Source organism: Lonchura striata, chromosome 8 (assembly GCF_046129695.1).
Source record: "Lonchura striata isolate bLonStr1 chromosome 8, bLonStr1.mat, whole genome shotgun sequence".
Classification (NCBI taxonomy): domain Eukaryota; kingdom Metazoa; phylum Chordata; class Aves; order Passeriformes; family Estrildidae; genus Lonchura; species Lonchura striata.
This window is the reverse complement of record NC_134610.1, coordinates 26,364,026-26,482,437: the sequence shown is the minus strand read 5'-3', so window position 1 is coordinate 26,482,437 and position 118,412 is coordinate 26,364,026. Positions and strand designations below refer to the sequence as shown.

At 43.3% G+C, this 118,412-nt stretch overlaps 2 protein-coding genes across 3 annotated transcripts; both read left to right on the top strand.

Annotated features, from left to right (window-relative positions):
• Nucleotides 1–17,332: 17,332 nt before the first annotated feature.
• Nucleotides 17,333–97,451, top strand: PLEKHM3 (pleckstrin homology domain containing M3). 2 transcript variants are annotated; one of them, XM_021555341.2, is made up of 8 exons: nt 17,333–17,410; nt 26,042–26,898; nt 33,812–34,747; nt 46,351–46,496; nt 51,147–51,340; nt 62,858–62,921; nt 80,169–80,326; nt 97,386–97,451. In XM_021555341.2, the coding sequence occupies exons 2-8, from the start codon at nt 26,238–26,240 to the stop codon at nt 97,408–97,410; spliced, it is 2,184 nt and encodes a 727-aa protein (XP_021411016.2). In that variant the 5' UTR covers nt 17,333–17,410; nt 26,042–26,237; the 3' UTR covers nt 97,411–97,451. The 2 variants fall into 2 exon arrangements, with proteins under 2 accessions (XP_021411016.2, XP_021411015.2); XM_021555340.2 differs by lacking the exon at nt 97,386–97,451 and adding an exon at nt 90,122–97,362.
• A 14,610-nt stretch (nt 97,452–112,061) lies between these two features.
• On the top strand, nt 112,062–113,786 carry FZD5 (frizzled class receptor 5). Its single transcript, XM_021555360.2, has one exon. It carries the CDS (start codon nt 112,062–112,064, stop codon nt 113,784–113,786), a length of 1,725 nt encoding a protein of 574 aa, XP_021411035.1.
• The last annotated feature ends 4,626 nt before the right edge of the window (nt 113,787–118,412 follow it).

Here is a 118,412-nt window from a genome sequence, read left to right as displayed (position 1 = left end):
TGCCACAGGTTCTGCTCCCGCACTTACATCTCCACACAGGCCAGCACAAATGCAAAGCTGTGCCGATGACACCAGTGTCTTGCACTTTGTGTTCCAGCACATTATCAGTACCAAGTTATTGCTGTGAATCCAGATCAGTCTGTGGGTTTGCTCCACTGTGTCCCCACAAATGACTCTTTGGGCACAACTTGAAAGAGAGCACAGGATATGACCAGGAAGTTTTCAATGTTCAACTTTGAGTGTGTGCTTCTGTACTGAGTTCAGGTGCCCTGGTGTGGGTGGCCCTGTGCAGGACACAGCTGGATCCAGGCAGCTCTGCAATGGACCTGCCACAGGACACAGCTGAGCATATTGGTGAAGCTAGGGCACCTCTGTTAAGGTGTCTGTAAGAAAGGGCAAAATGCTGCATGGTGGAAAGTGGTGAAAAAGAAGGTGAAAACAGTCCTCTCAGCACCACAGCCAGAGAAGGAGAGCGAGGAATTGTTTCAGGTGCTGGAGCAGGTGTTTTCCCTGCAGACCACAGAGGATCACATGCCAGAGCAGGTGCAGATTATTTCTGAAGGAACTCCATGGAGAGGAGCCATGCCAGAACAGGTTTCGGCTGAAGGACTGCAGCCTGTGGAGAGGACCCATGATGGAGCGACAGAAAGAAGCTGTTACAGACTGACTGCAATGCCCATATTCCTCTTTGCCTTGCGCTGCCTTGGACAAGGGGAGACAGAGAAGTTGGGGGTTCAAAGTGTGAAATTGAGCCCTGAGGAAAGAGGGCAACAGGAAGGGAATGTGCTGCTTTAATTTGCTTTTGTTTCTCAGTGATATAATCCATTTTAATTGACAATAAATTAAATTAGCTTTCCTCATATTGATTCAAATATTGAAATTTACATCTGGATGCAAGTTATGATAGAAAATCCTGATGTCTCTTTGAACACTGCAAGTCACTATTGCCTTTAATTTTTAAGCAATCAGATTTTAATTTTTAAGAATTAATTTTGTGTGAAGGAAGTAGTATACCTTGTCTGAATCAGGAATTGCATTTCTGGATGTATTCCGATTAGGTCTTTCAAGTTCAGCATACTCACCTCTTCACTGGAGTAGATTTCAGGTGGAGAATTAACTCAGGAACATGTCTAATCCATTACATTTCAGCTGGAAAACAGTACCAGCCATATTTTTACAGGTTTGAGCATGGGAGAGTCACTCTGAGGAAAGGATGCTGCTGCAGTAGACTCTATATACTTTGGTAAAGTAGTTCTTACCAGGTGCTGAGTGTCTGGCATCTTCCCAGTGTTATATCTAGCAGTGCTTCAGAATGGGGCAAAGTTTGTGGTGAGTGGCTGTCTTTGGCGAAAGTGCTGCTAAGTTTAGGAAAAGAAATAAGCAGAGTTTGAGAATGAGATTTATATTCTTGTGCTTTTCAGAGATTATTTTTCTGAATAAGAAGGGAACTTCCTTTAGAGGGTAAGTTTTATATGTGTGTTTTTACACCACCTTTGGAAAATATCTGGCACTGGACACCAAGGGTATCTAGATAGGGTACTAGGTGGCATGACACACTTACTGGTTTATAATGGGGGCACTGGAATATAACATTTATGGATAGCTTCCTAACATTAGCTAAATTAATATCTTTTTTTTTTTTTTTTAATCCTCTCTCTTTATGTTTCACTATAAAGGGAAGAGTCTCTATTAAAGGGAACATGGTGAATTATTGTCCATAATGTTTATGAACAGTGGGATGAAAAGGACTTCTTTAATAATGAATAAGATGAGTTTCAGAAAGAATTGTACTGTCATTGTAACGTCGAGTATTTTTTTCCAGTTGTATCACTCACTATTGATTATTGTCTGTTTATTTGCTGTATAATTTATTTGTTAAGCTTTTCTGGCCATGTCAGGGACATAGAAGTAATACATATGGTAATTCTCTTTTCTTTTGGAGTTTTATAAAAGGGAAAGGAATGCTTAATTTTGCATTTAGCCACAAGTGGCTCTGGAAGAGTCCATGATTATCTCTGTTCCTTAGCTACCAAAAAATCTTTTGTGCTAAAGTATTCCATAAACTTGTAATTTTTTTCTTGGATTAGGCAAAGTGAATTTGACACCTTTAAAAAAAAAAAAAAAAAAAGGGCAGACTACACTGGAACCAAATTTAGCATCTTCAGGAGCTGTGACCTAGGGTTCATCAGTTGCAGTTGTAAAAATATTGTTATTTTCATAGTTAAATATTTTTATTAATCTAGTTTGATCTATGTACAAATGTGTCTCCATTCCTCTTATTTCAGACTTCTGAACTCCTTTGCAAAATGAGAGATCGCTAGTGAGATTAGCTAATAACTGCAAAAATGGAAAAGTTTCACTGGGGACAGGTGCTAGCAAAATGTACCATAAAGTCAGCCAGGATAATTAACACTGGTAAGGTAAGATCTTTCAGAGATTAACTACAGGTTAATACTTTTGGTGGTACACTGATGTTTATTCTGATCTTGCAAACAAAAGTGTGTATGAGCCATTGCAGAAAGAACTGGGAAATAAAGCACTTTATAAAATGCCAGTCGGTGGTGGTTTTGGTTTCTGTTGGCTTTGTCAAGCTTTTACTTGGTGTTCATTCCTTTGTGTATCCATATTAGGGTCTATTTTATCTGATCTCTTATGTAGAGTTAAGTTAAAATAAGTTAATACTTAGAGCATAATACACAAGTACTTATGGTAAGATATATTTAATATATTATCTCACAAATAGACTATTATTGATAATTATCAGAAGACATTTGAGAGAGACTTCACATGCTGTATTCACTCTTTTTGTCCATGTTTTAGAATTGATGAGTTCCCATTTCTTTGAGATTTGTCAGGAGATTTTAGCAATGAAATTACTATTTTGAAATGAACTGTAGGTTCCTGACTGCAGTTAAAATGGTTTCAAGTAGGGAAACCAGGTTTGTATTTAATTTTGAATGGCCAAACTTACAAAAAGAAGAGACCCTGGAGCCACCAAGAAATACTGGAGCTACTCAGAGAAACACTGCTTTTTGGGCATACTGTTACAAAGATCAACAGAGTTTCCAGAGAAGTTTGACTGGCATCATAGCCAAGGAGAGCATCATGTGAGGCAGTGATGCTGCCTGCTCTGAGATGCCTGTAATACTTTGTGTTCATTATTCAGTGTCTTGCTGCTGACATACCAGTGAGATGATAAAAAGATAAGAGTCCATGATAAATGTTTCATTTAAACCCAGAAACAGGCAACAGCTGGCATATTTAAAGTTTTTACACAGGTAGGTGTCTTGAGATATTAGAGGAGTGAAAAATTGTTGGGTTTTTTGGGTTTTTTTCCTCTCTCTCTGTAGCATTGTCTGGTAACAAAATGTTAAGCTTATTTGGAGGGTTTCCTAGGATCCAGTATCAGATAGTGCTAATACTATTACAGATTGGTAATAGTGCTATTCGGGTGCTTTTTTTTTCAGATTTCCAGTTGCTGTCCCTTTATTTCTCCAGGGAATTTTTGTCAGTACATTCCAGTGGCATGCTCTCTCCACTGTGTTGTAGTGTTGTTTACTAACTTAGAAAAATTTTTCTTTCCCATTACTGAGGTGATTAACAGGAAGGTTAGTACAGTTGGCTGTCTTGATAAAACATAGTCTTCTGGAGATGGAATTATTTAAGGCTGCTGAGAAGGCAAAACTAGCAGAATATGGTGAGTACTGAGATTTTGAGGAATCAGGAATACAAGTTTTTGATGTTACCATTGTTGAAGCATAGCATTCACCAAGGCTGATACCTGAAGCAGAACTTCTTTTGCACAGGTCAGCCAGAGTTTATCCTTGCCCACAGAGTAAGAACCAAACTAGTACTACTTGACCAGCACTTACTCTGATTCCTTCTTGCTGTTTTAGAATGTATGGTTAACTTTTGGCTGCCTGAGAAGTGCCATTTCGCAACCAAGTACTTTAGCTCTCTTCTAGATGACAATGAGCTGTGTCAGAAATTTCTGAAAGAGAAGCAGTGAATACTGAAGAAAGATGTAGGAAAGTCTGTACCACAAAGAAAATGTGCACCGAAACTAGCTCTTGGTTTTGAGAAGCCCACAGAACATGTTCTGAAATCCTGGAGCATGAGCCAAGCTGGCATTGTGGGCCTGAGCACAAGCTATCACAAACCTACAAACCTCTCAGCAGCACACACACACAAATTTGTTCCACCCCAAGCCAGAAAAGAAGTCTCTAGTTAGGCCACATACTAAATTAAAGTTAATTTTTAGTGTCATTTTACTACGTCCCAGTTTAAATGGGTTGCTTATGAAAGCAGTCTAAAAACAATGATGCAGTCAAAAATTGAAGCTTCATTTTTTATAAGTAGAAGCTGAAAAAAATGAATCTGTGTTCAAATCTGTAATTCCTGTTTTCCATTAGAAGGGAGACAGAGGAGAAATAATACTTACCTGACTATTGCTACATATTGTAATAGGTAATAGTCTGATTAATTTGTGCCAGAAAGGAATGCTCATAATGTCTTAAAGCACTGGGACAAAAAATACCATTCTTTGGGAATTTTTAGTTAGTTTTATTTTTTCATTTTCTATCTATATTTACATGAAATTATGTTTTCATATATTCTATTAATAAAGCAGGCAATTTTTTGATTTTGTGATGGTTGGTTCTCATTGCTAATGCACATGTTGATGTTCTAATCCACATTGTAACATTATCACTTATACAGGGACAAGCAATGTCAAACAGTAGAGAATGAGCACAGAATGGGCCATCCAAAACTGCTGCTAACTTTTATCAGATTTTTGTTTATTTTGAGTGGCAATAGATAGCTAACAATAATAATTTAGAGCCCACTCCTTCTTTGGAAAATCTGTGTCCTGCTGTAAATTTTTTGGCATCTACAGGATCAAGCAGAAGAAATAGGCTGAGGGTTCTGCTGTTTGGAAGACAAGGGCTGCAGAGTTATTAAGTGTGGGCAGGGGACACAGCCACCATCTATATCCAGCAGATGAGAGAACAAGCAATGAAATAGAAGAGATGGATATGAGCCCTGGTTTTCTTCTGATGTTACCATGTTAGATTGAATGATTGCTAGGGGAATTAATGAGTAGCACTGCAACAGAAGGCAGGGGTAGGACTTGGTGACGGCATCTGGTTGAACTCTGCTAAGCCATGCAGCTACTTCTGTATCATTGGAAGTGAGAGGCTACTTTTGCAGTCCTTCTTCAGACTGCTTGGAAGGAGCATGTTCTATCCCAGGCTATCCTCTCCCTAGTTCTTGACTTTGGGAGGGATGATGCCAGTTAGGCCAACAGGTTGTAAGAGATGGATGTTGACTCTGCTCAGACAACAACCATTAGTAGCAGTTCTTGTAAATGTTGCCAGTTCTTTCTGCAGCAGATGGCTCTGTACACATCAAGAGATGGCAAATTTAGGAAGTAACTATACTTCCAGAGGCTGCAAAACACCTGAGTGTTGTGTGTGTACGTGCATGTGCGCCTCATGCAGTGCACATACACATGTAACTATGCAATAATTTAACAGTAACTGCTAAAAACAACTTGGCAGAAAGCCCCTTTCAGTCATCCTATGAAAAGCAAAGTGCTTGTTTCCATGTGACAGCTCAGTAAGGCAAGAATGTCAGAAACTGTTTACAGAATATATAGCAGTTTGACATCACAGTGATTAAAAAATCCTTATTTTCTGAAGTGTTAGGTGGTCTGCTCGTGTGTTAAAAAAACTTTAAACATTTAGCATGGCTGTTACCATGTATTGCTGTTTCTGTACTGAGCAGTCACTGAAGTCTTCATTATAATTACATACTCAGAAATTTGATTTTTTTTACCTTTGATTAGAGAATACAGTCTCCAAGCTGTTTTCAAGCTGGCATTATAGAAAAATTAGAGGGTTTATTCTAATTAGATATTGAAATTTAAGACATGTAATAAAATCACTAGCAGCAGCTGTAATCAATGACAGCCTTCAGTGAATTGTTAAGTCAAACTCTTGGGAAGGGTCTGGATGGTTTGTGAATCATTAGTGACTCTGCTTTTTTCAGCTAACATAAAAAAATTCATTTTCAGCTTCTGTCAGCCAGTGTCCAGGGATTGCTTTGTTCTTCAGACAGGTGGAGAGAGAGGGGTTGCAGTGGGGTGGCCCATGCAATCATAGACAGGAGGTCTGTGAGGTGATGCATGTAAGACATCAAAAAAAGTAGCACTGAAGGGAGAGGCATGCCAAAGTTGTAAATGTAGATGAGCACTAAGGAATTGCCAATATCATTAGGCACCACTTCTGGAGTATCAGCACTGACAGATATGTGGTTATCTCAGCCTGGCCTGACCTGGTTTTCCACATCAGCTGATTGCCCTGCACTTCATCCTTTTAGTCTTTCCCCCCTGCCCTGGCAGTAGGGAGGCATGGCAGAGGCTGCAGTGTCCCTGCTTAGCACAATGCTGTTCTTTTCCTAAGGAAAACCACAACATGTGTTTTGTGTGTGGTTCACAGGGACTCTCTGGCCACAACATGAGTGCATGAAGTTAATGCATCTCAGTCTGTAGAAAGGGAGAAGGAGAGGTTCTTGGACTTTCAGTGCTACTTATTCTGCAGCTTGCAACCTTGAATGAAGTCTGTGATCATCACAGCAAGACTGGACCAGTTTGGATATAACACAGAGAAAGATCCTTCTTGCATTAACAGCCTCTTCAAAACTGAAGTCTCATAGGGCGTTTAATTACATGCTTGATCCTTCTGGAATATTGGAAGCACTGATGGACATGTGATGTATATGAAGGACAAGACTTGGATGTCAAAGACAGGACCGCAGACTGTAGTGCAGAGTCATTGGGACTGCTACAAACAACTGAAATCTGCTCTGTCTGCCTGGACTACAGAGTTGTGGTTTTCTTCTCAGCATGGGAGAAGGAGCTCTCTAAACTACTGAGCACTGGTGTAAAGGTTGGTGTTACTTCTATGTACTAGTTCGGCTTGCAGTTTTCACCAGCAACTGTGTGTAGCAGCAAATCCATTTGATCTTTCCAATCTTGTTTTGCATCACTCTGACATTCTTTGCTCTCTCTGTGTTTTGGGAGAATTGCTGTGCCATGGAGAGAGGCTTCCTGGGCCCCAGGCACAAGAGAAATACTGTAGTCAGTGAAGCAGAGACATACAGGCTTGTCAACTCTACAACCACTCCCAAATGTGACCAAAAAAGATGTTGACTACACATCTTCTTCTTTCCTTGGGTCTGGGAAAGGTAACTTGCCAACACACTCTGGAAGATTTAAACCGTAGCCCAAAGATGCCTTTCTCACTCACCTGATTTACTCAAATAACACCATTTAGGTACTCCTGGGGAATAGGACCTCTAAAACCACTGAAACAATCCTGTTTTGCTCCCAAATGCTTTAAATGGAAGGAAAGACTAGAGAATCTCTAAATGCCCAACTGGAATATTGTGGTCTGAGGTACTGTAAAAGTTCATTTCACCTGCTTATTATCCAAGTTCATTCTGTTTTCTCTTTTTATTTCTTTCCTGCTGACAATGCTCGTCTAAACAATGAGCACATCTTCAAGGCCAGAATCATCATCTTGCCAGTTTATATTGGTCTCCTGTGAAAACTGATAACCAGAGTGGACTTGTACAATCTGTACCTGTATCTCGTGGATTAGGATGTAAACTAAGATCCTGCCTTTTCCTGTCCTGTGAGTGTGTTTGCCTCATCATTTTTAGGGTGACAGTGTTTAGTTAGGTGCACATAACTAGCTTAAAGGATTTTGGTTTGTTGTGGGTTTTTTTGTTTTGTTGTTTTTGCTTTTGTGTTGTTGGTTGGTTTTGGTGGTTTTTTGTCAAAAGAAGAAGAAAAGGGTCAGACTTCCTTCATCTTACTGATATTTCATTATATTTGCTCTCTGTTCCTTCAGGATGACAAAGGTACCAACTGCATTATAAATTTTTGATGCTAGAGGGAGCTCATGGCTTGAGCAGTCAGAATGAACCATGGTACCTTGCACAATTCTTGAGGAAACACAGATGGAAAGTAAAGTGCTGTTGATGACTATAATGCACCTTTTTCCATCACTGGCAAAATTAGAAGGGCTGAATGTATCTGCTTAGGAAATTACACATGGCTTTCAGAGACACTCAGATGTTGAAATGCTGTAGCTGCAATTTCTTCTATATCATGAGCAGCTTCCTGTTGTGACTGAATTAATTTTCCCAGCTTCCTCTGAGGAAATAAGTTGTCTCTCATATCCCTATGAATACACAGGACCTGTAACACCGAGAGCACTTGTGTTACTATGTGTGCACATATATACACAGAGTAGTAGTCCAAGCAAAATTCTCCGAAGCATCCAAGGAGGAGACTTGAAAAAAACAGAAGGTAACATCATGACACATATTGACTGACTCTTTTGCCATCTCCTCGTTGTTCTTCACTAGGGATCTGTCACTCTAACAGTGCAGTTGGCAGCATATTAGCAACCAGAATTTAGGGTCTTTGGAGGCTGAAATGCAACCACACTTGATCTGGCCTAGCTTAAATTTATTAGCTAACTTTCCATAATCAGAAGAAATTTTAATTTACATTACATACATTTCATCATTCAGAATTCTTGACATGTGGACCTCCAATCCTAGTGAGCACCACCTCTAATCTGTTTAGTTATATTTCAACTAATCCTCACTCCTTCAGAAGAAGCTCAGCTGTCACTGTAATGCTTGGTGAGGTTACTTGAAGTGTCAGGGCAACAGCAGATGGACAAACATACTGCTCCAGTGCCTGAGGCAAAGCAAGCTTGCTTGCAGTGGAGAGCTTTGCAAGCCGGGCTTGGAGTTCCTGCCGGGGCAGCTCTGCACGGGAGAGGGCAGCGATGCCTGGCCATGTGCTCGGGCAGAGGAGCCGTGCTGGGCAAAATGTAATATATTGGATAGAAAGGTCCATATAGACAGGTGGATGTTAGATATGACACAAAAGAATCACTCAAATGCAAGTCACAGTATTTCAGTGGCTATAGATCCTGTTAAGGAAGCCAGACAAAGGGGGTCTTGCAAAGGGCTGAAGATGGGAAGGCATTACAATGGCATTGACTTCATAGATACCTATGCATAAGTACTACAGTTTTAATTTGCAACTCAGTCTGATTTGTGGAATAGACGATATTTCAGCCCTCTTCAGGGTATACCCAGAGTGCCTAAGCTTTTCTCCTTGGTATCTTGTGACACAGTTGTCTAAAGCTTTATTGCTTGGGCTTTACTCTTACAGGATGCAGTAAGTACTTAAAGCTGTTACTGTCTTATAGGTGACACTTATGTAGAGACTCCTCTGCCCAAGGCAAACTTATGTTCTTTTATCACCTAAGAGGTTCATCTGCATGAACATCAATATATAATTTTTATTTACTTGCATTCCCTGTTAATTCTATCAGCCTTTTCCCCTTCTTTTTATTTGTCCCCTAGCTTTAAAAGTTAAAATTATAAAGGCTGAGAGTATTATAACACACACTATTGAGGCTGGCCACATTATTGGATATACTTTGAACATGAGTACAATGATGGATAGATGGAGTAAAGAGGATGTTGGGTCTCAGTACAGTATTTGTATAGTAGTTGTAGCTATGGGAAAATTATACCTGTGGGCCACATTTATGGTCTTGAGAACTCTGGTCCTTATACCAGAAAGAAAAAGAGCCCTGAGGCTGCTCTAACTTCCATGGAACTGCAGCTGCACCTGAAAGGCTAAAACATCAACCAGAGTTCCCTGCTCTGCCACTTGATAATTAAATTAGCATTAAGATGAAGAGTCACTGTAGGGAAGTACAGAGGCAGACACTGAAGGTCTGGCTGTAACTTCATAGGAGAAAATAAAAGCAACTTGCTAGCAGCAGCAATTACAAGTGGTCAGTTGTTATAGACTTTCTTTTAAGGTAGAGTCAATAGATTATGTTTGTGAAAGCTTTGGCATTTCAGACTTCTTCTAGATGGGATCTGGGTCAGGGCTCTCTAGCCAAATCTTTCCAGGGGGATTGGGGTGGAAATTTTTGCTGTAAAACATCTCTTCAGTCATCTCACTCCAGCTTCAACATTTCCTTCCCACAGCATTTGCATCCCAGCAAGGAGCTCACATAGGCTGTGTCCACACTGAATGCAAGAAGTGTCTTGTGAGACATCCCTGAATTGGCTGAAGGTTCCCCAGGGTTGAGCTGCTATGCAGAGGAGCTGGCCTAGGCTCTGGGTGCAGGATGGCTACTCACAGGGCCCCATGGGTAGGTGAGCAAAGTGTTGCATAGCACTGAGGTGTCAGTGTTCCTCCCAGTCCCAAAGCTGGCAGGATTGATGCTGGATAGGGGAATCTCTGCCCTGAGCTGCCTCCCATGGTACAGATATTCCTCTCTTCTGCCGTGTTAGGGACCTCACAGGACAAGTGAGCAATGTCCTGACACCAGAATAAGATCAGTGCCTATAATGGGGAAGGTGGAGAAACCATGGACTGCACCAAGACAGGCCACAAAGGACCAAGACACTGGGTGGGGCCAGGACAAGGAGAGAGATGGGCTTGGAGCAAAGGTAAGCAGGGAGAGTTCATAGGCAGGTATAGCAGAGCAGAAGACCTGTCAGGAACCAAGAGTATTGAACATTCAGCTGCTTAGGCCTCCATAAGATGGGGAGGCTAAACACGGTGCAGGAATACAGAAGCCAGTCCTGGTCAGAACAGGAGTTCATGAAAACTTCATTTCTCAGTCCCTATCAGGGTAGAGTTTAAGTGTTCTTAAATGTGCCCTTGCAGCAGCATTCCCCTTTCTTGATAGGGAAATGGAGATGTGGAGACTAAAGCAGCTTGCTTAACTCACACAGGAAGCCCATGAGATACCAGAAGAGTAATGGAAGAAAATCACCACCCTAATCTGGCATTCCTGCCTGTAAACCTTTCTAAAATGAGGGTGCATGGACAGGGAAAAATGTCACACAGTTGCTACTGTCCCCCCTATTCTAGTGGACCCTTGATCTACCAGGCTGCTGCGTGAGTGAGTGCCTCTCTGTGCCGCTCCTGTTATCCAGGAGGATGGCCTGCAGGAATGAAAAGAAGGTGCAGGAAGCACCAGTTGAGGGCATTAGAGGGACAGGTTCTTGCTGAACTGGCAGAACAAGACCTATTTAGTAGAGAAAGAAGAGCTCTAAGGATGCAAAGACAAAGCAGGGAAGTTGCATTGAGCTAAACCAGGATGCCACTTGCAGAGATTAATAGCTGCTTCCTGTCCCATATAATATGTCTTCCCCTTGCGAACACAGACAAAAGATTTTCTGGAAATGCAAAATTTACTCCTCCTTACTCCAGTCTAGTTTTCCCTGGGTTTCAAGACAAAGGTGTAATTGAATAAATGGCTCAAGTTACATTAAATAAGACCAAATGCAGTTTGAGGCACAATCCAAAACTGCACAGCCAGTGAAGGCCTATTCATTGTTTTAGTAGGATTCAGATCAGATCCCAGTTAGATAGTTGTAACAGGATAGCAGCAGTAGAGTGAAGTAGAACAACCTGGAGGAATCCACTTACACTCATCGTCTATTAGCTTCAAGTGCTAGCAGAATTAATAATAATAATAAAAATAAATAAATAGAGAGGGAGGGTGGTGAGAGAATGTCTCTGTACCAAACTATAGGTGTTAATGAGTGAGTCTAAATAGAACTGGGTTGATAATATCTCATGTAGTCATTCCCTGCTCACTGCAGGATCTGGACCTGGAGGAGAATAAATTGGACAAAGACTTGCAGACAAGATGGTGGCTCTTAGACTGAAGCTTTGCTTGCAAGATCTTACTTGCTGAGTTTCTATCTCTTTTGTACCTGGTGCCTCACCTTCAGCTGTCCTAGTGTGGCTGAAGTTCCAAGAAACAGATTCACCAGTCTCTCATTGCCCATCCTATCTCTGTCATTGGGAGATAGGACACTGTGAGCTCTCCTCCTTTCTAAAGGACCATCTCATTTCAGCCTGCCATGCACAAGCTGCTCAGTGAGCTTTCCATCATGTGGAGTCTCAATACTCCCCCTTTTCATGACAAATCTCTGCCTTGACCATCCCTCCTTTTCCTGCTGCAATTCCTTGCTTTGTGGTATCCATATCTTCTAAGCCATAAACCAACTTTATTTTTCACCTTTCTGTTAATTTCCCCTTGCTTTGGATATCAATGAGATTTCAATTCTTCCTTTTGAGTCACTGCTTTGTTTTTGTTCAAATATTGTCTTCATTTGCAAGAAAGCCGGCTGTGTTATCTGCTAGTGGCAAAGAAGGAGGACTATTAAAGACACTTATAAAGCAAAACCCATGCCAGAGACCAGGTTCTGTGCTACTAGTAATCATTACTTTATGCATGTTTAATGATTATTCCTTTAAGAAGAAAAAGAATATAAACAGAAACTGATTAACATAAAAAAAGAAATGCTGAAAACAGGATGGATTTTCTGTATCAGGAGTATGATCCTGAAGTGCAATTCAAGTAGGTGAAGGATCTTGATATGCTGCAATAAGACTCTGGAGAAAGAACTGTATTGACTTCCTAGTTCTGCCACGGCAAGAATTACCTCAGGTATCATTTAATTTCACTGAGGCTTAGTTCTCTGTGTGTAATGCATGATTGTTTTACTTGCAAGCTTGTTCTGAGATGTTTTTATCCTATAGAGATGGTGTTCAGAGGAGCACTTCGGAGAATTTTCTTTTGTTAGAGGAGATGCAGTTACTGGCAAAATGTTGAAAAGGCAAAAATTATGAACATTTCATATCTACCAAGCCCTGAGGGAACAAGGGTAAACTCCTTTGTGGAGGCTGTTTCTTCAAACCATTCAGGTGGTTTAAGTGAGGAGTCTGTCTCCACACATCTTTCTTCCTCTGTTTGTGATAAACCTTTAGCACCAGGATATTACCTAAGTGGAGAGGACTGGGTGGGTGCCTGTGCAGATAATTTTGTTATTCCATACCTCAGCTGAATGAAATAATTTATCATAACAAAAGAGGCTCAGCAGTGAGGTTCCCAAGACTGCTGCCCTGCACATGTACAGACACAAAGGCACTGCTTTGTCTCTGCAGTCCATGGTCTGGTTGTACAGTACAACCACCTACTTGAAGGTGAGATAGAGTAGCACAGTGTCCATAGCTTGGCTTCAGTAAAAGACCTTCCCAACTGCTGAGATTCTTGAGATTCTTCATTGGCTATAAATGAGTCTAAAAGTTCTCAGCCTTGTATCTACACCAGCTTGGAACAGGCTGTATTGTTTAATACTCATATCTGTATGTACCATTGCAGTTCTCTCTTTCAGTGCTGTCTTTTACAGACACCTTCTAAGACCTCTTGGCCCCATTTCACTGTTTTAGTGACCAGCATCCATCTGACCCTGTAATATTGCCAATTGCTTCAAAAACTGGCTGGTCCCTTACAGCTGGTTGTTGAAGATGGGAGCAGTTTAGGAGCCCTCAGGAGAATTTTAGCTGTACAGTCCTGAAAGTGGCTCTGAAGAATGTCAGGATAAAGCTTCATGCTTGCTTTTGCCTCAGTCCATCTCTTCATCACCAGAGAACTGCCCACAGCCAGAAGGTAGGAGACATTGGCCCATGCTAAATACCAGCCTGCCTTCTCCAGCAGTGTGGGAAGGGGAGGCTGCTCCAGTCGTGCCTTCCCAGCAGCATCTCCCAGTCACAGCTGCTGGATAAGGGACAGCAGCCCCAGGTTTTGCTACGAGAACTTAATCTGCACTGTCGTCCCTCATTACTGCCACTCAGTGCCGTCGTGTCCAGCCATAAAGGGTCACAAGATGACATGAGAGAGGTCGGGCAGGGGGTGTACAAAAGAGTCTGGCAAGCATCGGGAAATATGGAAAGGCTAAAAAGAGAACAGCTACCCAAACGATGCTCCAAGCAGCTCGGTGGGGATGGGGCTGAATGCGGCTGGGTTCACACTAAGTTTTCCCGAAGGTCACTCTGCAATATGGTAACTCCCAGCCCGGCTGTCAGTGCCCATAAAGGCAGCTCTCCTCACAGTGCGGGGGTGGGGAAGAGAAGGAGGTTTGTTTAGAAGCATTAGTGCACCCCTCCCCCGGCCCCATTAGTGGCCCTTATTAAACCAACACAGACAAAGAGCAAAGATGCCCTCGTTAATGGAGAGTCTTCGATAATTACTCTGCTCTGCCGCTTCTTTTGGGGCTTGAATAGCCTTTGAATAATGTTTCTCTTGCTGTGGTTGCAGACAATACCCTCGCAGACTGCTTTAAGCGGTGCCAATCCCATTAGCAGAAGAATAGCAGAGCTTTCTGGTTGTGTGGGTGTGTGCGCTCACGGGAGGACAGCGGGCTCGCAGTGGGAACAGACTACGCTGCCCACTGCTTCGCTCTTCTCTCCGGCCCTCCAGGGCCCAAGGAAGTGAAGCAGGCAAGTGCTGGGCGAAACTCCATATCAGAAACCATCTCCCTATTTAAGAAGCCCCCATGCCAGGGGGCTTGTGAGAGCCGTGCTGCTACTCACAGCAGGAGGGCAGAGACGAGCGTGGCTGTTCACCGGCAGGGACGGGAAAGGCTGGGAGGCAGAAACCCCGCGGGACTGGGGTGCCTCCCGCCTTTCCTCATGTTCCCTAGGCACAGCTCTCCTCGCGCCCATACAAAATTCCTAAGGGAACGGAGACCCAAGAGCCCCCAGAGTCAGAATCGGACAGAAATGCTGCTTTACTATACAGAGGAGATGAGACACATCCTTCTGCATGCAGTTGATTACAGAGCATGAAAATGGCTATCCCACACAATTTTGGGGGGTTAATTTTGTGCTGCACACCCCAAGCAGGAAGCTAATTAGTGTGTTCAATGGGTAGCTATCAGCCAAACTTGGAAGAATTAGGATAATTCTACCTGAGACTTTCTCTTTGATCTCCTGTTCTGCATGATAAGTGAAAATAGTGTATAGCCGAGCTGGCTGTGGTGTTTAATTTAATCATCTGATGATATTTATTTTCACAAACACAAACTCAAGCAACAATTATCAGAAAGGCTTCATCTTGTGCTGAACGCTCCAGTTAATGGCTTTTCTGTGAGGAAATAGCTTCTATGTAGGGAGTCAGTAATTAAAACGTGTGAAAAAAAGGCCACTTTTTCAGAGGCAGTGGAAGACTGGTGGGTCTAATGCTCAGCTGGTATGAGCTGTCAAGTCGGTCAATGGCCACAATGAATGGGCATTGCTCCTTCCACATTATGCCAGCAAGGGATGTGCTGGGTTCTTGAGAGTTTCCCAATTTGAGAAGGAGGTTTGGATTCTTGTCAACAGGAGCCAAACTTAGGAATATGTGGTGCAATGGTCTTTGAAAGATGATTCTGGAGTTCTCATGGAAGATGTTCAGATTGAAGGAGCACTTGGTCCTGCAAACTATCCTACAAGGAAAGCAGCTAAGTTGCTTCCAGTATTGCTAAAGAGACATTTTTTTCCTCTGTCAACCAAGTGTTGAAACTAAGGAAAAAAAATTACATTTGACACATTCCAAATAGCAGGAAGATGAGTTCCTTTATGTCTTTGTCATATGGAAAAATAATGTACAATTTTTTTACTCGTACAGGTAACTACCATGTGGCTCCATGCACCGTTCAGTGTTGGGCCATTTGCTGATGGTTGGTAAGCAACGAGGACAAAGCTGTAAGTCAAGTTGTGTGGAAGATTCTGATAGATAGCCACTGCTATCTATGTCCTTAACCAGTATACCTTACTGGAAACAGCTTGAGATTTTATGTTGGGGGACAATGATATGCTTAAAAATGAAAACTGCAAAATCTGAAGCTTGCATTCTAAAATATATACAGTAATAACAAGAAAAAAAAAAATCAAAGGTTCCTATTTTTTCAGAACTGAGAGTGATTTTTCTGCAGCTTTGAAAGAGTGTTGATATTTGGGGTTTTTTTCCTCTCGCCACTGGCACAGACTGCAGGAAGAAAAATCTCAACTAGAGGAATCAGAAGCAAGGAAGAGATAGATTTTTTTTTTTTTTTTTTTACAGTGCACACTGCCTTGTTTTCTCCCCTGACAGCTGTGTATCCCCAGGTAATGGACCAGCATGCCCTGTGCATGATGTGGTTTGGTTTGAAAGGAAACTTTTAGTTTGTAACTGGAAGAGAGGCAAAGTTCTGAAACATTGTCATACACAGGAGTTCTAGAGGGTCTCTTTCCTTCTGAAGAGCCCAAGAGATAAATGTTTAAGTACCACTTGACAAAAAGCTGGATGGTGATAAATAACGTCGTAGGTAATGATACTGCCTTGTACTTTGTGGGATTTAGGTGGATACAACTGAACTGGAATAAAAAAGATCAATCCTTGACTGTTACCCAGTGAAGAAGCCATTCATCTTTGGGAGCAGGACTTGGAATGTATGGTGGTCTCGTAATACGTTATTTTTGGAGGCCAAGATTACTTAATTTTCAGCCAGGTTAACTGGTATTTTATGTGCCAAAGGCGCTCATCTCTGCTGTCACTGAAGTGAGATAACCCATTAAAATACTACTTTGTTAACTGTGCCAGTTGCATTTTGCAGTATACACTAAATGTGGATGATGTGTGAGGAGATGAAGAACTACTGGTGGAAGCTGACCTAACACCTGCCTTTTCCTGTGGATTGTGAATCCGCTTTATGGATTCAATTCAGCACTAAGCCTGTCTCTGCTGCTCGGCACAGCACCACCGAGTCCCCTGTGGCACAGCCAGTGAGACACCGCCGCGCCCGTGAGCTCAGACCCGTGCACGGCGCTGGTGAGAGGTGGGCTGCGTACCCGGGACGTCAAAATTCAGGGGCATCCCTAACCCAGACGTGGCTATTTCTTGCCGAGAGGTTATTTTTACAAGAGCAGTATTGCCGGGTGGGTTGCCGTGGTACCTGAAACAAGCTATTTGTAATTGTCGTGTACGTCTTTGTTTTCCTTGGGTAGCAGGTTCTGCTAGAGATCCTTTTGCTGCCCTGTGGCGATATGGATTCACGCAGCACGCTGCTCCCTGCAGCCTTCGCGCCTAGGTAAGCGAGCTCGCACTTGGGACTGTTAAAGTCCGGTTAGAATTTTGCGTTTCCCGGCTCTCCTGAAGCCAAGTGCCAGCTCCCCGAGACTCTCGGCTGCTTTAAACTTGGAAAAGCGCAACTTTACCCTTGGTGCTTATACAGGAAAATCTGTGTTTTTTCTAGTGCTGTGTTTTAAGGGAAGTGAGACTGGCGGGTGGCTGGCACGGGCTGGCGCTCCGCGGGCGCGGCGCTCCGCGGGCGCGGCGGCGGCAGGAACCTTGGTGCGGCGGAGCCGTTTCCGCGGCGGCCGGGACGGCTTTGCGGCAGGACGCGGCGCAGGAGGGGCCGCCGGCGCCGGGCAGGGCCAGCGCGGGCCCCTCCCGGGCAGGGCACGGCGCGGCGGGCGCAGGTAAAGGATCCTCCGCGGGGCCGCGGGCGGGGCGGGGCCGCGGGGCTCCCGGGCCCGCGGGGCTCCCGGGCCCGCCGGGCGGCGGCCGGGCCGGCTTCCCGCAGCCTGGCCGCGCTGCCCGCCCGCCCCAGCGTACGGGGCTGTGTGCGAGGGCCCGGGCGCGGCCGCCTTTGCATTTATAGCACAAACACGCCTGTAGTCATGTGCTCCCCTCTGCATAAAAAGGCCCCGTGCTTTCGTTTTCCTCACCCTGCTCGCGGGCTCATCAGGAATTTGGGTGCTCCCCGAGTCAGACTCCAGTTTGTGTGGGCACAGGGTGCTGACATCCCTCTCTATTTTAATAGCCCAGAGTGTGACATAATGCCTGGCTCTTCTTACTACCTTGCAGTAAAATTGCTTCTTTTAAGGAGCAGGCACCCAGACACAGCCAGTGGAGTTATACCTTCTGGAATCAAACAGGCCTGACAAGAGAGTCTGTGTTATATGGGGTTGAATGTGTACTAGCTGGAGTATCAGAAGTGCTGGGGTCACTGGCAGGATGAGGTGAGGTAAAGGGAGAACCTCAGGTGTACGTTTGTGTAGGGCATCGTGAATTGCTCCTGATCTGTTCTGCAAATATGCACAAATGACCCTCCTCCTGCAAAGCTTCACAGACAAATCTCTTTCAGCACTGCATACCCTACTAACTGACTACAGAACGTCACAGTAAGAGTAAGAAAGCATCTGAATCTTAGTTGGTCCAATGTCCGTACACTTTAAGCAACAGTAATTTTAATCTTGCTACTTTTATGTCTTATTTATTCAAAATTAATGAATTAATTTTGGGACTTAAATCAGAAATCTGACGTGAAACAGAGCACTGTACGGTGGAGTGAAAATTCTTATCAATCTGTTGTAGCTAGATACATTGTTCTTGCCAGGACCTGATCAGCCTAAAGCAAGTTATTGTTAGCATTTCAGATGCATTGAGGTTTCTACAGGGCTTCTGCTAAAATTTTCCGTAATTAAGATGTAGTTCAGTTTGGGAAAGAGCAAGCATTTGTGCTGGGTAGTCACACAACTTGGTAGTGGTGCTGGTGGTTACAAGCATCCCACAGGGTCGGCTGTTGTGGCAGGGCTGCCAGGACCTGAGCATTTGGGTTACTGTGGTAGGTTGCCGAACTTCAGCATTGCTTGGATCAGTGCTTCTTCTCCTTCTCTTGCCAATATATGTGACAAAGCACTGTTGTCCTGGCTGTTTGAAAAACAAGAGAAGTGCTTAGTTTGAGGTCTGAAAAGAGGCTGTGATTAAGCACTGTATTCTGCTCAGTGTCAGCATGCAACTGCTAATAGTTACAGGAAATCCAGGTCTCAGTGTAGAATGGCTTGTACTGTCCCAGCTGATTCTTTGGGTACCACAGTTGGAGAGAGGAGTTAGCTCCAGCTGCAGATGAGGCCTACTCAGAGAGCTGTACAGTACAGATTTTGATGTCAAATGTGTTTTCTTACAGCTGTGCCTGGATCTCAGGGAAGAAATGGTCTTCTGTGTCCTTGTGGGTGATGGTGTGTTTCTTATCTTCTTTTGGGCCTCTGGGGCAATGCAAGCTGTTATTCCCAGCTATGTTTTTTACTTCTGTTCGTAACTCAAAAGGGCAAATTGAAAATGTCATAATTTCTGAACTTAAAAAAAAAAAAAGTCAGGCATTTAAGGACTGTCTATCTTTCCTCTTCAGCCTAGTCCTAGAAAATGTGGAGTGAGTCGGTAGCTACAAAATTTCAGTTTGCATTAAGTAGAAATGTTTGGGGTTTTTTTAATAGAGAAGTTTTATTTCACCTGACATACACAAAGTTGCTCCACATCCTAGCAGGAGCCAAGCTAGAAGCAGATACAATTAGAAGTATTAGACTGAGTCATGTTGTTTCCTGCTTGTTTGTTGTTTCCTGCTTGTCTAGTTCAATCACGTTTCCTCTTGTACTGGAAGAGCTTCTATCACCCCTCTTGGATATCCTGTTCCCTGACAATTTCTGTGCTCTGTGCTGAATTCAGGAGGTGACAGGCTCTTTGGTGGTGTCTGTGTGCCTTCTTGTAAATAAGGACAGCATGTAAAATCCAAGTTACACCACTTTAGACAAAACTGGAATATAGAAATCATTCACTCCCTTGGGTTATTATTTGAGGCTACAGGTGTGTTTAGGACCACAGAGCTATGTCTTGACACAACAGAACACTGCTGTGTTCTTTTTGTCCCTGTGGATTTTGTGAGGTCAGGCAGCCACCAAGCAGCATGCAGAGGAGGTGGTGGTCTGGCTTTCAGTCTGATGTGAACTGAGAAAGTGCCCACGTGCTGATGGGTTTGGCTGGCTGCAACGTGGGCTGTGTGTCACCCCCAGCTGCTCCCCTGTGGTCAGTCTGCTTCGCTTTTTGTTCTTTTCCTTGTTAAAGTCCTTTTTCCTTCATCCCAATCCAGCTGCTGAGATTTTAAATGGTTATTCATCCCCAGGAAGTGACACAGCCCTTCATTACTTGGTGGTGCTCCTCAGCCAGGAGGGATGTGTGTCAGGTGGCTGCAAGGCAAACAAGTGAGTGATAAAGATCTTGGAAAAGCTGTCCAGCAGTTTCTGGAAAAGAAATCTTTCTGGTGGTCTGTCTTCCTCTACTTCTGTCTGCTCCTCAGCCTCTGGCCCCACTTTGTTCTAGTGCAGGCTGTAGTGCTCTTTGCAGCTTAGTACTTCTTGTGTTTTAATCAATGTTTCCAAATGACAGTTAAAATTAAAGATAATATATACTGTAAGCACTGTTTATTGTGCATTGCTCTGTGCTCATCATTGGGTGAGCTGCTCTGGAGCTGTGATGTGTCAGTTCTCCACACAGGGAGGATGCCTGGGGAGCTTCCTTGTGAAAGGCACTGGGTGAGGTCAGCAGCTGGGGAAAATCTGGGCTTCACAGAGCCAGACTCATGTCCTTGCTAAGGATCTGCTTCCCTTCACGGAACGTGGCATTCTTCCTCCTACCTGATTTCACTTCTTTCTCCAGGTCATCTTTTTGCAGGTTTTTTGTTTGTTTGTTTGTTTGTTTGTTTGTTTGTTTTCTGTAGAGTAGAAGAGATCACTGCTGTCTTTGAGCTTGACTGTAATTAGGCCCCAAGTTAATTGCAGCTGTTCCTGCTGTTTGCTTCTCCCTGGGTCTAGCAGACAGGATGTGGGAGCTCTTCTTCATTGATAAATGTTGGCAGTTAATTTCATCCTTAAGGATAATGAGACTGGCAAACAGGTAGGTTTGCAACTTGGAAATGGTTGTGTTTGCATTCCTGACCAGGGAATGCAAATACCTTTCTCCAGTTTTTGTGAGTTTTTCCTGTGTATTGCCAGTTGCTTTGTGCAGGAATATCAGTCAAAAGATATTTTTATGAGACATTTTAAAGTTGCGATAGTAGAAAAAATTAAGCAATGCATTTCTCAGTTTGTCTGTTGGGGAAAGAGGCCTTTGGAGAGGGGCTTTAAAAATGTGATCTAAAGACAATTGCCCAGGTGATCTTGAACCAACCATTTACTGTCATATGGCAACCTTTTGAAATTGGGGTTCCCTGTATATGAAAAGTTTCTTGTAGTTTTCTCTTCTTTGTGAAACACCGTAAATTTCCTCCAGCCATTGAAATGTGAATCTAACAAGCTTGTGTGCTCTGTCTCACTTGATATACATGGCAGTAGGTCATCTGGGGTTTTGGAATCACTTGGGAAAAGGCTTGCCGTGGGAACAAAATACAGCCAGGATAGTTTGTGATAGTTTGCACAGGGACAGTGTCCCAGCTGATGCTCGCTCTTTACTGTTGTCCCTTGTGAAATTCCTCCTTATCAGTTGCCTCTACAAAATGGGTGTGACAGACAAGCAGGAGTGCAGCCCTCAATGGCTGCTCAGAGAGCTGGCCACTGCCTTGCCTGGGGTTCACAGCCACTCGGAGTGGAAGTGTCTTGAACCAGGACTCTTGCAGGACTCTTCAGCTCCTTGTGCAAGCTCTTTGTGGAAGTGATGCGTGGAACTGCATAGGCAATGGTAAAAGCTGTGTGTTTGACAGCCATCTGTGCATCCTTGTTCTCTCTTCTGCCCACTTGGTGTGCCCACCTGACAAATACAGCTCAACTTTTTAACTATTCGATAGCACCTAAGTCATCAGCTTCATAGCTTTTTTCAGGGATTCTGCACAGAAGAGCCTGGTTTTCAAGGACTATCATTGACCTAAGTGTGTCCTGTTTAGATTCAAGGCAGTCACTTGTCTGATGTGAGCTGCAGAGCAGATCAGAAATCCTTGAAGCAGCAAAACCTGTAGGTTATGATTGTTTGAAGTACCACTGGAAGACATTCAGGTCACAGTCTGAGGTTGTTCAGACTGATTAAGTAGAAAAGCTCAGTAGGTACTTAGCTGTGCCAGCCCCAGTGGATTGCATTCAGAGAGACAGTGCATCAGCCTCTTCTTCAGATTTGTTCAGACCAGGTTTGTCTGAACAACACATAGCCTACAGCATAACAGAAATAAAAGTCCCTAGGCTGCTTGAATTTACTCTGCTACCCAATTGTTACCCAGCTGAAAGAATCTCTCTGTTTTGCTTCTTGGCCTTGGAGTTTCAGCCCACAGTTTTAATGCAGTGTGAGATAAGCAGAGCTGGTTCCCACAGAAGGTTCCAGTGTGTTGGGAAGGGGGATAGGGCAAGCTCCCCAGTGCCTGAGGCACCCCTGGTCTCTATTTGCATACAGGTAGCTTGTAAAACTCCTCTTGTGCTTTTGAGATAAAATTCTCAGAAACCCTAATCTTCACCAGGAATTTGAGGTCAAGAGTCTTTGAGACTTGAGGGACTTAATATTACCTGTCTTTGGCTACCTTTTACTGACTGAAAGGTCCTGTAATTTATGCATTTCCTCATGAACATCATTGATAGTTCCTTTCTGATTCTCTCTCCAAATACCAGAGGAAAGGGGAAGTCTCTGTTTATCTGTTGTGTTTCACTTGTTGTGTTAAGCATTTCTATTATCTAGAAGAGAGGTAGGAAGTCATCTGAGAACCAAAACCAACAAGACTGCTTACCAAGTTGTATGAAGTCTCCTGTTCTTCCTTTCTGCTTTTCCCCTATGCCTCACAGCATTTTCTGTGCTTCTTAAATTTTGCCATGCAATGCTTGGATGTTTTCCATAGGATCCAGAAAATGTATCAGGAAGTGAAGTAATCTCTTCCAGTGTACGTTCCTTGGTGTTTGTCATTCATGACTTTTCTCTGCTGTCAGACTGTGCTGTCACCCAAGTTAAACCCATGTGGCTTCTCCAAGGGAGGTAATCTTTACTAAAGTGAACTTTAGTGTCTAATGTGACCGGTAATCCTTACTGTTTACCTCAGCCATGTATGTGATGAGGCCACTATAAACTTGTGATAGTAAAGACTACTCATGTTGTAAGTGCACTTTAATTATCTGACTTCTGCATGTTCATGCTGGGCAGGTATACAGAAAAGTGTTTTTCAGCTGCTGCAATCCCTGTGTCCAGCAGTTTTTGCTGAGTATGATGCAGCATGTTCCTTCATTCTTTTTTCACTAAAAAGAATGGGGCCTGGATGAGGACAAATCCAAGCTTATAGTTGACCATACCTTCATCAATCTATAATAGTTTGGTCTGATGCTTCTTCATTCCTCTCATATTCACTGACTCAGACTGAATGCCTTTGAAAAATTTAAGGTGTTTCAAGAAACAATACATAAAGCAATACATTTTATAGTAACTTAACAGGAGTTCAACTTATCCTATTTGCCTTTTTTTACCCTTCCCATGAAGGAAGGGATTCTCACTGCTTTCCCTCCTGGAGGAGATTGTGATAATACTTTTTACTGCCATGTCAGAGTTTGCTTTCTTTTGGCACCAAATCCATGCAGACATCTGAATTAAATTTTTGTTGAGTGCCGCTGCCAGAAAGTGCCTAATTGCATTTATGGAAGATATGTAATTGCAGAATCCCAGTGCTAGTGAGAATTACTGGCACACCTTTTTTGGTGGTGTAGGGAAGGATGAGCCTGCCACCACTGCTGTCACCTTTCACATCTTTATTGAGCAGGGCAAACAGACTGTTGGGAAGGTATGAATGCTGCAGTTTATGAACTGTTGTGTGATACAGGGGCCTGTCATCTTCTGATGACCATGTGATTCAGCATCCTACTGGCTATGAGGTCACTTTGTAGTTTGGCATCACCACATTTGGCTGGCTGGTAGCTCCAGTCTCACAGGATCCAGAGAAACGTTCAGCTGCTTGAAGCCTCCGGCGTTTTAAAAAATGAGCTTATTAAAAGTAAGTGTCAATTTTTATCCCTTGCTTTCCACCTTTCTTAGTGACTTAAAGAGCAGACCAACATTGTATCTGCTGTCACTAGAATGCTGCAGTGGCATGTCACATGTCCTTCTGGAGCAATTGCTCCTCCAGTTGAGTGAGGGAGTGCAAGGCTGCATCCTCTGCCAATCCTCATGAGGCAGCACTTTGAATGGACCACGCTTTAGCTTTCACTGCAGGCCTATGGTTATGTTGGTGCTAGTTTTGTTCAAGGGAATGCTTCTTGCAGTTTTCAACTTCAAAATACTATTCTTGCTGTAAAAATATGCTACAGAAGGATATAGAATAAGTGGACAGGTTGTACCACATTATGTCCCTTAGGCTGTTCCTTGAGCTCCCAGGCTCTGTGGTACCAGGGAGCAGAACGCTGTTCTGGGGCTGCTGGCAGGACTGAGCTTCAGGAGTAAATTCCATGCTGCATTAAGCTGACAATGCAGTTATGCCCAGACTGACTTAATTTCCCACTGCTATCAACTGGCACAATTACACAGCTTTGCAGAATCTGCTCCCATACTGTTCTGATTTGAAATAACTCCAGTTCTGTTTTGTTCAGCCCTCTGGTTTTGGTTTTGTCTCTATCTTCAGTATCTTACTCTGTGTTAACGTAATTGAAGCTGATCCTACCCTGGTTCACTATGAGACTAGCAAAGTGAATCCTTTCAAAGAGTTAAGAGGAGAAAGATCTCAGTTTAAGGTCTTGATGTTCCAGAGTTGTGTATGTGATTAGTTATTGCTTTTGAAAGTTATTTAGTTGGAGTATCTTTGGACATCATAGTCTGAACTGCAGATCTACTAGGAGGGAGGGTGAGCTGCTGCTTTTGAGCACAAGTGTGTCATGGCTTGCTGCAACTGAAGCAGGGGTGGGAGGAAGCCATTGGGGGATTGTGGAGATTGGTTTGTGCTACAGAACTCTTCTTTTGTGCCTGCTGGCCACCTTCTTCTCTTCCTCTGGCTTGGGTGCCTATTTAAGCAGCTTTCCTAACAGAAGTTAAGCTAAAAGACTGTTATGGATTAAAAAAAAAAAAAACAACAAAAACAAACACATTAAATAGAAGTATTATCTGTTTTTGATGCTGTTTAATAGATGTTTTTTTCCTGCTAAGTATAAATCTTCATGGGTCCTGGTAGCACTTCAGCAGCATTTACAAGCTAATGAGCTGCTAATTATCAGCCCAGCTAATTAGTTTTGTTAAGAGTGTATTAATCTAGGTAGAGCTCTGAGCTAAGGCAGCTTTCTGCTTCTAGGACTTGAGCTGATATGTTCAAAACTCTGACTTTAATCTGTTCTGCATGTGCAGGCTCTGGGTGCTGTGATTTGTCTTAGGAGACTTTAGGGCTGTTCTTCTGCCAGTACAAATGCCCAGTGTCCAAGTCCCAAGAACTCAGAGACATTTGACAGGTCACCCCAATTAAAACATACCTACTGTGCATTTCCCTTCAGCATGGCAACACTGTGGATGGAGCTTCAGGACTGAGGAGTTAGACAGCAGCAGACTTGGTGTGGCAGGAGCACCATAGGGAATAGAAACTCCCTTCCTCCTCATAGGTGTAAGCTCACGTGGTCAATACAGCTCTCAATAGTTCTAGCCTAAAGCTCCTTGCTGGTCTTACATTTTGCCCAGTTAGTCAATGGTTTGGAAGTAAAGATGTGCAAATTTGTTTTGCTTGTAGGTTGCATTGTCTCTGGAACTTAGGTTGCTACATGGTTTCACTTGAGTTCATAGTGATATTCTAGAAATAAACTATGTGCAGTGCTCTGCAGTAGCCTCCTAGCATTGATTTATTTGGCAAATGTCACAGTTCTGTTCATGCAGATGGGTAGGTAAGGTAGCCACTGTAAAACCATGTTGGTCTCCATAAAATTGTGAGTTCAAGCAATCTTGGACAAAAAGGCAAACTATTTGAGTCTGGTTGGCCTATGTTATGACCCTGTCGTTTATCAACTTTTTCTTAGAGCCCTAAGGAAAACTCTATGAAGCATTCCTTAGGTGGCTACCTCTAAATGCAGCTTTGTAAAGCTTGGTTAACAAGTGGTATCACTTTAGTTTCCTGTCATGTGGTGTCCCATCAAGCTCTCTGCAGCTTTCAGTTCAAAAAGTGATTATACACAGAGTTCATACAGAGTGAACAACAGAAACCACCAAGGGTTTCTTCATCCACAATAATTTTGGTGCCAATTGAAGGAGAAAGTTAAATGAAGGGGATGATGACTGTGAAAAGAGTGATGTAATTAAACATATTTACCTGGGAATAGACTCTTACTGATGTGATGTTTTGCTTTTCTTTACAGCTACTCTTCATCTCTATGAGCTTGTTACATACAGGGCCCATAGCCTGCTTGGTCAGTGGGTGTTAGATCTTTCCTCTGAAGACAAATTGAGTTGGTTACTTCCTGCCACTATGGGTTGGAGTTGGTTACTGTGTTTGCCCACCACGTCCAAGCTAATGGTGTGCCAAGGATCGATGTGAAGCAGGTCTTCAGGTCCATGTTGATGTGGTATCTTAACGCATTGCAACACCTTGAGCCCACAGCAGCACAGGATATGGAGGCTTTTGAAGTGGATGACATTAGCCCTGCCTTGGAAGTGACTGAAGACTTTTTCAATAGTTTTGATACTAAGCTTGAAAAGATTGTGCAGCCCTCTGAGGTGTATGGTGTGCAGGAGGTCCCAGAACTGGTTGGGCATGAGGTATTTGATCAGATAACAGAGAGCAGGAACCTGAGGAACGTCGCCTCCTTAGCTAAAAGTAGTCTCATCTGGGATCACTGCAAAAATGGTCTCTTGGAAACCAAAGCTCAGACAGTGTTCCCTGCCAAAGACCAATGCATGGTGCAGAGGAGAACAGCTGCTGACAACCTTGCTTGGGCAGGGGAAGGGGAGACCACAGCTTTTAATATCTTCAAGATCTGCCAGCGGCGGAGAGATAGGCCTCGCTCAGTGAATGACATCCTGGTGCAGAATGAGGAAGCCTCCATGTTCAAACCAGGTCACAACAGGTCACGCTCTGATATCAGCCACGTAAACTGGAGAGTGGTCTTCACAGGCACCTCCCTGCAGCAGCCACCTGCACCTGGTCAGGACAATAACTGTGCTCTGCTTTCCTACCTGGCATTAACCAAGGGAGAGACTATCCAAGGAAACACAGGTTTGTGCTGATGTTTTGTTTATATTTATAGGAGGAGTTTCCTATCTGTTTTTAATACTTGTCTTGAAACAGGAGCTGGATGTTAAAAAACACAAAAAACCTATTCAAAAATCCAACTGTGAGGTAACTCTTAAAAGAAGAGAAATTAGTATGGCTCTTTTGTCTTTGATATGACTCTATGCGTTTGGCTGCCTAAAGATAATTTTTTAAACTTACCTTGATTTCTGTTCTTTTTATAGTTCAAATATCTAAGCTTGTTTTACTTTTTTCTTCTGTCTTATTCAGTCTGACTCAGGAAAAATGATTTATTTACTGTGTATTTCTGATAATTTCCTTTTGAATGATTTTACCAAACTTAAAAAAGGCTTTGAATACTAAAGCTACTGGGAGAATGGCAAATCCAAACAAAAGCAGTTTTCATAAAGTGAAAGAGCGACCATTAAAAAGAGAGCGTACAGAGCTTTACTGTAAGGCCCAAGATCTCTGCTCTCTTTCTTTAAATAATGCTGAATTTTCAGTTCATAAGCAAGTAACAGAAACTGAAGCACTCAATTTGTCAATATTAATGCATTGCTGCCAGCATTGTGTGGGGCACAGGAAGTGTTGTTATCAGATTGAGGCAGGCTTCTCCAGTTAGCTGTATGAAGCTGTGTTTCAGCAAGTGATACTTCTTCCTTTTCCTTTCCCAAGCACTGCACCGAAGAGGTTCTGCTCAGGACTTTGGAAACACTGACCCAGTGTCTCCATCTCCATGATTTATTTTGTAGATGCCAGAAATGAATCAAGCAGTTACGGAGAGGAACAGCAGCTAGTGCCACAAAGATTTTTGTAATCTAAATAAAGGCAGGGCTTGATTTTAATTAAGGGATTGTGAACGGGTGCATGTATGCACCCTTATATGGTGGCTTGACTCCAGTTATGAATAGGTGGTCTGTTTAGGGTTAAAACAAGCTTTTTGTGTTGGGTTTCCCAGGTAAATCAGGTATATTGGAACATGGAAAGCAAGTGCCTAAGTGTTTGTTTTTGGGGAGATGTGTGTGTATAAATATATATAACATGTAAGTATGTATAAGTGTATATATAGGTACAGACATGTAGGTTATTGTGACATAGTTGCTGTAGCCCAAAGGAGGTATTCTTGGTTGACAAAGGCAAGTACACCTACTGTTACTTTTGTCTAGGAAGATATATTGCTTCATGTAGAGTGGAGTCTCTGTTCTATATCTTTCTGAGAAAAGGATGCAGAACAGAAATGCACTCAGAAGTCTGGAGACAGAGCTCTTCATTTTTGTCAGCTGTGCTGTGGGCATCTCCTGGATTTGATTTGTAACAACTTCATATGTCCACAGAAACTTCATTAAAATGTAGCCATTGAAGGTCTGTACATGTCCCTGATAGTGTTTCAAGCTTAATCTGTGATTCTGTGATATGAAATTGCCATGGACCCCCTTCTCAAGGTATTCAGTGCTTGCTGTGTGCCTTCCAAGGGCTTTCTGTAAAGAATGTTGGAAGGCAGAGGTACCTTCTTTGAGGAAGGAGAGCTTCTGTGGTCTGAAAATATACATTTTTCACCTGTTTCCTTTACCTGTTCTGTTCAGCAGCTGTGCAGGTTTTACAAGGTAGCTGCGCTATTTCTTCCCTTTGTGTTTACAAGAGACCTTCACAAAGACACTGCTGCTACTGTGAGCTGATCTGAAAAGAGAAGTGCAAAAGCAAGAAAGTAGATTTTGCAGACATGTATCTGTAGCTACTAATTATTCTCCAGAAAAGACTGAAGAATGTATTTGGAGGTTGGATAAAAGGAGTTGTTGAAGGAGTCATAGCGGGTTGCATGCTTAGAAGACATCCCTTTTCAGGGCTTTAATCCAAATTAAATGAATGCTGTGAGATACCGAGGGGACCTTCAGCAACTCCTGTCAGTTCTCACTGCTGTGAAGGACTTCCCTCTGGAGCCTGCAGAGGTCTCCCAGTCCTCCAGAGCTGTCCCACTTACTGCATTCATGAACTCTTAGCTGTTTTTTTTTTTTTCCCTTACCATCATAGTATACCCATTACTGTGGGCTTCTCTGTTCCTGCTGCTTGCTCTTTTGTAGAATCATAGAATATGGAAAAAACTTTTAAGATTATCTACTCCAGCTGTTAACCCAGCACTGCCTATTCTATCACTAAACTGTAATACAAATAAAATGGCACTGAATCCTTTCCATGTAGTAAGAAAGAAAATGACCTGAAAAGAAGCTGTGCCTTTTGGGCACATAGTATCTTTGGCCTGCTCATCAAAGAACTCATGTGCTAGAAATAAACCCTGTTTGTGCTATGGGGCACAAGCAGGAAGCAGAGCTAGCAAAGACAGAAGATGTAAGCAAATTCAAGGCAGGCTCTTGTATTTCTGGGCATGTGGCCTGGCAAACAAAGAGAGAATACTGCTTCTGTAATATACAGTGAAACTTGGCTTGGATTTTTAAAACACAGCGTTTTAAACACAACATGGCTTGATGGTCATTCAAACACCACCATTCCTGACAGTGTGGGTGCTACAGTACTTTTTCCAGGTAGCTGTTTTGTTTGCCTGCTGTGTCTATGAGCTTGGGGAACTCTAGAGCTGTCCCAGTGTTGAGCACCTGCACAGTCACAAACTGAAGGATACATACCTGCAGACTCAGGTGGGAAAACGGGTTGGAAGAAAAGACTGTATTTTTAACTAGGAAGATAGTGGACATTGTGGATCTGAGTTTGTCCCTGATCTAGCAAATCCCACCAAGAAGGTGACTAGTCCAACCCAATTTGAGAGCATTTTAGATCCCAAACATGTTTTGTAAAAATGTTCTGTTTTGTAAAAATCCAAGAGGAAAACTACTGCCAGAAACTCTGAACTTACACTCATCACTTACTAAGTATTAGAGAATTCAGAGAGGAGTGTCCCCTCAAGATGCAAACTCCTCACAAACTAGGCATCTCTGCTTCTGCTCTTTTCCAAGTTACTTGGAATGACTGTTATCAGAAATACTTGCGGTGGAAAACAGAGTAAGCTTTCCTGCCATGCTATATGAGATGCAAGTACAGTCAGTTGTTCTGGTGTGTGCATCTTCTGGTCATGCTGATACAACATTTGGTCTCTCTCTCCAGGGGTGCTGGTTGCACCAGCTGCCCCAAGTGTGGTGAGTGGTAGGTGGGTGTTAGGCTGGCCTGGTTTCAGTGCTATGTGCAGGGTTCCTAGCTGGGATGAGGGGGCAGTTCCCAATGGAGAGGAGAGATGCTGAGGAAGATATTATTCTGTCTTCAGCTGCTGAGTCTCTGTTTGTTTTCCTCTGCCTTCTTCCACCACTTTCCTTGAAATTATTACTCCAAATGGCACAGATGTGAGCCATTTACTGCGATTATTTCAGGTATTTTTACTCTTCCTCAATTTACCTGTCTCCATAAAGAGGAAAAGAGATGCAGTTTGTGTTTGGAAGGTGGATAGAGAGATGGTACCATTTACTCTCTGAATAAAAAGGTATTATCTGGCACAGTGCATGTGGAAGAGATAAAGGAGCAGAGCTGTAACATGTGTGTGTACGTGCAGCATATGAATTCAACCTGACCTAAACAAATATGAGGCATTTGAATGTTAATCAAAGTGGCTGCTGGTTCTGTCCCAGTTTGAGCAAGAGCCATTGGAGCCAATTTCACAGAGCTTGAAGGGAAGGAGTGGGGTGAAGGATGGAGAGGGGGATGCCTCTGTGAAAGACAGGGAGAGATAGCCTTTCTATAACTCAACAAAAGACAAGCAAACCTGTGTGTGGATGAAGGAGGGGTGACTGGGGGAAGGTTATGAGTTGTCTTATTATGGAGAAGCTTGAACAGTCATCTGTACTTGATGGAAGCGAGAGAGATTGCCGCTGGAGCTGCAGAAGCGCTGCTTCCCTGATTGGATTAATAGAAAGGGAAGATGACTCTAGAATGGCTGTCCATTATCTGCACTACAAAGGGATTAGTGTGGGTTTCAGAGAAATTAATGGCTTTTGAGTTAGTGCAGAAATACTAATGAATGTCAGGGCCAGAGATGTACGGTGAACAAAATTGGTTCTCTTTCACTGTGTCCATGTGTTTGCACATCTATCCATCGGGGTTATCAAAGTATGCTTTTTCTCTACCATTTTGGGTTATAGATTAGGCTTTCAGTTTTCATATTTAGCTGAAATACCCTTGAGTAGTTTATTGATATGCAAGGTATAGTTATACTGACCTTTTTAGACCTAGTGCCAAAATAGCAATTTTTAAAATTGTTGTTACGGTTTTTGCCATATCTGCAGGTAATCTCTGTAGATGGAGTCCTTTGAGCATGGTTTTAAAAGCAGGCTCTGTTCTGAGTATGTGGGTAAATGGGGAAGCTGAGGCTGAGCTGTCAAGGCAAAACCTAAGTGCCTCTTTTTGTTAGGGTGGCTGAAAGGTAGTGTCCTTCCCCCATTTTTAACCCCCATTAGATTTCCATGCCAACATTAAGTATATCAAACAATTAATTTTCATGTATGTTCATTAAGTTTAACTGGAGCTTATCTGCTTAATCCTTAAAAGTTGGTCTTTGCTGAAGAGCTGGCAAAAGCTTTTACACTGCTGCTATTCTGATTCTTTCTCCTGCCCATAGAAGAAACTGAGAATTAGCTACAGGAGTATTTGCAGCCAAAGGCAGGAGCATCTTCTTAGAACAAAGGTTACAGCCCAAGGTTGTCCCACTTGGTATCAGAAGCCCCTGGACAGCAACTAAGTTCCTCAAATGCTCATGAGTCCCTGACTCTCCTTGTGCTTAGGGAAGACAGACAGACTCACCCCTTAGCCAGCAGTGGTGAGAGCAGTTTGGCCAGCAACCTTGGCCATATTAGCTGGGAAGCCCAGTACAGATGGGGATGTAGTTTCTATACAGGCCTGGTTTTGTTTCCAAGCTTCATCCAGTCTAGATGTTTCTGTTCCTTTAACTCTGTGTTGCAGGCATCCTCAGTATCCTCAGAGATGATGTCTAAAGGTTGTTAGAGTGTGGCCTGTTAACATGAGTGTAACTGGTTAAGCTGAGATGTTGAAAATGTTTTATGCCTCCAGCTATCCCTGTTTCAAAGGCTGTCAGCCTCAGGGTGGAAATCTTGAGTAGACCAGCTCTTGTATTGCTGTGGTCTGTAATGCTGTGTGTTAAAGTCAATTGATGGTGATTTTGTTGTGACCTAATTTGCTGGGCAGTGGATGAGGAGCTGTTTCCAGGTGACTATCTTGCTCTTGTGCCAGGAATAGCAGACTCTAAGGAAGATATACAATTAGAGGCAGAAACCTTTATTTGTGTCTGCTAATTATATCACTGTTTGTAAGTCAAGACCCAGCACAGGTACCCTTACTGGAAAGGTGAAGTAGAACTCAAATGGGAGTAAGAGTTTGTTCCTCAGGCCTTCGTTGTTTTGGGGTAACAAGTATTACAGTTGGTATTACAGTGTAACTATAAACGCCTCTGAATTTATACAGGGACCAACAAGAATTGCCTAGAGCCACATGCCTAGCCCAAGGTGAAAATATGAATCTTGCCTGTGGTGGCTGAAGTGGTGCAAATTAGATTGGAACAAATTTTGTATGGAAACCTTTTTTTTTTTTTTTTTTTTTAACTCAGAAATGCTTTAGATAATTCCTTTTAAATTTTTATCACTTTAGTCCTTGGAGTGACTTGTGTATGGGTGATTTTCTGTGGATGAAGAAGATTCCCCTTGACTTTGCCTTGGGCTTGGGTTTGTGGAATGGTCAGCTCCAGAGCACCTGAAGTGCTGAGATGCTCAGGTGTATGTGTTTGAATCCTTCTGGGCAGCCTCTTACTTTCCATTTTTGGTCATGTCTGCTAATCCCAAGCCTGATTCTCACAAATCAGCAAAACTCTGGAGTAAACAGAGCTGTACAAAATGTTCTGGTCCCAGGTCATGCTGAAATGTGGTAGGAAACTGCTGTGTTGGGCACAGTTCTGCATTTGCTGGGTCAGTGCAGGTGCCCGGTGCCGTATGCAGTGCTGGCAGCAGGGCTGTTCCAGCAGCCCCTCCGCAGGACACAGCTGTGCCCATCAGCCACAGGTGAGGCCTCTTTGGCAGAACACACCTCAGGAAAGGCACAGCATTGGCAGCTGTGTCAAGAGCAGCTGAGGGTCAGAGGATGAGAATGTGCTCCAGCCCCTGGGAGGAACATGGTGGAGCAGGATCTCCCTGCAGGCCCATGTTGGGACCCTGTGCTGAAGAATATGGAGATTTTCTGAAGGAACTGTGGCCACAGAGAGCTGATGTAGGGATGTGTTTAACCTGAAGGGCTGCAGCCCCTGGAGAGGACCATGCTGGAGCAGGGGAAAGGTGTGAGAAGGAAGGAGAGCAGAGAGGAGCTGACCAGATACCACTATGCCCTTTCCATCTGAGCTGCTTAAGATGGGGGAGGCAGAGGTGTTGTGTGTGAAAACATGAAGTTGAGCCTGGGAAGGAGCAGGAAAGAGAGGGTAAGGTGTTTTAATTTTTATGTGTTTTTCACTGTCAAAATCTTATTTTAGCTGGCAATAGATTACTTGATAGTATTGTCTGTTTCTGGACTAGGTTCTGGGAGACCTGCAATGTTTTGTTGCTCTGCCATTGTTGTCCTGGATATCTTAGGAAAATTGCTTTGTTTCTCTGTCCCTCTGTTTCTTTGTTCCCTTTTTTTAAGGTGTTTTAATACCTCTGGGTAAAAAGTGCTGTATTCTGGGTGGCTCAAAAGTAGAGTTAATCCTTGTGTTTAATAATCAGAACCTATTACATGAGGATTCTCTCTGTGATCCTATCTTCAGATATGCCATGTATGGGTAGGAGAAATGTAGAAGCCAGAATGATTTAGTAATTTGAGACAACTAAAAAAAAATTATAGTAATATTCTATTTTTTTTCCTCCAGAATACAAGACAGTGTTCTCAAATCTTCTGAAGAAGGGATACTTGGAAGTTAGAAGAGACAATGACAGCTACTGGCAAACCTGCTATGCTGAACTCTCTCAGTACAAGCTGTACCTGTATTGCTTGGACAGCAGTGGCAACCAGACTCTTCCCACCGTGTATCCACTCATGCGTTTTCAAAGGGTGGCTGTTACTGGTGGCAGTGAAACCAAGGTGGTGGACACTGTCCTGTCAGACGGCTCACAGCTACAGCTGAAGGCAGAGTCCTCGTGGGAGACTTTGGACTGGGGGCAGAAACTTTGGGAAGCAGTGCATGCTTCTGGGCCTGCTCTTACAAGACAGCAGGAGAAACTGGAGAATGTGCCAAAGCTTGAAAATAACAGTGGGCTTTCTCAAACTAATGGATTATTAGAGAAACCTATGGAGCTCTTCCTATCCATGAATTTGACTGAAAAGACTAAAGAGTACCAAAATATTCTGAAATCAGGGACTCTTTACAGGTTAACTGTCCAGAATAACTGGAAGGCATTTACTTTTGTCTTGAACAGGTCTTATCTCATGGCATTCCAGCCTGGTAGGCTTGATGAAGATCCCCTGCTGAGCTACAATGTGGATGTGTGCCTGTCGGTCCAGACAGATACTCAGGATGGCTGTGACTCTTGCTTTCAGGTCATTTTCCCCCAAGATGTGTTGCGCCTGCGCGCAGAGACCCGTCAGAGGGCCCAGGAGTGGATGGAGGCGCTGAAGGCAGCAGCCAATGCTACTCGAAGTTTAACCCAAAACCCACAGGTGACGCTTAGGAACAAACCTGGAGATCGGCCCTTTGGGAATGATCTTAGCAAGACCAAGCGGCAGTCTGTGACCACCAGCTTCCTGAGCATCCTGACCACACTGTCTCTAGAGAGAGGGCTCACAGTACAGAGCTTCAAGTGTGCAGGTGAGCAGCCAGGTTGCAGCATCTGCACCTACACCCCCTCTGCAGGAAAAGAAAATCACTTGAAAGGGCATGTGCGTGTTTTAGCAGCACAGCTGTTCCCTGCCTCTCACTGTGGCTGTAGTTAGCCTTTCTCTCTGTCAAATGTGGAAAAAAAAAACTAAGGGATATTCAGAGGCTCATCTGCTTTTGATGAGCAGGGCTGAAACATTAGATCCTGCACATACAGCACTACATGGGCCAGGGCTGCCCTGAAGGGTGGCTGAACTGTTTTCTTGATTCAGGACACTGTAAAGGTGGTGCAGAATCAAAGGGATTTGAATTTGTTGTCTGACTCTAGTCTTGTAGGCAAGATCACGTTTTTATCCAGTTTGGGAAGGAAGTGAAAATAGAGAGAACACGTCTGAATGCAGTTCATTGTCATTTTACTTTAGAAAGGGCACCTGTGTGGAGCAAATTTGGGCACCTTAATGCCTAAACTATAGTTTCTGACTTGCTTTAGTTACACTCACTTAGAAATTGTCAGCTCAAGCTCTGTTGGAGACTTTTTCTCTTGTATTACGGGAGCTGTGATGGTCCTGCCTCCTCTCCATGCTGCTTTGGGGTGTGGGTCTTATGTTGCTTTGAAGCCACACATGACCCTGGGGAGTATCTGTTTGGGCCCAGGACCTGCTGGCTGGCCTGAATCCCTTCCAGGGGGTACCTGTGCCCTAGAAGTACTGGGCTGCCCTCAAAATTGTCTGTGGGTGCAGTTGGGTTTGTCCTTCTCTGGAGGTCATGTTCCTGCTCATCTTTCCACAGTGCATGGCACCCACGTGGCAGCTGGAGCATCATGAAGGTTGGCATCATTGCAGTTAATGATTTGGTCACAGTATTTGGGCTTCTGCCTGAATCCAGCTCTGTTCTTGGCCACATTTGTATGACTTGATGTAATTTGTTTTATATTTTGCTTAATCTTCTGACTGAGGTTTAGGAGAGTTTCAAGTGAATATTTTCAATTACCTCCTCGAAAATAGGAGGCCCCTGGGATGGCAACAAAATATATGTCTCCAGTGTGAAACAGACTTTACTCTTGCTTTACGTAGTATGGGAGCAGACTTTTCTCTGGGAAAGGATGGATTCCCTCTCCTGAGCATGGGATGGTTAGTTTCCACTCACTCATGTATTCCCCACAAAAATAAGGTGCTCTGACTAGGGTTGCATGATGTCTTTTCCTGATACACCTGAGGCATTTCCAACACTCCTGTGGTCTCCTTTTAGTCTGCCAAACTGAACAAATGTTCTTGTGCAGAGAAAATCATCTTGAGTTTGGAGGGTCTGTGGGGAGCTGGTCACTGGGATTCTCTGTTCCCGAGGGTTTCACAGCACTTTCTGTAGGAGTGAGTCCTTTGCCATTCCTGAGACCCTTAGGGCTCTCTGAAACTTGGAGTTTTTACCATGGAGCAGAGAAATAAATAATTTTAGTTATAACTGGGAGAAACTGGGGAAACTTTGTTTGGCTCGGGAAAGTTTGTGCTGAGGAGGGATACAGGCAAGCTGAGCCTCTCTCCTTTTCCTTGCTCCCTGCAGGCAGTTGTGCCGTTGCGGGCTCGGGCTGCTGTTTAACCTGAGGGGCCTGCTGTTGGTAATTACAGCTTGCAGGCATTGAGAGCGGTTTTCCCCAGGGCTGCTGGGAGGGGTAAGCTTGGGGAAAGATGAGGAGGGGGGAGGAAGAAAAGTTTTGCTGTGAATTCTTCAGCCATTTAGTGCAAATTCCTGTAATTACCGTCTTTGTGTCCTGTCCCAATGGCACATAATACAGCAGAAGCCTTTCCTAATTGAGACCTTACAGGAGGTACAAATCCCTCCTTTGTTCAGCCTGACAAATTAGTGCCAGAAAGTGGCAAGGTCCGAGTGGGAATCAAAGGCAAGCAACACAAAGATGGAACTTACGGCTACAGTAATAACCCTCTCTAGTCCTGCAGGGGTGGGAGGGAAGGAAAAGTAATGACCAATGAAAAATGAAGGGTTTTTTTGTTATAAATTCCCTTGACATGACAGCACCTCAGGGCTGCTTTATTTATTTAGGAAAAGCGATTAAATAGTAATACAACAGGGCAGACCATTGTCTCTCGAGCTACTCCCCTTCCTCCAGACCCCTGCTGCCTTGGCTAATTGATTGACAATGAACCTCTGATAAAGAAGGTTGCTGGGAGGACCTGATGGGGACAGGCTTTTTAAAATTTATTTTCTCTTTGCAGTCTTTGTGGGGTTCCCCTCCCCATTTTTCCTGTTTGAAATGCTCTTGGCATCCCCCTTTCCTTTTCTTCCTCAGTAAAAGCTTTTTAAGGAATTGGTCCCCGACAAACAGCTGATATTCACAAGCAGGTAGGGAAGAATGTGCATGTCTGTGCCTCGCTATTGACAGGTTTATCTTGGAGTCTGGCTAGCGCTTTTCAACCCGTGATAGAAGCCAGGGCGGTGGTGTCAGATGTAGTCGTGGGGCAGGGAGGACAAAGTGTTGATACCCTGGAGTCAGAAGGGCAGTTGGAAAAAAGTTGTCTTTTGCTTGATCAGCAGATACAAAAGCTTTTCTCCACATTTGTAACTCCGTTTTACTGCAGAGGGCAGGGCATTACTTGTAATTTGAAAAAAATGATTGAACAGGCCACTGATTCGCAGTGGAGAGGCAGGGAGTTTATAAACCCTTTTAATTTTGTGGCCATTATTTATATTTTTGGCTTAGAGAAAAGCTTCTAGGGAAAGGTAGGCATTTCTCCTGGAGGAGTTCTCCTGGAGGTCTGTAAGGAGCAAATATCTCCAGGTGTCCTTCATTATCGTTATTTTTTGTCACAGGGCATCACTTTTCTATAGATGGGGAAGACAAATGGCCTTTGCCATTGCCTCCTGTTTTTGCATAGCTCCTGTTCTTTCGATGTCTCTCTTCTGTTTCACCTTTTGTTTTCTTTCCCCCTGACCTTTATTAAAACAGACATTTTTTCTAGAGAAGTCAGTTGTGTCTGCCAGGAACTCTGTTACTTAGACAGTAAGCCCTAATGGATGTGGGAATTTCTGCCTTCTGGAAAATGCACCCTTTCATTTGTCTGTCTGGCTTTCCTTGCTTCTCTTCTAGGGTGCCTTCTGTCTTTTCCTCCCTGCTTTCTCCATGTCTCCTCACTTGCCAAAACGATAAATACTGCTATTAGGCTTGAATGACTTGGCTGGCTGAGCTGAACACTAGGTGCAGAGAAGCCAGGGTTAGTGAATGTGCTATTTCCTGAGCTTGCAGCCCTGTCGAATGAAGCCGCAGGTGGAGAGCTGTTGTCTTTCAAGGAATCATTCTGCACCTAGTGCTGTGATCCTGTGTGTAGCTGGGGGACAGCCCAGTGCAACATGCACGGGTCATGCAACCTCTGCTCTATCTCAGTCCCTTGGTCTGGAATCAGTCACTACTACAATAAAAATAAATTCCTTTTTTTTCTTCCCTTAATGAAAAGAAAGTATTTCCTAATAGATTGCAAGGCAGCAAGTGTAATTTAAAAACAAAACTAAATAGTCATGTGTGATGTCAACTTTGTTCAACTTCTCTAAAAGCCTTACAGTTGAAACTTCTCAAATACAGATAGTTGAGAAGCATCCTTGAATTTAGCAAATCCTTAGTGAACAGTTGTTATACCCAGTGCTTATTTTGTAGCATGTCACTGAAATAAAAATGCTAGAGGATAAACCTAGAAAATGCAGGACAATAATAAAATACCATAAGGTCCTTTTGAAGGTTTTTAGCACTCTTGTCACATTTTAGTTCTGAATAACCATTGTCCTCACCTGTCCAGGGCTTTTAGGATTGTGCTTTTTCTAAGTGCTGTATTTGTTTTGTGCTTGGTTTCATTTCAATTGATCTCTTTCTTCCAAGGCTTCAGCAGCTTTTTACCTTCCCTGTATTTGAGACTCTGTAAAATCCCCTAGGAATGTTTTGCACTGTAGAGGTTTTATTGTTTAGGTATCTTCACTTTAGGCTTTAGTCTTTTAGTCTTGTATGTGACTTTCAGGCCCTATTTCTATTCATTTAAAAGTAAAACTTCCACTGCTAGCAGTGGGATTTCTAAACCAGCTGAGCAGAAAAATGCATGGCCTAAGTTAGTATTTGGAAAATACACCATGTTTAAACAAGGTCACTGACTTGTTGGGAGGAGTGGGGGGAGTGTTTCCAAACAAGGGTAACTGGAATTCCTATAGCAGGGAGCACTTTATTTGCCCTGGACCTACGTGTTTCAAAACAAGTGTGCTGGGCCACAGTACTTTGCCATATGACAGCACATTTTGGGTAAAGGTTGGAAGATACCACATACTTGGGTTGATTAAACCTGCTTATCAGTGATCAGTTATGATCACAGAGGCCATTTAATCTTCATTGATGAGTTCTTCAGTGCAGTCTAGGATGGCATGACTAGAGGAAGTGACAGTGAAAACTATCAGCTTTGTCTGGTAAAGGTTGTGTCCTTCACCCTTCTGGGTTTTGGCTGGCACCTTCACAGAGTGAGATTGTCACCTTCATGGGATTTGGTTTGGGGTTGGCCTGCTGCTGCCTGGAAGTGCAGTTTAGATAAGTATTTGATCAGTTCAGTGCCTGCTCTGTGCCCTGATGTGCACTTTGCAATCAACTGGTGTTTAAGTGACTTTTTTGTCTCAGCCCTGCAAGAGGAACTGCTGATATAACTGTCTTGGCTGATGAATGTACATACTCCCCCTGGCAGCCTTGAAGGGTGCCTTTTCTGCCTATGTGGGTTTAGGTGACCCCATTGCTCTAATCTTCCCCTGTCAACAACTCTGCAGGTTTTTGGTACATGCTAATTTATTGTACTATTGTGAGCTCAGTTCTGCTGGGTCTGAATGTGTCTCTACTGTAAGCATAGGCTGTTCTCAGCTATGCCTTGTTTCTTCCTGGCTTGTGGGTGCTAGGTGTGAGTTCCACTACCCTCAAAGAACTCTTGGTTGTCTGGGGACCTTTTTTGTCCGTTTGTTGTATGAAACTAATCTTGAGAGATTTTTTGGTATAGAGTTAAAAGAAAAGAATGCCCAAATCAGGCAGTCTAAATGTCCAAGTCTCACTTTTGTTGAGATGGGAAAAAGCTACGTCTGGACGAAAGGAAGTATTCTTCAGACATGAAAACTCCAACACTTATACACCAGCCCCACAGTTCTTCTCTGGAGAACCCAGAGGTTCTTAAGGAATTATGTGCAAGAGAGAGCTTTATTGGTTGGGCTAGCATCTTTTAAATCAGTCAAGCCAGCTTTTGTGACTAAAGACCTTACCTTCCCAGAAAGGCACTGGCATCTGCACAATACTTTCTCTGCAGTTGCAGTTCATAGCAGGGTCCTCAGTTGTTTTGGGCCATGGCTGTTAATTTAGTTTTCTAAGAAAGCAAAGCTTATGTCCCAATGCTGTTTGCTCAGTTTTACTCTTGTCCCATAAAATTTGGATCTACCTGACTATTCTAACAAAATTTGACAGAGGAGAAGAGGTAGCAAAGATGGGTGCATCTCGAAGGTGTCATCACATCACAGGGAGCCCCTTCTAATGCTGCTCTGGAAAAATAGTCCTGTGAAGTGCACTGTGCATTTGTTTAGCATCAGAATGTCCTTGCAGATGTGCAGCCTTGAGGGACAAACACTGAAGGAAAATTGCTGCTTTAGGGTCCACTGCTGCAAAATGAAGACATTTTGTGTGTTGGCAAGGCTCTCCCTCTTCTGTCACATGCCAAAGCTGTGTATTATTAACAAAACTATTGCGTGTGGATCAAATCAGGGGCAATATAAAAGAAATTACAGAACAAACCAGAGGCCAACTGCTAGGAAGGGTTTAGGTTCTCGGTCTGGCCTTCTGCAACATCTATAGTCTCTGACATGTACCTGTGCTGTGTAAATCTGAATAGTTCATGTGCCCGAGGCAGTGCTGAGATAGTGATGTGTGACCAAGAAGAAATTCAGCCAAATAGCATTGGTAAAAATATGTAACCACACTTAGTGCACAGTTGTTTCTTCTTTTAAAAGGAGATACAAAACCAGTTGTGTATTCAAATAGAAACAGAGCTGGTTATTTCTAGGTATCCTAATGCTGTATTAAATAAATGAAACTTGGCAAACCAGGTAGCCTTCAGTGTAAGTCAAGGAGTGAGCAGTGCAGGAGTAAGTGGTGTTCAAACTGACTATGGAGCAGAAATGAAAACTGGGTTACGTAGAGACTCATTTTGCTAAATGACCTGGCTGAGGGTGCTGGCACCAGTTCTGATCACACAGATGGCTGGCCTGCTCTTTGCCCTGTTCTCCAGTCTGCCTTCTCAGTGTGTAGAACCAAATATGAATGTAATTGACTGTGTAAGTGGGAATGCCGTTATTAATTATGCTTACATTATCTCCTTACTTCTAGCTGGCAGGCAGGCTTCAAGAGCTGACCCAGAGAGTGTGTTCAGTTCCCATTCCTGACCCAAGAGCTGGTGAATTACTGAATCCTATCAATAAGTCCATGGTAGATCCCATTTCCTTCTGTCAGGGAACACTTCAGAGTCTAAACAAAGCACCCTTAATCCTATAAGTGCATGGGGAAAGGTATACCAGATTAGTTTGAGGTTTATGGTGTTATTCCTCAGCACTGTTGTCCTGCAAACACAGGGAAAGGATTTGAAAATGTACAGTAGGAGAATGCAAGCTGGCCATGTGTTAAAAGGGTCACAAACAACAGCCTATGTGCAAACTGTATCTTCAAATCTTTTGTAATTTCCTCAGAGCATATTCTCTGGGAAGAATGTAACTTTGCCGCCTCTTAGAATTTGACATAAAAGGTAAAAGAGCCTATCTTCTGATGAAACTCAAGAGGGGAAATCTACCTACCCCCAGCCATGTAAATATTGGATGTCTACACTAATCCAATCTTTGCTGCTTGAAGAAAGACTGGGTTCCTAGGGGATAATTCCTCTCATGTTCCTTGGAATGCTGATCTGAAGCTGGGTGCCTGTGAGACATCTCCCATGGGTGGGATGGGTCACTCTCTGGAGTGTCCAGTCTCCTCAGCCTGCAGCCACCAAGCCTGCACTGGTAGGCTAAGTCAGCTAAACTGGAATGTGTAAGACAAGAAAGACAGGCATTGTACCTTCAAATGGTGCTAAGGAAGATGGAAAGTCTGTTATTTTAGCACTTAGTCCTGAGCTATAGCTGATAGTCAAGGTTTCCATTGACTTGGAACAGTTGGGCCATCCTTTGGATGTACGAACCCTTCCTTATTTCTGGAGAAGCTAATCTAGTTTATAATTAAAATAAATGTGTACATTGATGACATGATAGGAGTTTTATATGTTGCTGAGGTAATTATAACTTGGTAAGGTCAAAACCAGATGGTTTCAACACAGAATTTTTTTTTTTTTTACTTTAATCTCTTAAGGTTTTGTTGTCTTTTTTTTTTTTTTAAGTTTATAAAAAGCTCACAGAAAATGTAGGCAAGGTGAGTAGTGTCAGACTTTGCTTGGAGGTTTATAAGTTTTTAATTATTTAGTTAAAATAAAATTGCTCTGGAAAGTAATGGCGGGAAAAGGACAAAGCAAAATGCAAACTTGGGTAGACATAAGAGAGAACCGAGTTGGACTGTTAGTGTGTCTTCCCTGTGAATTCGAGTTTTCCCGTGGTGGACTGAATTGGAATAGATGCACAGGAACAAAGATAAGCAACTGAAGTAATTCTCACCTTATTTGTGTTGGTGCTGAGCTGATAGAGCAATGTTGTATGTCTGATCTAACACTGAAAATTTGTTGCTGTGTTCATTCTGCTTAGTCTGCTTTATGCCTTTATAAAGCTGCAAGCCTTTTGAAGTCTGTGGATCATTTTCTTTTCTTTGTATTGTATGTTGTTTCTAAATGAATTAGCTTCTAAGCTAATCTGTCACAGATTTAATTATGGCACACAATCACAAGGGACTTGCTTTTTCCTGTTACCGAGCAAGGAACTTTATTGAATAAGGAAAACAGTTGTGTACTTGATTCTAATTTGGTCTTTCACTTTCTCTGTTTCACTGTGGAGCTGCTCCAGTCTTTTCTTGCTAAAAGATTAAAGGTATCTGGATAAAAAGGATAGTTGTGTGTGTCTTCCTTGACCACAAGAGTATATAGCAACCTGAAAGTGGTGTTTTCCCTGCTTCAGAGAAGAGGAATTGTGTTCAGATGTCTTGGATTCCTCCTCCATACTTGTCTACCACCTTAAGTCAAGGAGAGAGTTTTGTTACAACTTTTTAACCTCACCTTCTGTACTATTTTCTTCCTGAAGGCTTCACACTTGGACATGAGCCTCTTGATGTTGATACTCCTGCTCTGCTCACAGAAATGTTGTTGAGGGAGATTCATCTGTGCCCAGTAGCACTTTCTTGCTGCTATTTTTTCTCACCTCTATTTTCTTTCCTTGATTCCAAGGCTGTTTTGTTGTATTTTCCATGATGAAAGGTTTGGGATGATTCCTTCCCTCTCTTTGCTAAGTATACCTTACAGCTACACTTCTTCCCTCTGTAGCTTGCTCTGTAACATTCTTTAGGGTGGGATGATCTCTTTACATTAGGATCTGGGTTTGCTGGACCTTTGTACAGATGTTATACAGATAATATTCTGTGTGAGCATTAGGAATAGGTGAGAGAGGTTTGGTGAAAGTTCTGCTGCTTTTTTCTCCCATCCTGTGCAAGGTGCTTTTTCTAGTTATGTAGGCAATTAAGTGTTTTCTCTGCAAATACGGTCCCTTCCCAAACCCTAAACTGTCTGTTGAATTGTGTTATCCATCTCGGAGGTGGTCAGCTACATCTGATTGTCCTGCTGGGAGAGGTGCTCAAGAGTTTTAAGCCAGGAATCAGTACTAGCTTTGTTTCTGGTAAACATCATGGCAAGTTGATGCTCCTGAATGCCCAGGTGCAGGATTTCCAAGGTCATTAAGCCAATGGTTATTCCTTCTTCCTCTTCTTTCTCTCTCATCTATTTTTTTTCATCTTAAAAAAACATAGTAGCATAAGTGGTCTATGCCACAGAAATATGTTTGTCACGCTACACCACTTTGAACTGCATAACATCAAAGAAAATCAGTGCTTTGATAACTTGATTTGAAAGGGTTGTAGAAATAGCCATCATTATGAATCACAACAGAGAGGTATAGAAAAGATGGTGATTTTCAAACAGCAAAGCTTGGAAAGTAGAGGAAGATGTAAAGTGGATGCCAGCACCATATTATCATCTAACAAACCCCAGCTACACAACTGTAATGTAGCTTTACAGAACATATCTTCTTGAGGATATGATGAAGAATGAAAAATACTAGGTGTAAAGAGGAACAAGGGAACACATGTGGGCTTAGGAGAGGGCTGTAACAAGCGAGGAAGCAATGCATGTTGCTTGGGTACGAATTTCTTCCACTTCCTCCTCTTCATAAAACCACCCTTTCTGAAGATGAAGGGCATCCAAGATTGCTGAGACTCTCCTCACCCTGAGAGGAGACCTCAGTTCTTGTGGGCTGGATATAGGGAGGAGGAGAGAAGCCCCTCAGCATTTCTGTGCTTTATCACTCCTTTCCTGAGAAAACTGTCTCCAGGGACTGGAATGAGTTTCTGGTTCTTGGAGGCTGCAAGAAATTAGGCCTTAAGGTGGTTAATTCTCAACTGCAAATGTTTTAGTCTAGAATTTTGGCAGTTAAAATTGAACTTTTTCTTATTATTACCTTCAGTCTAACAGGATTTAGGGCATTAAGACAAGGTAGCAGCTAGTGGAATGCATGGTGCTAGTTAGGTGAAATCAGTATGTCCTGTCCCATCCTCATCCCCAGACAAGTAAGTGTTGGGTAGTGGGGAATGTTTATAAGGTTTCAGTGACATTGAATTGGGAGACTATTTGCCTTCAGACACTGCTTTACCACTAGAACTTCATTAATACTTATGTTCTGGTCTTATGAAGGGTAAAGGAGAAGATAGGAACATAATTATCTCTTTTATCAACTGACCAGTTTATATGTTTACTTTTTCCAAGAAACTGCATGTCCTTTCTTAAAAAAAAAAAAAGGGCAGGGGAAGAAGGAGATGGAAACAGGACATGTCCCATACTGATTCACTTGGTAGTGTGTATTGCAGAGAATCCTTGGCCAAATGGCTCTGGCGTGTGAAAGAGGTGGAAATGAGCTAATTGTGTTGGTAGGTTATTCCAATTATTTTTATTGGAGGGGGGGAAATAGTGACATCATTTGATGTGGGAAAATGGGAGCTCAGTTTGTGCCTAGAACAGCTGACTGCAGTCTTTCCTCAAATCAGGGTAACTTCTGCTAGAGAAGAGATGCTTTCAGCTGGAGAAGTCACATAATTACACTAAATGAAATTAATTATATTGACGAAAGCAATCGGTCAGTTGACTTCTATCTGAACTCTGTCTGACAAACTCTGTTTAACCAATGCTTTTGCAGTAAAAGTGATGTACAAGGATTCTGCTACTCAGTATTTATAATCAGCTGCAGGAGAGACTGAGCATACAGCACATGTCAGAGTTGAGCTCTGGTGCTCTGGCTGAAGCTATAAATGTCATATGGGGACACTGGCATTTGAAGGAGAAGCAGAAATTCTGTAATGTATGCTGTGTCTAGAGGTGTTATTAACAACCACATGATGTATCTTACCCAAACATTATTAACCTTACTTCCTGAGTAGGTTGTTTAATATGACTGTGCTGTCTGTCTTCAGCCATCTACCCAAATATAATATGAACCTTCTGGCTCATTTTAGTCACTATTGAAAGACAGAAGTGTCAAGTATGTTGAGTTTTTATGTGTTTTGTGGAAACAGGTGGTCAGGTGAAGGAGATCTCTGCATTAGTTCTTTCCAGCTACAGCAGCAGCTTTTGAATACATTGTTTTTCCCCAGGGACTCCACACTAGGGAGAGGAAGAGGGAAGGGATCTAACTGTGAAAAAAGTGTCAGGCAGACCTCAGACCTTGTAAGATACAGAATAATGCAATTGTAAGGAAAAAAAAAACCCTGCTGGAAACTGAGCTGTGTCACTACTGCTAGTAAAGAACTACTCATTCTCAGTGTGACTGCTGTTCAGTTATTATTCATGATCTGACTGTGTTTTGCCTTGGCTGTGCTAATTCTGTGGCTGAGTCTTACCTGCCAAGTCAGCATCCCTCCTGGCTGCCAGCAGGAGCTGGCTTGCACTCCTGCAGGCAGGCAATGTGGGGAAAATGGGAGCTCTCTGGAGCAAGCATACCTTAGAATGTGGCCTGTCTAAGCTTCAGGCCATGGTTTTCACATGGCCATGGCTTTTAAATGCCCAGTGTCTCACAAGCAAGTTCTGCCTTTGTTTCTTGAGAAGTGCTAAGTATCTTTTGACTGCTGTTTGAACTCTTTGTCACAGATGCCCAAGTTAGTGTGTGCTTTTTAGTGCTAGTCCAAGAATACTGATAATTATTTATAAATTTTTTCTTATGGAATGAGAAATGTCTCTTGGGTAAAATAAATAAAATATTAAAAGGATCTCAAATAGAGAAATACTTTTCTGACTCCATGCTGAATGTGTACCTCTGGCTTGGTGTATAAACCCAGACTTTTGCTCCTCTCTTTTCTCTAGGCTGTCAACGCTCCATAGGTCTGTCCAATGGGAAAGCCAAGGTGTGCAGCTACAGTGGATGGTATTACTGCAGCACCTGCCATGTGGATGACAGCTTCCTTATCCCTGCACGGCTGGTTCACAACTGGGACACTTCTAAGCACAAGGTAATCTCCCTGCAGGTTGGAGTGCTAGCAGGTGAGCTGAATTGCTGATAGAAGCACAACAGTCTGAAGGTTGCAGGCATTGACTGCTCATACCGTTTCCTTTGTCCCTCCTGACAAAATGAGCCATGGTCTCTCAACAAGACATGCTTTCATCACAGTTTCCTTGGCCAGATCTAAGGTGTTCCTCCACAGGGGTAGCCATGCTCCTCCTTCTTGGTGGTATCTTTTTCATCATAGCTTACCTGGCTGTTCAAGGGACAGGGAGAGGTAGCACACAACAACAGCTCTAATTCTTGTAGTTATTGGAGCTTTGAGGAGTACCTGTTTCATGACCACCAGGGACTAAGGATTGGCACAGTTTACTGATGGATGCTAAATTGTGGAAATACCTATAGGAAACTGCTTACCAAATGCAGTATTTGTAAGGCCCAGTATGTCCTGTCTCTTGGCATGAGCATTTTGAGGACACTAGAAGGACATTGCTTTAGCACTTAATTGAACCAAATAGATGAAAGTAACATAACAAGAAAATTCTACAGTTGTTCACTTGCCACACAAGAGCTTTTCTAAAATTTTTATAATCTGCTATTTGCTGCTGCCTCAGTGGCTGGTTGCTAGATAGAGGCACTGATTACAAGCCTCAAAGCATTATACCAGCAAACACAGTAACAGTGTTGTTTTGCCATCTCAGGCAGTATATGTTGAAAGAATAACAAACTCATAAGGAATCCAGACCATGCTAGAGCTTCAGACCTAGCAGCCACTGTTAGGAGAGGCTGTTTGATGTTTTGTGTCTGCAAATATTATTATTATGTGCTATTTGAAAAGGAAAAAAATAACCAGTAAATGCTCTATTAGAGGAAAAGCAGGTCTCTTGAAGAAAATTTGTCAGATGGGGAGATTATTAAAAGATAGCCAGAGCCTGCTATCAGGAAAATTATAGTCTTGCTCTGTGAAATGCAAGATTCTTCAAAGTTGCAAAGCTCCAGGGTGTGGAGACAAAAAGCCCTCCCATGCCTAGAAGTTAGGAATATTTAAAATTTCTTTTTTTGGATGCTTTTACCAAGGACTAAACTTGCTACCACATGGTAGTACAAGCAGACCTGATATGGGGCTGGTGGATGGTGAGGCAAAGACCTCATATCAAGCTGTCTGTCAATAATACTGCCAAGAAAATTAGCTGGGGTTTTTTTCTAAACCTGCAGCATAAAAACTATGCTCTAGTCTATTTCCTGTGGTATAGGCAGCTGAGGCACAAAAAGAAGCAGGACATGAAAGCTTAAGCATTAATTGAAAGCCTAATCTATTGTCACCTCACTGTAATAGTGAGAAATTTAGCTTTGCACTTTTTGTAGACAGAACAAGTTTGAGGTGCTTTGGAAATGGAAGCAAATTCTGTGCAGCTGCTTTACCTGCCTTTGTGTGAAAGTGCTCAGGAGGTGAATTTAAGAAAGGAACACAACCCCTCAGGTAGGAAAAAACAGCATCATCCCCAACCATTAGAGCAGGAACTAAGGCAGGGAGGAAAGGCGAAGATAAGCACACTGCCCTGCCACTTGTAGGTGGCACAGCACTGCCTGAAAGTGGAGCTTCTGCAGAGGGGATGTGTTCCTGGCTGTACTTCTGGCCACACGCCCCAAAGAGGTCCTGCAGGAAATAAGCACATACCACATTTGATGGTCAGGACTGAGAGAGGGCTCCAGGATTCAAAAGCATCTTTGTTTTTCACAGTCTGAAATGTGTTTGTCAGTCCACCAAATTGGAAGCAAAATTGAATGAAGAGTTTGCAAACCTGCATTGTTTTCCACTGCCACCTATTCTCCACCTCCTCAGGGGTTTCTGGGGTCTGTCCTGTTTCTGGTAAAGCAAGCACCAAAAAGTACTGTAGGACATAAGCTTTTAGAGTGTAACTGGGCATGTTTCTCTTTTTATATTACATGAGCTCAGCGTCTGAGGAGAAGCTGTAAAATAAGCTGTGGCATCAGTTAAGTTTGGAAATTGAGAGGTTCTTGTCTGCTTTTGGCAAGACAGGTCATGAAAATCAGAAACAATAAACCTCTCTAGAGCTGTCTCTTCCCATACCCAGGATCCTGAAAAACAATGCACTTAATAACTGATAGCATATGGGTAGGAAAAGAGAAATCTTCTTGGCTGCAATAGAAGCTCTTTGAAAGGATTTGGCAGTTAGACATGTTTCTTCTGTCAAACCAAAGCTGCAGCTCAGTCCCCAGGTTCACTTTTTGCCCCATGTCTCCTACTGTTTTCATATTTGTATTTTCATGTGTTTGTGTGAAGGCAAAAGAAAAAAGGCAGTTTTGTGAACACTCTTTCTTACTTTTGTTTAGGCCAAGTATTTTCTCTATTTGCATACAAAGTCCTCTAAATATTGCTGGTTGTTTCAGGTGGCTTTCAGACTACACAAAATGCCAGACAAACACAGTAGGGAATGAACTCCCTGTGCCAGAAAGTTTCAGGAGAAGCTGACATATGGTAAATTGAATTTTGAACTGTAAATTTGCAGGCTTTAGAAAGGAAAAGTCTGGAAATGTTAGCATCCATCCTTTTATGACATTTAAAGCTGAAACCCTGTTGTGCTTTGCATCTTCTCACTCCTCTGGCTGATTTAACAGGATTGTTTTACTGCCCAGTAAAGCTGGGGACTGTGAGTATGCTAGGATGTGTACTAAAATAATGAATTTGTGTGACTGTCCAACCCTTCCTGTTTCAAGACTGTTTCAGCCTCTTGTAACACTGCTGTGTTTGGCAGCGTGAGTTAATATTTTACAAGATGTGTGTCCCTGTGTCAGCCATGCAGAATGGACTGACACCTATTTCAGCCAGTGATGCTGGGCAAAGCCACTTTTCCTGCAATCAGCACTTCATGGGTGCATTATATTGGCAAGGAGAGGGAAAGGTTTGCTTTGCTCTTCTCTCCTTAAAGGCTGCACAGTAGTACTTGGTCCCCATAGTGCATGCATATGGCAGAGCTACACAGGGGACCTCAGTTTGGCACCTCTTTGTTTCTGTGCTCCTAATTCCTAAGGAGAGATGCACAGTGTGGGGTACAGGTGTGGGTGCAATATTTGGACAGGAACCACCCTCCAGTTCCCAAGACAGCAGGGGAGGTGGGTAAGGAGCCCATCACCTCAACAGAGGCTTAAAGCAAGGAGATAGACAAAGACCTGAGCACCTGGTCCTCCTGCTGGGAGGAGCTAGTCACTCATGTGCCAAGCATTCACACACCTCCTCAGGAATCATGGAATACATGCTTTGATTTGCTCATTGGTGGAAGAGGGCTAATAATTATTATAGATATGGAAGTTGTCAAGGGATTGCTGAGATATTGCAGTCAGATGTTTAATGATTGTAAAAGCAGGTCGTTTAACTGCAGCTTTTTAATGCACTGCAATAAGCATAATAAAATATCAATGTTGCTATTGTTAAAAAATTTAATAAATTTGGATAAAATTTGATAAATTTTGTTCTACAAAATCTGAGGTGCTTGTCTTGCAACATTAGCTCTGATTCCACTCAGATGGCATAGTTCTTTGTACATGCAGGATATTAAAAAAAAAGAAAATAGTGGGATGTTTAATGTAAATAGGTGGGATATTTAATACAGCTTCAGGGCCTGGGAAACCTGTGTAGTTATATTCTGCTATATTTAAAATTGCACATCTTGTTATCTGTGTAGTTATTTATGGGAAGGCTGGCCTTGGCATATTTCTTAGGGTTGTATTAAATGTTGTGAAAAGCTTACATTTGGGGTTAGCTTTCCCTGTCAGTAGCTAGTGACTCGTGCTGGTTTTGGAACTGGTGCAATTTTTAAGGATGTGTATTGTTCTACCTACAGCACCAGAAGGGAAATAACTTTCTAAATCTCAAGAGGCTGTAGCATGTGTGCCCTTTCTATTTTTGTTAGCCTAACTCATCTCTCTCTTGTCTCAGTGTAAACATTGACTTAGAAGTCCAGGAGGACTAATTGAATCGTGGAACCAGTAATATTTCTGTAGCAGAGTTTCAGGTGATTTGCAGCTCATTTAATGTAATCCCATCTTCTCTTTTCCAGCTGTGATAAAATGCAGAAATCAGAAATGAGAGGGAATTTGGCCTTTTCGCTTAAGGAACAAGAGTCTCATTAATTTATTGAGACTACAGTAGCTTTTTGCAGGTGGAGATAAAACAGGGCACTATAATGAAAAAACTTCTTGCAGATGGAACTTTGGGAGTAATAGCAATAAGATTCCATTTTATTTATCTGTATTTTAAAAAGCACAACAACTTGCCTTTTGCCAAAAAGAAAGTAGTGAACAAACAGAAAAATACTAGCAGGGAAGAAACTGGTTATTCAGATTTTAGACTTTAAAAAAATACAGTAAGCTATTTTACTGTGCAGCAAAAGTATATGTGACTGCAGATATCACTGTACATTGGGTAAGTAGCTATCTCATACATGCAATTTGAAAGGGCCTTATGAAGTCTGACTTGACTATTAGCAGAGAGAGTTGGATCTCTCTCAACTTTGTCTCCATTTATAATTGGTAACAGACTAAGTTTTCAGATGCATAGAATAGCTGACAGATGACAGAGGGGGAGATCTGCTTAAAAAGAGTTTGGAGAAAAGCCTGACTAAACTGCTTTATTTTTTAGGTATCAAAGCAAGCCAAAGAGTTCCTGGAATATGTTTATGAGGAACCATTAATTGATATCCAGCAGGAAAATCCCATGTTGTACAATCATGTTGAACCTCTGGCAACTGTTGTCCGCCTGAGACAGCAGCTAAAATCCCTGCGAGCCTACTTGTTCAGCTGCAGGGCAGCAGTGGCTGAAGATCTGCGTAGAAGGTAAGAGCCACAGCCAGCCTACAGCACAAGGATGGAGCTTTGGCATGTTGCCTCTCCTGCTGCCTCTTTTGTTTCCTCTCACACTCTGGTTCTGTAGGCATTACCCATTGAGAAAGATGTGTGTGTATCTGACTTCCCTGGGAAGCTGGGTTATCCTCTTTTTTAGGGTCTGAATATCTGAGCTTGTTCTTTACAACTATTAGCCCTGGGGCATCACACATTGTGGTCAGCATCTTTCACTCCACCTCAGTCTTTCTGGCTGTGTGTGAGTATTTTCAGTCAGATCTGCTACCTCATGCCCCCTGCCATGGCATTAGTGAGGTAGCCACTGCTGAGACCTTTGAAACACCTCAGTGTGGCAAAGCATGAGGGGGCCCAGAGTCAACCACCTTTCCAGACTTCTGCTCTCCTCTGTGGTATAACCTCAGCCAAAGGCAGAGGTCAGATGTAGTCTCCTGGCACGTGACCCAGCATATGATTTATGCTGGTCTCTTGCTCAGCCAGTATCCATGAGATGGCTGCACTGAATGTTTTGTTTATTGGCAAATACATGGTCACAGCACAGCAAAAGGTGTTTCGTATTGAGTTTGCTGTGGTGAAAACAGGAGTTTTATAAAAGGTGAACTTCATTTTAGAAGTGCTATGTCTTAGTCCATTCAGCTGCTGCTGCATTTTTCTAACAAGTGAACAATTTTCTTAAAACTGTCAGGCCACTGTTGTGATCTTAAAAAGGCCAAGTAGTTTTTGGTGTGGATCTCCAAAAGGGATGGGAAGATGTTTTTGCCCATGCCATACTGGGAAGTGAGGGGCCCTGGGGTCATGGAGCTGACCTGATGGATCTGTAAGCATTGTATACCCCAGTTTTTAAGACAAGATTTCAATTAGGAAAGCCATTGCTTTGAAATTGTGAGCTGCCAAAGGGCAAGGAAGCAGGTGACATCAATGACTGTATTTTGAACACAGTGTTCTAGGGACCTGAATTCTTTGGAAGGGGGAGGAGGCTGCACCAGCGTCTTTATCCCAGGTAAGGAGAGCTGATCTGCTGTTGGGTACATAACCTATGTCATTGCTTTGACGTAACCTAGAACAAGTAGGAGAAGGATACAGCTACAGGTTTATGAAGAGCATTGCTGAGTTCTTGTGTCAGATGCACTGTGGGTTAATATATGTTTGTGTGTTATTACTCAATTCCTATTATTTGCTAGGGCAACTTACAGCATTTTAAAAAATAGGATGGTTTTCTTTTATTCCAGAGAAATGGTGTTTTCTTGCAGAGCTGGTTTTCTATGCCATCCTCTTCAATAAAACTAAAGAGAAAGTAAGATTTTTGAAGGTTATTCAGAGAAAGTAGAGGAAAGAAAATTATGCTTTCTGATTGGTATTGAAAAAAGTAATTCTCTTATTAAAATAGACAGAGGCAAGGAACTCAGTGGACTTGGGTAAGACAGTAAAAGGGAGTTCAAAGGAGGCATAGCATAGCATTCAATTGACTAGAGGTAAAAAAAGGGATGAGGGAAAGCCAGGAGAAGGAGTTTCAAATAAGAAAGAAATCTCAGGAAATTGAGTTAATGAAGAAACTAGGACAAAAGAGGAACAACCCAAAATCTGCCTCCAAAATGGAGAGATAATAATTGCTGAGGAAATAGAAGAGAGAATGGACAAAATGTATCACAGAAATGTGAGCCTGCTATTTCCTTGGAGCAGAGAGGAGAGAGAAGACATCCCTGTGTCAAAATGAAATGGATAGGAGAAACTGGGAAACAATGCCCCTAATGCTCCTTTTTCTTATTTTCACACCATTTCCAATTAAAGCTGTGTGATGGAGAGACGGACCCCAGCCCAAGAAGGATTTGGTTTTGTACTGGGGAAGCATCTCCAGTTCTATAAGACTTGCTACAAGTATAAAAATCCCTGAAGGGATGTACAATGCACACCTTGGAATCCAGCTCTTCCTGGTTTGTGAAGTTTCCATTGAGGTGACACTGGTGTTGTTCCCTCAGATCTTCCCTAAGAGGTTTGCAGAGATGAGAAGAAGGAAGTTCTTCTCCCTTAAGGATTTATTCCTTGCACAAAATGCTCCCGATGGCTTTGCTGCCTTTATCTAGTATCCCAGTGTGGATATTCACTGCCAATGTGATGACTTTATGAAGCCCAGCTGAAAAGTAAACAAAGAAAAGATGTGATTTTAAATTTTCCTTTGGCTCATCCCAGAGGCAAGTTGCAAGAAAAGGAGGAGTTTAAACAATATGGTGAGACAGCATTCCTAAATTTAGTACTGTTTCCTAATTAAAAGTGAAAGATGGAGAGAGAGAATCCAGTTATCTCCTCCTCCTCTAAAAACATTCTTTTTCTGCTTGGTCTTCACCTTAGTATGTGAATAACTATTAATCACAAGAGAGTGAACACAGCATCTTGAAGACCTGTCAGACCTATATAAACAGACTGAAACAAACTGTTAATATTGCTGTCTCCAGAGAACTAAAAACAGACTGATTAATTGTATTGGCACCTTGCTGCCTCTGGGACACTGATAGAGCCTGCCTTATTAGGGAAAAGCAGATCACTCTGAGGTTTCTTTTATTAATACTATTTGCATTATCATCTACTTTAAATCTATACCTTGCTCTTCAACCCAGATCACAAAATGAAGATGGCAATGAAGTTGGAAACTCTTGGTGTCCTCTGTGAAGACAAAACTGTTTACAATGCTTACAGTCACTTTTTCTGAAGCATTCCAGATGGCTATAAACCAGGTTAGCTCAGGATCCAGTTAGCTTGAATGTGGAAATGTTATTTATAATGTTTGGTGTGCCTAGATAGATACTTTGAGAACTTTGAAACTTGGCATCTAGCGGGGAGCTCAAGACTGAAACTACGTTGTGAACCTTGAAGATTCAAGTGAAAAAGTAGAAAGAAGGGAAGAAAAAAAGGGAGGAAGGAAAAGACAAGAGAAATCCTTAAAGTAGTTAGAAGGCTCACAGTAAAAATGGTCTTTGTCAGTTATAGTGATTTATTCTCACCTATTGCTCCACTGGATTCTACGCTTTTATATGTGCAGGGGAAAAAAAAAGAAAGGAACATGGACTTGGCAGGGAGGTGAAATAAGGCCCTCCACCAGCATATATCAGCAGTGTTCCTCTGATGGTAGCCAGATGAGATTCCCAACCCGTTGCTGAGCTCCCTGTTTTACAAGGGATGTTGTTATGCCTAGTTAACTGTAACTGCCACCTCAGTATTGCAACACATAATTTGCCTCAACTGTCTTTACTGAGCAAGTTCTCACTTGTTTTTATTGCCTTGCTTGTGTTGATGCTGTTCATACAGAGGCATACAAGACTGAAACCTAGAGCCAGCACAGAATTAGTGTAAGTGGAGCTGTACATATCCCACCACCACCTGCAGATGGTGAATGAATGGCCCAGACAAACCAAGATGGAGTCAATAAAATGGATGGCTGGGAAGGAAACAGAATCTCTGAGTCCATTAAATAATTAGGGTGTTCTATGAAACTGTGCTGAATGATGCAAGTTCTGTTCTGGGTTTGCTTTGTTCTTGTCATGATTGAACATTCTTCAAGTGAAGGAACTGTCAGAATGATTTCTGGGGTAGTGTTCAGGTTCAGGTGCCTGCATATCTACTGTTGGGAAGGGTAAGCTAGGCCAGCCTTCGAGCTCCATCGGGGGAGCCTTCTGGGCCCTCTGCTCTCTCTGCTGTACATCTAAACTCGCAGTTCAGGTGCTGCTAGCCCAGATACTTTAGACAGATGGCAGTGACACAAGGTAAGTGTTTTGCAGCACATTCCCTTATGCATTAGTGCTTGTTGTAGTGCCCTTGTTGTATAAGTAAATCTGAATTGTGGTGAGGAACTATATGGGAAAACTTCCCTCTTGTTACTCATCTTGATCTGATACATTTGTCTGACAGCTCCAGAGCAGCAATACATCAGTTTTACCCCACTAGATGCACTAGGTGCATCACTTAGCAGGCTCTGGTTTGGTCTTCTATAGCAGCAAGAGGTTAAAGGTGCACCTTCAGTGCTGCAGACGTGTGGTCATGGCTGAGCCTGCTGGTCTGTCAGCACGAGGTGAAACAAGCCCAAATTCAGTTATGCTGAACAATAGAGGCCTGTCACTTCCTACAGTGAGGCCTTAGACATACCACTTCTGACACAGGAATAGATTACTTTCAAAATATTTGTGTGGCAATTGGGGAACCTGTCTAAACAAATCACAGGAATACTGATTGATTTAATGCAATCACTATACCTCCAAATACCTCATGTATGTGAAGCTGGAGCTATGTCATCTTTCAGACCAAGGACAACAGAAGGTCATTAAGTCATCTCCAGACTGTTGAAGGAGACTCTCCATTTTCGTTGCAATGTTTAGGCCATTTGGGGAGTGGAAAATTCCAAAGCAGGTTCTGAAAGCAGTAAATTGCAAAAAAAAAAGTTTGAGCAGGGAAGAAACAGAAGAAACAGGTTTCAGGGCTCTGAGATAATGGCAAGACCAACAGAAGAAGAAATTTTGTTGCATGGGTGGTTGGAAAGAGGCTGAGAGAGAAACTCATTCACAGAGGATATTTACTGAGAGGAGCCAGTGTTAAAACAAAACAACAACCCAATGTGAGGAAATGTGAGAAAATAAATGCAGAGAAGTATGCACAAGCCATTTGTTGTTTTATTTAGATCCTGCATGCGTGTAGTCATTGCAGTAGCTGAAATAAAATTGCCTGTTGGTGGAGCTCATATAAACAGACTACTTTCACCTCTCCGCTTCAAGTCTGCTCTCTTTTGGAAGAGGTAAATGTGCATGCAGGATCTTGCAATTTAGCATCTTAAAAAGTGCATGGTAAAAACTGAGGGGATGGTGTTAAGGTGGAATTTGAGCTTTCATTTCAACTAGATGCAGCAAACAGCTGAAGCATTGAGATGTGTGCCAGTGCAGCCAGGGTGGAGGCAGTGCTGCTGTCTGTTCATGTCAAGGGAAGGTCAAAAGCACAAGCTAATGCTCTACCATGGTAAGCATCCAGCTGAGGAACCTGTCAGAGCTTTACATGGGAAGTCTTCCAGAAGACAGGTGGGTCTTTCAGTTCACATTAGCGTTTTACGGTCTAGGGGGCACACCTGAATCTCCTTGTCAAAGAGATGAATGATATTACATCTCTTTCACAATGGTAATTTCTATTCACCTTTTGAGACCAAGTTGCTTTCAAAAAAACAATTATTTAAAAACAAGTTCCTGTTAGATGTGGACACCATGTTAAATATGACTTGTGCCCTTTTTATCGCTGTGTTTTTATATCAGAATTTACAGCAGCAAAGTGCAAAGGTTCAAGAATGCCTGACAAAAGCAAAGACCATTTTCTTAATTTTAAGTTAATTGGTGGATCTAAACTAATTTGATTTCAAAATGAAACTGTGTCTCTAATTCTCTGTTCTGCTTTTAGTAACAGTGGTACTTGATTGACAAGTTAGATTTGTAGTAATTCTTGTCTTTCACAATGTTACTGTAACCTTGCTCAAGGAACCACAAAGGAGAGGGAGTTCATGTACTGCATTTCAGTAGGAAGTTTATAAACTGGTTCAGGATTGCTGATGGATGATAAGAGTAACTGTTTTAACATAGGGGTGCTCTTAGGGAATTTCTTAACAACATAAAATAATACCTTACCTGGATATGCTTGCTAATAAATCTAACACTTAGTGTGGGCTGAAGATATGTGGGAGTGACTGTTCCCAGAACATAACCAGAAGTGTTCATACCTCATGAATGTGAAATGATTCACACATGCTTTTCTCCATAAGCTCATAGAATTATTATGCCACAAGAACTAAATGAGTAAGTAGTGTTTTGGTTTGGTTTAAATTCATTAATTTACTTTTACCTTTTGACTTTAAAGTCACTAAGTTCCCAAAGCTCTGCTTTTCTGAGTAACTTTTGTTGGCTGGAAAGCTTGGGTTCTTCTTTCCCAGCAAACTTCCAGGAGCTAAGATTTCCAAAGAAATACAAAATCAAAAGCCTGAAGAAAACTATAAGAATTAGCAACACCAGAAAAAATCCTGCCTTTTCCCCTCACCTCTGGTGCTGTTCCCTACCTTAAATTGACAATGTCCATATCAGATGAATTGCAAGAAAAAACCCAGCAAATGTTATTTACCTTGCTACCTATATTTGGGATAACTAGCAACTCACTGATGCCCCTCTGTACTTTTAGAACCAAATAGTAACTGAAAAATTGGAGCTACTCTCCGTGAGATCGGACTGCACACAGGTCCTGCCTGTCTGCTCTACACGTGGCTGCAGCTGGTGCTGGTGCATGGCTGCAGGGACAGGACCAAAGAGGGCTCTTGCTGCTTGTTCAGGGCTGAAAAGCCACGGGAATGGCGATAATCAGCATGTGCTGGCCTTCAGCTGCTTTACTTTGCAGTGTAGTGCAGTAGCTCCAGAGGTGTCAGCTGCAGTGCCAGGGTATGAGCTGTGCTGGATGGGGAAGCAGACTTGTACCCTGGTGCTGTGCCAGCTGTGGGTGTAGCAGCTTCCTGCAGAGGGGTGGAGAGGAGGCTGAATGCAGGGCTGTGCTGGACCGGGTCATCTGCGTCCCCTGTGAGTCACAGCTCAGTCTTACACTTCTCAACCCGGTCTAACCAGATACTCCTGGCTGGCACATGAAAACCTGGTGCTGTCTTCCCCTCCCTTCCCCCTCACATGCTGGGTTTTAAGAGGCTTTTTGCTATAAAGGAGACTTGGTTGTGCCCACCTGCCACCTAACTTGATTTCTTTTGATTGCACTATAAAAAGAAGAGTTCCCCCTGCTTATCACGTTTGTGCTTTGGTTAAAGTGTCAGGCATAGGCAGATTAATTGGTTGTAGCTTTAGCAGAGCTGTCAGGGTATTTAACCCATTGAAGAAAAATTACCTAGGCTGGTGATAAACAGGCTTTAAATGCAAAGCAATTACTTAGTGCTAACAAAGCACCATGACTACACACTGTATCCAAATGCAAAAAGCAAACTCTTATCAGTGGTTCTGTTTGCAGGAGGACACTAAAAGATAACCTTTGTTTGTGCAAATACTTACCTGATAAGATCATCCAAGAAAGAACAGATGAAATTTCTGTCTTGCCTGAAGGTTATACTTCAGATTACAAAGTATCAAGCAAAAAAGAAGAATAATTAGAAACTGAGAATGCTCACTTCTTTCTTTTAGTTGGACCAAAAGTCTTGGATAGTGTGTTTCTTTTCTGCTTGCATTGATTTTGTTTATATCTAGGACATAACAATAAAGCAATTTAGAGACCTTTAACCAATAGGACTTTGGATTTCATTGTTCATAGTAACTGGCAAAGCTAGAGGCTGGTTAGCATTGAACTTGGTTTGTTCATTGCAGGTAGCCAGGGTTTACAGCACAGCCATCCTGTGACTCATCAATGGTGAAACTGGCCCGGGAGTTTCCAAACTGGGCAAGTTTAGGAGATGCTTTTAGTGGGACATGCTCTTGATACCATTTGCTTCTCAAGGGTCACAGGTCACATTCTGAAGCTGCAGAGGTTTGAGTTTTTATTGTGATGAGTCTTAACATCTTGCAGTTGACCTCTGTCTAGTTCACTCCAGTTTCTTTTCTGTGTTAAGATTTGACTGAAAGGCCACTGTTTATTGAATGCCCTTAATTGACCAATTAAAAAAAATCTAGTTAGTTGTAGCACATCAGTCAAAAGATTTACAAAACTGACATATTTTATTTTGCTTTCCAGTGACTAATCATAAATTTCCCATTTGGTGTTTATAAAGGACCTTTATATTAAGGGAAAAGTAAAATTCAGACATGTTTGGTGTTTTTGTATCAAGGCTTTGTATTAACCTAAGCATGCTCAAAGCTCCTGATGCAACCTTGTGCAGAAACAAAATACATATTTTCTAGTGAAATGTTCCTAAATGTCATTATCTTAGCCTGGTCTGTGTCTTTGTGAGATTTTTGGACAAGAGTGTGATTTTAGGTTGATTTGAATGCCTTGTAGTACTTTGTCTGGATGCAAATGCTGTGGTGGGGTATTTGTGTGAGCCCCATTTTGCCTGCTGTTCTCTACTGACTTTGGTTTCCTTTGAACAGTTTCAGTTGTAGATGACAGTGACAGAGATAGCATAGACACTACTTTCCTATTGGCTACATGGGAGGAGGCCTCCGTGTTGGGAAGGCAGAAGCTCTGAATTAATCCTGTGTGCCTCCTACTGAAAAGGACTTTATATCAGGCATGACCTCATTGGGCTCAGAGAACCTGTGCAGGCAAGCAAATGGTTGGAAACCAGCCATCAGTCATTTTCTTGCTCACTGGAGTACCTGGTCTGTATGGATTTCCTGCCCCAACTGATTTGCTTGCATTTTATGAGTTTTTTTGAAAACGTGTTTGGGTTTGGTATTTTGATGCCTGTTATACTCTTGTTCCCCAGCCACTAGAGGCTGACAAAAACTGACAATGAACAGATGGATTTTTGGGAGGTGGTTTCACCAGTTACATTCAGGTAGCTGTTGAGCTTTGGGTTTTTCTTTCCAAACTGGACTAATAGAAATTTTCTGGAGAAGGACTTAATTGCAGACATGCAGCACAGCAAGATCTGTTTTTGAAGCAGTTGCTCAGCTCGCCACAGGTGTGGTGAAAACACTTCATTTATATGAGTGGGGGCTGAGCTGCCTCCTTCTAGGCAATTTCAGGGTTTCACAGCCATGGGGCTATATGGTTTCCACCTTTGGTGGTGTGAGCAAATGTTGAAGGAGTGTTTTGCATCTCTGCATTTATTGGGAATCATGCAAGGACTGGCCCAGTTACTTCATGACTTCTGTAAATGCTGTTGAATTTGCGAGCTTTGAGTGCCTGGATTTTTCTCTGTGGCCTACCAGAGAGAACCAATTTTCATTTTTCAAGTCAGTAGAAGGACTGCAAATCCGAAGCTGGACTAGCCTTACTTACTGAGAGGTTTTTTATGCCTCAGTTTCTGTAGCAATGGAAATAATCACTCCTCTCACTTGAGTGCTGAGTATATATATGTCTGTGTATGTATATTTTTTTTTAATATGTACACACTGCATAAAACTGGGAGGGCAGTGCCTGCTTTTTTTTCCTGGAAGTAGACTTGGAAGGGAGGAGGTGCATTGGATACCAGGTCTGTGGAGCTACTGCTGCAGATTAGCATGTGTTAAGGAATGGGACAGGTATAGGGATAAGATTTGTCACCAGGGCCTGTGCTGGCTGAGACTTGCCTGACAAAGGAATTTGGTTGATCATGAGTCTGCTTTTCACCTGCACACTTTTTACTAGGAGTTAGAACTTGCAGGAAATAAGGAAGTAAAATGCCAGCCTTGAAGGCAGGGGAGTGTGATGTTAGTCATCAATACTAGTCATTTACAGGTTTTGCATTATGGGCTATTTCCTGGACAAGAAATGTTTCATTAGCTAATTGTTTTCCTTAGCAGTGCTGTAAGGGCATTGGCAGATAATACAGTTTTTGGCAAAGCTGTTTAGTGCCTACCTGATTGATATGGAGAGAATGATGGTAAATTTTAGTGAAAGAAATTCTATCTGAGCTTAAAAAATACTAATGCTTTAAAATGCTGTTCAGAGTTTACTCCTTATTTTTAATACGTCTACTATGTTCAAATGAACAATTCCAGTCTCATATGTTGTCTGAAATCTGGGTTTTGACTGTTTTCCAGTGGTCTTTGACATTGTGCCAAATGTAGTCTGAAGGTGCAGGTATTCTGCGCGAAGGTGCATGTATTCTGTGCTGCAGTAGAGCCACTGCAACACAGTCCCCTGAAAAAGGAGCAAAGTATAACCTACAGAGCCGGAAGGGGAAAATGGCAATGCCCTAGTGAGATTGCAGCTGAGAATTGGGTGGGTAGAGTGGATAGACTTGATGAGTGAGAAGGAGCAGTGGCACAGACCAGCTCCAGAAGAGTGCCATAAGGTGGGTGGTCTGCAGTTGTCAGTGCCTTGCTTGTAAAACTCTTTTCCTCCTACCCCAGTAAATCTTAATTTTTTTCAAAAGTACAAAAGGAATTATGAATTATTTGTACTGTCCATCTTAGCAGCAGTGAGAGGTTCTAGTCCCTTCAGTACATACAGCTTTGAAAACTATCAGTGTAAAGCTGTTTTAAGACATCTAATGGAATACTAGAAACAGAGTTATTTTCATTATTTCTTAGAATCCATGTTCTGTGGAGAGATTGCTTTTGGTAGTCTTGTTCTCTTCATTGGTATTTTACTGATTATGTTGTTGCAGCTTCTAAAATCTTTCCTTTGAGCTACTGTGTGCTTTCTCAATAGTCTCATATCAAGATAACGTGTAAGTTCATATCAGCTTTCACTATCTTTGGGGTGCTTTTGAACACGTGCAGTGATCTCTCTGCTCACTGCCATTCAGCTCTACCATTACAAACCAGTCTTTGGCAGAGCTTTGTTCATGCATTTAATAATATGAAGAGTTTAATTTCTGTATTGCCTTTAAACAATGTGGTGGAGATTTAGGAACTGGATTTACAATATCTCCTCTGAAAGAGAACATGTAGTGGGCAATAGTTTGACTTCTTAAGATGCTTGGTTGCTTTTCTTGCAAGAATAATCTCCCCTCCCCAGGAGAACTGAGTGTGGTGGTGTATTTGTTCTGTGTAGATGGAAAGTAAAGCTGGTTAGATTGTTGTTTCTCTCTGTGTGGACACAAAGATAGATGTTCTTTTTCTGTTCCTGACATCTTTATAGAAGATACATTTTCATAAACGTTTTTAGTTAATATCCACTTAATGTTCCAATGTCCTTTTTTTCCTCTGTTTTCTCTGTGATGTTATATTAACCTAATTTTTTGTTTTACTGCCAATCAGTCTAATTAGGGCATCTCTTCTCTGTTCAGTTTCCTATAATTTAGCTTACTTATCAGGTCTGTCGGTACATAAGCAATGGTCTTGCCTGAAACTTGGCTTATGTTAGGTAAATACTGCTTTCTTAAGTAAGTCATTATAGAGTCTATACCAATACATATATTTCTGTGTGGAAAGGGGATTGATATCAGTCAGCTTGATCTTAAGAAGAGTATCTGTGTGGCCTTTTTCCCAGTATAGTTATTTCAGTTACAAAACCATAAATCACATGTGAAACTAAGTGTTACAGCATTGTAGCAGACCAGGAATCTTGTCTGAGACCATAAGCAATACTTCTAATGTGTTATTTGCATTATTTGTTTTTATTGCTGCATTAATTGTTTAAAGAATCATTTTCCGTGGTCAGAAAGAGCTTTCAGTGGCTATTAATGTCTCAGTATATGACCTGACAATATGAGAATGACACTGGCACAGAAATTATTCTTATTGTGGGACTGTTGTGCCCATGCAGAAAACTGTAAAAATAGCTGGTGCTTAGAGGGTGATATAAATCTAGTTTCTTTCTCTCTAACATTATTTGGTGGAGAGAGGAAACTTAGGAATTTCCTGGTCAAAAGGGTGTGACACATACCCATTTTTTTCTTTTCAGGATCTTCCCCAGAGAGTATCTTCTTCAACAAATCCATCTTTATTCTCTGGCAGACCTTCAGCAGGTGAGTGTCTTTGACTTATTCTACCCGTTACACATGGAGCCTGTTCTTGCCTTCAGAGCTAATTGTGCATTTCTCTTCTAGCTATTCATAGCATAAATACCTGTACTTCCAAGTTGTGTGGTTTGTAGTTTAGTATAATAATGAGTTAACAGTGGAATTGATTAGGGATGAAAGCCTAGAGCATCAGTGTTCAAACAGGGATGTAAAGAGACTGAAAGAAAACTGTAGTCTCTAAAGAGAACTTTGCTATGAGAAATTTTTCATCTGCTCAATAAATTCTCATCAAAGTCTCAGCCAATAGGTGACAAGTAGTATTTATTTTTTTGCTTGAAATAGTAGTTGCTTGGGAATTTTGAAGTTTGTAAAGTTCCTAATGCAGCCCGATTCTTTACAAAGTCTGCTGGGCATTGCCATGAGGAGGGGGTGAGGGGAAACCTAACCCCCACCCCCTGCCCCCCAAACCTCAGCCAGCCCACTACACAAAGCTGAGCCTTGCAGTGTTACCATGATGGGTGTGACCGTGGAAGAGGTAATGTGCCAGCAGAATTTGTCTTTGCATTGTTATTGATTCAGCTAAAAGAACCTTGAAGTACATTTACCTGAACAGCAGAATTTTATTCTGTAACAGATTAAACAAGACAAAATTGGGAAAAAGAGCTGAAAAAGGAAGAATAGGGGATTTAAGGTGAATATGCTGCAATGCTCAGATGCACAGTGAAGGAAGCAATGAGGTGAAGTGTGCTGGCTGACCTGGGCACTTCAGTGTTCACACTAATGCTGTTGCCAGTGGTGTGTAAAACAGTATTTTAAGCTTCTTTCACCTATGTTTCCCTTCTCTAGTGGTGCCTTTTTGCAGGATAAGAGTAGCATAGTCAGTTCTGGATATTCGGTTGACACATTAAGTTGTGGTTGTTCAGATGCCCCTCAGAGCTGAAGACTACAGAACAACAGGAAACGTGGCTTTTGTTGGCTGGTAAAATCACAGGATGTAAATGATTCCATATATAAAATAAAAAGGCCAGTTGCCTGAGGTCTGAAACTGTTTCCACATCTTTTCAGCATGTTCTGCTATCTCATCTTTAATAATCAAGCCATGAAAACGCGAGCTACTTAACTCCAGAGCTGCAGTCTCCCTGGTGGGCCTGTCTATTAGCCCCCAGTGCTTTGTAAGCTGCTTAATCAGTTCCTAACATTGGTAGTAGATATTTTAGAAGCAAGCAGCAGCTTATCAAGCATCCTGGGGGAGAGAAGGAGGGTAGAAGTCATAATTCATGCATTGATTTAGCACTTTCTTATTACATGTTTCTTTGTGTTTGTGTTTGCAAGACACCTTCTTTTCCCCTGAGGGGCCCAAACTTATCATATTTAGAGGCAATATAATTTGATTACCATTTCTGCTGGGGTGGGTTAAATTATATTTACCTTTTAATCTAGCTATATCCTCATTGTCAGCATGGAGAGGGTTTTCTACATTTCAGAGGCTCCAAGTTTGAAATCGGATTGCCTGTTTTTGTTGAAGTGGATCCAGAGTGGAAAAGAGAGGAGGGCCCCATTGAGAGAATGAATCCAATGGTCATATAAATACTAATAGCCTTAACAGCCCCTCTCTCCTGTCTGCTTTGCCCCTTACTGCTGCTTTCGCCTGGTTTCTCATCATTTTCCACTGACCTGCAGTTTAGGTAGTTTTAATCCTGAAAGTTTTTTCTCCTTTTGATTCCTCTGCTGCCTATTTCCTCATATCCATGGACTGCTTTTGCACTGTTTCCTGCTGTCATGTAGATTGCATGTATTTGGGGAATTAACTAAAAGGTTTATTAAAGATTAATGGAAAGATAAGGCATGGTGAGTGAATTAGAAAAGCAGAGAGGGGTAATCTGCAGATATAAGCAACCTTTACCCTGGTTAGTCCCAGCTTAATGCTGATTTGTTTCCTGGGCAAGTTCCCTTTAAAGATCCTAGAAAACATGGTTGTTTCCTACCAAGCAGTTGAGTTGCAGAAATGGGGTTTGAGGGTCTTTTCTTAGTTGCAGAAAGGTTGAAATGCCTGTTTGACAGTAGATTAAGCATCTTGTAATACTGTTCTAAAATAAAATCCAATATAAATCTCTTTCCAAGCTTAACAGGGCCTAGATATTATGAATCTAGCAGAGTATATATTTGGACTGTCTGGTGTCACTTGGATCTGTCTGGATAAGGCTCTAGTGGGGAAGACTTTACTGTGAGGTTAAAAGCAGAGAAAACAAAATTTGGAACAAAGTTGCCTTAATTTTGGAAATTTCCCAAATCTTGGTGAGGCAGTGGATTTGCTGGTAGTTGTGTTGTTAGCAAATGCTTGGAGTGCAGATGTGAGTAACCAAAGAGCAGCAAGTGACAGTCTTTATTTGTATGTACACAGAAATGCATCTATGGGCTCCAGAAGGGTTTTGCTGCAGGCTTCAGGGACTACATTTAACTTTACAGAGGTCTACCTGTGGGCATTCCTGTGGGGTAGGTGTTCTTAGACTCCTGGTATCAGCAGATGAGATAACTGATTGGGTATGTTCACACTGAATAGGCAGAAACACCAAGTGTGATTTAACAGGCACAGACACCACAGCTTGCCTGTGCTACCTCATTGGCTACACTTGTTTGTCTTTGCAACCTCATGTCATCTGCCCTGCATCACACATAACCCTCTGCATCTCTATTAAGCAGTTTATCCAGGGTTATTCCAGTCAATTAAAGCTTTCAAGAGGGAGATCTCCTCTTGCTAGGAAGCAAGTATTCACTCCTGAATTTGCTGGTGTTAGCAGACATAGTATACTGAAAAAATGAATTAGTCTTACAGACCGTGGTGTGCTGTTACAGTCCAGCATAGCTTCATCCCAAACTTGCTGGAGATGTGAACTCTCTTCTCTGCTGACATTACTGATACTTTTGTGCATGTATGAACAGAGTTCATGCGACAGGAGTTAGAAACTGTCCGTTTAGATTTTACAGATGTGATTATGGTCCTGCTTTTATTGAATCTGACAATTTTTACTCTGTTACATGTTGGTTTAGACTGCAGTTGACGCTGACAAGAGTCTTGTATTTCTTCTGAAAAATAATTCTTGCTCCTTACACTACATAGCACATTGATGGGAGCTTTTGAAAAGACCAGAATGGGCTATTGCGGTGATTTCCAAATTCAGACGGTTCATCCATACAGAGTGAACTAATATCTTGCCTCTTTTTTATGTTAAGTAACAAGATACATAAGTGTGCAAAAATTATTGCAGTGATGCACAGAAAGTTCCACCTGAACATGAGGAAGAACTTTACTGTGCAGTGACCATGAGTGGGAACCTGTTGCCCAGAGGTTATGGAGTTTTCCCTCTCTGGAGATATTCAAGAACTGCCTGGACACAGTTCTGTGTACATGTTCTGGGATAACCCTGCTTGAGGAAGGAGGTTGGTCCAGATGACCCACTGTGGGCCTTTTCAGCCTTACACATTGTGTGATTCTGTGATGGTCTCTACTGTAAAACTCTCTTAATCATGACAGTTATTTCATCCTGGTTATTCCAACTCTAAATGATACAGTAAAATGAAAAGAATCCACATAAGGACAAAAATTATTGGATGTCAAGGATGGAAATTGTGAGCAAGATGGGAGATTTAAAAAGATGATAATTTGAAGACTTGTTTATAAGGGAACACTCAGGGAAAAAATAATGAAGTGACAAAATATGGAAAGTTAAAAAGATTACTTGAATTACTTGGAATCACTGTGTAAATACTGTTATTGAAAATATAAGCAGCTTTCATTTGGTTTATCTCCATTTACTTTGGAAGCAAAGTGACATAAATTGCATTAAGGCCATTTTAATTCTGAATGTGTATATCCATACAGGGATTTAATGTAGTACAATTTATCCATTTTAACATTGTAGATAAACTAATCTGTTGAAATTTAGTTAAAACATTATTGACTTCAGATCAACTTTCCTGACTACCTGTAGATGAACCTACAAATAATGTGAAGAACAGTGCAGAGAAAGGATGAACAGGAGAGCCCTGTTCTCAGTAATATGGCACAGATCATACAGTGAGTATGAGGGACACATAAAAATCCTTAATGGAAATGCTTCTTTGCAAAACACAATGAGTATGAGGAGTTTAATGCCACAGTAGTGTCATTGAGGCCAGAAATGTATCATCTCTGAGAGGATTAAGTATCCATAATGACAATATCCACAGTTACAGTACATTAAATAAAGGGATTATAAGATTACAGACTAGACATATGATACAGAAGGGATTAGGAAGATGTCTCCCCTACTGACAGACAGATCAATGATTTCATCTTCCTCTGACGTTTGGAACACTGATTACACACAGCCCTGATTACAGCTCCTGGGAGCATTTTAGACTTGCTGGACTGTTGGTCTCACAGAGGCATTCCTCACTGGGAAATCTTAATGTTTCTGGTCAAGCTTTTATGCATATAAGGCTTCCTAACAAGAGTGTGGGGGATTAAAATGAACTTCAATGAAACAAAAGTTCTACCTAATTTGAGCCTAATATATTGTTAGATTAGGATTAGAAAGTCTTAGAAGAGCAAAGAAATTATGCGGTCTCCTTCACTCCTCCAGGGTTTTTACCCACCCTGTACTTGCATTGCACCTCCTAGGCAGAAGTGAAGGAGTAGATCAGAGATGCTCTTTCTACTGTTTTTATGTATGCAAAACTTTAGGTTGATTTAGACAAGTTGTTTCATCAGTCCCAACAACAGCAAAGAATGCAAGATGTGGACTTCTTTTGCCTTTTATTTGCTGTGTTTTTCATAAGTAAAACTTATTTTCTGATAACTCAGTCCTCATACCATTGCTGATAGATGCTTAGTATAGATTTGTAACATACAGCCTCATGAATTCCAAGCCCATCAGTGCTGGTGTCCCTGCCCAGCAGTTCCTTTCTATTGACTCAATAAAAGGATGGGATGTAGCATCTAACCCACATAGAGCCTTAGCATGTGGCTGTATTGATTGAAAAAAATGGAGTTTGGATAACATACTTTGGGCTTACTTTGGGTTTCAGAAATATTACTGAATTGGGCACACAACAAACGCCCTTCTGCTCTTAGTGTATGTAGCTGAGCCTGTGAAATCGTGAGTACAAACTCATTTATATCCATGAGAAAGTCTGTTGCTGTCATTTGTGTCATTCAGTCATTCAGTATAAGCTGCATCATTTTAAACTTCTATTTACCAAAGAGGTTTACCAATGTAGCTGTACCAGCAAATTCTTTTAATTTTAGGCAAGCCCTTTTTCTGCTTGAGGGGCAGGAGGTGGAAAATGAGAAAGAGAATTAGGTTTTGGGCAGGCCTGGCTATGCTGAGATGACTGAAGATTTGTCTGTCACAGTCCTCTGTGGGAGCTGACTGTCCTCAACAAGGGCAGTAAAATGCCAGGCACATCATCTGTGCCATAGCTGACACAGTTCATAGTTCAGCACTGTTGGGAAAACACTGATTCACATCCCCAGCCTCCCAAGCAAGGGTTGGCACAGCATGTGTGACAGAGGTGTAAGTCCTGCAGTGTGTTACTGCACTATAATAATACCAGATAGTTCTCTACATGAACTATGCAAAGGGATGCATCTTAGACCACAATGGCATAATGTTAATAGCTGTTTTTATGACATCCTTTATGTGCTGTGCCTGATTGACAGTGTTCTAAAGTAACTATAGTTCTAAAGTAAGTATATTAGCAGAGGAATATGAAAATCATTAAAAATGGGAACACGCTCCCGGTACTAAAAGTGATTTCAACATTTATTGTACTAAAAAAAGAAAGGCCTAAAGCAAGGGGGCCCGGGGGCGAGCAGGAGTGTTCCTGTCCAGGTCCAGGATGCTGCAGCGCCGGCGCTGGCTCTGCTGTGCAGCGATGTCCCCGATGTTGCAGGTAGAGCAGCAGGGGTTTGGTGGGTCAGAAGCCCCCTTTTTATTCTGTTTTTTGCCCTTTTGGATCCTTCATTTGGATGAAGGTTTAAGGCGCTTGATGGGCCCATTAGAGTTCTGTCCAGGCTGGCTCGTTTTGCTTGTGGGTGGTGCACTTTATGTAAGTGTTTTATGGTATGTAGAGTACTGTATTTCTGACAGCTACCCCTTTAAACCCCTTTTACCATAACCAAACTAGCAGTACATACTTAACAACTATCAACTATTTTACAATAGTTTCTAACCTATTTTTAACAAAAGTAGTCCTAGGATGGCAAAACCACACAATATCTGTCTTCATAAATATTAAAAGATCTGATAGCAAAGCAGCAGTTAAACAGCTTGTCTACTTCCCTGTGGCTCCTTTGTCACTGAATGAAAGAATGGGTGAGGTTGGAAGCACCACAGTGTGTCATCTGGTCCAACCTCCCTGCTCAAGCAGGGTCATCCTAAAGCACCTGGCACATTATTTATTTTTGTCACTCTCTGGAGTTTGCCAGCACTGAGCTGTCTTTCAACAGAACAGGAAGCTTCAGGTTAGCTGATACTCCCGGTGTGTGTGTAATCCCCCAAAGTGCTGACAGCTCTGGTTACAATTAGCGGTAATGGCAGTGATTTTACTGGCATTTCCTTTTTACCTCAGCTCTGCTGGGGAAGGGAGCTGCTGTCATTCAAAGTGGCTCTCAGGTAGAGAGCATGGCAGAGCCAGCCAAGCTGGGCAATGGAGAGCTGATTAGGAACATTTTGGCAGGTGGCTGTCAGGAAGACAACTTCATCTGAATTAGGTATTGCAGGCAAAGTCTACAGATATAGCAAGATCATTAGTATATATTTTTAATTGTAGGACTGGTTCCAGCACTGCATGAAACCAGAATTTTTAACAGGGTTTATTAAATACTTGTAGTCCTTTTTCTTGTGAATGTGTAATCTAGGCCACTTGGGGATAAGTGTGGCTTTTCAGAATGAAACTCTGTTTAAAATGACCAAGTAGTGGTGCCAGGGATTCACAGGAGCTTTTGAGTTGAGATCTACAGAGATATTTTAATTTTTTTCAGCCCGTAGAAGCAGCAGCAGTACTATAAGTTACCCTTTTTCTGCTGCCTTGTGCTAAACAGGTTTCTTCTTTTATTTTCTGCTATGCAGAATGAAAAGCCCAGTACTAGAGATGCAGGTTAGCAGTGTCAACGATTGAGCTCTGAACCCATTGCTCTACTTCACATAAAACGATGATTTGGGAGAGCCAGCTAGGTATTCCTTTAGGACTAAAATCCTGAAAAACAGCTTTCTCAAGAAATAAAATACTATCTGAAGGCTACCTGCTTGGATGAGAGAAGAACATTTTTTATTAAGATTTTTCTTTTAAATATACTTTGTACTCACAGAGGTTTTTTTCAGAGTAGCCCTAGCCATTTTCTTGGTATGTTGCTTTCTTGTTCTAAAATCCTTCAGAGGACTCCTCCTTAAAATGCCCAGATCCAGTCTTATGCAAGGTGGGAAAGTTTCTAATTTTGTGCTATCACTCACGAAATAACATCTTGCTCAGTGGGCATGTAGAGTCAGTTAATATCTCTGCATGCAATTGCTTGCTTAATCTTAAAAAAAAGCATATATATACTCTCTGCCTGAATGCATATTTGCTTCTGTATTTAGAGTCACGTATATTTTTAAGCTAAGTAATGTGCTTTCTGTTTTCTACTGGCCAAATTCCTTGTACTCTTTCAACCTTGTTTGATTAAAACAGCCTTTAACCTTTGCTTGAATACCTTTCTCTTAAAACAACCTATAATTCATCCCTGCAACAAGATCTGGAGAACTTGGGGTGTGACAAAATTGACATGTAGCTGCCTGGAAACCTTGAGGGAAGGAGAAAGGAGGAAAGACAATTGAAACACAGTGAGTGTGAGTCTTGTTGGGGAGCTGGCGCAGGTGATTTCCAGGCACGCTGTTTACACTGAGACAATTCCATCTCCTCTTCACTTGTGTCAGCTTGCATCCAGAGACCTGCTGAAATTTCTGGCATTTCTTCCTTTCAATGAGAAGTGTGGGGGAGGGCTTGGAGGAACTTTGTCATCCTCTCTGTCTACTGTTATAAATTGACTTGAACTGTCACCAATTTGTTTTTCCTCTCCCCCAGCCGATGTAAAACTCCATCTTCACCTTGCCCCCTGCCTATGTGTGCTTGTCAGAGATTAGCAGTGTTTGCTCTTGACCTTGCATTTCTTCCTCTTCCCAGTGCCTGTTTTAGTTAGGGGCTGATTTGTGGAGTATCTCTCTAATAGCAAATTAAAGTGAAACATATTCAGGGGTTTGCTCCAGAAGGACTGTGAACAGCAAATGGCTCTGCCATCCGTGAAGACTGCCTGATGCAAACAAGTCAAAGGGGGCTTCTGATTTCTGTTTATTCAAATCTCACTCATCTAGTTTGCTCTGCTGTAGTATCTGGCATTTGGTTTTGTGGGGTTCTTTTTGTTCTTTGCAGTGTTTATTGCACGGTTTCCTTTCGGGCTGCTCTCTGCCCTGTGTGGGTGATGATCTAGTGTGGCACAGTGTGTGCTGGTGTCAGCAATGGGGGAACAGAGTCCTTGGCCTTGCCTGCTCCTGCCCACCCTGCTGTCACCTGTACCACAGGCTGAACAGGCTTTTGGGACAACAAGGGACCTGTGGAGGGAGAGGGTGGGGTGGTATCACTGCTGCTGCTGGGAGCTGGGATTGTGGCCGTAGCACGCCTGTCACAACTGAAGTTACTGCTGTATTCTTTTTATATTTGTTGTATAGCAGTGCACAGTGACTGATTCTAGTGTGCATGCATACAAATAGTAAGAGATCATTCTTCCCTTAAATAACCTGTAATTTAAATAAACAAGACAAGCAGTCTGAAAGAGGTGACTGGGAATCCAAATGGAGCAAGGAAAGCCAGCTGATTAATATATTGCACAAAAGATCTGATATCTGCCTCTCTGAAACTTTTACCTCATGATCATCCTTCCTCCTTCCATTTCCTTTTCCTCTGAACTAAAGATAAATTGTGCATTGAAATCATAACAAGAATTTGTGGTGTTAAGAATCTGGCCAACGGAAGAGAAAAAATCCTCAAGGAAATTAGCAGTCCACGACCATTGTCTGTTCCCTAGATATAAATGACTGGAAACTTCCCAGCCACGGAATGTTTCCCTTTATTTTCTCTGCAACTTGCATTGTCCCTTGCTAAGCATATTGTAGCACACTTGTTTCCAAGTCTGTGTTTTTATCACAGAGTCCTGACCCCACTGAAATCTTGTGAGGCAGAGATTGCATTTGCCATTTCAGCTTTATGCTCAACTTGCATGTTTAATGAATGCAGAAAATATCTGCTTGTTATCCAGTAAACAAATAGGTAAAGGCAATCATTGTATTTTTCCTGCAGCCCCAGTCCACTTTTGCTTGTCCTGGCTTGTGACAAAGATTACCTGTGACAGACAAGAGAATTTGTCAGAAAATGGTTTCTGAAATAGATGTTGCAATGTAAGGAGAGGAGGTAGAGTGTAAAGTAAAGATCCTGACTGCAGCAAAAGATCCGAGGCAGGCATTAGGATCGACTTTCCAGTTGTTCTGCGTACTGGACTGTTGTGGTATCTCTCTCTGGTGAGAAGATTTTAAGCAAGTCAGTTATTTTGGTTGTGCTGGAGGGTGAGGAACAAACTAGATGTTTCTAAAGGTGTTTTTCCTAGATCTGTTTTCTTGTATCATTGATAGTTCCTTTAAAAGCATATTTCACATCTGTCCTGGAGGTAAAAAAAGGTTATTGAATGTTTATTTCTCCTCCACAAAGCTTCCACTGTGGAATTTGGAAGGTAGTGAGCATTCAAGTGGTGAATTGAAGACAGTCTCTTGAGGATATTTTATCTGCCCTTTCATTCAGGCCAGGAAGCATATTCTCTGTGGTGCTTCAAAGTCCAGGCAAAGCTGGAGCTTACCTCTGAATTTGTTAGGAAAAGGTGTGATTCAGACTAGCTGTTTCTGGAGAGGTAGAAAGAAAACAACCAATGGGGGTAGAAACCTATTCTGTAGAGGATGGTGGAAAACTGTGCACAGTTATTAGACTGCTCCTTCAGGTAGATTCCTTCTGCCAGACATGCCTGTGACATTATTCCTGTGAATTAAAGTACTTTCTCTTCAATTCATGTAATTTAGGATCATGAATGAGTTTCATGTCCACCACCCCTTCCATTTTCTCAGTGCCTCTTGGCCTTTCATGTCTCTTCTGCATTGCATCAGTGCCTCCTGGCAAATTCTGTCTATGTCTGTCTCTCAGATAGAGCCAAGTGTGTGTCTGGCCTTGAGAAATAATCATAAATTTTGCTCTGTCAGGAGGAGAGGCCAGGACAATCCAGTTTAGATGTGAACCTGTAGTTCAAGGTGTTTTAGGGATTTCATATCACTTAACCCATACCCTCCAGGCATCACTTGTGTCTGACATGTAGATCAGACTGGAGGAATAAGAGGAACAGATTGCTCAGTGCTCCAAAAGAAGGTTATGAAGCAAACCCATGTCTTTAAAGAGAGTGCCTTCTAATAAATGTTATCTGCAGAGAAATACACCAGTCCCTGCATAAGTAGTTAATGTTACTGCTTCAGTGTTGGCTCATAAAACAACTTTATCGCCTCTATGACGATAATGATTAACAAGCTGATTTACAAGGGCGGGGTCACAAAGCCATTTGGCAAATGCAGCTTGTCTCACAGGGGCAGGAATACAGAACCTGAGTTTTATAGTATTTTTGCCACTTTACCTAGAATACTTAATCCTGGTGGCCAGGCTCTTAGGCAGAGCAGTAACAGCAGGATCTCCTTTATGAGGATAATAAGTAGAGTTTCCTCCATTGCTTCTGATACTTGAGGAAATTGCAGGTCTCCATCTGAGGATTCAGGGGCACTGGGGACGTTTCACAAGTTTCCATCTCAGTGTTTATTCCCTGATCACTTAGCCACAGTCTTTACAGGCACTGTTACATGGTGCCTCTGGTTGATTGCCCCTTGTGCCAGAGCTGGCAGAATATCTAGCCAAAGATATGCATAGATTTATCTTCCTACTCTTTGATTCTGGATAGCTTCTGTTAAAATATCCTTCATCTGTTGATTCTCCATTATGTTGGATCTTAATAAGGGATTTTTTTGTTTAGACTGTGTCAGATTTTACTTTTATTATCATATGCTAGGAATTACTCAGAGTGGCAAATTTAATTTGAAAAGTATTTTAATCCAGAATCTCTTTATGTGGCTGTAATATACCATGACACTGTTGAGAATCTAGATTTCTTAACCTTGGCAGTTTCTCACAGTGAGCGAAGCAGTGTATCTGAAAGCTCAGCAAGCTGTATTCCCTTTACTGTCTGTTCTGACAGTCCTAATGTAAGTGATCAAAGGTATTTATGATCTCCATTCTATGTAAACATTACTGCACTTCAGAAGTTGGTAAAAATGCACAGACAGGGTAGGAGTTTCAATGACTCTCACTCAAATTCACAACATAGACTCCTACAGGGATGGAGGTCTTACTCAGTACCTTTTGCGTCTTATCTAGCAATGCTGACAGGAGCCCTGCCCTCAAAACAAACACTTACTGACCTCAGAAATGTCTGAAAACTGTGCTGTTTTTTCTTTCCTGTCCAGAAAGTTCATCATATCTGGTAGACTTCAGTACTGATTTATGCGGCTATGATGCCAAGTTTGGGTATTTCTGTGGCCCTGATGTACTAAGTGAGTGGAAGGCTATTGTGAAGTGCTAGTGGATTACAGCTAACTCATTTGTCCTTCTGTTTCTACACATCTCTCCCATAGTTCCTGCTGAAGTTGTTGGGATAGTTCATCTGTGGAAATGACACAGTCTGAGTTAGGAGGGGTCTTGCATGCTTTATCTTATCAATATTTGTATTGTCTAATCAATATTTGATTGCTTTTCAGTTAGTCCCAGCCAGAGGCTTCTGTTAATGTGTTTTGTAATTTGAACAACTCTCAGGAACAAACTCTAGCTCTGTAATAGCGTTTTTTCATGCCTAGTTTTTGGTCTTGCTCTGTTTCCCAAACAGAAATTTATTACAAGTCATGAGTTTAGGCTACCATCTCTGGATTAAAACTCTCAACAGACTTGAAAAGTCCTGCCACTGTTTCCTTGGCCACTTGGTTTTTAATATGAAAACATATATTGCAACACCATGTTCACTGTTTTGCTCTCCCATGGGACTGGTTTGTGCAACCCTCCTTCGTGCTGGTAAGTAGGACCTCATACAAGGAGTTTTTGTTGACTTCTCTGCTGTGTGTAATGGGGGCTGGGGGTTTGTGCTGCATAGAGGAACAGCTGGGTCTTGGCACTGGGGCCTTCAGAGGTAGCCTTCTGCTCAGTCCAGGGAGCTAGGATGAGGGATGGAGTCAGGACAGAGTTAGAACTCGGCGTGTACCAGGGATCAGGGGATTGCCTCTCCTCCAGTGCAGGGCAGTGCCGTGGGCTCAGAAATGCATTGGGAAGGTCAGACACAGGGACACTGGTCACAGGCCCCTGGGCAACACCTGCTGCTTCTGAAAGCTGTCTGTGAACAAGAACCCTGTTCTGCACATAGTGGGCCACTCTGGTTTGGTGGATGCTCTGGTCTATGGCCTTTGCAGGTGTTGTTCTCTGGGGACAGGTGGCTGTCCATTTGTTTGTGAAAACATCACATTGATAGAGCAAGGGATCTATGAGTAACTTCCAGTCTTTGAATAGAAGGATCAGGAAACCTCTAGGGGTGAGCAGCCCTCCTGACAAATAATTGAACTTTGACTGGTCACATATTGTCCTCATAATCATATTAATGTGATGCATCCAAAGGGACTTCAACTTGTACCACAGCCACTGCTGCCTTTTATCTTCTGTCTTCCTGGTGAATCAGGAAACACATAGCCCAGAGCATGTGTCCTGCCTTCTCACTGCACAAAGACTCTTGCAGCCTTTGCCAAAGTTGGCTTGTCTGCCAGTGTTTGGCAGTCCCTGCTCTCCCCTCACCTCACTTACTTTGTGCAATTGTTTCTTCAGAATTACACTTCTCCTCAACACAAAGATATTCCAAGCATAAAGTTTGCTTTACCTTTATTCATAACGTGTACTTGTATAAGAAGCCTCTGTTTCAGAAATCATCTAAAATAATTGTGCTACCACCCTTTCAGCATATGTTCAGATACTTGTACCCCTTTTATTTCTCCCATTGCTGCAGACAATGCCCTCTGCCTTCCCCTCTTGCTCTTCAGTACAGCTTGAGTTTTCCCAGGCTAGGTTCAGGAGGCTGGGCAGTGGGGCAGGTAGCTGCTCTTGCTTGATTTCCTGGTTTCTCCTTTCTTCCTGGCAGCACTGTCACCTGCAGCCAAACTCTGGCCAGAGGGATGGTTTGCAACGTGGGCAGGAAACCTGTATAGGAGGCTCCTCCAACACACAGCTTGTCCCATTTTAGGTGGAAGATATGTGGCAGTTACTGTAAAAAGCAGTGTTTGCTTTGCTGGTTTAAACTGTAAGTGCTTTGAGGGCAGGGCCTGGCTTTTATGTATGTACATGTGGGTGTGTATTTTTATACAATTCCTAATGTGACACACACAGGAGCTGCTGTGTGCAAAGCCATAGCTTTTTGTCTTGTGGCAACTTAGAGAAGTGTTTTTCCTGATCCAAAGAGGTGAACAGTGATTCTGATCTGAACACTGGGGCTATTCAGAGACACAAGTTGCTTTGGACCTCTGGACACAACTGTTTTCCTTCTGTTGCCACCAAGTAGTGTACCCCAATGTATTCCAGGTTCAGCAGTGATAAGCATGGCCCTGTGTCCACAATGATGTTGGGATGGATTCCTTGACCAGTTAAGGAAGAAAAAGCTGCATTGTACTCTCTGTCATCTGCTGACTGGGATGCCATCATTAACCACCTCTCACCCATAGTTTTGACCAATTAAATAATTGCTTGCTCTACAAAGAGTTTGGATTAGAAACAGATCTTGCTCTTTATGTGTGCTGTAAGTAGAAGAGAATCTGAACTCAGCAAAATTTTAATTTAAACTTGATGCTATTTTCTTTTTAAGAGACAGGCATATATTTTTAATCCTTTGCCAGGTGTCTGCTGAGACATCCCCTATGTTAAAGAGATAAGTCAAGAGTGAAAATTTTGGTTTCTGTTCCTTTGGCATATTCTTTACGTAGTTTATGCTAAACTGCCACACTTTTGAAACATGATGTATTTTTCTGCAGCTTGTAGTGTGTGGTTTCAGGGTTTCTCTGTTTCGTAAACTTATTTTGTAAACTGAAATGTTCTTAGGAAAGGTTCAGGTCAAAGCTTAGGAGTGACTCCAGCAGTGAGAACGGACAGGTGCTAGCTTAGACTGCATGGGGGCTCTGAAGTCTTCATTCCTGAAAGGCTTTAGGAACAGATACAGCTGTAAAGAGTTGATGTAAATATTAGTGGCTCTGCCATGACAGCCTCTTGAGGTCTTTCTTTTCCTCTCATAATTTCCATGATATCTGGGTGATGTATTACATTTGACTATCACACTTCTATTCTTTAATCACTTATGTTTCCTTGAAACTCAAAATCAGATTCTAGCAACATCTAGGAGAAGATCCTGGGACTCTTCCATCATGGTTCTGGGATGTCTAAACTGACCAACTCTGGACCTCTGGCAGTTACAGGAGAAGGTTTAAAACCTTTGATGACATGTTTTGTGCTCCTTTTCCCAAGCCAAGCCATAAAGCACTCACTGTGAAACTTACCATGAAACAGTGAGTAGACATCAAGTAAACTTGGGACAGCAAATAGAAATCTTTCTTTCTGCTTGCCTAGCATAAATGGAGATGGGGATTTTATTCTTATTACCTACAAACAAGAATGAGAGAAGACTGCAAGGAAAAATCATCCTGTGCACAGCCTTGAGGTCTCTGATGAAATGAAATAACACAAAATTTACAGATGCTAAAACCAGTGATAACATCCATTTGATGCTGCATTTTGTCTTCCTCCTATAATACAGTAAAATAGCCTGTAATTCACATTGCAAAATTGGCATGCATGGCTCTTTGAAGATATCATCTTCCTTGTATGTCTGCAGTGGCCAGAATAACAAGCCCACCCACTACAGTGCTACAACAAGTCATACAAATAAATAAATAAAGAGGGACAAATAACAGCATAGCCTCAGGGCAGCTGCCTGCTCAGTGTGTCTTGCTTAGGTTGTGAACTCTTCAGCACAGGAAAGTTTTTGTTCCTTGTAGTTTTTCACCCCCAGTGCTTAAGAAGGTAATAGATTATGATTATGTGTTCATTACATTACATAAAATGTTGCTTCAGATATTTAACTTTCAAATCGTTGCTGACAGTGACATTAGTTCAGATTTAGAGAGTTTGTTTGCACTGTGTCTTTAGCCTGGCATTTTAAACTGAGCAGTTATGGCCTGAGGTGACTGCTATAGCATGAAAATTCTCTGGAAAAATGTGTATGCATTGTGTTTTATTATCTTTGTATGTGTATTTCAGCTATTGGTGCCTAAGTGGGTTTTTGGGGGGTGACTGTAGCTTTGTCACTTGCTGGGTGGCTTCACTGTTTCTTTCTTTCTGTTTATTTAAGATTGTCAACTTCTGTGTCTCCCCTCTGTAACTGTGGAGTCTGCAAGCAAAATATTTCTTCCTTCAAAATGAAAAACAAACCCTAGCTTAGGGGAGCAAAATTAGCTTCTGACCATCTGTTAGAAGGTTAGCAGTATCACTACCTTGAACTATGGCTTCATTTTTGTATTTCATGCAGCAGCTTCTCTGCATTGTTTATATTGTGGTTGAAGGGGATCTTCCTATAGCAGGATGCAATAGGAACGTCATTTTTCCTCTGACATGAGCAGATGTCCTATCTGCAGTAGTAGCAATAACATTGCTGCTTCCTGTTGTTGCAGGTGTTGTTAGCAGGCTGGAGCTGAAGGCAAAGAAGAGGCACATTTCAGCCTGTGCCATTCACTGCCGTCAACACCAGCACTCCCCATGTACCTCCTTTCCCAGTTGTACTTGTTAGGAGTGCCTTTCTTAGTGGGCAGAAGTTGCCCTAGAACACAAATTTATTTCCTTACTACCTGGCCTTTGCTTCCAGACTCTGTTGTTCTTCTTAGCATTAATATCTTTGCTTTCTCTAGATTTGTTTATACTAAACCCAAATTACAAGTGGTGTTACCATATTTAGGGAAGGGGTACCTGAACTGAGCGTGACACTCATTTAAGTGTAAAACTCCTCACTCTTGGGTTCCAGGGCACAGCCCCTTGCAACTCTTCAGTCAGCAATTACTGCATTCTTTTTTTCCTTTTTACAGGAGGTTGCTATCAAATCCCATGACACATTTCTATCACTAATCTGGCAATCTGCCATTCAGACCACAGGAAGCCCAGAAGAGAAGAATATCCACTTAGGGCCTTATTCCATCTTCATTCTTCCCTACAGCAGCAGAATTCCTTAAAGTCTCTAGAAGTTTGATCTGAATGGAAAGTATTTTGCCTGAATAGCACCCCTTATTGAGGCATTGTTTCCAAGTCACAAATTTAGATCAGTATTGTGGTTAGCAGTTTAGGGTTTGGTCATTTTTTCCACACCAACACAAGGAGTGCTAATCACTTCTAATGGTCTAGCAGGATTCTCTGGGACTTCTTGATTTGAGAGCTGGACACTAAAGGGGAAAAAAACCCAAAAAAACAAGTTACTCTTCAAGACTTTGCATAAGAAGTTACACATTTTGGCAAGGAGCAGGACATTACATTTGAATAGTTTTCAGTGAGAAACACAGGACTACTAAAGGACTGTAGCCAGGACTGTTCACAAAATACATGCAAAAAACTTGTACTTTGAAAGAAAAGAAACAACTAAAACTGTGGTAGATGCATAAAAAGTAAGAAGTGAAAATTTTAAGGCAGTATTCATAGCTGTCAGAGATAATGTGGAAGCCTTAACTCATTTCCTGTTTCTTTGTGCCTTATTGTATGAATGCGTTGTTGTACTTAAAATTACTATTAATATTTTGTTATTGCCATGTAGAGATTTACAAAGAGATAGTAAGTTAGTTTTCATGTTCAGATCATTGCTGCTTCAATGATTATTACTATTATCACTTGTGTTTTCATGGAGCTATAATTGTTCGGAAGCAACTTTCCTATTGTTTTAACCAACAGCATGTACCTGCATTTCTGTAGTAAGAAGTATTGTCTCAGTCTTTCAGGTCATTCTGGTTGTTTCTGGGGGGTTAATTCAATGTTGTCTTCTCATTCCAGGTTATTGAAGGAAAGCTGGCTCCTTTCTTGGGGAAGGTGATCAAGTTTGCCACCTCTCATGTGTACAGCTGCAGCCTTTGTAGCCAAAAGGGTTTCATCTGTGAGATTTGCAACAATGGAGAAATCCTTTACCCCTTTGAGGACATTTCTACAAGCAGGTATTCCAGTGTGGTAATGTCAGTCACACATTTGATTTGAGTGTTAAAGCCTTGAGGATTCTCAGCCTTGTAACCTTTTATTTAAATAATTAAGAGACTAGATTCCACTAATGCACATTTCTGGGGAGCTACGGTAGATCACTGCTCTGAGTTTGCAAAGTGTCCTGAAAAGCCAAATTACTTTTCTAGAGTGATCAAAGACATCTTTCTGTTCTCTGGTATCACTGGGCCATAATGTACAGGGATCATCCCTTATAAAACAGTAACCATCCATTCTGAAGTGTTTTCCCCATGAAATGTTATGGCTAGTTCTCTGTTCTGTCTGCTTATTCTTCTGTGGCTGTGTATGCAAGATTTTTTTTTTTTTTTAATGATATTGCTATTCTCAGGTGGCAACAAAGTAAGTGTAAGTGTATGTGAGTCCTAAACAAAAAAAAACCCTTTATTTAGATCATGTAGAGTACTGGATGCCAGGTCAGGGACAGGAGTCACATGGGAAACATGGAAGCAAAATGCAGGAAACCAAAGCAGACTTGGCAATATAGCAGAGTTACTACTCTTTTTCAGCAGTGTCTTGGATTTTGAGTACAGGAGATATACTTTCTTCCACCCTTAACAGAAAGACAGTATATCTGACAGCACAGCATTCATCCACAGATTAGTATTTTTTGGCTGTTTCAATACAGTCATTGTCATTTGTTCTCCAAAGTGTTCATTTGAAAGGGGGAAAAAATCAAGGACTCATCTTTGGAAACAATCAGGACCAGTCTATTAAAAGGGTTTGTTAAGAATCTGCTTCCCTTGTGTGCACAAAGATGTTAAATTACAAGTAACCAAGGACTACTCTTAAGGGATTTTCAGTCTGATCTGAGTTTCAAAGGTTGTTTGCACATTGTTTTTCCAGAGTCTTATTCTAAAAAATGTATTGACAAAGCAGTGGATAAAAGCTAAACAAGGTATGTGGCTGAGTTTATAAACAGTTTTTAAGAAAGAATGCATCTAGGGTGCATGGTGAGATAGGCTGAGTTACAAGGCAGACTAAGAGGGCATAAAACATAAGATGTCTGTGGAGACTGCATAGTAGGCAGTTGAAGATATTCCCAAAAGATTAATGAGAATGTGAAGGAACATTTGGGAATACAAGTTTACATTAAAATTTGATTTGTCTGGGGGATTTTTGGTCACAAAACCATTATTGGGTGTATATTGTTTCCCTGTCCTTCAGCTGAGATCAGAGATACCTTGCAATTACAGAGTTCAAAACCCTCTGGAATCAAATAGAATTTGTCATCAATTCAAGCCAAGAGAAGCTGCTCTAGCTCCTGTGTTTATAGGAGTTACAAGCCAGAGAGGACTTGTGTTCATGTTTCACAAATGTGAAGTTATGGTTGATGTCATGCCAAAGACAGCAGTCTTTGTTAATGGTTTTAATTAAAACACGATCAGCATGAAAGGTTCTCCAATAGTTCTTATTTCATCATTCTGCTAACTCCTTTTGTAATCCTTATAACTAAACCTTGTTTTTATCCCCAGCAATTTCTGTTTCCCCTCCTAGTTAGTTTTCCCATCTCATTATGCACACATGTGGGACTAACCAGATTATTTCAGTTCCATATTTTTGCTCTGGAGGCAAATTATGCCAATGGAGGAGCTTGTACACTTTACTGTGCAGCTCCATCAGCTCCAAAGCAGCGAGGGAGAAGGCCAGGTGGAGGGATACAAATTGTGTTTCTTTCCATCTCTTGAAGATGAGAGAGGTTTCTGAAATAGGTGTACTGACCACTACAAGACAAGGTAAGGTGAGGTGAGTTAGAAATAGAGAGATGTACAGAGTAACCTGTGGCAAATGGGATGGCAAGTCCTAAAAGGTCCATGTGAAGACTTGCAATTTTACCTGAAAATTCCTATGATGTGTTCAGAATTTCCTTGTCAATTGTCATACAGAGCTCTGAGTAAAACAGCTGAGATTTTTAATTTAGTTGTACTGTTCTGAGTTCACAGTGTACAGAAATAATTGACTACAACTCCCTTTTCTGCATCCTGGTTTTGTGGAATTGCTATCTACAGCATAGTATTCATATGTTATTCACAATAGTGGACTGCCAGATACCCCAGCTGAAGCTGGCGAGTTGAGGAGGAAAGAGCTGTTGAACTCTAAAGACCATATTTTTCATTTTTCATTTGAATGTTTGTTCACTTTTGAGCTATTAACTCTACCAGCAAACTGGACTGTTAGGCTAGAAATATTCAAAAGTGGGTGCATGACATCTTTTGCAAACTTCAGCTCTTTGCTGCATGTTTGAAAAGTGAAGCCTGCTTTTGTGCCTGTGTGTATATATGTATGTCTGTGTTGAGCTGGCATTTGGATTTTGGCTACCTCCATGACCTTTTCTTGCTCTTTGGAGAGAAGAGTGATGGCTGTCAGAGTAGCCATTACAATTTCAAGGTGGTTCTCAGTTGGCTGTTAACTTTCCCTCCTCATGGTCTCTTAGGTCAGCTTTGAGGTGATGAGATTGTTTCTCTCCAAAATATTCTCAGCAGTTTCTGGCACAGTGTTCAGTAGGAATTTATGAAGGATGGGTATTCTTTAGATAGATTCTTTAGGCAGCTGAGAGAAAAAGAAGGCTCCTCTTGAGGACTGGAGTTTCTCTTTGGTCTGGTTATTTGCTTGAGAGTCATTTTTGTCAGGCCTTGGGCAAACAGAGTGAATACCTGGGTTATGCACTCCTCAGGGTTTGAATACACATATATTACATACCCTTCTCTCACTAATCAGTGTGACACATTCCTTTGTTGGCAAACGGTTCCAAAACAAACACAATCAGTTCACTTAATTAGCGGGTCTGTGGGCTGTGCTTGGCAGGCTCTTTACATCCTGCTCAACAATGCAGTGCAACAGTTTGCTGCCTTGGATGTAAGGGTGGGCTCACCAAGTCATAAGCTTTCTAATGATACATCCTTTCTCTGGCTGTTCTTGGGAGGTGGCCATTCTGCACAGATCTTAATGTAAGCTGTGATTCAGTAGTTAAACAATTTCTTAAAAATCATCCCATCCTTTTGATGCCTCTTACAGTCAATTTGATTCTTCTGTCCCTTATTTCCCTCTTTTCTATCTTACCCATATTTATATAATATTTATCAGGGTTCTTTCAACATTTCACAATTTCACCTTGTTTTTGAAGGCCTTTAAATCATGAGAACTACTTTAATCCTCTTGAATTAATTGCACATTTCATGGACCAAATTTTCAGCTATTGTAAACTCCCAGAGCTCTGCTTTTGCTGGAGTTCTGGCAACTTAAACTGAGCATCTACCTTCTGTTTTATTTCTTGGGCTAAATTTGCCCCAGGCTTAAATTTAGTGAGCAAATATATAAAATTATCATATCACTTATTTTATATTTACAGGTGTTGTGCAATGACTTTAAATATCCTTGACTGTAAATTGGCTTGTTAGAGCTATCCTTGCCCATTAGAAAACAGGCACTTCCCCTTAAGTTGCTCTGATTTTGCTTGTTCTTCACTAATGTGGGGAAGAGGTTTTGTTTCTTTCTCCTAAAATTAAATGACCCAACAACCAAACAACAGAAGTGAAGTCTGGGTAGTGGCACTGTTGTCTATAGTAGTGGCTGTATTTGTTTTATAACTTTGAACCATTTTTAACAATTTTTAAATCTTAAGGAATACTGAGAAAATTACCTTTGGAATGGGAATAGAATTTATTAAAACATGTTTCCTGTCCCATCAGATAATTAAGCAATCATGGTTATGATTAAGATTATGTTACCCATTTAATAAAGTTTTGGTCTTGCCTGTCATCATCCTAACAATTACTTTCACAGGCAGTTACATTTGTTGTGTTTTGCTGGTAAAGTTACTTACCTGTTAAGAACAATTTAATCCATTCCTTTCCTTTTATGTTCTGACTGTAGATGTATGTGAACCATGGAGAGTTGCTCTTTTGTGCTCATATTCATTTATCAAGGCTAAACTGTTTTCACTTTGTTAAGTTAATTTGTTCTTCTGATCAGTTAAGACATGTAGGCCTTCTAAGATACAAACCAGAAGGCCCAAGTTTAAAATAGATGTGCCACAGAACAGACTTGACTATATCAACCAGCTTGGATGCCTCCATAATCTTTGGCCACCATCCTGATAAGACCTGTGAATGTACTTTGCACATAGTGACAAGACTTACTAAAGGCTCTGGGGCTGTGCATACTGAAGTCTTTGTAAAGTTACAGCTTACATGTTATGGATGCTGTGTCACTGGACAAATGCAATTTTGAGCATTTGGGAGAATGTAAAAGATAAATGTTAGGTGGAGAGACTGAAATATGCAGTACACAGTATTTGCAGGAAATACCTTGGCACAGGTCAAAGCCATCACTCAAAGTACATAATTTTCTCTCTTGCTTTGATTGGTTTGTCTTTTGCTACAAAGCCTTTCCCCAGGCCCAGCCCACCTGAGTTGTGCCAGTAGTTTAGTACCTAATTTTTGAAAGATGCTGATAGCTAGTTCAAAGCACTCTGAAGTGATCTGCTCAGCACTTCTTCGAGGAAATGTAGGCACCTAAGTAGATGTTAAGTTCTCTTGGTAATTTAATTTCACCTGAATCTGTCAAAACTGATCAAAATCATCTGGCCCAGATTGTCTTATTTTTGTTTGTGCAGGGTAGCACAGTAATGTTATCTGGAATATGTAAACAGAAAACAATAAAGTATACCAGCTTTTTCATCAGGTATTGTCTTTTGCAACTAAATTAGCTTTAGAGGTTGGTTTTACTTGCCTCATGTCTCAGTGGTTTTAACTAGAATGTTCAATCAATGTCATATTAATGCCAGCTTTCTTCCATTCATTTATCATGTGGGCATCCCTCCCTAGGCAGGCTACTTGAATTGGTTCCTAAGCAACTGGAATAATATTGCTGCATGTGTGTGTCAGGCATTGATTGCCTTTGGGGCTTTTTTTGTATTGTAAGTGAACACAGGCTAGTCCTTTTTCCTTTTCTTTGTGTTCTGCTAAAGGCTTAGAGTTTGAAGGGCCTGTGTATGATATTCACAGCTGAGCAATTGAGAAATGCTTGCAGAGAGGCACATGTGTATAGGGTGGGATGGTGATCATCCTGGAATCCCCAGGCAAGGCTTACTTCAGCCAGTGTGGTTCGCTCTTTGGGGTTTTTTAATACCCAAGTTAAAGGTGGTTTAGCGTTTTGGGTGCTTGGTTAATGTTTGGAATCATCTAAGGAAAACATAATGAATAACCCCATTTAATCCTGCTTTTACTCTGCATGGCAGGAAAGAAGAAACTGAAGAGTTTAGTCAGTGAAGGGTTCAGCCCTAAATCAAATCCTTGATGAAATTTGTTTCAAGAGATCACTCAATTGACAAAGGTGTGCAAGGTCACACAGGCACAAAGGCACAAAGGAAGGGAGTTTTTTAAATGAAAAAAAAAAAAAATTACAAAAGAAAGGGTGGTGTGTGAATATGGCACTGCAGTGAGACAGAAGAGCTCTTTGCCCTTCTCAGCTCTGCTAGGAGCCCCTGGCTGACCTTGAGCAAGCCAGTTCACCTCTCACTTCCTGTTGTGAGGTGGGAATTATGCTGTGTCTGGTACAGCCAGCCCCTGTGCATGAGACTGAAGGTATCTTAATGAACCTTGTAGGTTCCAGCAGCTTCATCCCATCTTTATACCAGTCACATGGGTAGGTCTGTCAACCAGTAAGGTTCCTACGAGACAAAAACCTGGCTTTCGGATGACATCCTGGGCCATCTGTTGATCATCCCTCTATAATTTTCTCTGTTTAAGGTGAAAGATCTTTGAGACCTCTTTGTGTTGTACCTCCTGCTTCAGGCACCTGATTCTGCTCAGGGGCACTCAGTGGTGGTGCAGTGCAGAGGAGAAATCTGAGCATAATCGATCTGTTGTGCAGCATCTAGAACTACTTGAGCTATAATCCTGGGAAAAATAGATGGAAAGCATGAAAAGAACATGCCAGAATTTACAATTTACTAAATATTTATGTGTTTCAAATACCCAGACTTAATGGGAGGTACTAACCATCAGCATTTCCTCAGCATACAAGGAATGATTATATGCTTTTAATGTAGAAAGGTTTTTCTTTTGTAACTAGTGATGATAATAATAAGAGCATTATAATGCCTGTCTCTCTGTGGAGAGCTTTGCCCTTTCTCTTACACTTTCCAGTGCAATAGAAATTATTTAGAGGATTGAATTATTCTCTGCAATTTTTTACTCCATACAAGTAAAACATCCTTAAAACATAAAACACCCCCTAAAGCCTCAACAGAAATTGAGTTAGGTCAGGAAAGAGGGAGAAAAAAAAATACAAACAAAACACCAAAATAGAGAGGAAGCTATTTCAACTGCCTTCTTAGAAGACTGCAAGTCTGTGTGAAAACAACATGCAGTGTTCACTAAGCCTTCAAATACTGTTTGAAAAATAGCAAGATGCTATTAATGTGCAGTGTCACAATATCATTCATTAAAGAAGGAAACATGAAAGGCCTGAATGGCTATGGGCTCATCAGCTTATTATCAGTGGTGAATAGCATTCTTACAAAGGATGTAGGGACTTTTTGGCCTCTAGACAAAGAATAAGTCAGGATTCAGAAATAGCACCTGAACTGTGTATTAGCTATGACAACAACAAGGGTTAAGGGAAAGATAAGTAAGTGTAGCAAACTATTAAGTGAGCCTTTTATAGGCTACAAAATATATTTTATTTCTCCAGAGAAATAAAATAATTTTAATATACTGAGGCTTGAAAACAACAAAAGACCCTATGAAATTCTCATGTGGAAATAAAATTAGATCTCAGAATTAACTAGGAAGCAATCTGTTTGTAATAGTCTAAAAAGGAATATATTGTTGGTCGAGTATTTGACATCATTGGAGAATCTCTCGCAGTGGGGTTAGAAGCAGTCAACCAGTTGGCATTCCAGGGCCAGTTAAGATTGACTGTATTTGACATGAGGAAAAGCAAAGCTGTGTAGGTAGCTTGGGGTAGTATAGCTACACCACTTCAAAAGGAGTGACTTCCAGTTGTGCGAAGGCAGAGCAAGACCAACATTGTCCCCTGCTTTGGTGACTTTGTGAGGGGGACACAAGCGTGCAGTGAAGGCTGAAATGGATGTCCTCTGTGCTTGTTCCTGTGCAGAGCTAGAGGCAGCTTTGTTCTCCAACTCGGAGCACCCTTCCTCCAGGCTGCTGCTTTGCTCTCATCTGGAACCCTTGGCTGGGCTCAACCATCTTAAGAGAAGGCAGAAAATAGGTCTTCAGAGCAGCAGTCGGGGGCACCAGAATGGAGCCACGATTGCAGCAGTGGGTGCCAGTGCAGGGACTGTGAAATCAGGGCTGGCTGTTTGCTCTGCCTCTGCTTAGTGCCTGACAGTGTGGGGTCCTGGGCATACCTTCAGCTACTGCACCAGCTCTAATGAATAACAGTTCTGACAGTTTGTCTCTCTGTTTTGATTCTGAGTGATAGGAAAAGAGTTTGTTAATCTTTTCTACTGACCTTATTTCTGAAAAATGAATTTGTATAGATTTGAACACCATCAGTCTTTGTTTGCTCTGCTGATGGCCTTTGACTTGAGAGAGCAGGTGTGCTGGCTCTTGTCTCATCCTGCTCAATCAATTTCAGCAGTAATTTCTGATAGGTTTTGTCGTTTCCATTCGTGCTGTAGAGAAATACTGGGCTAGCATAGGGGGTGGTGATGTGAGAGCACAAAATTACACTCTTCATCAATCATTACCCTCTAGCAACTTCCAGGGCTCTGTAAACTGCTGACTAACAAGGGAGAATTAGCTTGATAAAATCACCATTAGTGTCAGTTCAGAGTGGTGTAAAGTTTTAAAGACACTGCTGTCTTCTGTCTCTTCCTTGCCCATTAGTGTGTCTGTTTGTGGAGATCCCAACCCAGCAAAGCACGTAAGCAAAGCACAAAGCACTTAATGCAAGGCAGATCAGTAATCCCAAATAAATCAGTGGGATATGAGTCCTAAGCATGTGTGCATGTGCTTCAGTGGATAAAGGAAATAACACACTCTCTGAGCACAGAAATTGTAAATCTCTCTGTATGAGCTGGTTTCTTGATTCAAAACCAGATTTAGACTGAGACTAAGAAAGACTGGACTGGGAAATCCAACAGTCAAGCTTTACTGCAAGAGAGCATGGAAGCCAGCAGATAAACTGCTTTATACTTAGCCTTGTTCACCTGCCTTTTCTTGCTCATATTTAAGTTTTATCAGTTTATGCTCGTTAGAAATGTGCCTCCTTAAATCTCTGCACAGCCTTCTCAAAGCTCTGCAGTTATTAAAATTTAGGCCATGTTTTGATCCAGGCATAACACTTCAAGTGCAGCCAGACCAGAAACAGGTTTTTTAAAAGTTGCAGGTGAGATGCAGCCAATACATCTAACAGGTTGTGTTAGCTTATGGACTTCGCTCAGTATTGTCAGACTGCATGCCTTATGGCTTCTCACTTTTTGGGGGTTTCTTTCTTCACATTTTCAATTTTTCTTCACAGTCTTGAAGACAAGAACCTTATTTCTATGAAAAATAGGTTCAAAGCAAACCAACAAAAAAACCCACTAAAGTTATAATAATGGGCATTTGGAGTCTTATGTAGTCATTTCACTACAGTAGCTACAAGAAAGGAAAAAAAAGTGCAAGGCATTTCAAGATGTCCTACAGAATCACCAAGGGTGACCAACATCCATTGTTTTTATTTCAGGATTACTCTAAAGTTTCATGGTTTTTTGCTTTTATTATTTGAATATCCAGCTGAAATCTAAGACTTTTTACCTCTGATAGTCCTCCTTTTACTTTTTCCTTTGGTTACAAAGCTGTAGTGACAACTCATCACTACAGATAGATATTTGCATTGAAAGGCTGAGATTGTCCAGCTGTTGAGTTGTAGCCCACTCATGATCACCAGATGTTTCTTTGCTCATCAAGTCTGCAGCTGGGGCTTGATCTGCTGTGACATTAAGTTCATTGCCTCACGATGCCCCAAAAGTAAATCGGTTATCTTGTTTGAACAGTGGATTTGTTTGAAGTCTTAATGTCACATTTGAGAACAGAATAACACAGCTTTGGATGCCAGAAGCATAGCTCAATGTATTGATCAATTGATCAACATAGATCAGTTGTGTTCATCTAGTCTAGTCTCCCATAGGACATAGGGCAGACAACATCACTTACCTCTGTTACATTTTTACTTTTGAAATTACAACCTCTCCTGCTGTTGAAGTGGACTGTTCTTTACTTTTTCCAGAACAGTTGACCACTGGAGCTTCAATGAGAAATATGCCATATCATGGCTGTTGCAAATCACAGAATCTGTTTCTGCAAATGCTGAAATATACCTTATTGTAAAATAATATAGTCGCTCCTCATTTATAATCAAAGCAAGACTTTTCTTTCATAAAACAAAGTTGATGTATTTTCAGTGATATACCTTAATGCTAGTTACTGAGAAGATAAGTATTAATCCTTCTAAAAACTTGTCTGTGAAGCAGAAGTGCTGGGACAGGTTCTCAGCAGCTGCAAAATGAATGTAAGTCAATTTATTTTAGTGCTCCTGAGTAGCTTTACACCAGAAGAGGTGTGGCCATACCAGTGTCTTTTACAGTGCCACTCTAATGAAGCATAATGCTTTTGAGCTCCCAGAATGGTGTCAAGGAGTACCTACTGCCCACAGTCCATGTGAAGCCCATTGCATGCTCTGGTCCTATTATGTGATTCAATTTTGACACTAATTTGTGTTTGCAGGTGTGAAAGCTGTGGTGCTGTCTTCCACTCTGAGTGCAAAGTGAAGGCTGTACCATGCCCCAGGTGTGTGCGTAAAGAATTGCAGAAGAAGCAGAAATCCTTCTGGAGGAAACTGAATATGGACGAGAACTTTGAAGAGTCTTGCAACATGTTTGAATTGTCATATCAGAACACATGAGTTCCTTAAGGCAGTGGCCAGTCTGAAGAGAATCCCTCTCCCAGTTGCCAGTTCAAGCAAATTCTCTGCTTAGACAGGCAGAAATGTTTTTGAAAACTATTACCTGACCTTCTTTATCTGTGAATAAGAGCTGCCAAAGTGGCCACAAAGCCTTGTTGGCTTTGAAATGCTAAATGGCTAAACTGCATTGAAGTCCAGCCGTTAGCTCAGTACAAAATGTGGTTTACAAGAAATGCTTTAGGTCTAGCTAATTAAGTACCAACTTTCTTTTCCACCTCTGGAGAACACTTTTATCTCATGGCAGAAAATATTTGCTGCCATGACTGCATTATTTTTTATGTTGTTCATTTAGAATTGATGAATCATCTACTTATTTATATGTATTATTTATTTATTAGTAGCTTTGGCAGGGGTTCTGGTGAGGTGTTTCACAGAATCCAATTGAGCAGTAATTATTTTAAATCCACTGTCTCCTTCCGATATGGACATGTGGTTCCATTTCCTCCTGTTTTCAGAGAACTATCTTAAAGGATCAGTGCATTTGCATTTTAAAGGATCTTCCATTAAACATTATTTGGGGTGCTTACAAACATAAGACACAGAATAATTCCTTCCATTATGTTTATATATTTATAACCACCCCAGTGAACTGCTCCATATTCAGATAAGCATGGGACTTGCTACTCTTTTGTTCAGGCTGGGAATAGCAGTAAAGCTCTGTCACTGAAGTCATTTGAGATTTGTGCTGGTTACTCTTGATTTATGGGAGGCTATGTCCTTGTCTGTAGTAACATGATGTTGGTTTTCCTCCTTCCAGTCTGAAACTTTAGGGCATTTTAAGTGTTCACATTGGTTTGCTTTTTATTTCCTAAGATTTACTTCAAATGTTTTTCTAATCTGAGCCTGTTAAACTGATAGTCAGGAAAGTGGTCTTGCCCATTTTAGTTAGCAAATACCTCCAAATTTGTGAAACACTACTTTGCTTGTTTTCATATGCAGCTTGTGTTCTGCATTCTCTTTGAGCTCCAAGGCATTTATAGTTCTATAATTACTTCCATGGTGGACAGTGAAGTTGCTCGAAGTATGAGTCTGCTTCACACACCTGGAACACAGGGAAGTATAAAACAGTGAATTATTTTGTAAAGGGAAGTAGATGATGGATTTAACTGGGGAAGTGTGTGTCATTACTGGCAGTATGTTTAATTCATGGTGAGTTCACTTCTAATGAGCAGTTAGATTGTCTTCCCCCCATTTCATATTCCTGACTCTTTTCCACACCCTGCAGTGATATGTGTATTACATACCTATGAAAGCATTCATATATATATATACACACACGCACACATCTATATATAGAAAGTAAATATGGTTTTTGGAGAATAATGCCAGTTGCATGTGTATTTTTCCTCTCCTCTCACATAGGTCTGTGAAAATATGGAATACTGATTTTTGCTTCCTATATAATCTACAGACTGTTGCATTCAAGGCAGAAAGCAGTTTTGATTGTTGAAGCATCTCACCAATTGCTGAAGTATTTTAAATAAAAGAACAGGGTACATCATGCTTACATTAAAAGGTAAAATGCTGCAATGAGTTGCCTCGTACTGGAATATAAGCGGTTACCTTTTTCAGCCTCCAGTCAAAGAAAAAAGTAGCTTTCTGAAATTTGAGTGCAACTACTATATATATACAGAAGCACGTTTATATCTCTATACATTAGACAAGCAGTGCCTTTTCTTTTCCAGGGATTCTTTAGAAGAAAGTGAGGGTTTTTCCATGTTCTTAGCAAAGTGCTGGAGGGATTCCCATACTTATTATACCTGGTGAATCATGCACCTTTGTCACTAAAATTAATACCATACACAATGGTGTCTCTGTCTCAGCTCACTGTTCCTCATGTGAAATGAGTTGCTTTTGGCTATCGCCCTTAAAGGTATAATGTTTCTTGCAAATCCATTCCCATGCAAAGAATTCCCTGTGCATTCAGAAATGCAAACACTGGGGAAGTATTGTGGAATTAGTCAGGCAAACAGGAACTGCACTGGTACTGGCTGAATAAACAGAACGCTCCCATGTTTTTCAGCTTGTGTCACTACAATTACTGCTGTGGCAAAGCCAGTAGCTCTGAAACTGTCAGCATTTGGCAGGTACTATTTTGAATTATCTGTAGGCATAATGTTAGGCCATTAAAGAAAAACTGGTGGTTTTTTTCATATCATCATGCTCTGGTATTTACGATACCTCACAGTGCTCGTTCATATCCAGCTCAGTTTGGAGAAGGCTGCTTGACTGTACTGTCAAAAGCCATATGGAGTCAAGGAATCAAGGTTCAGACATTGCAAAATATTAGTTACTTTCACAGATATCCTATCTCCAAAGTACCAGTTATGTGGGTGGTTAGATATAGGAATTGAACTCTGGAATAACAACACAGACAGCATTGGAGTTGCTCTGGGTTTGTGCAGGTACTACAGAACAGTTTCTTTGCTATAACAGAGTTTTAAAGGATAAAAAAAGATGTTTGCAAAACTGCTGAAATTCATCATGGGTCTGAAACCACTGCCATTGCAAATTACATAGAGCAAGAGCATGTTATGATACTCTGTCAGTGCCCAGACCTTTATGTAAAAGGATACTGTACAATAGAGATCATGCTATTTGCGTTAAAATCCAGTGTTGTTGTAAACCAGATAGTTCCTAAAATGAATAGACGTTCATTTGTACTTTGGAAAAGTGATAAAGCTTCACGGTAGCTCTTGGAGCAGGCTGTAAAGTCAAGATGATGTCCTCTCAGGGATGCCTAGCTCCTATCCAAAACCAGTTATTCCTTATGAATGGGTAAGATAAAGTATTCTGTCACCAATTTTTGTAAGCATAATGAAGGTTTAATCCTGCCCTCAGTTGATTTCCTTGCAGAGCCAGTTGCAAGCAGGAGCCTCAGCATGGGGTTCTGCAGGTGGTTTGGGTTTCAAACAGCACTGTACCCTTGTATGGTTGTTTCTGCTGTACTACCAGTGCTCCATGCTGGTCCCCACTGCTACTGTCTGTCCATTCTGCAGCCCACAGCCTGCACGTGGCTCTGCTCTGCAGACTTCTGGATGGGCATCAGCTGGTAAAGTTCCTGGGGGCTTTGCAGATTGCACAACTCTGCCCACACTCTCCCCCTACCCCAGGTGAAATTATGCATTAGTACTTCAGTCTTGTCCTACCCATGCATAGTTTGAATGATGCCAGTTTTCATTGTGAATCAAGAATAAAATATACTGTTTATCTTCTTCAAAGAGAAGATGCTTTCATAACTGACTGAGAAGGAATTGGTCTGTAATTCAGTTACTGCTTTTGCTTTATACTGAACTTGTTATCAGTGTAAAAACAGGATGCTTAACTGCAGTGGACCATACCTGTAGAGAGTCCATTGCTTAACTGCAGTGGACTCTCTACAGGTACTTACAGTTGTTAGTCTGATATTATTTTAATCTAGCATACTACCGAGATCCTTATTCAAGGGTCTTTTCCTCTTTACCCTAACCATCTACCTTTCCTTTAATGGGAAGATGGGCCTACTTAGGGGATGCAAACTGCAGCTCTTTTTGTGTTATCAATCTATAAAAAGAGAAATTTGTATTTCTTATGTAGGACTCCTCCTATTGCTTTTCTTGTTTTTTGTCTGTCTAACATGGTGGGAAATGATGGGTTGGTGATGTGACAAAATATCCTGGCTGGCACATACCAATATGAGCTCACTGCTGGGATCCACAGGAGCTGGTACTTACGTGGGAAGTACTCTTTGGAGAGGAAGTTACGTGTTTTGCAGTACTGCACAGGCTCTGATGGCCCTGTTAGGAGTGAATCATCAGGGTATCTCTAGAGCCCCTCTTGTCAAGGCTTCTCTTATTATTAGGATAGTGTGTGTATTACAATAGATTGATGATAATGTCTTGAACAATTTTTAAAAAGAGCAGAGGATGTCTCTTTACAATGAAATAGGGAAGCTGTCCAGTTGAGTTTTGCTTTTCCCTGTAGCAACAGCAGCCACTGAATTTCCTAAGCTTCCCAAAGGTCACTGCCTGAATTGCAGCTGACTGTTGATCTGTATTAAAAAATTAATTGAATAATCATCTTAAAGGTCTATCTTTTTTTTTTTCTGCCACTGAGTTGCAAGCCAGTCTCCCCTCTCTCTCCACAGTATCTGTCCCTGTCCTTACTCACAGTACAGAGCCTATAGCCAGGCTTGGAGCTTCATAGGTCATTGTGTTGCTTTTGAACCAGTTGAGTCCAGTCATCTCTCCTTTGTAATTTGCCTCCCAATTTTCCCTTCCCAGTAGGAGTGCCTTACAGTACAGTATATTAGCATCTCTCTTCCTGTTTTGGATTTCCTGATTGCATCTGCTGTTTTATTAACTTGTAGACTTAAACTGAAATGCTCTTGTGGCTGGGCCTGCTCTTTTGCAGGAACAGCTGAGTAAATCAGTTTGCTTGTTCTGCCCTCATGAAGTTAGCTCGACAGGCTTCATATACCAGCTGTGAAGACACCAAGCTATGTGGGAACTCCTCACTTTTGCTCATTTTGGTGCCTTAAATTTTGAGAAGTGAATGATTTTTTTTAAGAAATGCTCTGCCATGATGCAATGTGTTTGGCATTGGAGCTTAAAACCCTTGCTCGCAACAGTTTCCATCATGCTAGGAATGGTAACCATAACATTTGTCTACTGTCTATGCTTTGTGAGGGCATTATGAGAGAGGATAGCATGGAGATGGTATTGGTTCTTATTATGTGTATTTTTGAGACTTGCTGGGCTGCTTAGCCTGAGATGCAGTTGTGCAAGACCTTCAGAAGCTGTGCATATATATAATGTCAAGTACAGAGAATTAAAACAGGGTCAGGTCACATGTAGTTTTGCTCCTCCTGGAGCCCCTGGCCAGCCCACACAATGTGGCTGGGACTTCCACACAGAGCCCCCTGCTCACCTGCACAGCTGGGTCCAGTGCTGTGGGAGTGAAGATGTTTCCTCAAAGCTCAATTTTAATGCAGCCTGGCTCCCTGAAGGCTGACCCAGTGAGGGTTTGGTCAGCCTCACCTTAGAGAGAGGGTTAACCCGTTGAAATTTTAGCATTATTTGCTGAAGTATGTGGCATTTGTCAGCCTGGGGCACAAGTCCATACTAACTGTGAATTTGTAAGTCCACATTTGACACCAGTAGCAGGAATCCCCTTTAACAGCAGCAATGCTGTTACTGCATTTTAGCCGTACAGTGAGGAAACAGCCTGGATAACAATGTGCAAAGTCCTTCTTTACTTGAAAACCCTGGTGTGGCTGTAATGACTTGAGTCATATCTTAAAATGCCAATTTCACCCAAATTCCTTAGTGTGGCCATTAATCCAAATTGCAGACATGCCACTTGTGGTCAGCATCAGAGATATCTAGGTCTGGAGAGCTATCAGCTGTCTAGGACCAAAATGTATTAGACTTTGTGTACAAGTGTCAGTGGTTCAATTATTTATTTACTCCTGTGTAATCCACATGTTATACCATTATAAATCCTTGAATACACAGGATTTTTCCACACAATGCTTTTGGTGGAAAAAGGATTTGTTTCAGTTTTGCTTATGCACTTGTCTACCAAGTTGATTTGATTTTGCTTAAACTAAACTGCGCTTTCAGTTTTGATTTTTAATTAATACCTGTGATGCCAGGTTACCTTCTATGAATCCCTCCTATACCTGATGTAAGCAAAAGTAAATTAATGAGCAAAACGTATGTTTCATAGGTATTAAGTGATAAAAGGCAGCTTCCAAATCAACTTCAGTTCAGTCAAGGCAGTTAAAAGCCAGGAAAATCCAGGTGTGAGCAGCAGAGCACAGTGGCTCGTGTGGTCCCTGGCAGCCTGTGCTTTCCTTCCTGCCAGAGCACCAGCTCACCTGCAACACTTTGAGTGAATTTTAGCATTGCTGGCAGTGCACCCTGAGTTTTTGGAATACCCTTATGTGTGTGTGTTACTGTGTTAACTTATTTGCGACATTGTTACGTGTGTGTGTTTCATTGTTTGCGTTGTTTGTTTTTTTTACTTTTGAGGAGGATTTTTTAAAATTATCTGCAACTCCTGGGTAATAGTCTTAATTTATTATTGATGTGTAATGATGTTATAATTTAAATCCATTAAGTTGAATCGCTTGTTGACACTTGAGCAGGGTTTATTTGGGTTCACTTGTGACTGCATCAGAGCACCAGTCCCTCCTGTATAAAGGCAACTCTCAATAAACACTAAAAAAAGGTTATGTGTCTTTTTTAAATTGCCTTCTGGTGGGTACTGTACCATGGGTAGGGCAAACTCTGAAAGAGTGATAGTTTTCTTAAAAATGCTTCTCTGCTGGTTAAAGTCTTCTGAAACTGAGAAAATATGATACTTACTGTTCCCAGATCTCAGCCAGGAGGGCCTCCGGAAGTACTGCTGATGTCTGCATCAGGCAGTGGGGGGTTTGGATTCCCAGTTAAATCTTGTGTTTTTGGAAAACCACAAATTCCTAGATTTTTAATGCTGCTGACCTCTGCCAGAAGCTCCCAGGGGAGCTTACTGTGGCTTTGAGGCACCTTGGGAAACAGAGCTCCTGGGAGGCTTGCAGGAGGCAGCTGCTGACTGTGTGGCTGCCACATGTCCTCTGCCAGAAGGTTCCAAGGTCAAGGCCTTGAACTCTTAAATAAAGGAAGCATCTCCCAGGTGAGCTGAGAGGATCACTGAGGGTCTGGAAGGGCAGGATTTTGCCCATGTTATGAGGGTTCTCACACCTGTGGATGTAGGAGCAGGCAAGATTCTTGTTCTTCTTGGTTGTTTCTTCCAGTGCACCAGCTAAGGAGCTTCTGCAGCTCCTTGAATCTGGATTTGATGGCTGAAGATTGCAGCACAGAGCTGTGGTGGACCTCATGGGTCTAAAACCCCTGCCTGAGACTCCCCAGAGAATTCCACGCCCAGCACTATGCTCTGGCAGCATATTTCAAAGAGAAGGATATATCCCTTCCTTCACTATCTTCCTGCCCCTCCTCAGAAAGACCAGAAGTCCATCAGGAATGTCACTCCTCTCTCCTGCAGGAACCTTTGGATTTCATTCCTGTGATGAAATCAACTACAAGCAATGAGTTAATGTTTGACTGGGACCACACAAGCTGCACAAGGAAACCATGTGCAAGACCTTCTCTTCCTCCTTATTTGCTTTACAAGGTGAGCAAATTCTGTTATGACATCTCCTTCCCCTTTCACTGCCACCTCCCCTCCTCACTTCACCCTGTAAGAGATGGTGTGAAAAAGCATCCACACAGAGCAGAGACCATGGGGTCTGTGGAGTCCTGGGAAGAGCATGTCAATCCAAGCTCAAGCTCTTTTAAAATCAGGGTAATTAATTTTAAAAGAGCTTCCCTTCTAACTCTCAAAATTAAGAACATTTGGGTTATTATGTGAGGTTGACTGGTTTTCTGAAAGAATGGAGCTAGCAACCTCCTCCTTTCCATAGGGACTGAGGGGGACCTTCCAGGTGTGAGGCTTACCATACCTTTTCAGTAAGAGCACACTGAGGGCAAATGAAAATATTCTGGGACTGTGTGTACCTAGCTCTGGACTGTCTTGTTAAGAGTTCTTGTTTAACTAAATACTCTCCAAAATAGTGGTTCCATTTAAAGGCCTGAGTATTACCACTCTGAGAAGGTGGTGAAAAGCATCTCAGATAATCAAGTGTTACAATTAAAACCAGACAAAGTCTTCAAGGCAAGCAGGAGTAAATTCCATCCATTTTAAGCATAGACAAATATAAAACTTGGCATTGAAGCTGCAAACATGCCTTAAAAAAGTCAGTCCATTGTTTATAGTAAGTGACTTTCAATTTTCTATAATTTAGTTTCAAGGCATTAGCATTATTTAAATATTAAAAATGAAGTTGTGAGGCTCATCTGGAAAGCAAGACAAGTCAAATAAGAGCTTCTGTTAAAGGACTGAACTTTCATTTAGTTGAAAATCATCATGTTTATCATTATGCATTTAGAGGTGAGTAAGAAGGAATTATTATTAAAGTTAGGTACTGTTAAAAAATAAGAAAGTGCAAATCACTGAATCAGTGTAAGAAAGTAATAGATGTAATCAGCATGCATAAAGCAGTTCAGTCCAAAGTGCTTTTCTAGCATTTTAGATTATAAATTAATCTTATATCTGACTGTCATTTCAGGCAAATATCTGAAGTACAGCAACAAAGTAATGAAACACAAGGAGTGTGCAGTTTTGGGCACCACAATACAAGTAAGATGTTAGGGTATTGGAGACCATCCAAGAGGAGGGCAGCAGAGATGGTGAAGGGCCTCGAGGGGAAACCATATGCGGAGCAGCTGAGGTCATTTGGTCTGTTCAGTCTGGAGGAGAGGACACTGAGGGAAGACCTCACTGCAGTCACAACTTCCCTGTGAGGGAGAGAGGAGGGGCAGGCACTGATCTCTTCCTTCTGGTGACCAGTGACAGGAACAGAGGGAATGGCCTGAAATTGTGTCGGGAGGGATTTAGGCTGGTTGTTAGGGAAAGGCTGGTTGGGCACTGGAATGGGCTCCCTAGGGAAGTGGTCCCAGCACCAAACCTGGCAGAGTTCAAGAAGTCTTTGAATAATGCTCTCAGGCACAGGGTGTGACTCTTAGGGATGGCGCTGTGCAGGGCCAGGAGTTCAACTCCCTAGTTCTTGTGGGTCCCTTCCAACTCAGCTTATTCTGTGATTCTATGTCTCTCCCTCTGTTTGTACCTTCCCCTGCAATGATTTCTGAGGGCAGGGGTACAAATGCCCACGAAAGCAAGGCTAGGGTGAAAAACAAATGCCAGCACCATCCTGTCATCAGACATTGTCACGCAATGGCTTGTGACATTGGTGGGTACTCTCTTGTGTACATATTGCAAAATGTCCTGTTCTGCCTTGGACTCTGCACTTCTGAAGGACACTTGTTTCAGATTTGACAGACAGCATGTTTGATCCTCTAAGCAGATCTGCTGGCTCCAATGAAAACTGCAGTTTGTCAAAGAACCCAGGCTGGGTTCTCAGTATTTAAAGACAGGAGCTGTAGCAGGGTATAAAATTGGCAGGTTCCTTGTGAAATACAAGTGCATCTAGCACAGAGTTAACCCTGGGTGATAACAGGTAAAAGAGGGCAAAAGCATTATGAAATACAGGTCTCTACTGTAGGTATTTACACAGTATCAACACTGTTAGCTGTGCTTAGAGATTTATGTCAAGTGTTAACTGCACTGTCATAAAACAATAAAGTACTTCTGTGAAGTGCTTAGGGCAAAGGGGAGGCAGAGAAGTCTCACTATATAAGGCCCTCCTCCTGCATCTGTGGCAATCCATGGGAATGTTTCCATAGTTGTCAGCAGGAGTTGTGTGGAGGCCTGCTAGGGGAGGGCAAGCAGAAGCACAATTACTATGTTTAGAGCAGGTAACTAATGATTTTGTCTCAGGGAGGATATTAGCACCACCACATTCTAGAAGCTAACACAGCTGCTAAGTCCACCTTGCAGTAAATGGAGAGATTAGGTTCCTCCTGGCAGCAGGGATGTCCTTTGGTGTTTCACAGAAATACTGAACCATAAAATCTGAGAGATTACAATAAGAGAACTGCTGTGCTCTGTGTGGCCATGGGGTGAAAAGGGGTGAAAAGGGCAAGAGTTCAGTGTCCCAGAGTTTCTACCCAGTGTACTCTGCACACTTCCAGCTCTAGGCTGTTGTGACTCTGCTACTCACACTGGGCTCACATTAGGCTTCCCCTCAGCATTTTGGCTGCAGGACCAGACTTCTCATCTGAGTTTAGTGTTTGTATGTAGTGGACCAAACTGAAACGCCAGTCCTAATCAGTCAGAGCACCAGGGAGTTTAGATCCAGGCATAGTGCCTGCCTGTCCATGGGTCTGTAGCTCCAGTTTGTCCTCCCTGCTTCTTGTGTCTGCCCTTCATGAGGTTATGGCAAGATTGCTTCTCCAAGCCATGCTGATATATAGGACTTAGTAGCAAAGTATTGCTCTTCCACTAGAGATGGTTCCTATGGAGTTGTTCCCTGTTCAGATGCCACTATATGGGATGGTGTTTTCTTGCTTCTTTCCAGATGCAGGAAGTAATTCTTCTTTATCAAAACATCTAGTAGAAGTCTCCCCCACACAGCAATCCCACAGCTGTCCTGAGAGGGGTAGGAGAAATACCTAGTTCCTGACCCTGCTGTGGACAATGCTCCTCAAAGATTAGTTAGGTTCAAATCAGAGAAACATCTTTGCCCAGAAGATTTTTCAAAGCCCTTCATGATTTTGAATATTGTGGCTGGCCTTGCTTTCTCTGTCAGGAACCACAGTGCTCCACACATGCTGGTCTTCACTGTCCTCTGAGGGAGCTGATAGGAGCTGTATGGAAAACAGATGGGTAGGCGTTGAGCGCTTCAGCATCTAACCCCATGTCTCTCAACTGTCTGAATTAATTTTGAGCCAAACGCAATTGGATGAGCCTTCCATACTTCTTTCTCAAAAACATTGTCCATGCCATTTCTTGTCCCATATTTTATCTAAAAAGCTAATGAATAGAGCTGAAATCTGCCCCTCACTTGTCAGCTACATCAGCTTTCAAACTCCAGGCTTAACTTCATACTGGGACACCATTCTAAGTCCATGGGCTCATTTCTGCCATATTTCAGTGTGAGACTGAGTTAGTCCCTCCTGAGTCCTGGGTGGTGTCGTAGTGGCAATAAGCAGCTTCACTCCTATGGCACCTGTTGTCCCTTTCATCCCTTCAGCCCTCAGCTTTGCTGGTACTGGAGATGTGGCCCAGATTCATTCCCCTGCTCCCAGCCGCACCACAGGCTCCTACTCCACAGGACCAGCACCTCCCTCAGCAGAGTGCTGTAGGACACCCTGTCCTTGCATCCCACTCTTCTGGTGCAAAACACAGGTATATTAAGCTCCATTTAGAAGCAGGTGAGCAGTCTCCCATGCGTACCCTGGGCAGAGTGCCCCAGCACCAGCATCTTCTTGGCTGTGTGACCATTTACCGTGAATATCTCAGTGGTGTCCTCATCACCTGAGTTCTTCAGCCTGTGGCATGGTGAGACAGCCTGGGACATTGTGATGACCCTCTTCGCTTGCACAGCTCTTGCTCTGCATAGCCACGCGTTGCAGTTTTTCGCTTGGCACGTCCCTGCAGGAGAGCGGGGGGCCCTTGGAGCACGCTGCGTGGGACGGGACGGGACGGGACGTGCCCGGGCGAGCCGCGGAGCGGAGCGCGTTCCTCGCCCCTCACGCTTTTCTTCCTCCTGCCCGCCTGAGCGGCCGGACGGACCCACGTCCCGTGTTCCACCCCACCCCCCGCCGCCCCTCTCCTTGCCCAGCCGCGCAATTGTCGCCGCCAATTAGTGCATTGTTAGGGCACACAATGGCGCTGTGGCCACTGGAATGGGCCGCCTTTGTGCGTCTCCAGTCGGCTGTAGGGGCAGTCAAGATTCATTTAGGGCCTTACACAACATGGACAGAAAATACTATCAGAAAAGCAAAAGGGGGAAAGAAAAAGGGAGAGGTAGCGAGGAGGGGCGGGGGAGCCCGCTATTCAGGGGTTAGCCCGGCCGCATGAAAGGCCCAAGAAGCAGTGCCACATTGAAGACGCCCCTTGGAACACAAAAAGGAACCGGGGCTTAATAGTAATTAGTGGGCAAACTGCAAAGCGCACCGTGGCTCTCCAGTGAATTGTTCCTGCACTTACTGCCATGGCTGCCCCTTCCCCCTTCCCTCCGGGCTGCCTGGGCGGGGGCAGCTCGGGGGTGGGAACTGGCAGCCCTCCTTTACCCACCGGCTCTGGGGGGGCCTCGCCAGCCGCTTCTTTGTGGCAGGTAAATTGGATTTCACTCTCTAAAGCTCCGAGCCGGTCACAGGAGGTACTTTGCAGCCCCTCTAAACAGCCCTGTCCCTTCTGCAGCTTGCCACGACACACCTTGGGGCTCCTGTTTGCCTGTGGCCTGCCCCTCTTTCCCCAGCGGAGACTTGGATACCACTGCTGTTGTTTTGCTCTTGTTGTTTCTCCCCTTTTTTCATAAAATAATCACCTGCACGGGTTTTTATGATCTGTTTAGGGAAGGGCCTGATAACACCTCACATAGCTTAGTAAAGGTGAGAAATCTGCTCAGGCTGAAGACGAAACCTTGCCCATCCTTTTACAAGTCTGCACAGTGCAAAGAGCACTTGTCTCCACCTCTCTCCCCTCAGATCTCTCCATATTTGTGCCAGCTCTCAGTCACACTAAGGCCTTCACCAGTACATACAGAAGTTCTTAAAGAACATTTTGGCCCAGCACACTTTGGGATTGTTTTAGGCAGTGAATATGTTTAATCCCTACTTCTGTAGAGATCAGATTACTGCTGGTATCCGTCTCAGTTCATCTCCTGAACTTCTTGTACTAGGTTTAGTCAGGAGCCTATGTGTCCAACACAGCTGTGTCTTGGTAATACACCAGATTAAAAGAGCCACAAGGCAGGTTTGACCCTACATAAATGTGGTTAAGTATTGAAGAGAAATTCAGGGCATCTTAGCCCCCATGGAAAGTACACAGAGACAAAAAATTGAAAATCATTCCTTTTATGTTGTCAGGGAATCTAAATGTAATCTATGGAAGAAGTTTGTGGGGTGTGATGGTTAGTTTGTTGCCTCTTCGTAGCTAATGGATGTATGTTTCAGCTATCCTTGAAGACAGGGCTGCTGAACAGGTGCTCATCTCAAGCACAACCACACACAGTCCCACAAGTTTAAACTGGGCTTTTGCAGATTAAGCTCAGTGTGGTTAGACTAGATACCAGCTGACCAAATTTAGTAGTCTCAGCTTAAAATGTTTCCAAACTCTAGAGATACACACACACACAGTTGTGGACCACCATCTCACTGCTGGTAGAGATTGAAAATGCCTCCCTGTTTCCTCTGGTAGCTACGAGTACAACACTCTCCTTTCTCCTGGATATCCAAGCAAGCCTAGGAAATGCAGGTGCTGCTCCAGTACCAGTCTTTTTCCATGACCTGGAAGCCACAGCCATTCTGTGTGTCTGTACAAAATAGGTTTGGTTGTATTAGAACAGTGAAAATAAGATTTACAACCGAGATTTTTGTCTGTCTGGAATCCCATCAAGGGTTTCATACGAGGCTGTAGGCAGCACAGCGGGCATCAAGGGCTCAGCTGGTGTTGCTGGGATGGCTCCTGCAGTACAAACACAATCAGGGAGCTCACTGTCTCACAGATAGAGCTGGTTGAAGGCACTGTCTCACAACACAGAACGTGTCTGTCTCTCACCAGCCACAATACATCCTCTCTCTGCTAATTAGCAATTTCCTTGGCAAAGTCTCAGCTGAAAGGATTACTCTGTCTTCTCACCTTGCTCTCTATCCCTTCCTCCCCGAAAGAGGGATGTTTGGTGCTGTCAGGATGCAGCCTGGCTGGCCCAGGTAAGGAATCTGCCTTATTTGCCTCCAGACTGCTCGTCTACCAGAAGATGGATTTTGTCTTCAGGACAAAACTGAGTAAGTCTGGCCCTGGCTGAAGGGTGGTGCTGCCTTGCCTCCCTGCAGCAGAGAGCAGAGGTTGTCAGTCTTGTGTGCTCTAGTGGAACAGAGACGGGGAACAGCATCTGCAGCAGGAGCCAGAATAGTGTTTTTCCAGCTTAGCGCCATGGGACTGATTTCACAGCTCTCTCTGGCCATAGAGACAAATCACAAACCTTTTGTGTTTGCAAAACCAGGGAGAATTACCTTTCCTTTCTGTTTTTTTTTTTTTTTGTGTTCCCTATCTGCTCGGCCCAAGAGCAGTTTAAACTGCAGGTACATTCAGCACCTGGCACAGGTGGAAGCTTGCACAGGGATTTCTGTGAGGGCACCCAGTAGAATCTTGTCTGCCTCGTGATGGTGTAATGGCTGGGGGTCTGGCACTGCCAGTCTGAAGGAGACATGGAGAAGGGCTCAGCTTCTCCTTTGTCACAAATAGTGGGACAGTTAATTTACCAGCGTAAGGGAAGTACATTCCAGCATGAATTCTCCTGCAGTTGGACAGACTTTTCTGAGCTAAAAGCTGAACCAAGCTACTTCAGCTACTTTAGTTTTCATGCCATAAGGAAGATGCTGACCTACGTGAGCCCCATCTCTGCAGCAATTGTGCTGCCTTTTGTGTCAGCTTGTTGCTTTTACAAAATCAGTTTGGTAAAAAAAAAAGCCTGTAAGAGAAGTACACAACCTTGTCATCAATATTTTTGGCAACTCTATGATAGCAGTTGGGGAATATTTTGGAGCACTTCCTTGCATCACCAGGTCATATCCCAAGCCGGATAACATAATTGCATGCTCAGTGTTGCTGTACATGGCAGTGAGGTACAGGATTTAGAGAATGGATTCCTTCTTTTACCCAGCAAATTTCCTGGTTTGCTCCAATTCTGTTAACATTAGTCCCTGCCCTTATGGCCACAGAGAGCTGAAAAATCAACCACTCAGCCTTGAGCTGGAAAAAGACCATTCTGGCTCCTGCTGAAGATTCTGCCCCCGCTGCAGACTCTGCTCCCTGTTTCCATTCCACTACAGTGCCTAAAGGTCACTTGCACGGGTTAATCCTTCTCATCTGACTGATATCTGAATGGGAAGGTTGCTTGCAACATCCTTTCCAAAATCACTTTGACCTGTGTATTATATTATGCCATGAATGACTTGAAGAAGGAAGTAATCAAAATGTGTATAGATGTAGTTAGTGCTAACTGCCTTTTCATCTGTTTCTGGCTCTTTTTATTGTGTCCAATAAATGTTGATTATGCAGGGATTTAAATCTGTATTTCAACATAGTTTTATCCACGTGATATGAATGACATGACTCGCTAAATCTTAGTTCTTATATTCCTCTAGCTCTGTGTCAAGCACTTTAAGTATGTCAAAAGCAGATAGGGAAAATCTGTAGTGCCTGATTTTAGCAAGAATACCTAAAAGATCAGGTAGGAGACATTGTTTCAGGAGGTCTCTGGCTTTGATACTTTCTAGTTCATAGAAACACAAAATGTATGTAAATGTTCTCCTTCTAGGGTAATGTACGTAAGTACACATACAGGATAAAGTTTTCAAATGCATAATTTTTGATTGCTTCTGATCTTAAGTGAGCAATATGGCACGTTGTAAAGGAGTCCAGTTTCTGGAAATAATGATCCGTTAAGGTTGCCTCAAGAGAGTCCAGAATCACTGCATCTGGAAGGTCTTGATCATAGCATCTTGAGATGTTAGTGAAGAAATGCAGTCAAACTGGCTTACATGTTTGAAATCTATTTTAAATAAACTCTGTGTTTTCAGGAAAAGACAGACTGAACTTGAACTATTCTGAACACAGACTGAAGTTGCTTTTAACAGCAACAGTTGTTATCATATGTTTTGCACCAATTCATAGAATTTTAGGGCCAGGAAAGACCACCCATAACTGCAGATGTTCATACTGAGGGCAGTTTCTTTGTAAAGTGTCCATTTGGCAGAGACATAAAATCTCTTGGAAATGTTTCTGTTTTAACTGACCAACTTTCTCTGAAAATCAGGCAGGACCTAAGAGACAAATGCTCACCAGGCAAATTCCTGCCTGAAGTCTGCCCAGTTTGTCGGCAAGATCCATCACTCCAGGATTTCCATGTTCCCCACTTCAGGTCCTCCCCATCCTTTGCTCCTAAGGCTTTCCTGAGCAGGGGGCTTCTAGGAATTCTCCATATTTTGAGAGGAAACATTTTAGCTTTGCCTGATGCTGCTGGATTGCTCAGAAGTATGAGCAGCTTGCCCTGTTTGGAACAAACTGGTGTGTTTTACATTGTTTTTTAATGTTGGAATTTTCCACAAAACAGAAATCATAAGTTATAGCCAGCTTAAGTCTAGGCTGCCTGACTGTTCTCCAGAGGATTAGCCATTACAAACTTGCATCCTAACTCTGAAATACTTGCCACAAATTTTTCAGGCAAAAACCTGTCCCTCTTTTTTTCTGGACTAAAAAAACTACTTAGTACTTCTGTCTCTGCAGCTGTAATAGATAATATGTCAATTTTGGTGTAAATCAAGCAGATAGAAATAAGTCTCCAAAGGCTGTGATCTGAAGCAGGGCAGGCAAAGCATTTTGCTGAAGAAGAACTGCTTTGAGCAGTTTCACCCTGAAGGCTTCACACAGCAAAGGAGAGGGCAGGAAAAAGGCAGAAAAGTAAAGAACTGTTTTTGAGATAACGCTGATAAAAACAGCATTGGTCTGAAGACAAGTCAAGAGGTTATTAATCTATATTGTTATTGTTTCATGGAGGCACTTGATGGCTCCCATATATGAGCTGGGGATTTGTTTTACTCTGTGGTCAGGCAGAGCTGGTGTAAGCCAGTGCTGATCCTTGCTGGGCAGCAAAGCTGGGCTCCTTCAGGCCTGCTGAGGAGCCCAGCCAGGGATTTGGCTTCTCACACCTGCACTGGTCTTCAGAAACCAACACTTGTGTTCTTGCATGCTGGCCCCCAGGAGGTTACAGGGAAGTGGTGATGGCCCCACCTCATGTGCTTGTAGAGATTGGATGTGAGATGACGCAAACCACAGTTTTGTGGCTCTTAAGGTCACTTTTGCTGGACTTTCAGATCAGACAGGGCAAAACTTGTGTGGTTCATGGGAAATGCTCTGGTCTCTAAGTTAGGAAAAGGCCCGAGCTGGTCATTTGCTAGAGTGGCAAGCACTGGTCCCTTAGTTCAGAAAAAAATATCAGATTTCATGCTTCAAGTCTGATCATTGTGCAGCTTTCCTGAGAGCTCCGTTCACTTACAGCTATAGGCATACAAATATATACGCCATACAATAATCCAGCTTGGAAATCCCAATGGAGCAAAGTATTTAACTCTGAAAAATATTTGGAGTAACTTCTTTGCAATGTATAGTGCAGCAAGAGTTTAAGAAACAATCTCACTGTATTTAAACAGTCATTACTGCTTTCTGGGTAAATAACACATGTTTTTAAAATGGTCTGGATACACAATAGACGCTAACACAATAAATCCTAATTGCTCTGAAGGACCCATTAGGGTGTATCAGGTCAATACATGGCAGAGCTTTTTTGAAAGTCACTCACCCTGTTGTTACATAAGCCACAAATTGAAAGTCCATAAATAAGTATTTGCCAAATGAAGAGTGAGGGCTTTGCCAGGGCCATACTAATTTATCATGTCAACTTCACTATGGAGACTGTTTTCTTTTGAGAGAAAAAGAAAAGAAAAAGCATAATGTGCTGTGTTTCAAAAACTACATGTCTGAAAAGTTTCAGATGTTTCAGGCTGCACTATACCCCCCAAGAAAATTAGATGTAAGGAACTTCACTGCTTCCTCTTTATCTCAGTGTTGTGAGTCACAGCAAGGAGATATGAAGACCAGCCGTGGCTGTGGCATGGCAGAGGCCCATCCTCATCACCACCAACCCTCCTGCAGCTCTGGGCCAGGGCCCTGATCCTGCCTCTGCATGCTGTGGCTAATGGCACCTCAGGACAGGAACATCCCTTCAGTATTCCAACTGTGGCTCATGGCAAGAGTGCCTGGGGAGACCAGAGAAAGCTTATTACATACATTTTGTGTGCACTCATATGTACAAATATAGTTAATTAATAAGTTATGAGTTTGGCAAGATTAGTTTTATGTGCAGCCACTCTTCCTGATTTTACTTTGGTCTTACTTACCTGAACTTTTGGTGGCATTTTACAAACTGCAGCACTTGTTAGGTGTTGCTAAAGTCTGTGTCACCGTTAGAAATCAAGTTTTGGGTTCATTCAGTTAGAAGGTTTCAAATTCTATTTAACTTTCTGGGTATGGCTACAGTTTGGCATGGTTTTGTTTTCCTGCAATATGTTAAGGTGTGTAATTGCACAGGTATATATAAAAACAAATTGTATTGATGTAAGCTAGGATTTTGAAGGGAATTTCAGTAAGGCATGGTGAAAAGCATTCAAGTGATTTAAATCTGAATTCCTTTCCCCAGGCCACAGCCTTTACTTCATCTGGGCACAGGAGAAATGTTCACCCCTGCTGCTGTTGCACTTCAGTAGGATTTGTGTGCCAGGGCCCCTCTGCAAATGCTGGCAGCAATTCTCACTCCACTCTGCCTGCTTGTAAAGGGCCAAGAGTCCCTGTGTCTCTCTGCCTGTCAGGTCCCTCCTGCCTGCAGTGCAGCAAGAACCTTGGTCTTATTTAGGAGTCCCCCATTCCAGGTGCTGTTACATGAGGTCAGTCTTGGTGCTGGGGTTTGCAGCACAGGCAGCTCTCAGGTGGGAAGGCAAACACTTGCCATGAGTGGAAGCAGAAGCACACCTGCCTTGGTGCAGATGCAGCTGTGTCCTCACTGTAGGGCAAACACTGATAGCCTTTTGTACCACACACAGTGGTCTGCTGTGCTGGTGCTGCCCGGGGGCTGCACCGTGATGCCAATAGGAATGCCTGTCCCTGCACTCATGACAGGCAGTAAGGCACAGTCTTGTGCTGCTGCAAACCACCTTATGGTCCCCAGCGCCTCCTCACTCAAGCAGTTTGTTATCAGGGGTCACTGCTAATTTGGGCAATGCCTGAGCCAGCACAGCCTCCAGCTGGGGTGACTGGCAGGCTGCCCACCAGCACCGGGAGACCAGAGTCACTTGTGCTAGGCCTCCACTGCTCCCTTCCTGGGAGCTGGAGACTTGTCAGCAGTGCAGACAAAACCAGGATTTGCTGCTTCAAGCGAGAAGGGTTGAGGGCCAAGGGGTGATGTGCTGATCCTCTGACAAGAGGGGCAGGAGGTTCCTGCCCTGCTTTGGTGCCGGCAAAGCCAAGAGTGAGATCAGTGCTCTTTGGCTTTGTCCCTGCCCAAAGCCTGGGCTGAAAAGCTCTTTGCAAAAGTCTGCTGAGTCCTTTAACAAGGGCAAGGGCAATAGCCAGTCTTTACAAAGGAAACTCACTTAGTCCTTTTCTAAAGTCTTTTAAAAGTCATGGTATCCTTCACAAAAGCAAGTTGTGCAGGTAAACAATATACACTGACAGTCAGCAGTGAGAGAACTAAACACAGAAATATTTATCATCTTTTTACTTTCTGCTTCTACCAGGAACCACTGCATCCCAGCTGAAAATGCCTCAGTAGGTGGAAGGTATGTCTGTAAGGACACGTTTCGTCAATCCATGCCTGAATCCTCTAGGCTGGAGCCAGGAGCGGGGGTTAGATGAGCTCCCAAGAAGACCTGTCTAGCATGGTGGAGCTTCATGGACACTTCTGCACATGGATAAAAGGTAAAGTGATTTTTAATAATTTAAGAGTTTTTTAACTATAAAAGCATTTTCTTAGGGCCAGGAAACACTTCCTTTTTGTCTGCAGTAAATTTTGTGCAGACATATCTTCTGTTACTAATAGTGCTGGATGCACATAAAGCACTGTACTCTCATACTGTGCTGAAGAGATGAGTAACGAACCTATCAACTGCACTTGCATTTACCCCATATTTAATCTTGCTCTGGTTGTTCTGCTACATATTCATAAAAAAACGAAAAGGAAACAGAAGCACAGAGCAAGCCAACAGATGTTTACCTGGCTCTTAATTGGATTTTATGTGTCCCCAGTGTAGCAGATACAGCATTATTTACAGCCAGGCTCTAAGAATTAGATACATCTGGAGGAGTGGCAAAACCTGAACCAGGCTACAAGAGTTGACAGATTAACTGAAATGAAGCGCTGCCCCATTTTCCCCTTCTTATCTTCTCTCTTCCCACTTATGTACCCATTCCCCATTGTGTGTCAAATCAAACTAAGACATTGCCCAGGAGAATGCTTATAAAAATGAAAAATGCCAACAAAAAAGACAATTTCTGCTCTTATGGAGCTTCATCAGCATTTTCTAATTGTACAGCAATGATGATAATAAAAAGGCTGCCCTCTTCTCTCAGCTATAATTTGGATAATCAACTGACAGCCATAATGAAACTGTCTGTGATTGCTTTCTGCTGGGCTGCTAGTTCACAAAAACTCTTTGTTAAGGAGCATTAAAAGTTATGACTCCTGCTACAAGGATATGCCACTATTTTCCAAAGGAACATGTGACTTATAATTTTCTTCGATATAGCTCTATTACAGGGAAAACTTACAGTGTAAAGCAAAGAAGTATAAGGATGTGAGATTATTTTTTCCTTTTTTAAAAAAAACATTGTTAAGCATCAAATTTAACAGTGCCAAGTAATATGCATGCCTAAGCTGGGTGGATGTGGATTTCAGGGGTGGTCGTGAGGTCTCTCGCCTTAAAATGACTGATGACCTTGGTTATCAGCAGTCAGTGCTCTGCCCCTGGTTACATCAGCCACTGGCCTCAGAGCAGTAAGCAAGCCAGGTTTTACTTGTGGGAGGAAGGCAAGAACTAAGTCATGCTTCGAGTATTTGCTTTGTGGGCTCTGGGTACAGTTAAGAGGTATTTTGGGTGCTGGTGTTCCCCAGCACCAGGCCTTGAATGCAAGCTATTTGTATCTGTGATGTGCTGTGGGTATGTCTTGAGTAGTAGATCCAGGGCTGGGTGCAAGTACTCTGGTCTAAATTGTCCTTCTATCCACATCCACTGAGATGGAGCGAGTAGCTCCTGTGCAAGGGCTTGAGAGCAGCCTTCTGCCTTGATCGGAATAAGGCTCTGCTGGAGCAGCTGCTGTCTGGACCCCCGAATCTGGCTTCTGAAGCGGGTCTGTTCCTCTGTGTTCCCTGAACATGCCCTGGGCTTCAGGACTTTCAGGGAAACGCTTGAAAATTAGCCTGGCAATTCGGTGTTTACGAATGCATGGACTGGAGGGTTGGAATTCGTGGCAGCTGAGCATGACCACCTCGGTGGCTATGGCAGGACCCCGCGGTCCCAGGGTGCTGGGCAGAGCCCTCTGCCACAGCACGGTCTCATCGGTGGCTGCAGCGCCTGCCACCCGCCTGGGAGGGAAGAAAAGGGCTGGCCGGAGCGGATGGCGACCGGAATCCGGGGCAGGAATGTGGTAGCGCAGCTGCCTGCACCCGGGCAGGGGCGGCTTTTCTTCCCGCCGAGCTCAGCGTACCGGGAAGCGCCGGTAGATGCTACTGGGCCCCTTGTACCCGGGCTGATGTGCCAGGGCCGGAGCAAGGCAAAGCCGGCCAGGACCCCTTCACGTCTTCCCTTCCCCTACCCAGGGTTTCCCCCGTTTGTCCCAAGCCCGCGAAGAGGGGCTGAAGGGCTCGAGGAGGAAGAGGAGAAGCGGCAGCAGCGCCGCGGGCACCGCCTGCCCTCCTCCTCCAGCCGCTTGGCTCTTCGCGCCGAGCCGGGGTAGCCGGGTCTCGGGAGGGGCCGGCGGGCAAGAGGGGAAGGCGATGCACAGATGCGGAGCAGTCGGCGGTTTGGTGGCACCGTCATCGTCTCACTTCGCCGCCTGTCCCCGGGCCGCCGCGGGACTCCGAGCGCCGGCAGCCGCGGGGCCCGGGGCAGAGCGGCTCTCCGCTCGCTGCCCGGCGCGGGGGCGGCGCGGGGAGCCCCGGCGGGGCGGGGCCAGCGGCGGGGCGGTCCGGGGCGGTCCGGGGCGGTCCGGGGCGGTCCGGGGCGGGGCGCGGGCGCGGCGCGGAGCGGGGGCGCCCGCCCGCCCCAGAGCGCAGGTGGCGGCGGCGGCGGCGGTCCGGATCCCGCTCTCCTGCCGGCGGGGCCCCGCTCCCGGCGCGGAGGCGGCAGGTGCCCGGGACATGCGGCGGCGGTAGGACGCGCGGCGGCGATGGGCGGCCGGGGGCTGCCGCTGCTGCTGGGGCTGCCGCTGCTGCTGGGGCTGCCGGCGGCGGGGCGCGCCGCCTCCAAGGCGCTGGTGTGCCAGGAGATCACGGTGCCGATGTGCAAGGGCATCGGCTACAACCTCACCTACATGCCCAACCAGTTCAACCACGACACGCAGGACGAGGCTGGGCTGGAGGTGCACCAGTTTTGGCCGCTGGTGGAGATCCAGTGCTCCCCGGACCTGCGCTTCTTCCTCTGCAGCATGTACACCCCCATCTGCCTGTCCGACTATACGAAGCCGCTGCCCCCCTGCCGCTCCGTCTGCGAGCGGGCCAAGGCCGGCTGCTCGCCCATCATGCAGCAGTACGGCTTTGCCTGGCCCGAGAGGATGAGCTGTGACAGCCTGCCGGTGCTGGGGGACACCGAGGTTCTTTGCATGGGATACAACCACACGGAAGCCACCACCCTGCCGCCTTTCTTTGGGAAGCCCACGCGCCCTGCCAAGGACATGGCCAAAAACCTGACGCCACTCGATGGGCAGCGCCTCTCAGGGCTGGACTGTGGTCAGACTTGCAAGTGCAGAGCGCCCCTGATCCCCATCTCCAAGGAGTCCCATCCACTGTACAACCGCATCAGGACTGGGAAGGTACTCAACTGTGCCATCCCCTGCTACCAGCCCTATTTCACCCAGGACGAGAAGACCTTCACTACCTTCTGGATCGGCCTCTGGTCCATCCTCTGCTTCCTCTCCACCTCAACCACTGTGGCCACCTTCCTCATTGACATGGAGCGCTTCAAGTACCCTGAGCGCCCCATCATCTTCCTCTCTGCCTGCTACCTCTTCGTCTCCGTGGGCTACATCGTGCGGCTGGTGGCAGGGCATGCCAATGTGGCTTGCAACCCGGAGCACCATCACATCCATTATGAGACCACAGGCCCTGCTCTCTGCACCGTGGTTTTCCTTCTCCTCTACTTCTTCGGTATGGCCAGCTCCATCTGGTGGGTCATCCTGTCCCTCACCTGGTTCCTGGCAGCTGGCATGAAGTGGGGCAATGAGGCCATTGCCAGCTATTCGCAGTACTTCCACCTGGCTGCCTGGCTCATCCCCAGTGCCAAATCCATTGCTGTACTGGCACTGAGCTCTGTGGACGGTGACCCGGTGGCCGGGGTTTGCTATGTGGGCAACCAGAGCCTGGAGAATCTGCGGGGCTTTGTGCTGGCACCACTTGTAGTTTATCTCTTCACCGGCAGCCTCTTCCTGCTGGCTGGCTTCGTCTCGCTCTTTCGCATCCGCAGTGTGATCAAGCAGGGCGGCACCAAAACTGACAAGCTGGAGAAGCTGATGATCCGCATCGGCATCTTCACCGTGCTTTACACTGTGCCTGCCACCATCGTCATTGCCTGCTACATCTACGAGCAGCACAACCGAGAGGCCTGGGAGCAGGCACAGAACTGCTCCTGTCTGGGGGACCCTCACCGCCCCAAGCCTGACTATGCTGTCTTCATGCTTAAGTACTTCATGTGCCTTGTGGTGGGGATCACCTCCGGCGTTTGGATCTGGTCTGGCAAGACACTCGAGTCCTGGAGGCGCTTCACCACCCGCTGCTGCCGGGCCAGGAAGCCTGCGGGTGCCTCTGTGTACGGTGAGGCCAGCCCAGCACTGGTGGGCAGGACGGTACTGCCCAGTATGGCCTCCTACCACAAGCAGGTCCCACTGTCCCATGTGTGACCAGAGGGAGCTTCGGTGACCCCAGCCACAGGGAGGAGAGGGTTGCGAAGACCCTGGGCCACAGAAGAGAGGGTGACAGCTGGGCTATCCCTGGCATCTTCATCCCCACTGTGGTGGTGCTGCCTGGGACCACGGGCACAGAGCAGCTGCAGCCCCAGGCAGGGCAGGAGGAGGTGCTGCCGACTATGTCGGGGCAGAGGGATGGGGAGGTCTGGAGCCTGGCACTGCCATGTATGCCCCATTTGGAGTCCCACATCCTGGTTGGAGTTCTGGGATGCTGCTGCCTGTGGGCCCGTCGGGTGAAAGCAGGCTCTCAAGCACTGATTTGTGTTCCACAGTGAGCCTCTGGGCAGGTCTTGCTGGTGCCGGGGTGAAAGGCAGAGCTGTAGCAGGCAGGGCAGATGGTGGCCTCCAACCCCAGGTGGGGGCTGGCACTGCTGCTGAGCCCCTCACTAAAGCCCAGAGAGTGGTCAGGGGGAGGTGGCAGGGGGGGTGCTGCTTCCCTGGGTGCCCTGGGCAGAGCAGGAGCCTGCCCTCAGTGCCCCCAGAGCCCCCAGGCACAGCTGCATATTGAGGAGAAGCCTGGGGGCCCTGGTGTGAGGCAGCCGCATGCCCTGCTCACAGCAGCACAATGAGCAGGGGAGGAGCTGTGCGGGCTGGGGGCTTCATGGGTGGTGGCAGTGCAGGAGGAAGGGGCCGTGGAGAGGATCTGCCACAGGGACAGGGTCCCGCTGTCTGCAGTGCAGACAGGGACCAGGTGATCCCCTGCGGTCCCTTCTGCCCTGGGCAAGCACATCCAGCTTGCTTCAGTCAGGGGCTCAGGACCGGGCAGGAGCCAGCTGCACTGCCCATGGAGCCGCTCGGCCCGGGGGCTGCACCAGGGGCCGTGTGGGTGGGGAGCCTGCCGGCCCAGCACGGGTTTGCAAGGAGTCCTGGCCCCCAGAGCGGGCTCTCCTGAGCTGCCCTGTGTCCTGCCCGCCAGCTGTGGCATGTGGCACAGCAGCTGAGTGCAGCACAACCAACCCTAAGAGGGTGGGTGCACCCCTGCAGTGAGCGGTGGCTGCACGGGGGTGTCCCAGCCAGGTGGCAGGCTGTCTCTCCAGAGCAGCAGCTGGGTTTTCCAGTCAGTCGGCTTCAATACTTGTTGCTGCTTTTTTCAAAGCTGTGCCTCTGCTGAGAGAGTACCAGGTTTGAGATGGAGCAGTTAATTTAGGAAAACTTAGCTGTGAACTCACACCTCTTTTCCTCCAACTTCCCAAGCCTTTTTCACTTCCCTGGATCAGACAGCAGCTGAGCACTGACAAAACCATTGCCTGGCATTAAGCAATGGTGACAGCTGAGTTTCAGTAAGTAGAATAATGGGGGGGGGGGGGGGGGGGGGCTGTTGTCAAAGTCACTAAATGCAGCCAGGGCAAGGGGCTCCAGCTGTGGCGCAGGATGAGGCTCTCTGCCTCTGGTCACTTGTAAAAGCACCTGAGTATTAAGGAGTTTTATTCTGCCTGCCCTAAGCAGTGGTGATGTATGTAACTATCCAGCCATTACTGGAGTCCTTTTTGCCCTTCATCAAGCATGGCATTGTGACCCAGCTGTTCAAGCACTGGAGAACAACTGCTGGCTTTGCTCCTGCAGGACTGCAAGGATCTGAGGTTGATCTTAACAACTTCGGACCACTTCAGTCAAGAAGGTTTCCACTTCATTTTAAAACCAAAACCTGGGAAGCGAGGGAACTCTCGAGTGGCACATCTCTGGATAAAGGTACTGCATGAGTGTCTCTGGGGAGTCCTAGATAGAGGAGATAGAGGCGCAAGGATGGAGGGCTCACCAGGGGCTGTTCAGCTGCACCCATCCACACTCTTGCAATAGGGCTCACCCCCTCCAGCAGGTTGGAGTACTTTATTGTGGACAGAACTGCACCATATTGTGTTACATACTGTAAATAGTTGTATTATAGCCTAATTTGTACATAAAGGAGTCGTAGTGACCTTTGATACAGGTTAGGGACAGGTGTGTTCTCAGCAATGAGGCAGGTCAGGTGCAGGGACACTGTGGGTAGTCTGTGCTGTAATCCAGGGCATTAAATTATTCTAGCCTCCTCCAGTCCACACCTTGCTGGACTCCTCTCTTTCTATAGTGCCTTTTGTAGATACAGCTAAACACGCATCATGCAATACAATGAACAAAACCATGTCAAAGGTGGTATTTTGCTGTTTTTGTTTTTTCCAAAGTGCAACTGACTGTGTAAAGACATCCAAGATTAGCTACAAACCGTTGCCTATTGAAAAACGCAAAAGAATTTTCAGCTTTGATGTGATGGTAGGGTAATACAATCAACTCGTATTTGAGCCTGGCTTCTCAGCAACAAGTGGCAGGAGGGGGTAAGGAGCCGTTGCTGTGTGTCCTGTCTGCTGTAGCCAATTTACATGTTGGGTTTTGCCTCTTCCGTTACTGATGCTGTTCAATGTTGCTTAAATTACTGTACTATATTATGTGAAAAGCTGAAGAAATTTTATTCAAAGAGAAGTATCAAGATTAGTTATTTATGAGGATAAAAAATAGTGTGTGTTGTTTTCTTTACTTCTGCTTCTGTCAGAGTGTTTATTACCTTAAAAGTTTACCTGCTGGGGGAGGGGGAGGTGTATGCTGGAGGGCCAAACAGGGCTCTTATCGCTGAGGATCGTGGGGAACTGGTGAGGCAACTGCACTTGCGTGGCACAGGAATAGCATGTTCCATGTGCATGAACCCCACGCAGCGCTGCCTTTGGCACAGAGGATGCCACACATCCGTGCCCTCGGTGCCAGGCTCTACCCTGAGCCAGGCTCTGTGCTCGGGGGCAGCCGTGCTGGCAATGCCCATGACTGTGTTGACAGGGTGTTCCCTGATGGGCCAAGGTCATACCTCACTGCTAAAAGAGGGTTAACTATCAACTTTTATTGGCGTTCTGCAGTTTGCACAGTACGTGTCCCTTGCCGTGTGCTGCTATCAGGCCCTGAAGAGGTGCCCTTTGATACTCCTAAGGCCAAGCAGATGACAGCTCCTAGCCAAGCAGAATGCTGCACACTGGTCCATTTGGGTGGCTGTGCTTCCGTCTGTGAGGAGCACTTGGGGAGGGACAGCAAAGGGTTAAGGCTGGCTCGGTGGTGACTAATGGTGCAGGACTCTGCTATCTAGTTAGGTGTGTAGGCACACACCAGGTCCCACCAGATAGGATCTCTTACCTGGAAGCAGCATTCCAGCACCCAGTGATAAACCTGACAGTCCCACAGCCTGACTCACCTGACTCTGCAGGGATCTGCCCCCCATGCTCAAGTACAGGCAAAACACACTATTGGGGCTGATCCTATCACTTGAAGGGCAGCAGTTTTGGGGTGTGGAGGGACATGCGCCATTTCAGCACCAGGTTCTTCTCAAGGAGCTGTGGACACTCGCTGCCTGCTCCCGAAGTAACTCCAGCACCTTGCTGGCAGCCTTGTTGCCATTCTTGCCTGCCAGGAAGCTGTTGTGTCCTCAGCGCCTCGGTAAACAGGAGTTTGGCAGCACTGCCATCCACCGCCTACCTCAAGCCACTGTTCCTGAGCAAGGGAAGGGCCTTTCCTGCAGGCAGTGAGAATCACCTGCAGGACTGTGTCCCCGTGAGCACACACGTGATCCCACACACCTGGCCCAATGCTTGTGCTCTCCAGGTTCCACTTGGTCAATTCAAGCCGCCCTCGAGGCACTCACCGGCTTCCCTGGGGCTGAAGGGTGCAAATGCAGCACAAGTTCGGGCTGGGTGGCATGGGGAACGACAGTGTCTGATGGCATGGGGACCATGTGGCTCTTCAAATGGGTTTTAATATCGATCAGAAGCCAAAGTGGTTATTTCACCTAGAAAATGCCTTGTCTGTGAAGGCAGCCTGAGACTTTTAGGTAATGCTACAATAAACAGGCCCATGTTCTGCTATTTAAGTGCTCTTTTGCCCGTCCATTGGGGGGTGGGGTGTTAGTAAGGGCACTACAGTCACTTTGGCAGCACCCTGTAATTCACTCTATGTTGGCAAACAGCTTATTTGGTGCAAGGATAGTTTTCCCAGATAATGATATGGAATACCAGTTCTGTGTCATTGTCCAGCACAATGGTGCTGTGGGAAATCCCAGGACAGGATGGAGGCTGCAGCCTGCCCAGTGCTGAGCTGTGAACGGAGCAGCTCAGCCTGCCCTGAGCACTCCTGCCAAACTCCTGTGCAAGCTCTTGCCTCAATGGCTCTTCTGTCCAATTCTGCTTGCTCAGGGTATGCTTGACACCTATACTCTTATCCAGGAGCAGTGGTCTTGACATTTATTCCATCCCTCAAGTGCCTGTCCTCTTAAATGCCAAACCCATACTGAAGTAGTTCTCATAAAATTCCCTTGGAAACAAAATACACAGTCCCTGTACACAAAGGGAAGGGGCTGCTGGAGCTCAAGGGCATCTTGTAGTGCATGAACACCTCCATGGCCTCCTGCCCCTGCCCCTGCTAACACACGCTGCTCCTGCTAGTCTGGCTGGTGCTCACATCACTCTTGCTGGGCTGTAACACAGCTATTGTCTCTGCAAACAGCATTCACTGCCAGATGGGGAGGGCTACCCTGGAAATGAAAGCAGGCAG

Coding starts and splice junctions, on each gene's coding strand:
- PLEKHM3 (XM_021555340.2), top strand. CDS start 26,238: ATGTTGATGTGGTATCTTAACGCATTGCAACACCTTGAGCCCACAGCA. Junction 34,748..46,350: donor ACAGAGCTTCAAGTGTGCAG/GTGAGCAGCCAG, acceptor TCTTTTCTCTAG/GCTGTCAACGCTCCATAGGT. Junction 80,327..90,121: donor GAGGACATTTCTACAAGCAG/GTATTCCAGTGT, acceptor TTGTGTTTGCAG/GTGTGAAAGCTGTGGTGCTG.
- FZD5 (XM_021555360.2), top strand. CDS start 112,062: ATGGGCGGCCGGGGGCTGCCGCTGCTGCTGGGGCTGCCGCTGCTGCTG.